The 119900-nt window shown below is 65.2% G+C and overlaps 4 protein-coding genes across 8 annotated transcripts; 2 read left to right on the forward strand and 2 right to left on the reverse strand.

Annotated features, from left to right (window-relative positions):
* Nucleotides 1–910: 910 nt before the first annotated feature.
* Nucleotides 911–12669, reverse strand: SHKBP1 (SH3KBP1 binding protein 1). Its single transcript, XM_084612250.1, has 18 exons — nt 12580–12669; nt 11326–11379; nt 9872–9917; nt 9132–9205; nt 8725–8783; nt 7715–7795; nt 7190–7360; nt 6591–6681; nt 6253–6443; nt 5654–5769; nt 5018–5105; nt 4311–4427; nt 3746–3916; nt 3313–3468; nt 3004–3100; nt 2538–2716; nt 2290–2422; nt 911–2062 (listed from the first exon to the last, which is right to left on the reverse strand). The coding sequence occupies exons 1-18, from the start codon at nt 12645–12647 to the stop codon at nt 1516–1518; spliced, it is 2439 nt and encodes an 812-aa protein (XP_084468376.1). The 5' UTR covers nt 12648–12669; the 3' UTR covers nt 911–1515.
* Nucleotides 12670–14296: 1627 nt separating this feature from the next.
* Nucleotides 14297–85030, reverse strand: SPTBN4 (spectrin beta, non-erythrocytic 4). Of its 3 annotated transcripts, XM_084612243.1 has the most exons (36): nt 84937–85030; nt 74899–75062; nt 74284–74435; nt 73468–73641; nt 72855–72946; nt 70774–70854; nt 70131–70246; nt 69430–69542; nt 66961–67148; nt 66423–66540; nt 65873–66031; nt 63638–63940; nt 60372–60522; nt 58731–59601; nt 58157–58294; nt 53625–54381; nt 50324–50526; nt 46366–46456; nt 42755–42889; nt 39761–40024; nt 37443–37667; nt 34704–34793; nt 33548–33826; nt 32709–32839; nt 32135–32339; nt 30297–30674; nt 29202–29446; nt 28020–28158; nt 26646–26730; nt 25914–26110; nt 24480–25042; nt 22896–22965; nt 22182–22459; nt 18930–19103; nt 18407–18449; nt 14297–17699 (listed from the first exon to the last, which is right to left on the reverse strand). In XM_084612243.1, the coding sequence occupies exons 2-36, from the start codon at nt 75044–75046 to the stop codon at nt 17538–17540; spliced, it is 7518 nt and encodes a 2505-aa protein (XP_084468369.1). In that variant the 5' UTR covers nt 75047–75062; nt 84937–85030; the 3' UTR covers nt 14297–17537. The 3 variants fall into 3 exon arrangements, with proteins under 3 accessions (XP_084468369.1, XP_084468370.1, XP_084468371.1); XM_084612244.1 differs by lacking the exons at nt 46366–46456; nt 50324–50526; nt 53625–54381; ... (13 more) ...; nt 74899–75062; nt 84937–85030 and adding an exon at nt 45147–45438; XM_084612245.1 differs by lacking the exons at nt 46366–46456; nt 50324–50526; nt 53625–54381; ... (13 more) ...; nt 74899–75062; nt 84937–85030 and adding an exon at nt 45141–45438.
* A 3880-nt stretch (nt 85031–88910) lies between these two features.
* BLVRB (biliverdin reductase B) lies at nt 88911–95254 on the forward strand. Its single transcript, XM_084612855.1, has 5 exons — nt 88911–89069; nt 92283–92444; nt 92987–93076; nt 94188–94319; nt 94623–95254. Exons 1-5 carry the CDS (start codon nt 88988–88990, stop codon nt 94784–94786), a joined length of 630 nt encoding a protein of 209 aa, XP_084468981.1. The 5' UTR covers nt 88911–88987; the 3' UTR covers nt 94787–95254.
* An 11206-nt stretch (nt 95255–106460) lies between these two features.
* On the forward strand, nt 106461–115267 carry SERTAD1 (SERTA domain containing 1). 3 transcript variants are annotated; one of them, XM_084612455.1, is made up of 2 exons: nt 106461–106650; nt 113790–115267. In XM_084612455.1, the coding sequence occupies exon 2, from the start codon at nt 113794–113796 to the stop codon at nt 114535–114537; it is 744 nt and encodes a 247-aa protein (XP_084468581.1). In that variant the 5' UTR covers nt 106461–106650; nt 113790–113793; the 3' UTR covers nt 114538–115267. The 3 variants fall into 3 exon arrangements, with proteins under 3 accessions (XP_084468581.1, XP_084468579.1, XP_084468580.1); XM_084612453.1 differs by lacking the exon at nt 106461–106650 and adding an exon at nt 108984–109151; XM_084612454.1 differs by lacking the exon at nt 106461–106650 and adding an exon at nt 111621–112857.
* The last annotated feature ends 4633 nt before the right edge of the window (nt 115268–119900 follow it).

Raw genomic sequence — 119900 nt, forward strand, 5'->3', positions numbered from 1 at the left:
CAGGCTGCAGGCTGGCGGGGTCAGCCCCTTGCTGCCCCTGCGTCTGGGCGTGTGACGCTGCCCGATGGTGCCCAGCACAGGGCTCAGTCACGTCCCCCTGGCATGGCCACTGGGGAGCCCCGGGCACGGGTCAGCCTGGGCTATGCCGGGCACACAGCGCACGAGGGGCCGGTGTCACCCCAGGGTGCGGTCCGGCCGCAGGAAGTGCCCCGAACCCCAGAATCTACCATGCTCCCAGCACCCCCGGGTGAGTGTCAGGGTTACCTGGCGCCCAGGAGCACCGGGCTGCGGGGACGGGGCGGATCTGGGCTGGCTTGAGCCCCAGGCCGCTGGGGGAACCTCCTGCCTGCCCTTCCCGCAGAGGGCACCATGGGCCAGCCCCAGCTCTCCCAGGTAGCCCATGCTGTTCGGCTTAGCCCTCGGCACAGGCCAGGGTGGATGGGGGCTGATGCTGCTCCAGAGCAGCCAGCCCCCGTCACAGGAGTTTGCACAGGGTCTAGGCCCCCCGAGGGCCGAGTGGGACTTAGGCTTTGGGGGACCACAGGAGGCCCCTCCCCTGCTCAGCCACTCCCCCCTCAGCTCTCCCCCTTCCTGGCTTTCAGCCGCAGCTCCCACAGGGCCGGCTCCTCTCCCAGCCCGGCCCGGAACAGGGGCAGAGTTGCCCGCTGGGTGTGGGGCCTGGCCAACCCTGCGTGTTCCAGTAACGCCCGGGGCCCCACACGCAGGGATTGGGCCCCACAGGTGTGCCAGGGAGCTGGGCCTGCCCCACGCCTGCTGCCGAGGGACAGGCCTGGAGCCCGGCCCTTAGCTGCCAGGAGAGGGGGCTGGACCGCGCTGCGAGTTCAGCACGCCACTGAGGTTGAGCGGGGGGCCCGGCCCAGCCCGGCCCCCAGACACAGACACGCAGGCGGAGCGTGGGAATGCGGGTGTATTTGCCATGGAAGCCCCCTATTGAAACAGGCAGCGGGGCCCCACCCCCAGCACAGCGCCCCCTATTGCTGCCAATAGGCTTTGGCTTGCTAAGGGCTGGGAGGAGCCACCAGGCTTAGGCCCCACCTACCAGCCAATGACCTTTTCACACCTGCATTAGGATTTGCCCCTCCTGGGTTGCCCCAGACCACTGAGCCAGCACCTGAGGGGCCCAGCACCATGCAGGGTGCATGGGCATGCGCAGGGCACAGAGGGGGCAGGGGAGGGGGGCAGAGGGAGCCCCCAGGAGGAAGAAGACCAGCGAACCCATTGCTCTGTGAATAGAGCGCGATCCTGCCTCGCGGACGGTCCCAGGCCCGCCCCAGGGGGGCAGCCCCCCCTTTCTCTGCCAGCCCCCGCAGGACGCGGCTGCAGTGGGATCCGGCCCCCGCCCCACACGGCTTGCGGCAGGTCCCACGGGTGGAAGAGTCCAGGGCATCGGCCAGCCAGCTAAGCTGAGCAGAGCCTGAGTCGGGCAGCGGGCGTAAGGCCTCCGTGGTGAGTCAGTCCCGGCCGGGCCGGAGTCCCCAGGCCACTCCGCGGATGCTAAAATGAGGTCTCGTTCAGCCGGGCTTTGGGCGCCGCCAGCGGGACGATGGGCAGGGCCTCGCTGGCCACCGAGGGGGAGGAGGAGCCGGACCCTGGCAGGGCGGGGGGCAGGGTCCTGACAGAGGGGGTGGGGCTGGCTCCGGAGGGCCTGCGGGCCGGCATGCCGGGGGCACGTAGCAAGACCTTGCCCTTTGCTCCAAGGCGCCCTCCGTCGGGCTCCCCGACCGGGCCAGGCCTCCTGGCCTCGAGCCCGGAGGAGCGGGCCAGCTCGTGGCACCGCTCGACGAAGCTGCCCCCACCATGCAGCCCGTGGGGAGCCCGGGGGTTGCCATCCGGTCCATCCGCTGGCCGCCGGGGGCAAGGCTCCGGCGCGGGGCCGTCACCGCAGTTCAGGGAGCTCTGGCTGGCCGTCAGCGCCGCGAAGGGGCCCTCGCGGGCCCTGGGCAGCAGCAGGCTCCCGCGGGCAGCGCTCAGCAGGAGCCCGGCGCTGCCAGCCCCCTTGGCGGGTCTGTCTCGGGCGCCATCACTCCCCTGGGACTGGAGGCTGTCGGGAGAGGAGAGGGGCCAGGCGTTAGCCAGCCAGGCAGGCAGAGCTCACGCAGAACCGAGCGGCTCTCTGCAGCCCCACATGGGCCCAGGGCGGCCAGTACCGGCCCGGCTGTGAGACGCCAGTGCGTGGAGCCCAGTTTAACCGGGCGCCCCCCAGACCTGGCGTAGCTCTGCCAGCAGGAGCCCAGCCCGCAGCCCTGGGCTCCCCGGGGCCCCCTGTACCTGGTGCTGGAGGCCCGGGGCGTGCCGGGGTGGGCGAAGGAGCAAGCTGGGCTCATGTCCGGGGTGCGCGTCAGGGCCAGGTCACACTGCTCCAGCTGCTGCAGCAGCTCCTCCTCCGTCAGGCCCCCCACCTCTGAAAGGGAGGGGGCAGAGCACAGGTCAGGCTGCCACGCGCCGGGGGGGGAGCACCCCCCAGTGCCAGGGAGCCCCTGCAGCACAGGGGCCAGGGGCGAGAAGGCGACGGGTACCTGGCGGCTTGCCCAGCATCTCCATGGCCGTGGTCAGGTCCCACATCTGCAGGCTGCCGTTGGCGTGGCCCGTGAAGAGGTAACGGCGCGGGCGGGAGCCGATGCGGCTGGAGCCTTCGCACTCGTGCACCGTGAAGGCGGTGATGGCCGTGCCGTCCACGGAGCGCACCTCGCAGATCCTGGGGCAGGGGCAGGGCGGGAGCTGGGGGCCAGGACGCCTGGGTTCTTTCCCCCCGCTCAGCCACGGGCCCTATGGGACCTCGGGCAGAGCCCGCCCTCCCGGTGCCCGTCTCCCCTTTGTACAGAGAGGCTCCGCCACCCCCCATCCCTCGGGGCCCCTCCACCACGGAGCCTCCCCTGCCAGATGCAGCGCCAGCCACGGCGGGCAGCCGCGAGCCACGTGACCCACCCTACCCCCAGCCGGGCCGTGTGGCCCCTTGACCCAGGCTCGGGGCCCCCCAGGTACCTCTTGCCGGTGGAGGAGAGACGCACGAAGACCTGGCTGGCGTCTGGAACCACCTTCTGGATGAAAACCTGCTGATCGTCCCGCTCCCCGAAGGGCCCTGCCGAGAGCTGCCGGTCAGTGCCCCTGGCCTCTGCCCCAGGGCAGGGACACGCCCGCGCCTCCTGCCCCCCGCGCCCCCTGCCCCCCACTGCCCCCACCCCGTTCCCGAGCTCCGTCACCGCCCCCCCTTCCCCCCGTGCCCCCCAGCGCCGTCACCGCGCCCCCTGCCCCCCGTGCCCCCCAGCGCCGTCACCCCCTGGCATCACCCACCAATGTCGGTACCAGCGCTGCAGCCCGCGTGCCCGTCAATGTCCTCCAGGGACAGGATCTTGAAGGAGGCCAGCGGGGTGGAGCCCGGCTGCGTGGAGATCATGCCGCGGAAGCGCGTCACCGTCCAGGTGCGGACGTGGTTGTTATCGGCACAGACTGGAGGCCAGGGGGACAGACTCGTTTAACCAAAGGCTCCCTGAACCCCCTTGCCTAAGGGGCTCCCTTCCCCCATCACGAACAGGGCACCAGCTGGGCCCCTCACTCCTGACCCACAGCCCCCTGCTACCCGCCCCTCCCGCTAGCCCAGCCGGTGCCCCTCACTCCCGACCTGCAGCCCACGCTGTCCCAGCCCTGGGTCCTCTCCCCCCGCCCAGCCGGTGCCCCTCAACACAGCAGCACAGCCCCCCCAGCCCCGTTGCCTGGCGGCACCTACCCGAGATGAGGTGCTTCTCGGACAGCATGATCCTGGTGACGGGGCTGCGGTGCACGGTGAAGGTCTGGAAGAGCTGGGGCCCCGAGCCCACGGTCTCCGGGTGCTGCACGATCACCCGCACCGTCCCCGAGCTGGTGCCATAGGCGATCTCGATCCAGTTCCCGCTGTCGCCTGTGGGGCCCCATGTCAGCCGGGGAGAGCTCCCCCCGTCCCCCCCGCCGGGTTAGGGCCCCGCCCTCAAGCCATGGTTCAGTGGGGGGCCACGGGGAGGGGAGTTGGAACATCAAATGCACTATGGGGACCACAATGGGGGGTGGGGGGGGGGAGTCAGGACGCCTGGGTTCTCTCTCCAGCTCTGGGAGGGGAGTGGGACCTAGTGGTTAGAACGGGGGGGGGCTGGGAGCCAGGACTCCTGGGTTCATTACTGACTCCCCGGATGGCCGGGGACAAATCCTTTTCCTTCCGCAGCTTGAGGCTGAATCCTGGATTCTGCGGCGGGCCAGGGCCGGGGGGCCGGGGGGCGGGCCGGGGGGCTGGGGGCCGGGGGGCGGGGCCGGCCCCTTACTTGTCTTGGGGGTGAGGTAGACGCTGAGGGCGGTGACAGCGTCCTCCGCGGGGTCGCGGTACAGCTCCGTCACCAGCAGGTCGTTGTCCTTCATGCGGAGGGGGAACTTCTGCACATCTGGGGACGGGGGCACGTGTCAGGGCAGCCCCAGCCCCGGCCAGCCCGGCGGGGCCAGAGCGATGCCCACGCTGCCCACAGGGCCTGCCCCTGGCCGGTGCCCGGCCCCTCCTGAGACACGCCCGTCGGCACAAGGCGGCAACAGGGCGCGGCGAGGCCCAGGCCGGGGGCTCCCCCCCGCAACCCATCACCACGCAGGGGACGGGGATCAGCTCCCAGCTCTGCCCCTGCCCCGCGGGGCCCCTCCGCAGCTGGCAGAGCCTGGCCCTGGGGGGCGAGCGGCTGCCCCTGCCCCACCCCATCCCGCCCCCAGCTCTGCCCTGCTCTACCCCACCCCCAAGCTGCCCCCGCCCCGCCCCCAGGCCACCCCGCCCCAGGCTCTGCCCCGCTCTACCCTGCCCCGCCCCACCCCGCCCCCAGGCTGCCCCCGCCCCAGGCTCTGTCCTGCCCCACCCCGCCCCAGGCTCTGCCCCGCCCCGCCCCCAGGCTGCCCCCGCCCCAGGCTCTGCCCCCACCCCGCCCCCAAGCTGCCCCCGCCCCGCCCCAGGCTCTGCCCCACCCCGCCCCCAGGCTGCCCCCGCCCCGCTCACCCACGTAGTAGATGGAGCCGTTGTGGCAGCCCAGCAGCAGGAAGGTGCCGGCCGCGTCGTAGCTGCTGATGGGAACCACGTCCTGGATCTGCCGGGGGGCCAAGAAGGAACCTGCTCAGTCACGCCCCCCTCAGCTCACACTGTGGCCCCCCCCAGCTCCCCCAGCCATGCCCCCTGCTTGCCCTGCGTCCCCCCCACAGCTCCCCCCGCTTACCCTGCGTCCCCCCACAGCTCCTCCCCAGCCATGCCCCCGTTCGCCCTGCGTCCCCCCACAGTTCCCCACCCAGACATGCCCGCTTGCCCAGCGTCCCCCCCAGCTTCCCCCCGCTCACCCTGCATCCCCCCCACAGCTCCCCGCCCAGCCATGCCCCCTGCTTGCCCTGCGTCCCCCCCACAGCTTCCCGCCCAGCCATGCCCCCTGCTTGCCCTGCGTCCCCCCCACAGCTCCCCGCCCAGCCATGCCTCCCGCTCGCCCTGTCCCCCCCCACAGCTCCCCACCCAGCCATGCCCACCGCTCGCCCTGCGTCCCCCCACAGCTCCCCCCGCTCACCCCGCAGCTGCCCCGTCTCACGGTTCCCAGGGCTCTCTGCTGAGCGCTCCGCGCCCGCGGCTCCCCCCCCAGGCTGCCCCCCTCACCTGCCAGTGCTTGGTGACGGCGTTCCAGACACCGATCTTGCCCGTGTGGCTGGTGGCGATGAGCTGGCTGCCCACGAAGAAAAGCGCCTCCACCGGGACCCCCAGGTGGAACACGCCTGGCCGGGGAGAGGAACCGTGAGGGGGACCGCCCAGGGCCCCCCCGCGCTGAGCTCCCCCCACCCCTCGCTGAGCTCCTCGCCCCTGCCCAGTTCCCCGTGCTGAGCCCCCCTATACCCCACCCCTCGCCGAGCCCCCTGCGCTGAGCCCCCCATACCCCACCCTGCCCAGCCCCCCTCGCTGAGCCCCCCTATACCTCACCCCTCGCCGAGACCCCCTCACTGAGCCCCCCTATTCCTCACCCCACGCTGAACCCCCCTCGCCGAGCCCCCCTATACCCCACCCCTCGCCGAGCCCCCATACCCCACCCCACCCCTCGCCGAGCCTCCCTCGCTGAGCCCCCCATACCCCACCCCGAGCCCCCCTTGCTGAGCTCCTCCTCCACCCAGCCCCACTCGCTGAGCCTCCCTATACCCCACCCCTCACCGAGCCCCCCGCGCTGAGCCCCCCTGTACCCCACCCCGAGCCCCCCGCCCCCTCACCGATCTCGCTGCCGTTGCCGTCGGCCGGCAGGGCCCAGAGGATGATCTCGCTGCAGGACGCCACGGCCACCATCTTGTCCTGCTCGCCCAGCGACCCGCCCAGCACTTTGGCATTCAGGGCCACCCGCTCGATGACCCAGTCCAGCCGCGGGCTGCAGAACACCTGCTGCCAGCCCGACGTCTCCTTCATCCTGGGGGCCAGAGCAGGCGTCAGGCCGGGGCTGGCCCCAGCCGTGCCCGGGGGGAGAGGGAGGGTTGTGCTGCAGGGGTCAGGGGCTCCGGGGTCTGTTCGCAGCGGGACCCCCGTGGCCGGGGAGGCAGGAGACCCATGCGGTTACCTGTAGCACACGAGGAACTGGGCGTAGGCCACAGCGATCCAGTTATGGTGCCCGCAGACGATTCGGACCATGCCGGGGTCACTGGCCAGCCCTGGGGCGGGAAGGCAGAGACCAGCACAAAGGAGGAATGGAGTACGGCTCAGATGGCACACGGCAGATCAGTGACAGGGCCAGGAGAGAACCCAGGCGTCCTGGCTGCCAGGGCCCCTGCTCTAACCACCAGACCCCGCTCCCCACCCACAGCCGGGGAGAGAACCCAGGCGTCCTGGCTGCCAGGGCCCCTGCTCTAACCACCAGACCCCGCTCCCCACCCACAGCCGGGGAGAGAACCCAGGCGTCCTGGCTGCCAGGGCCCCTGCTCTAACCACCAGACCCCGCTCCCCACCCACAGCCAGGGAGAGAACCCAGGTGTCCTGGCTCCCAGGGCCCCTGCTCTAACCACCAGACCCCGATCCCCACCCACAGCCAGGGAGAGAACCCAGGCGTCCTGGCACCCCCCCGGCCTTGCCCCGCTGTAACCACTAGCCCCCAGGGCTCTTCCAGACCAGGCAGCTGGAGAACGAGGAGCTCCCCCAATCCCGCCCCCAGGGCCCCCGTACCTGCCCCGAGGCCCCGCTCCTCCAGCAGGCGGCCCAGCAGCCCGGCCTGGCCCAGGGTGGGGGGCAGGGTGTTGCTGCGGCGCACGGGGGCCCTCTCGGCGGCGCTGTGCAGCCGGGCGGCCACCTGCGGCCCTGCCACGCTGTGCCGGTTACGCCGCTTGGCGGGGAACACTGCAAGAGGGGGGGCCGTGGGACCATTGGGGGGGGCCCATCAGAGCCAAGCCGCCCCCACCCAGCCCCTCCCCCGCCCCGCCCGTCTCCGACCACACCCAGCCCGTCTCCGCCCCCACCCAGCCCAGCCAGTCCCCGCCCCACCCAGCCCCTCCCCCGCCCAGCCCGTCTCCGCCCCCACCCAGCCCCTCCCCCGCCCAGCCCGTCTCCTCCCCCGCCCCACCCAGCCCCTCCCCCGCCCCGCCCCGCCCGTCTCCGACCACACCCAGCCCAGCCAGTCCCCGCCCCGCCCAGCCCCTCCCCCGCCCCGCCCGTCTCCGCCCTCCGTCACTTGGCCCAGGGCGCAGCACCCACCTGGGGGGGGCAGGTAGCCATTGAAGAGGACGCTCCCGCAGGCCGAGCGGTCAAGCTCCTCGCGCAGCTGCAGGCGACGCACTGGGCAGGAGAGGGGCAGGGGGTCAGCTGCAGACCGCCCCCCCGACCTGTGCCCCCCCGCGCCGTTCCCAGCGGGGTGATCCCGTCCCCCCCGCCCCCCTCACCGTACCCAGCGGGGTGATCCCGTCCCCCCGTCCCCCCCCCGTGCCGTACCCAGCGGGGTGATCCCGTCCCCCCCGTGCCGTACCCAGCGGGGTGATCCCGTCCCCCCCTGTGCCGTACCCAGCGGGGTGATCCCGTCCCCCCCTGTGCCGTACCCAGTGGGGTGATCCCATCCCCCCTCCCCCCTCGCCGTACCCAGCGGGGTGATCCCGTCCCCCCATCCCCCCCCGTGCCGTACCCAGCGGGGTGATCCCGTCCCCCGTCCCCCCCTGTGCCGTACCCAGCGGGGTGATCCCGTCCCCCCCGTGCCGTACCCAGCGGGGTGATCCCGTCCCCCGTCCCCCCCTGTGCCGTACCCAGCGGGGTGATCCCGTCCCCCCCTGTGCCGTACCCAGCGGGGTGATCCCGTCCCCCGTCCCCCCCTGTGCCGTACCCAGCGGGGTGATCCCGTCCCCCCCTGTGCCATACCCAGTGGGGTGATCCCATCCCCCCTCCCCCCTCGCCGTACCCAGCGGGGTGATCCCGTCCCCCCGTCCCCCCCCTCGCCGTACCCAGCGGGGTGATCCCGTCCCCCCGTGCTCCCCCCGTGCCGTTCCCAGCGGGGTGATCCCGTCCCCCCCCATGCCGTACCCAGCGGGGTGATGCCATCCCCCCGCCCCCCCCCCGTGCCGTACCCAGCGGGGTGATCCCGTCCCCCCCCGTGCCGTACCCAGTGGGGTGATCCCGTCCCCCAGTAACCCCCCGCGCCGTTCCCAGCGGGGTGATCCCATCCCCCCCGCCCCCCTCGCCGTTCCCAGCGGGGTGATCCCGTCCCCCCCGTGCCGTACCCAGCGGGGTGATCCCATAGAACTCAGCTTCGTGCAGCAGCAGGGAGATGTTGACGCCCCTGGAAAGACACAGCGACAGGCTAGGTCAGGACAGAGGCCGGGACTGGAGCAGCACAAGGCAACACCAGATTTGCCCGGGTTCGGGGCGCACCCCCTGGATGTGTGGGAGCCCCCCACTGCCCCAGGGGCTCAGGCAACGACCCACAGGGCCAGGCGCCGCACAGACCCAGGACGCTGCCTGCAGCCCTGATGGGCTGGGCAGACCCCCCTTTCCCCATTTCCGGGGCCACCGCTGAGGAGGAGGAGCCAGGAACGCCCCAGTGCTCCTGGACATCCCTGGCACAGGGGGTCAGACGCTTTCCCTGCGCCCTGCCCAGGGTGTCAGCACCCGCAGTGCCGTGCCATACCTGGGGTCGAGCTCCTTCGTTCGCAGGAAGTTGAGAATGGGTGCAAAGACGGTGGGGTCTCGGTCGATGAAGATCTGGGGGGGCAGAGAGCAGGTCAGGGGGCGTCTCTCCCATCAGGAGCAGCACACACGGTGCCCCACGAGCCGCACTCCACGCGTCTCAGCCCACGGCCCCATGGCTGGGAGCCCAGCGGGGCCCAAGCTCGCCACACGGGCAGGTCTCCAAAGCGCGGCTGGTGACCGTACAAACCAGTGCCCCAGTGCTCGGTGGCAAGGGGGGCTCTCCTCACAGGCAGGGCAGGCCCCCGTGGGGTGCTAGGGGGCGCTGTGCGGGGCTCAGCAGGGGACGCTCTCCCCTGGCAGGCAGGGCAGGCCCCCGTGGGGTGCTAGGGGGCGCTGTGCGGGGCTCAGCAGGGGACGCTCTCCCCTGGCAGGCAGGGCAGGCCCCCTTGGGGTGCTAGGGAACGCTGTGGGGCAGGGAGTGGGGCAGGGGGCTTGGCAGGGCAGGCCCCGGGGGGTGCTAGGAGGCGCTGTGGGGCAGGGAGCGGGGCGGGGGGCTCAGCAGGGGGTGCTCTCCCCTGGCAGGCACTCAAGAGCTCTGCACAGACAAGGTGACCTCTGGGCTGCCAGATGCCTCGTGCCACAGAGGGACCCTTAATGCTGGGTATGCAGCCGATCTGGCAAGCGGCTCCCGCGACCCGCAGCCCGGCTCCCCACGCTGCAGCCCCGGGGGTAACTCACCGCTCCCGTTTCATCCTTCAGGGTGGAGATCCGGCCACTCAGGAGGCTGGAATTTAAACAGAGACAGAGGTGACTGCTGCTATCCACCCTGCGGGCTGGGGGCCACGCAGGCCCCGACCAAGTGGAAAGGCAATTACAGAACCCCAACCACTATAACCTCAGGGCTGTGACGCCGCACCACCCGCTCCGCTTTGGGCAGAGAACAGGCCGGGTCAGCCCAAAGGTCCTGTCTGCCGACCGTGGTCAGTGCCAGGTGCCCCAGAGGGAATGAACAGAACAGGGAATCACCAAGTGATCCATCCCCTGTCGCCCATTCCCAGCTCCCGGCAAACAGAGGCCAGGGACGCCACTGATGGACCTGTCCGCCATGAATTTATCTAGTACTTTTTTGAACCCGGTTATAGTCTTGGCCTTCACAGCATCTCCTGGCAAGGAGTTCCACAGGTTGACAGTGCCTTGTGTGAAGAAAGACCTCCTTGTGTTTGTTTTAAATCTGCTGCCTGCTAATTTCCTTGTGTTCTGGTTCTTGTGTTGTGGGAAGGAATCAATAAGACATCCTTATTTACTTTCTCCACACCGGCCATGATTTTATAGCCCGCTATCACATCCCCCCTTAGCCGTCTCTTTTCCAAGATGAAAAGTCCCGGTCTTCTTAATCTCTCCTCACACAGCAGCCTTCCATCCCCCGCATCATCGTTGTCGCCCTTTTCTGCACTTTTCCAGTTGCAACAGATCTTGTTTGCGATGGGGCGCCCAGATCTGCAGGCAGCGTTCAAGAGGGGGCGTACCAGGGATTTACACCAAGGCAACCTGACATTTTTTGTTTTATTCTCTCTCCCTTTCCCAGACAGCTTTTCTGACTGCTGCTGCGCACTGAGCGGGCGTTTCCAGACTCCCAGATCTCTCGGGGGGTAGCACCTAATTCAGGCCCCAGGGGTTTGTCGGCAGGGGGTTGGGTGCTGAGGTTTTGCTGCCCCCTGGACCCTTCACTTGTATCGGTTCAGAGCAGACTGATCCCTGGGGAGCAGACTGGGCAGGACCTGACGAGGGCCCCCCAGGCTGGGGCCCTGCGCCTTGCTAGCTGTCGGTGCCAGGGGTGGGGCACAGGACCCAACTCGGTCCCGGGGGAACCAGCAGCCGACAGGAGAGTTCCCATGAGCCCTGCCCGGCGCCGGCCGGCGGCTGCCTGGCCCTGCAGGGCTGTTTGCACCTGCGGCCGCTGGATCGGCGACACGAGAGGCAGGGCCGCCGGGAACCTGGCCCCAGGTGGGCGGAGGGTAATAGGGCAGGTGCCTTGTACCAAACCCAGAGCAAGAGACGCCCAGGGCTGCGATGGGCCGGCTGTGCCGAGGGCGGGCTGCCCCCAAGCCACCGTGCCCCCGCCTGGCCGGGCTAGGGCCCTTCGCGCCCACGCACAGGGACAAGCAGCCGGGCCGGGCTTCTCTGCCCGTCACCTTGAGAAGAACGAATCCGAGATCCAGGTCAGGGTCTGGCGGGACGTGCTGAACCTGCAACGGCAAAGGGCGCAGTGAGCGAGCGGCCGGGCATGCCAGGGGGACACGGAGCCTATGGAGGAGAGTGAAGCGGGGGGGGGGGGGCAGGGCCCGGCACGTGGGGGGGAGTGAAGGGGGCGGGGCCCGGCCGGGGGGGGAGTGAAGGGGGCGGGGCCCGGGGGGAGTGAAGGGGGGGCGGGGCCCGGCCCGGGGGGAGGAGTGAAGGCGGGTGTCGGGGAGGGGGATCCCGTGGACGGGGGGTCCCGTGGGGGCGGGGCCGGGCGGGAGAGAAGGGGGGCGGGGCCCGGCCCGGGGGGGCGAATGAAGGGGGCGGGCACGGGGGGAGTGAAGGGGGCGGGGCCCGGCCCGGGGGGGGAGTGAAGGGGGCGGGGCCCGGCCCGGGGGGGGAGTGAGGGCGGGTGTCGGGGGGGGGCGGGGATCCCGTGGACGGGGGGTCCCGTGGGGGCGGGGCCGGGCGGGAGTGAAGGGGGCGGGGCCCGGCCGGGGGCGGGTGAAGGGGGCGGGGCCCGGCCCGGGGGGAGTGAAGGGGCCCGGCCCGGGGGGTGAAGGGGGCGGGGCCGGGGGAGTGAAGGGGCGGGGCCCGGCCCGGGGGGGGGGGCGGGGATCCCGTGGACGGGGGTCCCGTGGGGGCGGGGCCGGGGGGAGTGAAGGGGCGGGGCCCGGCCCGGGGGGGGGAGTGAGGGCGGGTGTCGGGGGGGGCGGGGATCCCGTGGACGGGGGTCCCGTGGGGGCGGGGCCGGGGGGAGTGAAGGGGGCGGGGCCCGGCCCGGGGGGGGTGAAGGGGGCGGGGCCCGGCCCGGTGGGGGGAGTGAGGGCGGGTGTCGGGGGGGGCGGGGGTCCCGTGGACGGGGGGTCCCGTGGGGGCGGGTCCGGGGGGGGAGTGAAGGGGGCGGGGCCCGGCCCGGGGGGGGGAGTGAGGGCGGGTGTCGGGGGGGGCGGGGGTCCCGTGGACGGGGGGTCCCGTGGGGGCGGGGCCGGGGGGGGAGTGAAGGGGGCGGGGCCCGGCCCGGGGGGAGTGAAGGGGGCGGGGCCCGGCCCGGGGGGGGGAGTGAAGGGGGCGGGGCCCGGCCCGGGGGGGGGAGTGAAGGGGGCGGGGCCCGGCCCGGGGGGGGAGTGAGGGCGGGTGTCGGGGGGGGTGGGGCGGGGGTCCCGTGGACGGGGGGTCCCGTGGGGGCGGGGCCGGGGGCCGCTCGCCTCTTGCCCCCCACGTTGAGCTGGATCAGCTCCGCGCCCGACCGCGCGCTCCCGCCTGGCGCCGCCATGTCCGCGCCCGCGCCCCGCTTCCGCCCCCGCCCCCGCCCCGCCGGGGACACGCCCACCCCGCGCGCTGATTGGTCTCCGCCTCGCCCCGGGCCCGCCCACCCCGCGCGCTGATTGGTCCCCGCCTCAACCTGGGCCCGCTCGCCCTGCGCGCTGATTGGCCCTTAAGTCGCCCCGGCCACCCACCCCGCACACTGATTGGCCCCCGACTAGGGCCTGCCCACCTCGCGCGCTAATTGGCCCCCGCCTCGTCCCGGGCCCGCCCACCCCGCGCGCTGATTGGCCTCCGCTTCGCCCCGGCCCGCCCCCCCCAAGCCGGCTCTGCCTCCGTCCCACCCCTTAAAGGGGCATGCCCCGCAGAGGAGGAAGTGGACCCCTCCGCACCGCTCGCTTGACCCCGACCCGCTCCTGCCCCTCCCTTCCCCACCTCCCCGGCCCCGTGACCGGCTCTGACCCCTCGGGGGGCGGCACGTGCGTCACCGCGACCCCCCGGGCAGAGTCCGCAGCCGGGGGGGCCCGTCACTGAGGCGCCGGGGCAGGGGGCGGGGTCAGGGCCTGTCCCGGCGCGGGGGGGGGCAGCGGCACCCCCTCCCCCCACCTGCCCCCGCCCCTTCCCCGCAACCCCCTCTGCCCCCCCAGCTGCCCCCGCAACCCCCTCTGCCCCCGCCCCTCCCCCTTCCCCGCAACCCCCTCTGCCCCCCCCTTCCCCGCTGGCCCCTCTCTTCCCCCCTCCCCCCAGCTGCCCCCACCCTTCCCCCCTTCACCGCTCCCCCTTCACTCCCCACCCCCCAGCTGCCCCCGCCCCTCCCCCGCAACCCCCTCTGCCCCCCCAGCTGCCCCCGCCCCCCCCTTCCCCGCTGGCCCCTCTCTTCCCCCCTTCACCGCTCCCCCTTCACTCCCCACCCCCCAGCTGCCCCCGCAACCCCCTCTGCCCCCCCAGCTGCCCCCGCCCCCCCTTCCCCGCTGGCCCCTCTCTTCCCCCCTCCCCCCAGCTTCCCCCCCTTCCCCCCTTCCCCGCTCCCCCTTCACTCCCCACCCCCAGCTGCCCCCACCCTTCCCCCTTCAGTCTCACCCCTCAGCTGCCCCCCCAGCTGTCCTCACCCCTCCCCATCCCTTCCCCCCCTTCACTCCCCACCCCCCTGCAGGTCCCCTGCCCCCCCGACCCCCAATGCTGCCCCTGGGAATTTGCTCCTTGGTTCTCGTCCAGCTTCAGCCCCCGGCTGCTGGGTTGCCCTGGGCCTGCGAGACGAGTCCTCGGCCCCCTCCCCGGGCAGGGGGCTGGAGTCGCCCCCAAGCCCCGCTCCCGGCTGCGCCCTCTGCACGCAAACGGCACCGGGCGGCTCGCTGGCCCCCGGACTCTCCGGCCAGCCCGTCCCCTCTATTGGCTACAAGGCGCGAAGCCCCTTCCCCCCTCGCCGGGGCAGCTGGCCGGGAGCCGCAGAGACGCCGCGCCGCGCCGGGCAGGGTGTGCCAAATGGCGGCAGGTTCCCCAGAGCCGAGTCTGGCCCCTGCCCCATCGCAGCCCGAGCCTCCTCTCGCGCCCTCGCTTGTACGATCTTCGCAGACCGCTCGCCGGTTCCAAAACGCGGCCCTGCCCAAGGCCTTCCAGCACGGGAGAAATAAACTCAAACCCAGCCCGCAAACGCACTCGTTCTCGGGAAGGTTTTCTTTATACAGGAGGAAAAACATGGTTTAGAGCAGTTACACCCTGGCCCCGGCCCCCGGCCCCGCAAGGGAAGGCTGGGGCTGCATGCTCCGGCCAGGGAAGCGGCTTCGTCTTGACTCTCTCCCATGTTGTTGCAAGGAGGCGGGGGCTGGCTGCGGCCCGGCGCGATCTCGGGCTGGCTGCGGGTGGGTATAAAACGGGGCTGGGGGGTGACCCAAAACCGAGGGCGGGTTGGAGGGTGGCTGGGCGCTGCACCGGCAGGCTTGGGGACGCTCTGGGAGCCGGGGGCCCCGGCTCGCTGCCCCTTGAGGGCCGTTAGGGGCAATGCTCCTGAGTGGCAGCACGGGGCCCTGGAGAACTGGACCCCCGGATCCAAGCGTGACCCTGGCTCGGGTCCGCCCCAAGAACCAGCCCCCGAGATGGTCGCCCACTTCACGTCTCTCGCCCCCGGCCCCCTGCGTTGGCCCCGGCCCCAGGCTCCCTTCGAAAGGCCGGGAACCTGGCTACAGCTGGGGCCATTCCCAATGGGGCGTCTCTTCGGTGTCCGTCTGGGCTCGGGGGGGTGGGTGTGAGTCTAGTCCCAGCACAGCGACCTGCAGGGGCAGCTCCTTGGATCCATTCTGGGCTTGACGCTTCCTGGCGCTTTGCTTTCCAGGGCCCTGGGTCCTAAGCCCCAGCCAGCAGCTGGATTCCCGAAGCAGTCGGCCCAGGGGCCCGATCCCCTGACAGTCACCGCCAGGGCCCCAGCCCGGCTCTGCACTGCTGCGAGTGATTGCGGCAGGGCAGGGTCGGGTCAGGCAGGGGCTGTTTTGGCCAAGAACCAGCTGCCCCCTGCCCCGGAGCCTCCCCCAACACTCGGCCGCCTGCCCGTTTATTGCATAAAGACGTGCCCCTCGTGTGACCTTGGAAGAGCCCCCCCCCGGCTCTTCCCGCTGGACCCCGATGCCCGGCGGGCACAGGCCATGGCTGGGGGCCAGGCCGGTCACACACGTGCAGAGCCAGCACTCTGGCTTGTTAATGGCACCGGAGCCCAGCCCACAGCAGCCGGGACCTCTCAACTCTCGCCTGGCCAAAGCAAGGGCCGGTCCTGATCTCCCCAGGTTTGAAGGTGCAGGGGCTGCTGCCCAGGCTCCCCCAGGGGACGGGATTCCCCCTGATGCCCCCCGAGCCGGGTCTCCTGGGGCCTGAAGGCACCGGGTGAGGGCTCCTGGTTGGGGGGACGTGAAGAGGGACCACGGAGGAGGCGACAAAGGAACGGCTCCTCTGGGGCTGCTCCACCATGAGACCTTCCCCCTGCGCCAGGGCAGCGTGTCCCTGCGCCCTGGGGGTGGGCGAGCCGGGGGAGATGGCGCCCAGGGGCCTGGAGCCTTGCTCGGCAGGGGCCCAAACACGGCCTATGCAGGATGGGCGAGGGGGCAGAGGGCTGAGCAGCCCCTGGGGGTACAGAGCCCCCCAGGCCCAGCAGCTCCACCCCTCGCCGTGCCCTGTCCCGGAGCAAATGCTCCAGCCGCCATCCCTGCCCACGGGGCGAGCACCGTGCCCAGGCTGGCAGCGGGGCCGAGCTCCGTTTGCGAGAGACCTGGCCCTATGCGGCTCCGCCTGCGGGCTGGCGGGACAGGGCCGGGGGAGCAGCGCCGGGGCCGAGATCTCCCTGCCCTGCCGCAGGGACGGACCAGTCGCGCATCCGACTTCCCAGGATGGCAACGAAACCCCAGGACCTGTCCAAAGCTGGCAGGAAACCGCGGGATCTGGCCAAGCACTGCCGATGCTGTACTGATCCACACGGCAGGGCAGGCCCGGGATGCTGAAACGTGAGCGTGCATGGACGTGTGTTCACGAGAGTTGGTGTGCAAGGGCATGCACGAGTGGGAGATGGAACCAGGGGCTCAGTGCGGGGCGAGTCTTGGATACCGTGGGTGGCGTCAGGGCCAGGGGCTCTGTGGCTGCGCTGGCCGGTGTGCCAGGCGGGCGTCAGGAGAGCCTGCTCCCCCAGAGGACGAGATGCCAAGCACAGGGTTGCAGGGAGACAGACCAGGCCAGGGAGGCAGGACTCCCTCTCCAAATGCCTGCCCCACCCGGAGCCGTGGGCACTGCCAGTCAGACGGAGGAGAGGTGGTGGCAGAATGGAGAGCCGAGTGAACCCCCGGCCGGTGCCCCCCACCTCGCGCAGGCTGCTCTGGACGAGCCGGGGGCAGAGAATCAGGCTGTCTGAACCCACCCTGGCCAGCGATGGGCCAGAGCGGGGCAGGGCACGCCGGTCCTGGCACAGACTGGGACAGCCAGGAACGCTGGGAAGGACCCATACCTCGAACCCAGGCCCTGTCCCCACAATCCCCGGCTGTGCCAGCCTGGGCTGAGGGTGTAGGGGCCTATGCTGGGCCTTAAGGGGCCAGCACACCATTATATGGACCTGAAGGCCGACCCCAGCCCTGCCCCCTTCCCTCGCCCGCCCGAGAGCTGTGGAAACCCTACACTGTGTGTGCTCAGAACCCGCCCCCGGTGCGACGGGCCCACATTCATAGCGGGCTCAGCAAGAGCCAGGTGCCCAGTTCCCTTATGTGAATTACCCAAAATGCTTAAACCCCCGGGGAGCGTCTACCTGAAAAGCGTCCCATCCCCTCTCCTGCCCCGGAGACGCCAAGCGGCTTCCCAGCCTGGGGAGGGAACAGAACTGCCCGCCCCACTCCAGCCCCTGCACCACGCAGGGAGAGGGGCGATGACTCGGGGTGCGGGGGGGGAGGCTCCTGTATGCCCCCCGGGGGAGGAAATGAATTGGGCCAGGCCTAACGACCCACCGAGGCCCTTCCCCACTGCACAGAGTCTCTGAGTCCCGTGGATTTCCCCACCCAGCCCCGCTCGGTGCCGGCTTTGCATATATCGTCCGGTGGTGAGGAGCCGGGCCGGCCGGCGGCTCCCGATGCCACGAGCTGGACTCCTCCAGGCACCGAACGGGGAACATAGTGCCAAGGTCCCTCCAGCGCCCGGGCGGGGCTGCCCGCATCCTCGCATCCCTTCACGGGTGTGTTTCAGGGCACCCCTCTCCCCGGGGGTCCTGCTCGGTCGCGGTTTCCTGCAGTGGGGCGTGCGGGGGGCCCCCAGGTCCAGGGGCTGTCCGGGATGTGCGCAGGAGGGGGCTGGCTCGGTGCGTGACGTGGAGGGACAACGCTGCAGCCCGTGGGGCGGTGGGGGTCCGCTCTCAGCCCCCCGCACGCTGCCCCGGGCCGCCTCACTTCTTCCTGCCGGACGCGCTGGCCCGCCGGTCGCTCTCCCGCCGGGGGTTGCCCTCGTCGGTGGAGGAGGTGGTGAGCAGCGCCTGGCTCCAGCGGGCGATCTCGGCGTGCTCCTCTGTAGACGCAGCCAGCGCCTGGAGCCAGTTCTTCATCTCCTCCTGCAGGACAGAGAGGCCAGAGCCGCGTGAACCCCCGGCCGGCGCCCCCCACCTCGCGCAGGCTGCTCTGGACGAGCGGGGGGCAGAGGATCGGGCTGTCTGAACCCACCTGGCCCTGGCCCCCCAGTACAGCAGCTGGCTGGGGCTGGCATGCCTGGCTGGCCCCCCAGCGGGCGAAAGTGTCGCAGCTTGGCTTGCGGGAGCGGCTCAGGACCCAGCCTTCCCGGTGCCGTGCGCCCTGCCCCGACTGGGATCGCTCCGAGGCGGCCCGGCGACAGGGCTCGACTCCCCGCCATGGGCACAAGGGAGGCCGAGTGGAACTTCACCCAGCGTCAGGGCCCGGAGAACCGGCGCTGCCCGTCCGCCGACCCGCGGCGCCCCGCCGGAGCCTAGTCACGCCCTGCCCCGCTGGCGGCTCCCAAGTGACTCCTGCTGGCCCCTGGCTGCGGCCGCGCCCGTCAGCGGGACAGCCGGGCTCTAGGCCCCGAGTGCGAGGGGAAGGGGTTTGAAGGCTCCGGGGCCTGGCCCCACTGCTGGGCGCTCCTGGAAACGGCACTCAGGGGCCGCGGAAGACGTGAGAGTTGGCGGTTTGCCCAAGCTCTGGCAGGGGTCGGGTCCCCCTTGTGCCGTCTGAACCCCCCGCCCCCCTCAGCCTGCGGCGAAGCTCCTGGCCAGCCCCAAGGAGCGAGACCCCGGCCATGTCCTACCTCGTCCTTGGCCTGCAGCAGGAACTCGCTCCCATCGCCAGTCCTGGGGGAAGCAAGTGGCACGTTAGTGTCGTGTGGGATTGGGGGTGTGAGGTGCGAGGGGGGACGTGCGAGGGGGGAGCGCTGGGTTATGGGGGGGCTGCCTGGTAGAGGATCCCCCCAGTCGGCCCATGGCTGGCTCCCCGGCTGATCAGGACGCTATGTGGAAGCCCAGGGGGCTGCGTGCAGGGGGTGCCCGGGGCTGGGCTCCAGGAGAGGCCCTGGATGGCGGACGACAGAGGGATGATGGTTGCTTCCCTGCTCCAGCCCCACAACCCCAACTCGCCCCCCAGCACAGAGCCCCTGAGCCCCTGGGGCAGCACCTGCCCACACAGCTGCTGCCCCCCAGGGCCTGGTGTCTCTGGGATGGGGCGGGTGCCTGGTGTCTCTGACCTGGGGGAGGGAGGGGGGCGGATGCCCAGTGTCTCGGGGGGGGGCAGGTGCCCGGTGTCTCTGACCCGGGGTCGGGGGCGGCTGGACTCACTTGAGCTTGAAGACGTTCTTCTTCTTCTTGTAGTCGCTGGCCACCTGGCTGGTGGCCTGGTGCAGGGGGACCGGCGGCTCCCCGCCGTGGGTGCTGCCCGACGCCTGCCCCTTGGCGTCCTTATAGAAGCCCAGGTCCCCTCTGCTCAGGACACAGTAAAGGTTTACCCAGGACCTACCAAAACAGAGCGAGCCCAATGGAGCAGGGCAGACTGGGACCCCCCTGCCCATCCAGCCATACGGGGCAGGCCTGGGGTCATGGCCCCATGGCACCTCCGGGGGCGCTTCAGGGACCCCAGGAGGAGACCCCCTGCAGGGGAGCCCGGCTCAGCTGGCCAGGGCAGGATCCTGCCCTCCACGTTATGACCATCTCACTGGCAGGGGACAGGGCCCAAGAGGGTTAATGGTCTCCCAGACTGACGGACCCAGGGCCCAACTTGAGAGACCGGTCAGGAAGAGACGGAAACGAGGAGAGCTGTGAACTGCAGCCGGCTTGTTAGAGAGAAGGGGGCTGTCAGCTCAGGGCTTGGGAAGTCAGCAAACAAGTCGTGTCTATTGCCATGGCTTTGGTTCAAAGATCAATACAGGAATAGTAACATTTAGGAGGACACTGGAGGGAACTAGTTTTATTGTCTGTCTCTCTTTGAAGGTTGTGGTGACCTGTATCTGAGCTGTGGAATGGATAAATCACGCTGGGCTAATTGCCAGGATGTTTGGGAGAAGGGAAGTTAAGCCTGTTGTTTTCTCAGGCCAAAAGGCTGCTGGAAATGTATAAAGACCCCGGGACACAATCCTTCTTCATCTCAGATCTGCCAAGAAGGGGAAACCCTGAGCCATCAGGATTGAGATCCCCAGTCACTGACTGGAGTCGCCCTGAATATGGACACTCTCTAAAAGGACTTTTGGCAACTACAGACTCACCGTCTCTGCTCTGTATCTGGGCCTCAAGAAACTGAACTCAAGTCTGTCTGTGCATTGATCTTTCACCCAACTCTCTCTCTTCTTTTTTAATAAATGTTAGTTTATTTAATAAGAATTGGCTATAAGTGTGTATTTGGGATAAGATCTAAGTGATCATTGACCTGGGTCTGGGGCTTGGTCCTTTGGGATCGGGAGAGCCTTGTTTCTTTTACTGGGGTCTTGGTTTTCATAACCCTTTGTCCCCATACCGAGTGGTGCTGGTGGGGATACTGGGAAACTGGGGTGTCTAAGGGAATGGCTTGTGTGACTTGTGGTTAGCCAGTGGGGTGAGACCAAAGTCCTCTCTGGCTGGCTGGTTGGGTTTGCCTTAGAGGTGGAGAAACCCCGGCCTGGGGCTGTGACTTCCCTGCTCTAAGCAATTTGTCCTGAATTGATACTCTCAGTTGTGTCCCACCAGAGGCAGCCTCGTTACAACATTATTGTAGCTTGTGTTACAAGAACTGCCACGAGACTGTGGTGAGCAACAGCCCAGATCAGGGCCCCATCGCGCCGGGAGCTGCCCAGACCCCGGCCGAGATCAGGACCCCGTCACGCCGGGCGCTGCCCAGACCCCGGCCGAGATCAGGACCCCGTCGCGCCGGGCGCTGCCCAGACCCCAGCCGAGATCAGGGCCCCATCGCGCCGGGCACTGCCCAGACCCCAGCCGAGATCAGGGCCCCATCGCGCCGGGCGCTGCCCAGACCCCAGCCGAGATCAGGGCCCCATCGCGCCGGGCGCTGCCCAGACCCTGGCCGAGATCAGGACCCCGTCGCGCCGGGCGCTGCCCAGACCCCAGCCGAGATCAGGGCCCCATCGCGCCGGGCACTGCCCAGACCCCAGCCGAGATCAGGGCCCCGTCGCGCCGGGCGCTGCCCAGACCCTGGCCGAGATCAGGACCCCGTCGCGCCGGGCGCTGCCCAGACCCCAGCCGAGATCAGGACCCCATCGCGCCGGGCGCTGCCCAGACCCCAGCCGAGATCAGGACCCCGTCACGCCGGGCGCTGCCCAGACCCTGGCCGAGATCAGGACTCCATCGCGCCGGGCGCTGCCCAGACCCCAGCCGAGATCAGGACCCCGTCAGGCCGGGCGCTGCCCAGACCCTGGCCGAGATCAGGACCCCGTTGCACCGGGCGCTGCCCAGACCCTGGCCGAGATCAGGGCCCCGTCACGCCGGGCGCTGCCCAGACCCTGGCCGAGATCAGGGCCCCGTCAGGCTGGGCGCTGCCCAGACCCTGGCCGAGATCAGGGCCCCGTCAGGCCGGGCGCTGCCCAGACCCCGGCCGAGATCAGGGCCCTGTCGTGCTGGGTGTTGCCTGGACCCCGGCCGAGATCAGGGCCCCGTCAGGCCGGGCACCGCCCAGACCCTGGCCGAGATCAGGACCCCATCGCGCCGGGCGCTGCCCAGACCCCGGCCGAGATCAGGACCCCGTCACGCCGGGCGCTGCCCAGACCCCGGCCGAGATCAGGGCCCCGTCGCGCCGGGCGCTGCCCAGACCCTGGCCGAGATCAGGACCCCGTCAGGCCGGGCGCTGCCCAGACCCTGGCCGAGATCAGGGCCCCGTCAGGCCGGGCGCTGCCCAGACCCTGGCCGAGATCAGGACTCCATCGCGCCGGGCGCTGCCCAGACCCCGGCCGAGATCAGGGCCCCGTCGCGCCGGGCGCTGCCCAGACCCCAGCTGAGATTGAGGCCCCGTCGTGCTGGGTGTTGCCTGGACCCCGGCCGAGATCAGGACCCCGTCACGCCGGGCGCTGCCCAGACCCTGGCCGAGATCAGGGCCCAGTCGCGCCGGGCGCTGCCCAGACCCTGGCCGAGATCAGGACCCCATCGCGCCGGGCGCTGCCCAGACCCCGACCGAGATCAGGGCCCTGTCGTGCCGGGCGCTGCCCAGACCCTGGCCGAGATCAGGGCCCAGTCGCGCCGGGCGCTGCCCAGACCCTGGCCGAGATCAGGACCCCGTCAGGCCGGGCGCTGCCCAGACCCCGACCGGGATCAGGGCCCCATCGCGCCGGGCGCTGCCCAGACCCCGGCCGAGATCAGGGCCCCATCGCGCCGGGCGCTGCCCAGACCCCAGCTGAGATTGAGGCCCTGTCGTGCTGGGTGTTGCCTGGACCCCGGGGAGTCAGTGATGGAGGTGGGAGCTGAACCCCAGACTCCAGAGTCCCAGCCCGGTGCCCGCCCCGCTGGTGGGGGGCTGCTCAGTAGTGGCCAGGGCAGGGGACCGGCTCCCCTCCCCCGATCTTCCCCCGCAGCCCCAGCCCACTGGGCCCCCTGCTCGCGGCCCCGGCCCCTCACCTGTTGGAGGCCTTCTTGTTGGGCCCCTCCAGCTCGTGCTTGCGGAAGAGGAAGCCTTCCAGATGGACGGTGTGGGTGGGGGGCGGGGGGGGCGGGGCGCTGCTCTGGGCCGGTGCCGAGCGGGACCTGCGGCTCTCCCCCGGGGGCTGGCTGGGGTCCCTGGGCCGCGGCCTCCTCCTGGGCTTGGGCCTGTCGCGGGCCCGCGGCCGGTCCGGGCGTGGCGTCCTCTCGGGCAGCAGGTCAAGGCTGTTGGGCAGGTGGGTGGGGGAGTCGTGGGGCTGGCGGGGCAAAGACAGAGCGTCAGGTCGGGGCTGGACCCTGGACGGGCAGAGCCCCCGTCTCCCACCCGCCCCCAGGAGACAGGCTCTGGCCCTGATCCCGGGTCCCCTTGTGCCGTGGGCAGGGGGCCCAGGAGACGCTAAGACCCCTTCGCAGTCATCTAGGGCAGCTCTAGCTTACGTCCTGGCCCCACAGCGCTGAGCGATGCCTGGGGCCAGGCCGCTGGCCACTCTCCCGAGACGGGGTGTCGGGGACCCCTGCTTCCTTCTGAACCCGGCTTCAGGGGCTTTCCCCTGCAACGGGCAGGAGCAGACAAGGCAGCGGGCAGCTGAGCGGTTAACCCGGCTCTGCAGACCCGGGGCCAGATCCCCGGCTGGCGACAACAGGCCATCGCTCCTCCGACTCGTGCCACCGGACGCCGCGGGAGACACTTACCGGGGCTGGCACCTGGGCAGTTGACTCCTTCTCCTGCAGCTGCTCCACAATATCCGCCAGCGTGGTTTTGCTGCCAGCGAGGAGAGAGGGTGAGACGCGCGGCGGTGTCGGGCTCTGGGAAAGGGGGTCACGCCGGCCCAGGGAGGGGTCCAGACAGAGCTGGGATGGGTGGAGCGCGCTCAGCAAGCAGGGACCATGCAGACAGGTGTGAGACTCACTCCCGAGCACCCTGTCCCCCTCCTCGCACATCCCTGCGCCGTGCTCATCTCCCTCCTCTGGAGTACACGGCTACAGATTGAAACTGGTTTTTCGGCGCTGGGGTTTGTAGGTGTGGGCGCAGACGGGGCGCGCAGGGAGGGGATCGGTTCTGGTGCAGCTGGGGCGTTGGATGCCAGCGTGGCCAGGGCTCCCCGCCAGACGCTCCTGGGAATGGCAGAACTCACAGAGGGCGGCAGCTGGGACCCCGGGGATCAGGGAGCACGGCACTGCAGAGGAGGGGGAGCACTTGGCTGGCAGAGACCGGCCTGGGTTTGATCCCTCCCCGCCAGAGAGAGAGAAGCTGCACGAGGAGTTTGCGGCTTGGCAGCTGAGGCAGAAATGAGCCCAACACAGATCACACCGCCGGGCAGAACGGCGGGACGCTGCGCGGGCCCAGCTGAGCAACGTCGAAAGCCCTCGTGGTCGTCTCAGGTTCCCAGGGGAGCCAGGCCTGGCTCAGCTGGACCCGCTCCCAGGCCGAACGGGGGCGCTCAGTCTTATTCGAAAGCACGAGACTGGCCTCGGACTAGGAGGCCGCTGGCCTCGCTCAGCCAAGGGACACTGGCAATCCCGAGCCACGGTTCAAGTCTGAGCCTCGAAGAGACGTTACGAGAACAGCCCAGGGGGCCGCAGGGCAAGAGAACAAAGCCCGAGCACGAAATGTGCAACCAAGTTGGATACTGACAGGAATGTGGACTCGAGCTTCCATCCCTGGTCTGTTCGCGTCGGGCGAATTCAATTCTAGAGAATTGAATTGCTTTATTTTTACATCCACTGGCTGCCCCGTTTGGTGGGATTGATTTTAATTATTTACGTTTAATTCATCGATTGGTTTCGGAACCAGATTATTTCAGGTTGCTGGGAATGCAGCGTGCGCAATCCCCCAGCCCCCGGCTCGTGTTTGCACCGTCACTGCGACAAGGCAAGATGCAAAAGAAAAGCAGGCTTGTAGTGAGAAACCAGCTTGCTTTTTGGTTCAGTTTCTATAAAACCAGGTTACCTTTGAATCGCTCTGTGGTTCTGGCTGCCGGCCAAGCGCCCAACCCGGGGTTACTAACACTGGGCCTCGGGGATCCCCAGCTGTCCAGGGGTTTGTCCCGCCCCAGTTCGCCCTCTCCCGCGCCCCAGGACAGTGACATGTTTCATGGGCACATTTCAAAACAAACTGTGACACGCTGGCTGGATCGAACCCCTGGACTTCGGGGTGCCGCCCAGGCCCACCGGCAAGCGGTGAGCTAACACCCCCCCCCGGAGGACATTCTCTGGGGTGCCAGGGGCCCAGAGACGCCAGCGGGGGCCTCTCCGGGTGTGCAGCGTGGCACTCACCCGCCCCCTTTGGGCTCGTGCCGGGGTGTCTCCTGCTCGCTGGACTCCTGCCGCTCCAGCCGGCGCTCCCGGCGCTCCCGGCGCCTCTCCGGCTGCTCGTGCCGGGGCGTCTCCTGCTCGCTGGGCTCCGGCTGCATCTCAGCCCGGCTGACCTGGCCCGGCTCTGCCAGCACCGCGCCCGCCACGGGCACCTGCAGGTGCTGGCTCGGCTTGGCCTCCAGCCTCTCTTCAGCGGCCGCCTTGGCCTCCCTCAGCCTCTCGGCGCTGGTGGCCAGGCCCTCCTGCACGCGGTCGAGCCGGGGCTGCAGCCGCTCCGGCTTCATCTCCTGCCGCACGTAGGCCACCGTGAGCTCCAGCACCTCGGCGGGCTCGCCCGGGCCCCCGCTGGGCAGGGCCGGAGCCTGGGGCCGGCCCCGCAGCAGGTCCTGACGCTCCAGCTTTGCCTCGGCCTGGCGCAGCAGCGGGGGGCCCTTGGGGCCCGGCTCGCTGGGCTCCCCCAAGAACTTGCGGCCCAGGAGTGGCGTGGCCGGCTGCTTGCTCTGCTCGGCTTTCAGCTTCTCTAGCTGCAGGGAAAACGGGCTCTGGTTAAAGCCCAGGGCTGGGAGCCAGGACTCCTGGGTTCTCTCCCCAGCTCTGGGAGGGGACCAGGGGCTGGTAGTTAGAACAGGGGGGATTGGAGCCAGGACTCCTGGGTTCCATTTCCAGCCACCGAGATGGTGAAATTCGTTGCCCAATATGGTGTCGATCGGGGCGTGGCTGGGGGCGGACCGGAGATGTGGCCAGAGCCCCCTGTGCTGTGACTGTTCCCTGCCCCCTGGGGCTCATGGGGGTGGATCGGGGTGTAGACAGGGCAGATCAGGGGCATGGCCAGGCTCCCGAGCTGTGACTGCTTGCTGCCCCCGGGTCCACGGGTGGCGGATCGCGGGCATGGCTGGGGGTGGATCAGGGGCGTGGCCAGGGAGGATTGAGGGCGTGGCCAGGGTCGGAGCAGGGGCATGGCTGGGGTGGTGGCTGGGGGCATGGCTGGACCCCTGTACTGTGGCTGTTCCCTGCCCCCAGGGTCCACGGGGGGCAGATCAAGGGCGTGGCTAGGGGTGGATCGGGGGTGTGTGCTGGGGGTGGATCGGGGGCGTGGCCAGGGTCCCCTATGCTGTGACTGTTCCCTGCCCCAGGGCCCATGGGGCGTGGATCGGGGTGTGGCCAGACCCCTGCGCTGTGGCTGTTCCCTGCCCCCAGGGCCCAGGGGGGCAGATCGGGGGCGTGGCTGGGGGAAGCTGGGGGCGTGGCCAGACCCTTGCACTGTGGCTGTTCCCTGCCCCCAGGGGGGTGGATCGGGGGCATTGGTGGGGGAGGCTGGGGGCGTGGCCAGACCCCTGCGCTGTGGCTGTTCCCTGCCCCCAGGGCCCAGGGGGTGGAGGGGGCTGCCCCCCGTACCGTGGTGAGGCGCCGCAGGGAGCTGAATCTCTCCTCCCAGGAGGAGGCCGCCTTGCGAAAGGCCTCGTGGCGCCGGATCAGCTGCTCCACCTCGTCCACGCTGCTGCCCAGGTCGTGGCTCTTCAGCAGGGGCTCCTGGGCCGTGAGCCAGGCGTCGGCCACCACGGCCTCCTGCGCAAACTGGTGCACTTCCAGCACTGGGGAGAGCGGGTGAGAGGGGGGTGAGCATGTGGCCCCTCCGCACCCCCTTCACCCCAGCTCTCCCCTCGGGGGGGTCCGTCCGGGGGCTCCACATATCACCACCAATGGCAGGAGCCGCACAGCCGGGGGGTGCTGGTCTCAATGCGCCCGTCCACAGATGGGCCACTGAACACTGGCTCGACTCGCCCCGGGCACACGGCAACTAAGAGCGGAGGAGAGAACCCAGGCATCCTGGCTCCCCGCCCTCCCCCGCTCTAACCACTAGCCCCCACTCCCCTCCCAGAGCTGGGGAGAGAACCCAGGAGTCCTGGCTCCCAGCCCCCACTCCCTGCCCAGAGCCAGGATAGAACCCAGGCGTCCTGGCTTCCCTCCCTCCCCCGCTCTAACCACTAGCCCCCACTCCCCGCCCAGAGCCAGGATAGAACCCAGGCGTCCTGGCTCCCAGCTGCCCCCTGCCCCGGCTGGAAGCACTCGCCCCCAGGTTCATTAGAGGGTCCGTCCCAGCCTGGGGGGCGGGTGCCTTGCACTCACTCTGCTGCAGCCACTCCCAGTGCTTGTCCCACTTCTCAGTCAGCTCCTCCTTCTTGGCCAGCAGCTTCTCCAGCTGGCCCTTGATCTGCAGAGAGATGCGTGTGTCTGCCAGGCGTCTGTGCACCCCATATCCTGGCCCCCGGCGGTGCTGGCCCCTCGTCCTGCGCAGGGGCCCGGGGACCACCAGGCTGGGGAAACCCAGAGTGCGAGGGGTCCAGCCCAGGGGTTGTGCCCCACTGCAGGAGGGGGTGCGAATCCACACCGCAGCGCTGATTGGGGGGCACAAGGGGGGCTCGATCAATGAGCCAGACAGAGCCGCAGAGACAGGCCCAGGTGGGGACGGTGTGACGGATATCGGGGACCTGCAGGGACTGGCTAGGCAGATCCGGGCACAACTCTCCAGCCCCTGACTTCTCGCCTGCTGTACGAAGGGGGAAGAGTGTGGACGGACAGCCAGCCTCAGGGCTGGATGGAAGGGGAAGGATCCGTACGCAGAGGGCAGGGGGCCTGGATGGGGACAGACCGAGTTCTCCCCACGCTGCCCCGGGGCCTGTCAGTGCCTGCTCTCGGGGTGCTCCGTCCCCATCAGCAGCTCACTGGGAGCAGGTGGGGACCAGTAGGCCAAGGGTCTGGGGCAGGCAGCCACCGGGCCAGAGCCCAGCTGCTGCAAACAGGCCCAACTCCAGGGAAGCCGTCAGAGCGATGCCCAGCCGTGCCCTGGCCCGGGGCTGCCCCGGAGTCCTGCAGCCTGTCACCTTGTTATGTTGTATGTGAGTCTTACTGTTTTGCAGGAAAGCTGTGTGTGCCTCAGTTTCCCTGTGTACTGCACCAGTGTCTAGGTGGCGGGAATAAGCCTGGGTGACTTTTGTGAGGGCTGCTCCAGCTGCCTGCGGGGATGCTCTGGCCGCCCCTTCGTCACCTGAGACCCAGGAGGGGATGCGACCACGTGACTCTGGCCTGGGAAGCCAGACAAAGGCTGGAGGAGGAGCAACGGGCAGGGCAGGGGCCAGGCAGCTGGACGAGAGTTGGTCTCTGCAGGCTTTGGGGGCAGAGCCCTGGCTCTGGGCTCCCCTCCCCACAAGGTGGAGTTGGCTACAAGTCACTGATTTTGACGCTGTGCTCCGGTCGACTCATAAACCTTCTGTTTTCCCCGCTGGCCGAGAGTCCCGTCTGACTGCGAGGTTGGGGGCAGGGCCTCTGGCCCCCCCCCAGGACCCCGCCTGGGCGGACTCGCTGCGGGAAGCGCACGGAGGGGCAGGGGCGGCTGGAGGCTCCCAGGTCAGACCCAGGAAGGTGGAAGCTGGGGACGCGTCTCGCCCTGGAGACAGTCTGCCCCAGCCTCCTCACCCCGTCCCCCAGCCCCGCCGGCGTTACCTCCTCGGCTGCGGGGCTTCTGTTGAGCACCAGGGTCCTGCCCAGCTCCACGCAGGCCGCGATGCTCTGGCTCCGGGCGTCGATCTCGCTCTTCAGGCCCTGGTGATAGTTCATCAGCACCTCCACCGAGGACACGTCCCTGGGGGTAGACGGGGCAGGCCTGGCTACCGGGGAGGAGCAGGGCCGGGCAGAGGAGCCCCCAGAGCGGCCGCATGGGCTCCAGGGCCCCGACCCTGCCCTCGGATCCACGCCGGGGGACTCCCCAGCCAGCCCCGTCCCCACCGGGTCCTCCCCAGGGTGCCAGGCCTGGACAAACCTCCTCACTTCCTCAGACACCCAGAGGGGAGAGTCCGGACCCCGGGTTCTCTGCCCCCTTCCTGCCTCCGGAAGCTCAACCACGGCATTTGGCGTGGGTCCCTCCATCCATCTCTCCATCAGGGCGACCGCTCATCGGAAGGGCCAGGGCACGGGGCAGGGGGTTGAGGAGCCTGCGCTGGTGACTGTGAGAGGGCTGGCTGGCTGCTGCAGGATGGAGGGAAGGAGGGGTGAGGCGAGGGATGGAGTGAGGGACAGAGGGATGGAGTGAGGGATGGAGCGAGGGATGGAGGAATGGAGCGAGGGATGCAGCAGGATGGAGGGATGGAGCGAGGGATGGAGGGATGGAGCGAGGGATGCAGCAGGATGGAGGGATGGAGCGACGGATGGAGGGATGGAGCGAGGGATGCAGCAGGACGGAGTGATGGAACGAGGGATGGAGCGAGGGATGCAGCAGGACGGAGTGATGGAACGAGGGATGAAGGGATGGAGCGAGGGATGCAGCAGGATGGAGGGATGGAGCAACGGATGGAGGGATGGAGCGAGGGATGCAGCAGGATGGAGGGATGCAGCAGGATGGAGGGATGGAGCGATGGATGGAGGGATGCTGCAGGATGGAGGAATGGAGTGAGGGATGGAGAGAGGGATGCTGCAGGATGGAGAGATGGATGGAGGGATGGACCGAGGGATGGAGGAATGCTACAGGACAGAGGGATGGAGGGATGGAGCGAGGGATGCTGCAGGATGGAGGGATGGAGCGAGGGATGCTGCAGAAGGCTGCCTGGCTGTCTGGCTACCACAGGCCAAGGGCTGAGCCGCACGGAGCCATCTGTGGCTCCCAAGGCCAAACCCCGGTGGCCCCGGTACCTGGGCTTCTCACTGGTGCCGATCTGGCAGATGATGCCTTCCATCCAGGAGATGAGGTCGCGCACCATGCTGGTGAAGCGCATCTTCTCCGTGGTGGTGGTGATCTGTAGCCGGCACGCCTCGCATGAGCTCAGCAGTTCCTTCCACGCCCGCATCACATCCTGCTCCTTGGTGACGATGGCATCAGCGTTCTCCCCGGCGTACACCGTCCGCAGCTGGGCCGCCCCCTCCTGCAGCTGCCGCACCTGCTGGGGCACGGGGGCTGAGCGGAGCGGCCCGGGGCTGTGCACTGGGCACGAGGATCACTGCACCTGGCACTGCAATGCAGCTGCTTCTGGGGTGAGGGTGCGGGGGCCGGTTACGCAGGGCCCCGTGGCCGGGGGCCGCGAGGCGTCCCCTCCGGGCGGGGCGCGGAGGCCGGTTACGCAGGGCCCCGTGGCCGGGGGCCGCGAGGCGTTCCCCTCCGGGCGGGGCGCAGGGGCCGGTTACGCAGGGCCCCGTGGCCGGGGGCCGCGAGGCGTTCCCCTCCGGGCGGGGCGCGGGGGCCGGTTACGCAGGGCCCCGTGGCCGGGGGCCGCGAGGCGTTCCCCTCCGGGCGGGGCGCGGGGACCGGTTACGCAGGGCCCCGTGGCCGGGGGCCGCGAGGCGTTCCCCTCCGGGCGGGGCGCGGGGGCCGGTTACGCAGGGCCCCGTGGCCGGGGGCCGCGAGGCGTCCCCTCCGGGCGGGGCGCGGGGGCCGGTTACGCAGGGCCCCGTGGCCGGGGGCCGCGAGGCGTCCCCTCCGGGCGGGGCGCGGGGGCCGGTTACGCAGGGCCCCGTGGCCGGGGGCCGCGAGGCGTCCCCTCCGGGCGGGGCGCGGGGGCCGGTTACGCAGGGCCCCGTGGCCGGGGGCCGCGAGGCGTCCCCTCCGGGCGGGGCGCGGGGGCCGGTTACGCAGGGCCCCGTGGCCGGGGGCCGCGAGGCGTCCCCTCCGGGCGGGGCGCGGGGGCCGGTTACGCAGGGCCCCGTGGCCGGGGGCCGCGAGGCGTCCCCTCCGGGCGGGGCGCAGGGGCTGGTTGTCCCCCCAAAGGCCCCTTCCCTGCCTCGCCCCCTCACCTGGCTCACCAGCACCTGCACGTCGTGCTCGAAGGTGCTGAGCACCCCCTGCAGGGCCCCGGCGGAGCTGCGGGACTCGCGGGCTGCCACCTCCGGCAGCCGCTGCTGCTTCTCCTCGATCTGGGCCAGCAGGTCCTTGCAGTGGCTGAAGAACTTGTGCAGCTCGTGGGAGGCGGCCAGCATCTGGGCCCGCGTCTCCATCAGCTCCAGCAGGTCGGCCCAGGCCTCGTTCAGCCCGTCCTTCCACTCCGCGATGGTGGCCGCGTCCACGTGCCCGTAGTCGATCAGCTCGTCCACCATCTGGTTCACGGCCGAGAGCCGCTCGTTCCCCACGCTGCCCGTCTCGCTGGCGAACTCCGTGAACTTCTCCTGCAGCAGCTGGGGGGCGGGATGGGGGGTGAGCGCACGATACACGGACCAGGGCCCGGAGACCACGGCGGGGCCCCGGAGCGTGGCCTGGAGCCTGCAGGACGGCACACAGTGCGTGGGCTATGGCAGAGAAACCAGCCCGTGGCCTAGGGCCCAGCACTGGGAGCCCAGCCGGGGGAGGTGGAGAGCAGCACGGAGCCCATGGGAAAGGACACGGCAGGGACCCAGCACCCAGCCTGGCACAGAGAACCCGGCCCCGGGGCCATGTGGCCCAGTCTGGAGTGCGTCAGCCCTGGGGCTCAGGGGGGCATGTGTCATGGGGTCACCCAGGGCAGGACACAGGGGGGCGTGTGCCCTGGGGCCGCTGGGGGGCGTGTGCCCTGGGGGCGCTGGGGGCGCTGGGGGGCGTGTGCCCTGGGGGCATTGGGGCAGGGGGCGTGTGCCCTGGGGCCGCTGGGGGGCGTGTGCCCTGGGGGCGCTGGGGGCGCTGGGGGGCGTGTGCCCTGGGGGCATTGGGGCAGGGGGCGTGTGCCCTGGGGACGCTGGGGCCGCTGGGGGGGGTGTGCCCTGGGGGCGCTGGGGGGGGTGTGCCCTGGGGGCGCTGGGGGGCGTGTGCCCTGGGGGCGCTGGGGGCGCTGGGGGGCGTGTGCCCTGGGGGCGCTGGGGCCGCTGGGGGGCGTGTGCCCTGGGGGCGCTGGGGGCGCTGGGGGGCGTGTGCCCTGGGGGCGCTGGGGGGCCTGTGCCCTGGGGGCGCTGGGGGCGCTGGGGGGCGTGTGCCCTGGGGCCGCTGGGGGGCGTGTGCCCTGGGGGCGCTGGGGGCGCTGGGGGGCGTGTGCCCTGGGGGCGCTGGGGGGCGTGTGCCCTGGGGCCGCTGGGGGCGCTGGGGGGCGTGTGCCCTGGGGGCGCTGGGGGGCGTGTGCCCTGGGGGCGCTGGGGGCGCTGGGGGGCGTGTGCCCTGGGGGCGCTGGGGGGCGTGTGCCCTGGGGGCGCTGGGGGCGCTGGGGGGCGTGTGCCCTGGGGGCGCTGGGGCAGGGGGCGTGTGCCCTGGGGCCGCTGGGGGCGCTGGGGGGCGTGTGCCCTGGGGGCGCTGGGGGCGCTGGGGGGCGTGTGCCCTGGGGCCGCTGGGGGCGCTGGGGCAGGGGGCGTGTGCCCTGGGGCCGCTGGGGGCGCTGGGGGGCGTGTGCCCTGGGGCTGCTGGGGGGCGTGTGCCCTGGGGGCGCTGGGGCAGGGGGCGTGTGCCCTGGGGGCGCTGGGGGCGCTGGGGGGCGTGTGCCCTGGGGCTGCTGGGGGGCGTGTGCCCTGGGGGCGCTGGGGGGCGTGTGCCCTGGGGGCGCTGGGGGCGCTGGGGGGCGTGTGCCCTGGGGGCGCTGGGGGGCGTGTGCCCTGGGGGCGCTGGGGCAAGGGCACACGGCACAGCCCGGCCCCGCCCGCCCCGCCCCCAGCGCCCGCCCGCGGGCTGCCTCCCTCACCGTGACGTGCTCCAAGTCCTGGCCCAGCTCCGGTGACCCGGCCACCACCTCCTTCTCGGCGATCCAGTGCTCCAGGTCGTCCACCTCGCGGCCAAGCTGGCAGAACCAGTAGTGCTGCTCCAGCCTGGCCTTGCGCTGCTCCGCCAGGCCCTTCAGAGACACGTAGAGCCGGTCAGCCCGAGACTGCCGCCTACTCATCTGTTCGCTGGGCAAGGACACACCTGGTCAGTGCCGAGAACCGCGCCGGCGAGGGGCGGGCGGGGGGCGGGCGGGCGAGGGGCGGGCGGGGGGCGGGCGGGGGGCGGGCGGGCGAGGGGCGGGCGAGGAGCGGGCGGGGGGCGGGCGGGGGGCGGGCGGGCGAGGGGTGGGCGAGGAGCGGGCGGGGGGCGGGCGGGGGGCGGGCGAGGGGCGGGCGGGCGGCGGGCGGGCGGCGGGCGGGCGGGGGGCGGGCGGGCGAGGGGCGGGCAGGCGGGGGGCGGGCGAGGGGCGGGGGGCGGGCGAGGGGCGGGGGGCGGGCGAGGGGCGGGGGGCGGGCGAGGGGCGGGCGGGGGGCGGGCGGGCGGCTCCCACCCACCTGGCGGGGTGGCCCAGCTCCAGCAGGGCGCGGCACTGGCGGGACAGCTGGGCGACCGTCTCCTCGTAGTTCTCAATCGTCTGCTCCAGCAGCAGGTGCTTCTTCAGCAGCTGCAGGGTGCTCTGCTCGTCCTGGGGCGGGGAGAGGCCGCTGGGGTCAGCGGGGGGATCCCGGCCCGGGGCCCGGCCGCTCAGGGGTGGGCGAGGGGGTAAGCTGGCCGCCCTGCCAGGCCGCTCCCAACCATCGGCTCCCGCTCCTGGGGCGCCAAACAGCCCAGGGGAGAGCGCCCCCTGCTGCCCGCACCCCGCTCCCTGCCCCACAGCGCCCCCTAGCGCCGCCTGGGGGCCAGCCCTGCCTGCTGGGGGAGAGCGCCCCCTGCCGAGCCCCCCGCCCTGCTCCCTGCCCCACAGCGCCCCCTAGCGCCGCCCTGGGGCCAGCGCCCCGTGCCGAGCCCCCTGCCCCATAGCGCCCCCTAGCGCCGCCCTGGGGCCAGCCCCGCCTGCCGGGGGACAGCACCCCCTGCTGAGCCCCCCCCGCCCTGCTCCCTGCCCCACAGCGCCCCCTAGTGCCGCCCTGGGCCAGCCCCGCCTGCCGGGGGAGAGCGCCCCCTGCCGAGCCCCCCGCCCTGCTCCCTGCCCCACAGCGCCCCCTAGCGCCGCCCTGGGTCAGCCCCGCCTGCCGGGGGAGAGCACCCCCTGCCGAGCCCCCCGCCCTGCTCCCTGCCCCACAGCGCCCCCTAGCGCCGCCCTGGGCCAGCCCTGCCTGCCGGGGGACAGCGCCCCCTGCTGAGCCCCCCCACCCTGCTCCCTGCCCCTCAGCGCCCCCTAGACCCCCCTCACCTTGCCCTTCTCCTCGTTCATGAGCAGCAGCTCCTGCTCGCTGAGCCAGGCCTCCACCTGGCCGGCGTCGAAGTGGTACTGCTCCACCTGGTAGGTGGCGTCCAGCAGCTGCTGGCGCTGCTCCGTCTGCTCCTGCAGCGCCCCCCACAGCTCCCGCAGCCTCTCCAGCAGCCGCCGCACCCCGTCCACCTCGGGGCTCCTGAGGGAGGCGAGGGCGCCCGCCCGGGCCAGCACCTCGTCCACCCGGGCCTGGTGCGTCTGCAGCTCCCGCCGCAGGTTCTGGTGTGGGGCGTGGGGGGCAGGGTCAGCGGCACCCAGTCACACATACGGGGGGCGGTCTCGGCAGCACGGCGCTCCACCAGCTGGGGCCCCCCAGCACCCTGCGCAAAGGGACTGGGCCCCATAACCCCCACCAGCAAGGGGGGGTCAGTGCCCAAGACACAGAGAGGGGCAGGGGTCGGATCCCCCCAATGTCACACAGAGCCAGGCACAGAACCCAGGAGTCCTGGCTCCCAGCCACCACCTACCCTCTAACCACTAGCCCCCACTCCCCTCCCAGAGCCAGGGAGAGAACCCAGGAGTCCTGGCTCCCAGCCCCCATCTCTAACCACTAGCCTCCACTCCCCTCCCAGAGCCAGGGAGAGAACCCAGGCGTCCGGGCACCAGCCTCCCCCACCCTCCCAGCTCTAACCACTAGTCCCCGCTCCCCTCCCAGAGCCAGGGAGAGAACCCAGGAGTCCTGGCTCCCGGCCCCCATCTCTAACCACTAGCCTCCACTCCCCTCCCAGAGCCAGGGAGAGAACCCAGGAGTCCTGGCTCCCGGCCCCCATCTCTAACCACTAGCCTCCACTCCCCTCCCAGAGCCAGGGAGAGAACCCAGGAGTCCTGGCTCCCAGCCCCCATCTCTAACCACTAGCCCCCACTCCCCTCCCAGAGCCAGGGAGAGAACCCAGGCGTCCGGGCACCAGCCTCCCCCACCCCCCCAGCTCTAACCACTAGTCCCTGCTCCCCTTCCAGAGCCAGGGAGAGAACCCTGGAGTCCTGGCTCCCAGCTTCCCCCACTCTTCTCCCAGCGCAGGGGAGAGAACCCAGGTGTCCGGGCGCCCAGCCTGCCCTGCTGCAGGATCCCAGTGCTGGGCGAGGACAAAGCACCCACCTGGTTCTTCTTGATGAACTGCTGCACGGCCTGCAGACTGCTCCCGGGATCTCTCAAGGTGGCGAGTGGCAGCCGGTCCTGGACCCAGCTCTGGAGGGAGACGGGACGGAGCAGAGGAGCTGTGGCATGAAAACCGAGGGCTGGGCCCAGGCCGGGCCAGGGGGCCGGGGCGCAGTGTGAATGAAGCAAACCCGAGGGAATGGCAGCGCCTGGATCAGACCCTGTGCACCAGACCCCGCCCGCCTGGTGTAAATCGGTGTCATTGCACTGGAGTCACTGGGCCGGATCGTAATTGTGGGATTCATTGTTTGTATTTTGTATAGTTTAGAAGAAGGATAAAGAAGAAGAAGATAACCATGTAGCATGTATGAAATGGACCAATGTACGCTGATTGTACTCTGCCGGCCACCCTGACTGGACCGCAGGAAGGAACGACTAATGCATCAGACAGGCGGCCTGTGTCTGAACTGATGTTAAGGCAGGAACAGAGCAGAACAGTCCTCATGGCTGATTCTGGTCACCTTTGGTTTAGGAAAAGTTTTCATGACAGTGTTTGCTATAAGGTCTTGTTTCTTATCTGCACTGCAAACCAAGTTGTGTGAGGTTCTTTTGTAATCCCTTTAGTAACCATATAACCCTTCCTAAAATGGATTCCTGTCTGAAAGTCTCTGTTCAATTGTTTGGGGTGAGGAAAGGATGGGTGCGTGGTTAAGGATGAGTGTGAAAGCCTCACAAATGTCCAGATGTGTGAGAGACTTGGAGAAACAATCAGAAAACACCCATTGTAGCTGATGCTAAACGAGTTTAGCAGCACTGACGACCTCAGAGGTGAGGCAAACACCCCCGAAGGCGAGACAACAAATAAGAGAGAACAGCAGAAAACCCTGAGATTAACCCCATTTAAGGACTAAAGATTACAGAATGACATTGCAAAGTTAAACTTTCACCCAGACCACACACCACATGATCCATTGTCTACAGCCAAGCTCTGAGATACAACCGCATTTGCTCCAACCCCTCAGACAGAGACAAACACCTACAAGATCGCTATCAAGCATTCTTACAACTACAATACACACCTGCGGAAGTGAAGAAACAGACTGACAGAGCCAGAAGGGTACCCAGAAGTTACCTACTACAGGACAGGCCCAACAAAGAAAATAACAGAACGCCACTAGCTGTCACCTTCAGCCCCCAACTAAAACCCCTCCAACGCATCGTCAGGGATTTACAACCTATCCTGAAGGACGACCCATCACTCTCACAGATCTTGGGAGACAGGCCAGTCCTTGCCTACAGACAGCCCCCCAGCGTGAAGCAAATACTCACCAGCAACCACACACCACAACAAAAACACTAACCCAGGAACCTATCCTTGCAACAAAGCCCGTTGCCAGCTGTGTCCACATATCTATTCAGGGGACACCATCACAGGGCCTAATCACATCAGCCACGCTATCAGAGGCTCGTTCACCTGCACATCCACCAATGTGATCTATGCCATCATGTGCCAGCAATGCCCCTCTGCCATGTACATTGGTCAGACTGGACAGTCTCTACGTAAAAGAATAAATGGACACAAATCAGATGTCAAGAATTATAACATTCAAAACCAGTCGGAGAACACTTCAATCTCTCTGGTCACTCGATTACAGACCTAAAAGTGGCAATTCTTCAACAAAAAAACTTCAAAAACAGACTCCAATGAGAGACTGCTGAATTGGAATTAATTTGCAAACTGGATACAATTAACTTAGGCTTGAATAGAGACTGGGAGTGGATGGGTCATTACACAAAGTAAAACTATTTCCCCATGTTTATTCCCCCCCTCTCCCCCCCCCCCCCGTTCCTCACACGTTCTTGTCAACTGCTGGAAATGGTCCACCTTGATTATCACTACAAAAGGTCCGTTCCCCACCACACACCCCGCTATTACCAGCAGGAGAGCTCACCTTTCCTGATCACTCTCCTTACAGTGTGTATGGTAGCACCCATTGTTTCGTGTTCTCCGTGTATATAAATCTCCCCACTGTATTTTCCACTGAATGCATCCGATGAAGTGAGCTGTAGCTCACGAAAGCTCATGCTCAAATAAATTTGTTAGTCTCTAAGGTGCCACAAGTCCTCCTGTTCTTTTTGCGGATACGGACTAACACGGCTGCTGCTCTGAAACATTGCAAAGTCCACAGACTAAAGTGGGAATTTACAAGTATAAACCTGGGGTGTTTCGCCATAAGACTCTGGGGTCAGTCCTGCAAAGCCTCGGAGCATCGGATCGCGACTGACAGAGCCCAGCTCCTCACTCGCGCTCAGTCTGCCTGGCCGTTGGATTGACTCGGGCTACGCCAGACTGGGAACTGGAAGACCATCTGGGGTGTGTGTGTTTTACTTATAAGCATAACAAGATCCCCCCCGGTGTCACTCCATTGGTGTAAACTGGTGTCACTCCACTGGATTTATCAGGGCCAGCCCCCCAGCGTGTGCAAATCCGCGGCGTTCCACCGATCTCAGAATGCACCAGTGCCCGGCCCCACAGGGCCCCACCTCGCAGGTGTGGGGCCGCCCCGACACTGCTTGGGCAGCCGGGAACTCCACCTCCCCAGCCCCCTCCATCCCTGGCCTTTCTGGTGACTGGGGCTCTAACTGGGTCCCTGCCTGCTGGGAGCCACTGGCCAGCTCCTGGAACTGGGGCAGGGGATGGGAAGCTGCCCCCCGTCCCCCCGGCAATCCCCGACTTACGATCTCGTCCTCCAGGTCGCGGCAGACCTGATGCACCTCCTTGGAAGCCAGCAGGATCCTCCTCCTCTCTTTCAGGGGCTCGATGAGGCGGACAATCCGTGTCCCCACCGCGTTCTGCTTCTCGTCCACCGCCTCCTTGCTGGCCGGCTCCAGGGGCAGGGAGGCCAGCTGCGCCTGGAGCTGCCCGGCCTCTTTGTACCACTCCTCCATCTGCGACTCCATCGTCTGCGAGAGAGAGAGACAGCAGAGGGGTGAGGGCCAGGGGCTGAGCGTCGGGGGCAGGGCGGCAAGGCCGGGGGCTGGAGGGAGGCACGGGCCGGGCACGGTGCAGGACGGCGAACGATCACACGGGGTCCTTCTCACCTCGACCTTTACGAGCCACGTTCTTGCTGGAGAATGGGACTCGCCTCCCAGCCCACCCCCGGCCCTGCCCGGGCCACTAACTAGAGACAGGAGCCCCTGTGAGGGCCACTTGGACCCACGGCCGGCACGTCAGGCACTGTGTCACTGCACAGGAGCCAACAGGGCCCGATCCCCAGCCTGTAGCTCCTGGGGGCCTGACTCCCAGCTGCTCGTCCCCACCGGCGCATGATGGGCGTGAAATGCTTCCCTTCCACGCACCCTGCGCTGGAGTGACCGGGAAGGGGGCAGGCAGCAGGCAGCGGTGGTTGGGACCCATGGAGCTGCGCTAATTTGCACCCACTTGGGATCTGGCCCCTCCGCTCCGGCCGGCCCCTGTGAAATCGCCTCATGGTGCTGTCTTCACAGAGGGGCAGCGGGAAGGGATCAGGCCCGGGGCTTTCAGCGCTTCCCCGAGCAGCCCTCTTCCTGCCCCGGGCCCGCAGGAGGCTGTTCTCCTTCCGGAGACGAATGAGCCCCGATCCCGCCTCAGGGGCGGCTGGGGGAAAGCCACCTGGGACTCATTTCCCATATCTCGGTGGCAATGGAAGCGAAGAGACGGTCTCCCTGGTATGCACATCGCTGTGCCTGCGAAGGTCCCCCCACCATGCCCCGGTGCCAGGGCCCTCGTTAGGTTAGACGCCAGCCTGCCACGGCGCGGGGCCTGGGATCACTCGGGGCCCCGGGGATCCAGCCCAGCGTTTCTGAGTCTGCGACACCGAGTTAGTTACTCCTGGGCAGCTGCACCTGGCTGGGAGCGGTCAGGGTGAACTGAGCTAGGCTGGAGGAAGCAGGGCTCCCCAGCCGGGCATGGATCTCAAACCCGGGATTACAGGCCCCGGCGACTGACCACGGCCGCCATCGGACCCCAGCTTCTGGGGATGTAACGAAGCGGGACTGTTCTGAATATTTCCTCTGAATACTGTAGGGGTGCCTCAGTTTCCCCTAGGCAGTTCTTAAGTCTCTAGATGATGGGAAAGGAACAAAGCCCAGAGGAGGAGGGGCTGGAGGGAGTTTCAGTTTGGGGCTGGCTGGGACATGGAGTGAAGGGCAGACTTGGTTGTCTGGCTCACTGCCCCCCAGAATGGACCCAGCTGAGGGGTCCTGTTCTCTGCACCTACAAGCTCTGTGGTAGACCATGTTCCTGTCGTCTAATAAACCTCTGTTTTACTGGCTGGCTCAGAGTCCCGTCTGGCTGCGGAGTTGGGGGGCAGGACCCTCTGGCTTCCCCAGGACCCCGCCTGGGCAGACTCGCTGTGGGAAGCGCACGGAAGGGCAGAGGATGCTGAAGGCTCCAAGGTCGGACCCAGGAAGGTGGAAGCCGGGTGAGCTGTGTGTCCTGCAGACAGGCTGCTCCCAGAGAGGAGACTCCCCCAGAGTCCTGCCTGGCTTCGTAGGGAGCAGTTCCAGAGCATCGCCTGGGGACTCTGTGACAACTGGTGGCAAAGGTGGGATCTACTGCACCCCCACTTCCCAGCACAATGGGCCAAGACGTGCGGAATCCAAAGGGCTGCCCCAGTGTCCCCCTCACTGGGGTTATCCGCCAGCAGCGCGGTGCTTGGCAATCTGCTCCTAGGCAGCCTGTCCTCAGTGACAGGTCGTCTCCCGACACCAGCAGCCAGACCGGGCCTCACAGGGGTGTGAACGTGACTGGGAATCAGGGCCAGGCCCCTCCCAGCCACTCCAGGGACTGGCACCACGGCTGCAGAAACGGCTTGGCCAACTGCAAACACAGAGTCCTGGCTCCCAATCCCCCTGCTCTAACCACTAGACCCCCCTCCGTTCCCAGAGCTGGGAGAGAACCCAGGAGTCCGGACGCCCAGTCCACCCCTTCACACTGCCTCCATGCAGCATCCCCACGTGCTGGGCTTGGTATCCCACGTCCAGCCCCCTCCCAGCTGGGCCCCGCCCAGCCCTACCTGGAGTTTCTTCAGCTGGTTGTTGACGGTGGCCAGGCTGGCACCAGCATCCACAGCCTGCAGCTGCCCCTCCATGTTCACCAGCCTCTTGTCCAGGTCCGCATAGCTCTGCACCAGCTGCTCCGCCTTGCTGGCCTCGAAGAGCTGCTGGGCCCTGGCCTGCGACGTGCTCTCGAGCTCTGCCCAGCACTGCCGGATCTCTTCCAGCTGCTTCCTCACCGAGCCGGCCAGCTCCGGCTTCTCCTCAAGGAGCTGCCGGCCTTCCTGTGCGGGCAGAGGGCAGGATCAGCGCCAGACTCACCCTCTGCTGCAAAGCCAGGCCCGGCACCCAGGCCCAGCCTGGGACCCCGCGGCTCCGCGAGGGCTGGGATCCTGGCCCCAGTGAGGTCAGCGGGGCAGGATTTCACCCCCTCGGGCCCAGAACCCGTCAACGGGGTTGCAGGGCTGCGGGGACGGCTCCTGACGCCTGCCTGCGCCTGTCCTAGCTTTGGCAAGGCAGGCGCAGACCTGTAACCGCCCCCCGCCCCCCGCCCAGCCAGAACCCGGCTCGGCACCTGCACCATGCACCCTTAGTCCCCAGCGGTACGTCAGCGTATCACAGTAGTGCCCAGAGACATCAGCTGGGATCAGGGCCCCGTTGCGCCGGGTGCTGCTCAGACCCCAACTGAGATCAGGGCCCCATTGTGCCTGGGGGGGCACACGGCTACACACACACACGGCTGGGGGGGACACGGATCCACGCGCACACACAGCTGGGGGGGGACACGGCTACACACACACACGGCTGGGGGGGACACGGATCCACGCGCACACACACGGCTGGGGGGGACACGGATCCACAAACACACACACAGCTGGGGGGGGACATGGCTCCACACACACATAGCTGGGGGGGACACGGATCCACAAACACACACATGGCTGGGGGGGGACAAGGCTTCAGAAACACACACGCTGGTGGGGGGGGACACGGCTCCAGAAACACACACGCAGCTGGGGGGGGACAAGGCTTCAGAAACACACACACAGCTGCGGGGGACACGGATCCACAAACACACACGCAGCTGGGGGGGGACAAGGCTTCAGAAACACACACGCAGCTGGGGGGGGACAAGGCTTCAGAAACACACACGCAGCTGGGGGGGGACAAGGCTTCAGAAACACACACGCAGCTGGGGGGGGACAAGGCTTCAGAAACACACACGCTGCTGGGGGGGGACATGGATCCACAAACACACACGCAGCTGGGGGGGACACGGCTCCAGAAACACACACGCAGCTGGGGGGGACACGGCTCCAGAAACACACACGCAGCTGGGGGGGACACGGCTCCAGAAACACACACGCAGCTGGGGGGGGACAAGGCTTCAGAAACACACACGCTGCTGGGGGGGGACATGGATCCACAAACACACACGCAGCTGGGGGGGACACGGCTCCAGAAACACACACGCAGCTGGGGGGGACACGGATCCACAAACACACACGCAGCTGGGGGGGGACAAGGCTTCAGAAACACACACACAGCTGGGGGGGACACGGATCCACAAACACACACACAGCTGGGGGGGGACAAGGCTTCAGAAACACACACGCTGCTGGGGGGGACACGGATACACCCCCCCAGCACACACATTTTATAAGCAGCCTCATGGCTTCTGCCTGGGAAAGGTCTCTGTGCCCCCCAGGGTTCCCCCCGCAGGGCTCCCTCACACCAAAGGAGGTCGGTGGAGGACACAGGCCGCCCCCCAGCCCTCTGCGCCTGCGAAGCACCCTGGCATCCCTTGTGCGACCCCCGGGCCCAGCCCCTGCTCCCAGCAGCGCCCAGAGCCAGACCTAGGGGACCCTTTCCGGGGGCGGGGGGCGGCCGGACCCCTGCGAGCCGCGGAGCCCCCTGCCTCTCCCTGGCGCTGGGCTCTGGCCCCGGCCCCAGCCTGTGGGCACAGCGGGCTCGGCTCTGCAGTGTGAGCTAGTCTGACCCCCCCACCCGCTGGGCGAGGGGGATCGCAGGTCCCCCCCCGCCACCCCCGGGCTCGGGGCTCACGGCGGGGGCACGCGGTGGTTCCGTGCCCAGCGCACGGGCCGGCAGCGCCTGAGCCGGGCGGGCGCTTCGGATCGCTGGGCCGCGGCTCCGCTCAGGGCGCAGACGGTGCCAGCCGGGGGCCTGTTCCCTGCCCGGCGCCCAGCGCGACACCCACTTACGCCTGCTTAGGAGCTGGTCCGAGCGGCAGGCAGCGCCCCCCGCCCCGCTGCTGCGCCCGAAGGACAATTTAACGTCAGGGGGTTTATTGGGGCGGGGGGAGACGCAGGCCCCAGGTCCGGTCCCCTTGGTGCAGCTCCCTGGAGTCCCTCCAGCTTTACCCCCGGAGCCGTCTCGGGGCCTCCGGCAGGGCCGCCCCGGGCGCCCACCCTGCAGGCCGGGGGTCCGCGCTGCGGCAGCCCACCGAGAGCAGGCGGCTGCGGGGGTGAGGCCCCCCCGACGCCCCCCCCTCTCCGCAGCGCACACGCCGGCGGCCGAGATGCCAGCCCGGACGCCCAGGCCGGGACACGTCCCCCGGTGCCAATGCTGCGAACGGCAGGCGGCAGGGCCGGGGCCCCCGACCTTCCGCCCCAGGGCGCGCAAGGCAAGGGCCGGGCACCGTGCCAGGCCGGGCACCCCTGCCCCGGGGACGGAGAGGAGCGGGGCGTCGGAACGCAGCTCCCCGGGGCAGGGAACGAGCTGAGCCCGCGGGGGAGGCTGGGGGAGTGGGGGGCTGGGGGAGGGCCGGGGGGGTGGGGGAGGCTGGGGGAGTGGGGGGCTGGGGGAGGGGTGGGGGGGTGGGGGAGGCTGGGGGAGTGGGGGGGTGGGGGAGGGCCGGGGGGGTGGGGGAGGCTGGGGGAGTGGGGGGCTGGGGGAGTGGGGGGGGGTGGGGGAGGCTGGGGAAGTGGGGGGCTGGGGGAGGGCCGGGGGGTGGGGGGGTCCCTCCCGGGGCGCACCCGCTCTCCCCTCCTCACCTGCTCGATCTGCTCCAGCCACTCGCGGTTCTGCGCCAGCTCGGCCAGGAACGCCCGGTGCCGCAGCCAGCGCTGGGGGGGCTTGGCCGCCGGGTCCCCGGCCATGGGCCGCTTCTCCTTCATCCAGCCGGCCAGCTGCGGGCACAGAGCGGGGCTGAGCCGCGGGGTCCCCGCCCCGCGCCCCGCCCCGCCCCGCTCAGCCCCCGCTGCCGCAGCCACCCGCGCCGCGTCCCCCCCGCGCGTCCTGCGGGGCCGGGCGGCTGCGCTGGGGAGGGGAGCCCGGCCCCGCACGGCGCCTTGCATCAGCCGGGCCCGGGGGGGGCTCCCAGCTCAGCTGGGGCGTGACCCTGCTGGGCTGGGGGGCCGGGGCCACGTGAGAACAGAGACAGGCAGGCAGAGGGGTCGGGGTGGGGACGGACAGAGGGACAGACAGTCAGGGAAGCTATGGGGACAGATGGAGGGGCAGGTGTGGGGATGGACGGACAGGGTAGCTATGGAGGGGGTAGATGGGACTGGGGGCAGAGGACGGACAGACGGGTCCGTGTGGGGACGGACAGAGGGGTCAGTGTGGGGACAGACAGAGGGACAGACAGACAGGGTAGCTATGGGGATGGACGGAGGGGCAGGTGTGGGGATGGACGGACAGGGTAGCTATGGAGGGCGTAGATGGGACTGGGGACAGAGGACGGACAGACGGGTCCGTGTGGGGACGGACAGAGGGGTCAGTGTGGGGACAGACAGACGAGCGGTGTGGGGACGGACAGAGGGACAGACAGACAGGGAAGCTATGGGGACGGACGGAGGGGCAGGTGTGGGGATGGACGGACAGGGTAGCTATGGAGAAGGACAGGGGGTAGATCTGTGGACAGAGGATGGACAGACGGGTCCATGTGGGGATGGACAGACAAGCAGTGTGGGGACAGACAGAGGGACAGACAGGTAGAGGGGAAGCTATGGGGACAATTCTGGACACCCCAGGATCTGGATTCACCTCCCTTTGGTGCCCTGAGGAGCTGTGGAGGGGGTCAGGCTCCAGGTGCGACTCAGCGCTGACCCCCCCAGAGAGGGACGGCCCGTGACCTTCTCTGGGCCCTGCCAATGGCTCCCCCAGGTCTTCCAAGCAAATGGACCCGAAACACCCCACCCCTCTCCTGCCACCGACCCCGAGAGATCCAGCCACACAGGGAGGCTGGGGCAGAGCCAGGGACAGAACCCAGGCGTCCTGGCTCCCAGCCTCCCGCTCTAACCACTAGACCCGCCTCCCCTTCCCAGAGTCCAGCATCCCAGGGCCCCTCCAGCATCCCAGGACTCCCAGGCTGCAGGGGCCCATGTCCCAGCGACGCCCCCCCCCACGCTCTACGGGGCCCAATCTCCCAGCAGTTGCACCCTGGGCTGCGCCCCGCTCCAACGGGCACCGGGTTAACTAGAACCCGGGTCACTGCAGCCGGATCTGCCTGCATCGGGGCACTGGCAGCCCCGCAGGTAACGGCTTCCCAGGCCAGAAGGGGCCATTGGGATCCTCTCGCCAGCACCCCTGGGCCCAGAGCTGCTTTCTGAGCATTTCCAGAGGGGCAGGGCTGGAGCATGCCCCTGGCTAGTTATATCTGCTGCCCCGTCCTGCATGTCAATCCACCGACCTGTCCCAGAGCCCCCTGCACGGCAGGGAGGGGGCAGCCGGGCCGAATCCTGGCCCACACGGTCGCAGTGACACTCAACCCTGGCCCGGTCACCCCCTCGCCGTGCCAGGCCTCACCTGCCAGCTGCTCTCGGCACTGGGGCTGGACAGGAGGCGGGAGGGACCCGTCCCCGGCGGGTGGGGCTGGCCGCAGGAAGGGGGAGCCGGGGCCGCCTGGCGCAGGGGCCGGGGGCGTGTGTGTGTCCTGTCTCCAGCTGTGCAGCAGGGCCTGGGGCAAGGGGCCCAATCCCCAGCTGGTGTAAATCAGCATCGCTCTGCTGGGACCACGGGCTGGCTGACACCCGCAGAGGGGCTGGCCCACAAAGCCCCGGGTGCTTGCCGTGGAGCCATGAGTGGGCCAGATTCTCAGCTGGTGTAAATTGGCCCAATTCTATTTACATTAATGCAGCTACGCTGGTTTACACCAGCTGGGGCCCTGGCCCAGTCACTCCACAGCCCCATTGTTATTCCAGCCCTCCTCTTCCGCCTCCCCCCAGCTCTGCCGGTGCCCCTCACACCCGACCCGCAGCCCCTGGTAGCCCAGCCCTGCCCCCCAGCTCTGCCGGTGCCCCTCACTCCCGACCCGCAGCCCCTGGTAGCCCAGCCCTGGGCCCCCCAGCTCTGCCGGTGCCCCTCGCTCCCGATCCACAGCCCCTGCTAGCCCAGCCCTGGGCCCCCCAGCTCTGCCGGTGCCCCTCACTCCCAACCTACACTTACGTGCTCTGTGGGCAGCCCTGAGCTAAGGGCCCTGGCAGGAAAGTCGGGGGCACCGCAGCTGCTCGTCAATGCCCAGCTGTGCCCAGGGCTGGCTCAGGCCCCGAGCCGCCCGCAAGCACCGGAGCCAGCTCGGAGAAAGGGGGCAGATTGCGGAGCGCCATGCGCTGGGCCTGCCCCTCTCCCCCCAGCACAATTCATTACCATAGCACCCGTGCTGCCTGGAAACGCACCAGCTGCCCTAATTAGAGGCAGTGCTGGGTGGGGGCAGGGCTAGCCACGCAAATGAGGCAGGAGCCCGAATACATTTCGCTATTGAAATAATCAGCGGCTGGGGCTGAATTCAGCTCTTGGATGCATGGGGCTCCCCTTCTGCCTGACTGCATCGTCCGTCCCCCATCCCCACGTACGCCCCGCTGGCTGCCAGGCAGCCCCTCGCTAGGTCTGCGTCCAGCCCCTCAGCGATCCTGCCCCTCTGCCCCCTGGCACCCCTCACCACAGTGCCAGGGCGCGTCCCCCAGCCGCAGCCCCCTGGCCCGGCCATGCTGGGGAGCCTTGGCCATCCCAGCCACTTCCACCACCCATGAGGAGACAGACGGGGGCTGAGCTGCCATGCAGCCAGCCCAGCTCAGTGAAGGCTCTGTCCATGCCCCCGAGGCCAGCGCTGTGGGCAGAGGTGGTGGAGAGACTTGGCTGGACTCTATTTCCCGACAGGGATTCCCAGCCCCCTGCCCCGGTTCTGCACCCTGACGTTGCCGCCAGCCGCGGCCCACCTGGAGCGTTCGCCCCGTCTCCAGGCCCAGCTGGCACTGCGGGGCTGCTCAATGCAAGTGTCCAGCTCGGGAGGAGAGGTTTGGAGACCAGGAGTCCAACTCCCCCCATGCGTCCCCCCCGACTCCAGACAGTGCTGAGCCCCCCATTGAGGCATCCCAAGCGGGCCCCTCTGGAGCCAGGGCGCCCCCTGCTCCTTCCCGGAGCTCGGCGAGGAAGCGGTGCAGAACGCCACTCTGCACGGCCGACCCAACAGGTCCCCGCCGAGGTCAGTGCCCTGCTCGCCCCAGCCACGGGCAGCCTGGCTCCTTGGCGCACCCTGGCCCGTGGGAAAGCCAAGCGCCCATGGGAACAGAGCCCCGCCAGAAATGCCAGCAGCAGGCGGGGAGCCGTGAGCGTGGGGCTGCCGGCTGCAGGACGCACGTCACCCCACACGGGGCCGGGGCCGCACCTCGTGACAGTTCTGCAGGAAACGCTGCAGACCCAAGTGGTCGGTCAGCTGCTGCATCCGCTCCTGGGCCAGCTGGAAGTTCCGGTGGCTCCTGCAGAAACGAAAGGTGCTGGCTCAGCTCCCTGCGGTTCCCGCTGCTCTGCCCCTCGCCAGGGCCTTCCAGCCGGAGGGATCCCAGGAGCAGAGGTGGAAACACCCAGCAGGAGACCTGCCCTTCATAGCGCCTGTCTCCAAACGCGCCCGGCTGTCACTGCATTTCAGGAGCATCGAGAGACCCAGATCAGGGCCCAGACCCGGCCGAGATCAGGGCCCCGTCGCGCCGGGCGCTGCCCAGACCCGGCCGAGATCAGGGCCCCGTCGTGCCGGGCGCTGCCCAGATCCCGGCCGAGATCAGGGCCCCGTCGTGCCGGGCGCTGCCCAGATCCCGGCCGAGATCAGGGCCCCGTCGTGCCGGGCGCTGCCCAGATCCCGGCCGAGATCAGGGCCCCGTCGTGCCGGGCGCTGCCCAGATCCCGGCCGAGATCAGGGCCCCGTCGTGCCGGGCGCTGCCCAGATCCGGCCGAGATCAGGGCCCCGTCACGCCGGGCGCTGCCCAGATCCCGGCCGAGATCAGGGCCCCGTCGTGCCGGGCGCTGCCCAGATCCCGGCCAAGATCAGGGCCCCGTCGTGCCGGGCGCTGCCCAGACCCCGGCCGAGACCAGGGCCCCGTCACGCCGGGCGCTGCCCAGACCCCGACCAAGATCAGGGCCCCGTCACGCCGGGCGCTGCCCAGACCCCGACCGAGATCAGGGCCCCGTCACGCCGGGCGCTGCCCAGACCCCGACCGAGATCAGGGCCCCGTCATGCCGGGCGCTGCCCAGACCCCGACCGAGATCAGGGCCCCGTCACGCCGGGCGCTGCCCAGACCCCGGCCGAGATCAGGGTCCCGTCACGCCGGGCGCTGCCCAGACCCCGACCAAGATCAGGGCCCCGTCATGCCGGGCGCTGCCCAGACCCCTACCGAGATCAGGGCCCCGTCATGCCGGGCGCTGCCCAGACCCCGACCGAGATCAGGGCCCCGTCATGCCGGGCGCTGCCCAGACCCCGGCCGAGATCAGGGTCCCGTCGCGCTGGGCGCTGCCCAGACCCCGGCCGAGATCAGGGCTCCGTCATGCCGGGCACTGCCCAGACCCCGGCCGAGATCAGGGCCCCGTCATGCCGGGCGCTGCCCAGACCCCGGCCGAGATCAGGGCCCCGTCATGCCGGGCGCTGCCCAGACCCCGGCCGAGATCAGGGCCCCGTCGTGCTGGGCGCTGCCCAGATCCCAGCCGAGATCAGGCCCCATCACACCGCGCGCTGCCCAGACCCCAGCTGAGATCAGGGCCCCGTCGTGCCGGGTGCTGCCCAGACCCCGACAGAGATCAGGGTCCCGTCGTGCCGGGCGCTGCCCAGACCCCAACCGAGATCAGGGCCCCGTTGAGCCGGGCGCTACCCAGACCCCACCCGAGACCAGGGCCTCGTCGAGCCTGGCGCTACCCAGACCCCGACTGAGATCAAGGCCCCGTCGAGCCTGGCGCTGCCCAGACCCCGGCCGAAATCAGGGTCCCGTTGTGCCGGGTGCTGCCCAGACCCCGACTGAGATCAGGCCCCGGCCGAGATCAGGGCCCCGTGGTGCCAGGCGCTGCCCAGACCCCAGCGGAGATCAGGGCCCCGCTGTGCCAGGCATGGCACAGACAGCACCAGAGACAGTCCCTGCTCCAAAGAGCTCCCAGTCTGAACAGACAATGGGGAAACTGAGGCAAAGGGGGGGGAAACAGCAGATAATCCAGGTGTTCTGACCCCCTGTCACCGAGTCCCCGGGCCATGCTCTGGAACAATTACACCCCCTTATCCCACCACCTAGAGACTTAAGAAATGCATAGGTGAAACTGAGGCACCCCTACAGTATTCAGAGGAAACATTAAGAACAGTCCCACTTCGTCACACCCCCACTCCCAGTCCCACTGCGCTACTCACCAGCCTCCCCTGACTTGACTGGGAGTTCAGCACACATGGGTTTCACCCTGACCAGGGGTCTGAACTGTCTGGCTGGCACGAGGCTCCCCGGCTGGCCAGGCACAGCCAAGGAGCCAAGCAGGACCCCAGAGCGGGTGTTTGCTCCGGGCTGGGCAGAACCCACAGGCCAGGGAGGGAGGGTGGCCCAAGCCCTGCGGAGCATCGACCGGCGATGGGATCCAGGCTCAGCTGTGAGCCAATCGCCCTCTCCGAGGGGCTCGGATCAGTCCTGAGAGGAGCCCGGGATGGGTCCTACATCTCCAGGGAAGGGCTTTGCCAGGAGTCCCAGGGCCTTTCCCCAGAGCTGCTTCAGCTCTGGCTGTGCTATCTCCAGACACTTTGGGGGGGCAAACCCAAGCTCCCCGCCTGCCCCAGGGACATGGGGAGAGGCCGTGGGATGGGAGGCCCTGAAGAAGGAAGCTCCCAGGTCCTGGCAGGCTCGGCCCTCCTGCAGGGCGGGAAGAAACGGGGCAAAGCACCCGGTGAGGACTCTGGAGAATTACCCACAATCATCCGAGCGGGCGGAGACGGGCTCTGACCTGTCTGTGCAGCACCTGGCACAGGGGGTCCTGCTTCAGGACTGGGGACCCCCTGAGCTGCCGTAGCACGGACCAGACCAATCGAAAGCATTAGGAACAGAATCACTGGGCCCCGGCCTGCCAGCGTCCCTTCGTTCCCACAGCCACCGCTGCCAGGACCACCATCACCCAGGCCAGGCCGCTGTACCCGGCCCAACAGCGCGAGAGACAGAACAACCGGCCCCAGCTCGTACCCAGCGCCCACCACTGGGACCTCCAAGCGCCATACAAAGCAGGGTGGGCGTATGACCCCGTTTAACAGCTGGGCAAACTGAGCGACCGAGTGCAGTCGAGAGCTCCCTGGTCAGCCGGTGCCTGGGCAGAGCCGGGTCTCCTGACCCCCAGCCGGCTCCTACCCACTGGGCCCCAAATTCAATGCGGGATCCACACGCACTCGCTTTGGCCAGGGCGGGCCCCAAATCGAGGGACACAAGCCTCGCCACATACTCTTTTAGGGCGTAATTCCAGCAAATGAGGCCAAGCGGCCTAGTTTTTAAGCCTCTCCTGGCAGCCGAGACAGGAGGTTCGGGACGGCCCAGGAGACGGGGCAAAGGAGGGCAGCGAACTGAGCTGGAATGAGCAGACGACCGATGCCCAGGCCAAGGCAAACGATTCAATTAACCCCGTGCCTCGTTATTCGTTACAAACGCACCCCACAACAGTGGCTCTAGCCGGTGGGCGCGGATAAATATCCTGACGATTCCACTGTAATCGAGGGTGGAAGAAGATTAGCGGGAGGGACACCTGGCCTGGAGAGGTCAAGGGGAACGGAGACACGGGGGTGGCAGCTGCCGACCCGACCCACCGCACGGAGGGGAGAGAAGCACTTCACTTGCAGCCCAGGGCCTTTCATCTCAGACGTCAGGGTTCCCCAGCACCCCCCACACGCAGGAACCGGCTCCTGTCCATCGGGGCACCTGTACCCCCATCACCGCAGCCTCTGGGCGCCTCCCAGTCCCGAAGGGACGTCTCCTCCCTCTGCCCACGTGGCACTGTTCTGCCCATTGCCCGGGGGACATGGAGAGACTCGGGCCCAGGGGCACTCGTACCTGACCCCTACCAATTTCGAGGGGCTCTGGTCCTGAACCCCTCAGGGAGCTTGTGAGAGGTCACGGCGGAGTCCGTGGTGCAGTGGGGGACTGAACCCGGGTCTCTGGTGCGTGGGTGGGACAGGGGCTGACCGGAGCCTGGGCCCGGCGGGGTCACGGGGTGGCTAAGCAGCACTTGGCCCGGGGGGGGCAATCCCCCAGAAGCAGCCCCCTGGGGAAGTCGCGGCCCAGCTGGAGGGGACAGCCAGGTGGCTCGGGCCGGGAAGGGGCACGTGCCAGGCGCTGTGTGGGGCCTACTTGGCTCTGAGCTCTGCCATCTCCTCCTGGGCGCGCTCGCTGTAGGGGCTGCCCTGGCGCACCAGGCTCTCCCCGGCCTGCAGGGCCAGCGTCGTCCTCGGCATGCTCAGCTCCATGGTGGTTACGAAATCCTTGTGCTTCTTGATGGCCTTCTCCACCGCCTCCACCGTGGTGGGGAGCTCCGCGTGGGCCAGGGTGGACTCCTGGGGGGGAGCGGGAGGGCAGGGGTTAACACTCAGCGCTTGGGCAGCCTGCAAACCTCCCCCCGACCACACACTCCCCCCACCGGCCCCCCGTAGTGGGAGGAAACTGAGGCACAGAGGGGGAAGCCACGTGCCTGGGGTCACCCAGCAGGTCATGGGATAAAGCTGGGAAGAGAGTCCTGGCACCCAGCATCCCCCTCTCCCCGGTATAACCACTAGATCCCACTCCCCTCCCAGACCTGGGGGTAGAACCCAGGAGTCCTGGCTCCCAGACCCCTGCTCTAACCACTAGTCCCCACCCACTCCCCGAGCCAGGGATAGAAAATCCCTCCCCGTCTTTCCTTCTCCGCCATGTTTGGGGCCATGCGCACAGCGGCCCCACTGCCAGGCAGCTGCGCTCAGAGGCGCCTGGCAGCCGTCGCTCTGTGTTGGCGTCAGTTGGACGCAGGCCGCGGCAAATGCCAGCTCCCCCGTTGCCAGCCTGAGCGGAGGAGCAGAGCCGCTCCCCTGGGCTCAGGCCTGGCTCCAAGCCTGTGGGCTTTGGGTCAAGCCCCTCATGCTGGGCACCGCAGGGGGGCCAGAGACGGGGAACCCGCAGAGACCCGCGCGATTCCCCGAGCCTAAGTCCCAGCTGATGCCCTCAGCCCCAGGCGCTGCCCCGGAAGAGCAGCTCCCTCTCCGCAGGGATTCCCCTGGCCTTGTCTGCAGCCAGCTCTGTTGGAGCTGGCCCTGCAACCACCCCGGAGCAGAGCTTCCTCCCAGTAACCGTCTGCTTGGCCTGCCCGGAGCGACACCTGGAGCGGGAGGCGAGGGCACGGGGCACTGACATAACTGCCCCCGACTGGCTCCAGCTAGGGCCTCCTCTTCCCCCCCGCTCCTGGGAGGCTGGGAGCTGGCTGACGGCTGGGGGATGCAGGACACACAGAGCCCTTAGCAGCCCCCCGGCCGTCAGTGGGACTTGCTCACAGGCTCAGAGTTGTGCAGCTTCTTTCAGGGGAGTCAGGAGACCTGGGTTCTGTGCTCAGCTCCGCCACTGCCCTGATGGCTGACCTTGGGCAAGTCCTTTCCCTCTCTGGGCCTCAGTTTCCCCTCCCACTCCTGGCCTATTTAGACTGGAAGCCCTTTAGGACAACACAGGTCTCTCACTCTGTCTGGGGAGCACCCAGCTCGACGGGGCCCTGATCTTGGCTGGGGTCTGGGTAGCGCCCGGCGCGACGGGGCCCTGATCTCGGTTGTAGCCTCTGGGTGCTCCCATAATACTCACCATAACTCACAAGTGCTTTCCTGAACTGGGTCCTCACTACAGGCCCTGACTCCCCAGTTTCTGGGCTGCCGGTTGCTCCTCTGACAAGGTTGAGCCCCCATTTTAGCCAGTGTTTATTCCTAATCCCCCCGCAGAGCCTGGGGCTCCATTTCCTGCTGTTCTGGATACTCTGGGCTGGGAAGAAAGGGGGTGGTGGGGAGCGGTGGGAACAGGGCCCTTGGGGCAGGAGCCCACCCTGTTCAGATTTCGTGCACTAAGGGGCCGGTTTGATGATCCGTGTCCCAGCTCAACAACCGGCCGACAAATCATCCACTCGAACCCAGCTAATGCAGCTTCTGGCCTTTCTCCGGCGCCGGGGTGCGCGTAATCGGGCTTTAGAGCCCAGCTGGGAACCCGGGGAGCGACTCAGCCGTAACAGACGCCAAATAGTGACCAGCAATGAATTAGCCATTCGTATTTAGGAATAACTAGCAGTTTTGTTGGGAACACTGGGGCATGGCCACTAGGTAACTGGGAACACTGGGGCATGGCCACTAGGTAACTCGAGGGGATGGAAGACCACGAGTGTCGATGAAGCCCCCTCGCACTAGGCCCAGGTGTCCTTGGCCCCCCCTCCTGCCTGGAGACACTCGCAGCAGCTCTGTGTACTAGGCCCAAGTGTCCTTGGCCCCCCCGCCTGGAGGCACTCGCAGCCGTTATGCTGAGAATCTGCAACAGTATGTTGCAGAGTCAGACTGCCTGAAACTAAGCAAGGCCAAACAGGGGAGATATGGAAGAACAATGCTGAATAAAGCAGCTTTATGTATAGTTTAACAAATGATACAGAGAATCAGGGAACTAGCTGGGAACTGGATTGGCTGGCTATATGGATACTTGGGGCAGCTTGCTATTGGATAAGTATGCTGGGGAAAAGGATGTATAAAAGCCTGTGTAACTTCCTGCTCTGTGTGCAGGATTTGAGATTTTATTCTCCCTGTACCTTTTTGCAGCTGCAAATAAACTTTTCTGCTTCTCCACCCCGTTGTGATTATTGGGTGTAGCACACCAGGTACCGAACCACTCAAGCTGTTGTTCAGCCTCTCGGCACTGGGTGCCGGCAACAGTTTGATCAGTATTGTTTTCTATGTAATGCCATTAGCTAGCTAGTGGTATTTGTTAAGTATTAATTACTCATTGATATTTGATAATTTGCTAATAAATGTATTGCTAATTACCAAATGCTAATGAATAGTGAGCAATATCTAGCATATACCAATTAATAATTATCAAATAGCAAAAATTATTAGCAGTTAATACATGGCAAAATCCAATAATTATCAAATACCATTTAATTATTAGGAATGAATACTTAGATACCAAATAGTTAGCAAAGATCAATAAATTAACAATATTTAGAAATAGCCAATTACCAAAAATCAGTAATTAGCCATTCATTCTTAGCAGATACGAATAGTTTGCAAAGACAATACATGAGCAACTGATATGAAGTAATAACTAGCCAAAGAGATATCAATTAATAATTAGCAAATACTTAATACTGATTAATAGTAAAGCTCAGTAAGTAACTTAGCTAACTGCAATCACTGCAAATTAATTCTTGGCCAATGGCAATTAATATGTAGCAAATAATTACCAAATATTAATAACCTTGCAGGATTTAGCAATCATTGGCCAGTCATCTCCATTAATAAGGAGCCACTGATACTTAACAAATGCCATCCATCGCTCACAGATATAACCAGCAGTTCGTCCTGGACAATAGCAATGCATCAGCCATGGGTGATTAGCAATGCCCCGCGGCTACGCACCCTGCCGAGCAGCCCCGCCCCGTTACCTGGTTGTACAGACACGCTTCGGCCTGCTGCACGTCCCTCAGGAACAGGTGGAAGACGTGGGCCTGGACCAGCGCCACCCGCCGGCTCTCCCACATCTGCAGCAGCTTGTTCCAGCCCACGTCCAGCTTCTGCAGCCAGTGCTGGAGCGAGAGGCAGGGGACGTCGGCCTCTTCCAGGGCCAGCAGGTCGCTGGCCTCCTGGATCGTGGTGTAGTCCTCCTCGTAGCGGTCAATCTCCTCCTTGAGGGCCACATGCTGGCTCAGCAGCCGCTCCGCCCCCGCCAAGTTGCTGGGAAGTTCTTCCGAGGCCACGGCTGCCTGAGTCTTCACCAGCCAGGTCAGGAAGTTGTCCAGGTCCTGGATGAACTGCTGCAGCCGGCGGGCCACGGAGAGCGAGTCCTCGCAGCCCTGCAGGGTGCTCTTCAAGGCCTCCCACTCCTCGCTGATCTCCTCGAAGTGCAGCAGGACGGCCAGCGCATGGGCCGGGTGGGAGGTGGCCAAGGCTTCCCCCTCCTGCTGCAGCTCGAGGAGCTTGGGTTCCAGCACCACCAGGGCAGCCTCCATGGTGGAGAGCTTGCGCTGCAAGGCCAGGACGCCACCCAGGTCGCCGGTGCTGCACTGGCTGGCCTCCACGGCGCGGCGCTTCTCCCGGATCTGCGCCTTGATCTCGGTGCACTCCAGCAGGTAGTTCTGGATCCTCAGGACGGAGCTGAGATGGTCCTTCCTCTGCTCCAGCAGCTCCACCACCCGGTTCCACCTGGGCTCGCCAGACACAGAGAAAAGCCCATCAGCGGCTTGGGCACGGCCATGTGGCACAGGCCCTTCCCCGCACGCCGGAGGCGCTCGGCTCGCTTTCCAAACCACCCCCCAGAGCCAAGGCCGGTTCAACCCCGGCGGCTGTGGAGAAAAGCTGGGAAAGGCTAAAAACACCAGGCAGCAAACGAACCCCAACAGGAATTCATCTGAAAACAATACATCCCCTGATACGCAGACCAATCTCCTGACCCACGAGCTTTGCGTGCTGGGGGCTGGCAGAGATGCAGCCGGCTGGGGAAAGAGGACGGCCCGGCCCGGTGGTGAGGGCTTTCGTCTGGGACCTCGGAGACCCCGCGGCAATTCCCTGCTCGGCTCTAGGAGCCCTGGGGCCCAGATGCTCAGAGTGTTTCGGCACTTTGCTCCCGCTGGGCCGTCTTGCCATGGTGTGGAGCTAATCCACCTCCCCGAGAAAGGAGCTGGGTCGCGGGAGAAGCCCTTCCAGCTACACAGTGCTGGCCAGCCTGGGGCTTTGGTTGGCATAACCGCCTGGCTCAAGGGGGTGGATTTCCTACACCCCCGAGTGAGCTCGTCACACCGATGTAAGCGTGTAGTGGCCTGTGTCGTGCTGTGCCTCAGTTTCCCAGCTGTGCCAGGGTAATAGTACTGCCTGCCTCCCAGGAGTGCCCAGGCCGACGGGCAGGTTGCCGGGTACAGCCGAGGTGGGGCCGTAGACAGGAAGCTGGTAAATGTGCAGCGTCATTGTCAAATGCCAAGCCAGAGAGAACAGGACGGAGGCAGTTAACAAATGCGGATAAAAACGGGAAAAAATCGACTACTTTGGTCATTTTCCAAGAACATTTTTCATTGAAACAGACAATTTTGGACAAAACAATGTTTTCTGGGGGGTTTTGGATTTTTTTTTTAAAGCCAATTTTCATGTAAAACCCGGTTTGGGGACGAGGAATGTTCGCCCCGCTCTGCTCCGTGGCTTGATCTCAGCGGGCTTCAGATCCGGACCGCGGTTTCCTGGACAGGGGGTGCGGGAAAGGGGGTGGGGGTGGGTGCGTGTGCGTTCCTTGCCACGGCACGGCTCCGTCTCCCTCTAGTGGCTGTGTCCCGAGCGCGGCTTACGAGTCACCTCTGTGGTACCAGACCGGGGCCATTAGCCCAGACAAAGGGGCTGTGGCGTTGAGGGCCCAGAGCTGGACCCCCGCACGGCAGCCAGGGGCTGCGGGCACCATTACACGTGCCTCAGGCAAACGGCAGGAGACACAGCTCTGCGTTTCCAGCGACCTCAACTCCTGCAGCCTCCGTGTTCAGCGCCCAGCACGAGGGGCCGGGGCCGACATGCCAGGGATGCTGGGTGCCACTCTCAGTGCTCAGCAATTTCTGCCAATCAGCCCCCTCAGGAGATGCCTCCCGATGGAGCCCAAGCCACCGAGGAGCAATGGTCCCACGTTGCAGTGGGGGAGGTCTCAGTAGGAAACGCTATTTCACTAGGAGGGTGGTGAAGCACTGGAAGGGCCCCGTGATCACAGCTGTTCTGCCAGCATTTCCTCTCCTACCCCCGCCCTCGGGGACCCTAGAGCTGCCAGTGTGAACCCCTAAGCAGACCCCACTTCAGGGGGCCCATGAAAAGCCGTTGGAGCGGTTCCCGATGCTGCTGGGACCCAGACACATGGCCCTGTTGAGTCCCATGGAAAATGAGCCGGCCGGAGCCAGCCGTGCGCCAGGGAGGAGCGGGTGGGCGGGAGGGCGGCTGGAGGTGTTCAATACACCCGCAAAGCAGCACCATGTCCCCGGGCAGACGGACAGACCCCGTCTCAGCTGCCTGGCACTTCCAGGTCTAGCCCATGCTGCACATGGGCCCTTGGCACGCTCCTGGCTCCCACCCACCGACCCTGTGGTCTCTGGGCCAGGGAACTGGGCAGCGGGTTACCCAGCGAACAGAGCGGACAAGCCCCAAGCCCCCAGGCCAGGTGCCCGTCGATCTCCGGGCATGGGCAGGGCCATTAGCCGTGTGATACAGACGCGGCCTGGACACACGCCGTAGAACTGATCCATGAAATTGTTTTTAATTGTTCACTTTATTAACAGAACTTCATAAGTAAAGTTTTATGAATGAAACTACATCCATTCATAAAACCAGGTACCCCAAGAACTGGCTAATTGAGTTTCATTTTCAATCCAATTGCTGCTTAAATCACTGAAACTTGCACGGCCTCAACATGGGAACGTCTGCTCCCTGTTTGCCGTTCCTTACACGTGGCCATGGTGTAACCCAAACTCCACTGTACAACGCTCACTTCATTTTTGCTAAACCCTGCTGGAACCTGATGAGTGTAGTTTCGATGCGGGAATGAGGGATGGATGGATGATGGACTCAACCTCCAGCCCCAGCCGGTCCTGATAAAATAAAGTGTAAACACCAAGGGCTGAAGATGCAGACAACAGCCCTGACAAAGCGAGAAGAGTCCACCCTCAAAAGAAAAGAACAGAGGTACAATTGAAGAATCATTGAAGCCAGGTCCCAGGCTGAAAGTCAGGTCTGCAAGTGATGGGTGATCACTCACTCCGGACCCAGAGCAGCCTGACACAGCAAGACCTGTAGAGTCTGGATTCAAACTAAAGCCTACAAACAGGATGGGGGAGATGGAAGACTGTCCCGGAGTGTGGGGGAGTCCAGGCCCTGCACCCCTCTTCCTGGGATTCACTGAGACTCTCAGCCAGCCAGTAAAACAGAAGGTTTATTGGACAACAGGGACACAGTCTCAAGCAGAGCTTGTGGGTACAACCAGGACCCCTCAGTCACATCCTTCTGGAGGAGCAGGGAGCTTAGACCCCAGCCCTGGGGTTCCCTGCGTTCCTCCACCCAGCCCCAAACTGAAACTAAACCCCCGCAGCAGGCCCCCTCCTGCAGCCTCTGTTCACATTCCCGGGCAGAGGTGTCACCTCCCCCTAGCCCCCCAGCTCAGGTGACAGGCTCTCAGGTCTCCCATTGAAACTCCCCTGCCACATTCCCAGGTCAACCCTCCCCCGTCCCTGCTGCCTCACGACTTTGGAGGGTAATACCATATGAACTGGAACCATAAACTCACTGAACATTAAATCCCACCAAATGAGGGTAGATCCATCCTCATCATCGTATCCGCTCATTATACTCCACACCTGAACATAGCCATTACATGGACAACATACCCCCATCGCTCAGTGTCTGTACTTTGACCCGTTAAACTTTCACCCCCAATCGGGGAGATGGCAGATTATGTATTCCTTATGCCATCCGCTCCTAAACCGAATTTCGCACCCCTTGATAATCTGTACCTTATTCCCTGATAACCAGAAACTTCTATGCCTAAACTCTGGGCCGTTTTCTTTTTACTTCAACATTATCTTAATAAAATTATTAATTCTGCTGCCAACATGGAAGGGCATCGGTGCATGCGCAGCAGAGACCCAGCCCTTCCTTGAGCCCGGCTTTCCTGGCCAGTTCGCCGCCACAAGCCACCAACTCGAGCTACATTCAGGACTGGTAACTATCTAGCAGCTGCAGAACAGTGTGTGTACATTGTGTGTGTGTATTTACATTGTGTTATTCTAATAAACGTGACATCTTGTCTTGTCCCCTGAAACGATCCTGTGCAGTTTTGTCTGTATAACAACGTGGAGACCCAGAGAGCCGGGAATTGAACCCAGCCCCGCCTCTGATCCTGAGGCCCCCCTTCCGAAGCCTCCCCCAAGGCCCGCAGAGCGCAGGCTGCCCCGGCCCCACGTACCTGCTGTTCAGGTGGTCCCGACAGGACTGCACCTCGGACGCGCTGGGGTGGCCGCCCTCCACCAGCTGCTGCACCGTCTCGTTCACGTCCAGGATGCGCCCCATCACGCTGCTCATCTCCTGGTCCAGGCTCTCAAACCTGCCCAAGGCGCACAGGGGCTCGTGGATAGAACAGAATCGTACAGGGCATTCAGAACCCCGGCGTCCTGGCTCCCCACCCTTTCCCCCTCCTCCCAGAGCTGGGAATGGAACCCAGGCATCCTGGCTCCCAGGCCCCTGCTCTAGCCACTAGGCCCCACTCCTCTCCCAGAGTTGGGATAGAACCCAGGAGCCCTGGTTCCCAGCCCCAGCTCCCCCCAACCCCCCAGCTCTAACCACTAGACCCCTCATCCCCCCAAAACTAGAAATGGAACCCAGGCGTCCTGGCCCCCAGCCTTTCCTCCCAGAGCTGGGAATGGAACCCAGGCGCCCTGGCCCTCAGCCTTTCCTCCCAGAGCTGGGAATGGAACCCAGGCGTCCTGGCCCCCAGCCCCCCGGCTCTAGGCCCCAGCAGGGAACAGACCCGCGAGCCAGACCTGTGCTTCACCACTTCCACGTCCTCCAGCTCCTGGGGCGCGTGCATGCCGGAGAGCCATTGCTCCTTCTCGTCCAGCCAGCCCTCGCAGGCGCGGACCTCGCCGAACATGCAGTGCACGGCCAGGGCGTCCTGCAGCCACTGGTGCCGCAGCACGGCCACCTCGGCCACCTCCCCGTAGAGCTGCTCCACCTCCACGACGCGGATCTGCGCGCCCAGCAGCTGGCGGTGCGGGGCGGCCAGGCGGGCCAGCTGGGCGCGCAGGGCCAGGACGGGCGCCCGGTGCCGCTCCAGCTCCTGAGCCGCGGCCGCCTGCTTGCGGAGCAGCGCCCGGCTGGAGCACTCGTCGTGCCCGAAGTCGTCGCTGGAGGCCAGGCGGTAGCTGTCCCGCAGCCAGGCCAGCAGGTCGTCCGTCTCCGCGCTGAACCGGTAGAAGCTCAAGGCCTCCTGCAGCTTCTGCTGGTGCGTCCCCGTCACCTCCTCCAGCCTCTTCCAGCCCTGCTGCACCTCCCGCAGCTTCTCCTCCAGCTGGGCCGTGCCGGGGCGCTGGGTGGCCAGCAGCTGCTCCCCCTTCTCCACGGCCTGGTGCAGCAGGGCCCGGCGCCCACCCAGCTCCCCCAGCATCAGCTTGTGCTGCCCGCTCAGCTGCAGGACGCTGCTCAGGTCCCTGCCGCACGGCTTGGAGGCCAGGATCTGCTCCTTCTCCCGCACCCAGGCCTCCGCCTCCTCCAGCTCCTGGAAGAAGGCCCACAGGTGGCGGGAGGCCTCCAGCTCCGTGCGCCGCTGGGCCGCCTGCTGGCGCAGCTCCTCCAGGCACGTCTGCACGTGGGTCACGCGGTTACGGATGATCTGGGGGTCGCAGGGCTGGTAACCTGGGGCAGGGGAACAGGAGAGACGACGGGCCCTGCTCTTAGCCACTGATTGCTGCTGTGGAAGAGCTGCGCCACCAGGGTCCTGGCTCCCGGCCCCCTGCTCTAACCACTCAGTCTGACTGCCTTCCCAGAGCTGGGCTGGAACCCAGGAGTCCTGGCTCCCGGCCCTCTGCTCTAACCACTCAGTCTGACTGCCCTCCCAGAGCTGGGCTGGAACCCAGGAGTCCTGGCTCCCAGCCCCCTGCTCTAACCACTCAGTCTGACTGCCCTCCCAGAGATGCAATAGAACCCAGGAGTCCTGGCTCCCAGCCCCACCTGCTCTAACCCACTAGACCTAACTCCCCTCCCCAGTACAGCCCTCGTCTGTTCTGAAAATTGTCTGCCTGCCCCCAGATCTTGTTCAGGAGCCGGGTGCCCATGGCTTTGCACAGGACTCTCTCCCACGGTGCCTTGGGCACTCAGTCCCCGGGCCTGGCCTGTTGGCTAGAGACCCAGAGAACCCAGGAGTCCTGGCTCCCAGGCCCCCCACCTCCATCTCAGCCCACCTGGGCCTGCACGTTCTCTGCAGAGGGTGCGGGCTAGGAGATGTCCCAGCCGGCTACAGGAGCCACGCTCCGCTCCTGAGCGAGGTCCGGGCACCGGGCACCGCTGGCGAGGGGACCAGTGGCTGGGATAAGCTGCCGTTCGGACCGGCGCAAAGCGCGGCCCGGCCCCGCCACCAGGCGGCCCCACCGCAGGAGTCAGGGGACCCTGCCGCAGCCCGCGCTTACCCTCCAGCTCGCAGAACTTCAGGGCGGCCTGGTTGAGAGCCTGCACCCGCTCGCTCTGGGCCGCCACGTCGGCCTCCAGCAGGCCGTGCTTCTGCAACAGGTCCTCCACCTCCAGCAGGTGCTTCCCCACCTCCCTCGACAGCAGCGGGGCCTGGCGGGACCAAGGGCGGGCGAAGCCGTCACCGCTGGGCGGGCGTCCAGTCGCGAGCGACCCCAGGCGGGGCGGCCTCTCTGTTACGTACAGCACCTGGCACCACGGGGCCCCGAGGCCCTATCGTAACGCCCACAGGAAGTTACTGGCCTGGCACGATTCTCTTCTTCCAGGGGCCTGATGGGGGGACTCTGGCCGGCCAGCAGCCAGGGGTAACTCGGGCTGGCCAGCGGCCCGGGGGTCAGGTCAGTGCTCGGGCTGGTGGCCAGGGGTCAGGCCGGCCAGTGGCCTGGGACTAGCAGCAGGTGGGTCGGGGCTCAGGGTGGCTGGCGTGGCTAGGGCAGGTCATCTGGCGGGGCCGGGGCTCAGGGCAGCTGGGGTGGGCGGGCCGGGGCTCCTCTGGCCACGGGGGGCTCGGGGCTCTGGTGGGCGGGGGCCGAAGCAGCAAGACAAGGGTTCGGGTTGCCAGGCATCCGGTCGAAAAGGGATCCTGGAGGCTCCGGTCAGCACCGCTGGTAATAGTCCGGTCAGCGGCTCCAGGGCTAAGGCAGGTTCCCCGCCTGCCCTGGCTCCGGCCGCCAGGTCCCTGCAGCCCCTAGGCCCATGGGCAGCCAGGGGGGCACCGCGTGCGGCCCCCGCCCCCAGTGCCGGCTCTGCAGCTCCCATACGCCGGGTGGCTGCAAGGACCTGGCAGCCACTTCCTGGGAGCTGCAGTAAGCGCTGCTGGGACCCCGAACTCCCTTCCACACCCCAGCCCGGAGTCCCCTCCTGCACCCAAATTCCCTCCCGGATCCCACTCCCTGCAACCCCCCTCACGACCAACCACGGCCCCAGCCCCGAGCCCCATCCTGCACCCCAAACCCCTCATCCCTGGCCCCACCCCAGAGCCCGCACCCCACAACCTGCCCCAGTCCAGTGAAAGTGAGCGAGGGTGGGGGATGGAGCAAGTGGGGGCAGGGCCTCGGAGAAGGGGTGGGGCAGGGGTGTTCGGTTTTGTGCGATTAGAAAGATGGCAACCCTAGCAGGGGAGAGGCTTGGGTGGAAGGGGAGGAGCCGGGGAGCTAGCCTCCCTGAAGTGGGGGCTCAAGTGCCACACCCAGAGGCTCCAACCGAGATTGGGGCCCGTCGCGCCGGGCGCTGTACAGACACAGGCTGGGATCGGGGCCCCGTCACGCCAGGCGCTGTACAGACACAGGCTGGGATCGGGGCCCCGGCGCGCCGGGCGCTGTACAGACACAGGCTGGGATCGGGGCCCCGGCGCGCCGGGCGCTGTACAGACACAGGCTGGGATCGGGGCCCCGGCGCGCCGGGCGCTGTACAGACACAGGCTGGGATTGGGGCCCCGTCGCGCCGGGCGCTGTACAGACACAGGCTGGGATGGGGGCCCCGTCGCGCCGGGCGCTGTACAGACACAGGGTGGGATGGGGGCCCCGTCGCGCCGGGCGCTGTACAGACACAGGGTGGGATGGGGGCCCCGTCGCGCCGGGCGCTGCCCAGACACAGGCTGGGATCGGGGCCCCGGCGCGCCGGGCGCTGTACAGACACAGGCTGGGATCGGGGCCCCGTCGCGCCGGGCGCTGTACAGACACAGGCTGGGATCGGGGCCCCGTCGCGCCGGGCGCTGTACAGACACAGGCTGGGATCGGGGCCCCGTCGCGCCGGGCGCTGTACAGACACAGGGTGGGATGGGGGCCCCGTCGCGCCGGGCGCTGTACAGACACAGGGTGGGATGGGGGCCCCGTCGCGCCGGGCGCTGTACAGACACAGGGTGGGATGGGGGCCCCGTCGCGCCGGGCGCTGCCCAGACACAGGCTGGGATCGGGGCCCCGTCGCGCCGGGCGCTGTACAGACACAGGCTGGGATGGGGGCCCCGTCGCGCCGGGCGCTGTACAGACACAGGGTGAGATCAGGGCCCCGTCGCGCCGGGCGCTGTACAGACACAGGCTGGGATCGGGGCCCCGTCGCGCCGGGCGCTGTACAGACACAGGCTGGGATCGGGGCCCCGTCGCGCCGGGCGCTGTACAGACACAGGGTGGGATGGGGGCCCCGTCGCCCCGGGCGCTGCACAGACACAGGCTGGGATCGGGGCCCCGGCGCGCCGGGCGCTGCACAGACACAGGCTGGGATCGGGGCCCCGGCGCGCCGGGCGCTGCACAGACACAGGCTGGGATCGGGGCCCCGGCGCGCCGGGCGCTGCACAGACACAGGCTGGGATCGGGGCCCCGTCGCGCCGGGCGCTGTACAGACACAGGCTGGGATCGGAGCCCCGTCGCGCCGGGCGCTGTACAGACACAGGGTGGGATCGGGGCCCCGGCGCGCTGGGCGCTGCCCAGACACAGGGTGGGATCGGGGCCCCGTCGCGCCGGGCGCTGTACAGACACAGGCTGGGATCGGAGCCCCGTCGCGCCGGGCGCTGTACAGACACAGGCTGGGATGGGGGCCCCGTCGCGCCGGGCGCTGTACAGACACAGGGTGAGATCAGGGCCCCGTCGCGCCGGGCGCTGTACAGACACAGGCTGGGATCGGGGCCCCGTCGCGCCGGGCGCTGTACAGACACAGGCTGGGATCGGGGCCCCGTCGCGCCGGGCGCTGTACAGACACAGGGTGGGATGGGGGCCCCGTCGCCCCGGGCGCTGCACAGACACAGGCTGGGATCGGGGCCCCGGCGCGCCGGGCGCTGCACAGACACAGGCTGGGATAGGGGCCCCGTCGCGCCGGGCGCTGTACAGACACAGGCTGGGATCGGAGCCCCGTCGCGCCGGGCGCTGTACAGACACAGGGTGGGATCGGGGCCCCGGCGCGCTGGGCGCTGCCCAGACACAGGGTGGGATCGGGGCCCCAACAGCGCCTGCCCCACGAGCTCGCAGTCTGAGCAGACCGTGGGGGGAAATGGGAGCCCAGCCAGGGTGAGGGACGTACCCAAGGTCCCAGTTCCCAGCCTGGTGCCCCAGCTGCCGGCCCGCGCTGCAGCTCTGCCCACAGCAGCCTCTCTCCGCCTCTGCGGACTTGGCCCCCCAGTTCACACAGGAGCCTTGGCTCCCCCGGGTCCTGGGCACTGGGCCCAACCCCTCCAGGCCATGAGCAGGCTCCCCGCTTCCCCCCACTCCCTGCCCACCTGCATCTCCTCCATCCAGCCGATCATGGAAACCATGTCCTGGAAGATGGTCTGCAGAGCCAGGCTCTGCTCCAGGCGGGCCCGCCGGGCACCCACCAGCTCGGTCAGCAGCCCCCACTGGCGCAGGATGCTGCCCTTCTGGGCGCTGATGCGCCGCACGTCGTAGTAGCCCTCGGCCTCCAGGGCCATCGCCAGCTCCGCCACCACCTGGATGCGCTCCTCATAGGACGAGACGTCCGCCTCAATGGCCTCATGCTTCTTCATGGCCGCCTCCGCCGCCGGCAGGTCGTAGCCAAAGTTGTCCTGGGGGCAGCGGGGGCATGAGAGAGAACACAAGAGCGGCCAGACCGGCTCAGAGCAAAGGGCCCTCTCGCCCCGTATCCTGTCCTCCGGCAGTGGCCAGTGCCAGGGGCCCCCGAGGGAACGAACAGAACAGGGCAGGGAATCACCGAGTGATCCATCCCATCGCCCATTCCCAGCTCCTGGCAAACAGAGCCCAGGGACACCATCCCGCCAATCCTGGCTAATAGCCACTGATGGACCTGTCCTCCATGAACTCATCTAGTTCTTTTTTGAACCCTGTTACGGTCTTGGCCTTCACAACATCCCCTGGCGAGGAGTTCCCCAGGTTGACTGTGCGTTGTGGGAAGAAATACTTCCTTTGGTTTGTTTTAAACCTCCTGCCTGTTCATTGCATTGGGTGACCCCTAGCTCTTGTGTTACGAGAAGTAAATAACACGCCCTTATCTACTTTCCCCACACCGGTCATGATTTTACAGACCTCTGTCGTATCCCCCCAAGTCGTCTCTTTTCTAAGCTGAAAAGTCCCCGTCTTATTCATCTCTCCTCACGTGGCAGCCATTCCAGCCCCCGATCATTGTTGTTGCCCTTTTCTGAACCTTTTCCAATTCCAATCTACCTTTTCTGAGATGGGGCGACCACACCTGCAGGCAGGATTCCAGCTGTGGGCGTCCCATGGATGGATATAGAGCAGGGGGTCTCAAACTTGAATCACCAGGAGGGCCACATGAGGACTCGTACGCTGGTCCGAGGGCCCCCGCCCCCCACTCCACCGCCGCCCCTGCCTGCGGGGTGCAGCAGGGGTCTCAGGGCAGGGAGTTGGGGTGTGGGGTGCAGGAGGGGTTCGGGTTCCGGCCTGGCACCGCTTACCTTGAGCGGCTCGGGGAAGGCAGGGGCGCGCGCCGGGGCCAGGGTAGGCTCCCTGCCCCAGCCCCGGCCCCACAGGTACCCACAGGCAAGAGCAGCTCCCGAAGTGCTCAGCTCCCCCTCCCCCGGGGCTGCAGGGGCAGCGCAGAGCCCTCAGCACCGAGGGGTTGGCAAATCTGCGGGCCGGATCCAGAGCCCCGAGGGGCCGCGTGTTTGAGACCCCTGATGTAGAGGCAACGTGATATTTTCTGCCTTATTATCTGCCCCTCTCTTAATGGTCCCCAGCGGTCTGTTCGCTTCTTTGGCTGCCGTTGCCCGTGGGGTGGATGTTTCCAGAGAACCGTCCGCAGTGACTCCAAGATCTCTCTGGAGTGGTAACAGCTAATTCGGACCCCGTCATTGCCCATGTGTAGCTGGGATCATGTTTCCCCTTGTGCACCACTTTGCATTTGTCAACGCCGCGTTTCATCGGCCCTTTTGTGGCCCAGGCCCCCAGTTTTGAGAGTCCCTTTGTAGCTCTTCACAGCCTGCCTGGGACTTCACTATCTTGAGTAGTTTTGTATCATCTGCAAATTTGGCACCTCACGGTTTACCCCTTTTTCCAGATCGTTTATGAACATGTTGAAAGGACTGGTCCTAGTCCGGACCCCTGGGGGACCCTGCTATTTACCTCTCTCCATGCTGAAAACCGACCATTTATTCCTACCCTTTGTTTCCTGTCTTTCAACCAGTCACCGATCCAGGAGAGGACCTTCCCGCTTCTCCCGTGAGGGGCCAGCCGGGGCACGAGGGAGGGACCGGGCCGCTGGGGCTGTATGTCCGTGAGAGCGGGACTAACCACTAGCCCCCACTCCTTTCCCAGAGCCAGGGAGAGAACCCAGGAGTCCTGGCTCCTAGACCCCTGCTCTAATCACTAGGCCCCACACAGGTGCGGCACTGCCCGTGGGGCAGTAAGGTCAGGGCTGCTTTGCGTCCTGTTTGTCTCCGGTGCCATTGGGTTCGCCTGTGGGCCCCGGGGGGCTGGGTGGGCCCTGGCGGGGCTACGGGAACCCGGGGCGGGGACCTCACCTGCGCCGCCAGCCGCTGGTTCTCGCTGAGCCAGGCCTCCCGCATGCCGGCCTTGTGGTCGAAGCGCTGGGCCAGCAGCTCCAGCTTCTCCTGCCGGACGAGCTCGCTGCGCAGCGACACCTCCCGCTCGTGCTCCACCTTCTCCAGCTGGGCCCAGGCCTGGGGGCAGCGCGGGGCTCAGAGGGGTCAGGGCCGGGGGCCAGCGCTCCCTCGGGGGGCCCGGGCTGTCCCTGGAGCCCAGGAAGCCCTCGGCCCCCAGCCCAGGTTCCCAGCGCTCTGGGGGCCTGGACTGGCCCAGGGGCGGCTTATGGGTACCATCCTGCCCAGAGCTTGTGAGGGGCCCCGATCCCACGGACAGGCCCCGAGTCCCAGCGGATGCAGACAGGGCCTGGTGCAGGGCACCAGTGCGGGAGAGACCACAGGGGGACGGGTCTGTGTGAACCCCCTGACCCCTCTGAATGGCCCCATTCCCCCATAGATCCCCACAGCGCCCCCACACTCCCTCAGCTCCCCCGCACAGCTCCGTCCCCCGTGGCCCCCCCAGCTGCACCTTGTTGATGTCCGAGATGCCGCGGCCCTCGCCGGGCACGTAGAGTTTGCGGCTGAGGCCACGCAGTTTGCTCTGGATGCTGAAGAGCAGGACCTCCAGGTTCCCCTTCTCCTGGAACCTGCCGAGGGAGCCAGGCCAAGCATTACGCCCCCCCCTCGGCTCCCCCCTCCAGCCATTGCCTCCCCCCGTCTCACCCCCGTCTCAGAGCCCCCCCGCCCAGGGCTTCTCCCACGGATCAAACAACTCCCGAGTGGTTCGGGCTCTTCCCGGGGCCCGATCTGCCCTGGGGGATTCCTGGGGGGGGTCAGGGGCACCTCGTGCCTGGACGCCCCGGGAAACTCTCAGCCCAAGGACGCCTGCAGCCGGCTGGGTATAGAGACCCCACTTCCAAACCCGCATCTACACTGTGGCTCCAGCCAGGCTAGCTGCACCGGTTAGAATCCGGGGGAGGAACCACCCGGCATTCTGCCCCCGCCTGCGTGGCGCCCCCCGCCCGGCCCCCACCCCATTGCCCCGTGCGTCGCGGGCAGCCGCTCACTTGACCGGCTTCTCCAGGGTGCAGAAGGTGGTGAAGGTCTGGAGCTGGTGCTGCACCCCGGCCAGGGAGTTGGCGAACTTCTGGTTGCTGATGATGGCAACGGTGCGCCCGATCCATGCCAGCAGCTCGGCCGCCAGCCGCTCGTACCGCCCCATGAGCGCCTCGAGCTCCACCGCCTGGTCCAGCACCTGTGGGGCGAGGTCATCGCAGGAGTAAACGGGCCCTGCGCCAGGCACCGGGGCGCCCCAGCTCCTGCCCGCTGCTCCCCGTCTGCTGGAGACGCCGTCGGCTCCCAACCCTTCAGGATGTGCCCTGGTGCAGCCAGGCCAGGCAGGGCGGGTCTGTCCCCCTGCAGCAATCCCAGCGCGGAGGCGGCTCTCCCGGCCTAACGGGGCTTTAGACCAGCACATGGAAAGGACTAGCCACGTTTATACTGGTCCAACCGCATCCCGCGGCACCGCTTCAATCGCACCAGCAGAGCCCAAGGGCTGATCTAGTCCAGTCTAGATGGGTTCTCCCATCGCCGGAGCAGCCCGGCCCTGGCACCCCCTCTGCATGCGGGTGGTAACCCCGGGGGGTTCTGGGTGTGTGCAGCGCCTGGCACAGGGGGGCCCTGGGCTATGGCTGGGGTCCAACGGCAACACGAATTATAACAAAGCAAATGCATTTCACGGCAGAGACCCTGGCCGAGATCAGGGCCCCGTCGTGCCAGGCGCTGCACAGAGAGAGAGTACCCCAGCAAGCTCACGGACTAGACAGGCAAGGGCGAGGTATTTCCCAGTGCGGACAGTGCCGTTTCCATCCCCCTGGTTCCCATGTGCTTGGCCGAAGCTCCCAGGGAAAACCCACCAGGCCCCTCCACCCTCCTTGGAATCTCTCCGTCCTTCGCCCCCCTGCTGCGGTGCCTATGAAACAGGACGACGTGCCATGAAACACGGGCCCAGAGAGGGGACAGTGACTTGGCCGATGTGCAACACAGCAACGCTGCCTGAGTCTGCAGAGAGCCTGTTGCTGGGAGTCCCCTCTCGGATCTGATCCCCCCAGTCTGCCCCGAGCGTGAGTGACGCAGCGACGCTGCCTGGGTCTGCCGAGAGCCTGCGCCCGTCGCTGCGGGGGGCTGCCCTAAACAGACCCAGTCCTCCGGGGCACAGTCTGTTGGCCATGCTGCCGCTCTGGGAGTGGCCCGCAGTGCGGAGGTATCTGCTGGCCGTCCGAGACTAGGGGTACCCCGCTGGCTTCCCCTAGCCCCACACTGCTCCCCTGGCAGTTCAGACAGCCCGGGTACGGTGTGGTGCCCTCCCCCCAGTTTCTCTCCGTAGCCTGGCGGTCCTTCGCCGTGGCAGCCCTGTGCAGGGGCAGCTCTGCCCCGGGGCTGATGAAGATGCTGCCAAGGAACGGCTCAGATGGGCGTAAAAGAGCAGCTGGCAGGGCCCAGCTGGCAGCAGTGATCTCGTCAGCAAGGCGGCGGGGGCCGGGGGGGAAGCAGCTGGCGCCTTCCCTGGGTGCCGCCCCGAGAGCGCCCCCTGCTGCCCACCAAGAACCAACGGCAAAGGCTGCTGCCTCAGGAGCTGTGCCCGCCTGGCTCCACCCCGGCCTCGCTGGGCCAGACAACACCCTGCCTGCCAGCCCCTTCCGGGGTCAGCTCGGACCCCCCAGAATACCCTCGCCAGGTCATAAATTAAACCACCAGCAGCGGGCTCCAGACACAATTCAACCCAGCCCCACCATGCCACGTGCGGGGAAGGGGGCTCTCTGACTCGGCAGCACTTCACACTCGCCTTGCACTAGTGTGATTGGCCGCACGAGGGGAGCTGGGCCCATTATGGGCACTGGCAGCTCCCAGGTAGGCTCAGGGTCAAGTCCAAGTAACTCAGCGAAAGGGAGCGCGGGGGCAGATGGAGGAACAGGAAATGTAAACCCCACGTCTACAGGCTCCAGGGGTCACAGACTGCATCAGAGCTCAGCTGCCAGAAGTCGGTCCAATAAAAAATACAACCTCACCCACCTTGTGTCTAAAGAACCAGCAGGTTTCCAGCTCACACTCAGGAAGAAAAGCTCAAAACGTGTGTGAGCAACGCAGCGACGCTGCCAGAGTCTGCTGAGAGCCTGAGCCCATCGCTCTGAGGACTGCAAACTGCCCCCTACATCTCAGCCCCACTGCTCCGGGACACAGTGGGGCCCCGACCTTGGGTCTGCGCAGCACCCGGCACAAGAGCGGGTCCCATTCTCAGCTGGGCTCTTTGCAGTCCGCCATGATACGATGCTGCAGTGCGCCAGGAGCCGCACACAGCCATACCCCCGTTCCAAACCAAGGGCGTTATTGCAGATTAGGGACTGGCCCTTGTTTAACATCCCATGAGGAATCGCGGTCGCCCTGCAAACAGGTCAGCGCCGTCTGCGGTCCCCCAGCAGGACCCAGAGGTAACCGTCGAGACCAGAGCCCACCGGCAGCGTCCCCCAGGCACCCACCTTCCCAATCCTCTTCCCCTCCACTGCGAGGGCCTTCATTTTGGAGAAGTAGTGGTAGAAAGAGACCACGTAGGTGATGATGGACTTCTCGTCCGGGTTCTCCATGTTCACATCTGCCGGGGGGGAGAACCGAACCGCTCAGCAGAGACGTCAGATCTGCCGGCCGAGCGCCCGAGATCAGCGCGAGTGACTTAGCTGGTGCCTGTTCTTGCAGCTCTGAGCACCTCGCCACCTGGACTGATTTTACCCCCCAGCCCCCGGGGCGGCCAGGCCAGGCTAGTCTCCCTGGGTCATAGGCGGGGAACCGAGGCTCCCGGAGGCCACGTTATTATTATTAGGTGTACTACGGGCGTGCCCAGATGCCCCAGCCATGCAGCCAGCCCCCACCGCGCTAGGCGCTGTACAAACACAGCCCCTTCCCCAGAGAGCCCCCAGTCCGGGTGTAAGACAAGTGACAACAGGCCGACGGGGGAGCACAGGGCACGACACAGCGATACCAGCGAGCGTGGTGAGCGGGGCTCTCAGCCAACCAGCACCGGCTGCTGTGGGGCTCACCGGGTGACCAGACCCAGGGCGGAGGGGAAGAGGCTTGGCCACGGTCACTCAGCCGGTCAGGGGTCTCCGACCCCCAGCTGCTGTTCCACCCCAGAGGTGGCTGCACCGCGTGGTGTGACCCTGCTCCGTCCGAGACAGGGAGTTACCTTCCGGGTCCAGCAGCTTGGTCAGGCCCAGCTGCTGCTCGGCCACGTTGAAGGCCTGCTGCAGGTTGTAAGTAGCGTTGGATTTGGTGAGTTTGCTGAAGTCGACGATCTCCGGCCTGGGAATTCAACACAACACCTGATGGACCTTCAGTGGGACGTGTGGGGCAACGGGATGGGCCCCTGGCGTAGAGCCATTTATCCTGACTCCCACCCCCCCTCTAACCACCAGACCCCACTCCCCTCCCAGAGCCAGGGAGAGAACCCAGGAGTCCTGGCTCCCAGCCCCCTCTCCCCGCTCTAACCAACAGATCCCACTCCCCTCCCAGAGCCAGGGAGAGAACCCAGGAGTCCAGGCTCCCAGCCCCCCTGCTCTAACCACCCGCCCCCACTCCCCTCCCAGAGTTGGGGATAGAACCCAGGAGTCCTGGCTCCCAGCCCCTCTGTTCTAACCACTAGACCCCACTCCCCTCCCCGAGCCGGGAACTCTCCATTCTGTTGCCCTGATGTATTCCAGAAAATCAGACCCCAGCTGGGAAGCTGCCAGGGAATCAGAAACAACCCAAAAGACTTTGGTATCCGGACCCCAGGGAGGGGGGGAGCACCCAGCCCCCCACCGCCTGCCAGGAGGCAGCCGCCCCCACACCTGTGCCGGTGGATCAGGGCGTTGAAGGCCAGCCCGTCCCTCCAGCTGGTGGTGAAGTTCTGGATATTCACTTCCGGGTACCTGGAGGAGGGTCCGAAAGGAGGGGTAGGGAAAGAGTCAGTACAACCGTGCGCAGAATGACCACCCGCCCGCCCGGCCCACCACGGCTCTGCTCAGGGCATCTGACTCGCAGCAACCCGGGACAGCCTGGGCTGATCAGAGCCACCCTCCATCTAGCCCAGATGCCGGGGGGATACGGCCTGGGATCCCAGCACCCACTGCACTGGGGGATACGGCCCGGGATCCCAGCACCCGCTGCATCGGGGGGATACGGCCCGGGATCCCAGCACCCGCTGCACTGGGGGATATGGCCCGGGATCCCAGAACCCACTGCACTGGGGGGATACGGCCCGGGATCCCAGCACCCGCTGCACTGGGGGATATGGCCCGGGATCCCAGAACCCACTGCACTGGGGGGATACGGCCCGGGATCCCAGCACCCGCTGCACTGGGGGATATGGCCCGGGATCCCAGAACCCACTGCACTGGGGGGATACGGCCCGGGATCCCAGCACCCGCTGCATCGGGGGGATACGGCCCGGGATCCCAGCACCCGCTGCACTGGGGGATATGGCCCGGGATCCCAGAACCCACTGCACCAGCCGGATACGGCCCGGGATCCCAGCACCCGCTGCACTGGGGGATACGGCCCGGGATCCCAGCACCCGCTGCACTGGGGGGATATGGCCTGGGATTCCTGGCACCAGCTGTTCCAGACCCAGAACCAGCCGCCAAACCCAAAAACTGACCATCCGCCCAACTCGCACCTTGGTCCAAGCGACCCAGCTGTGCGCCCAGAGAACACCCAGTCCCTTCGCCCGCCCGGTCCCTACGCCTGCCTGGAGAACGCTCGGTCCCTATGCACGCCTGGTTCCTACGCCTGGCTGGAGAATGCCCAGTTCCTGAGCCTGCCTGGTCCCTATGCCTGCCCAGAGAACGCCCAGTCCCTACACACAGTCAGTCCCTATGCCTGCTCGGAGAATGGCCAGTCCCTACGCATGCCCAGTCCCTACACCTGCCTGGAGAATGCTGTGATGAAGTGGGACTGTTCTTAATGTTTCCTCTGAATAGTGTGGGGGTGCCTCGGTTTCCCCTAGGCAGTTCTTAAGTATCTAGGGGGTGAGGTGAGGGTGTATGATCCTTGCAGAGCCCTAGAGGGTAGGTGTGTGCAGGGGTCTGGACACAGAGAATGGCCGACACCCTGTTTCCTGGCCACTGATTTCCTGGGCTCTTCCCCCCTGCAAGGTGAGAGCTAAAGGGTTGGAGAACAAAGGAATCAGGTGACCTCCTGGCCCGGGAAAGGAACAAAGCCCAGAGGAGGAGGGGCTGGAGAGAGTCAGTTTGGGGCTGGCTGGGGACGAGGAGTGAAGTGCAGACATGGCTGTCTGGCTCCCTGCCCCCCAAAATGGACCCAGCTGAGGGGTCCTGTTCTCTGCACCTACAAGCTCTGTTTTAGACCATGTTCCTGTCGTCTAATAAACCTTCTGTTTTACTGGCTGGCTGAGAGTCACGTCTGACTGCGGAGTTGGGGGGCAGGACCCTCTGGCTTCCCCAGGACCCCGCCTGGGCAGACTCGCTGTGGGAAGCGCACGGAGGGGCAGAGGAGGCTGAATGCTCCGAGGTCAGACCCAGGAAGGTGGAAGCCGGGTGAGCTGTGTGTCCTGCAGACAGGCTGCTCCCAGAGAGGAGACTCCCCAGAGCCCTGCCTGGCTTCATAGGGAGCAGTTCCAGAGCCTCGCCCAGGGACCCCGTGACAAATGCCCGGTTCCTGAGCCCGCCCAGTCCCTACACCCGCCCGGAGAACGCCTGGTCCCTATGCCCACTGATCTAGGGACCACCAGGCAGAGCCCGCCCTGCCAGAGAGCACAGCAAGGCCCGGCTCAGGCCCGGCTCCCTGGGCCACGCCAGGAGGGAAGTGAGGAGTCACGGCCCTGGGCGTGTCCCGTGCCCCAGGAGGGACGCCCCGTGCGAAGGCCAGCTGGGAGCTATGGGGGCACCCGGGCAGCTCCAGGGCCCCTCACCCTGCCGTCTTCATCTGGCACCAGAGCAGCAGCGCGTCCTTGGCCGAGCGGGTCTCCCTGTTGTCTTCCGTCTCGATTTTAATCACCTGGATCTGGGCGAAGGGGGAGGATGATTGACACACGCGCCATGGAAATACTCAGCCCTCCCCCGCCGGACACCTGGGTTCCACTGGCCACTCCCCTCCCCCTGCTCCACAAGTCCTGCTGGGGAATCCCCTTAAGACACAGCTGCACCACCTCTGCCCCCATGCCCGGCCCGGGGGGGACCCCTGTGTGGGGTCAGCAGGTGTGTCTGGCCCTTTGCCACCCACCTGGCTGGCTGGGCGGGGGCAGTGCCCTGCGATCTATAGGGGGATCACTTCGCCGTTGGGATGCAGCCACCTCTGGGGTGGACAGCAGGGGCTGAGTAACAGTGCACAGCGGAGCGGGGCATGCAGGGGAGGCAGGGAGAGGCAGAGCGCAGTGGCCTGCCCTGGGGCTGGTCTGTCCCCAGGGATCTGTCACTGCCCCATGGCACCAGGCGCCAGCCCCGCCGGCAGGGCAGAGCACCCCACATCTCGCTCCCTGTGGCACAGCGCCCCCTGGAGCCACCCCCTGGAGCCACCCATCCCACCTGGAACCGCAGGATGATGGTCCAGACGAGCCCCAGCGTCAGGCGGTGGTTCCCGTCCACGATGTCGTGCGAGCCGACGTTCTCCAGGTGCACGCGCTGCTCCTTCAGGAACTGCAGGGCCTTGTCCACGTTCTCCAGCGAGTGGATCCGCATGCGCCCGCGTGTCGGCTTGGGCTGGGGGGCCACAGGGAGGGGCCTGAGCACCGCGCCTCTGGCTCCCCATGCCACGCAGGCTCCCCCGGCCAGGGAGAGCTCTCGGCTAACGCCCCGTCCTTGCCCTGGGCCAGGCAAACCGCCCTGAGACACCAGGAGGGGCCCCGCCCCAGCCAGGCCCTGGCCCCACCCGGGGAGCCACCCGTGCTGGGCACAGCCGGAGCTGGGCACTGGGATAGCACGGTGAGGGTGCAGGACCGCCCCAGGCAGAAGGGAGGGACAGGGAGGAGCCCTGACAGACAAGGGGCTACGTATGGGGATAGACGGACGGACAGACAGGAGTACTGGGTACACAGCCATGTCCATCCCAGATCCCCTTTACAGAAGCACCCCCCAACCCCACCATCTGCGGCTGACTCCCGGGGGCGATTTCTCTGTCCGTGCCAGCTAGGGACACCGCGCCAGGGTCCTGCCAGCCCCGGCTCTGCCCTGCACTGGCTGCAGCGGGCAGAGTGAGCGCCCCGCCGTCGCACCCGAGGGCAGACTCTGGCAGGGCAGCCCCCGGGGTCCCCTGCCTCGCTGCTCTTTGCTGCTGGGGGCCTTTGCCCGGGGCAGAGCCAGTCCCCAGCCCCTGCAGCGCCGGGCCGGCCGCGGCGTTCTCACCAGCTGCTCCCCGGACAGCACCTCCAGCAGCTTGGTCAGCATGTAGCCGTCGCGGAGGTCGGCGTAGAGGTCGCTGATGCGGCAGGACACCCGGGCCAGGTGCGAGTTCACCCACTTGGTGAAGGTTTTCTTCTGCACGGCCTCGCGCTCATCTGCCAGGGGCAAACGCAGCCCGGTCACTGCCCTGCCCACACCCAGCCTGTGGAGATAGCTAGCCACGTGTGCAGGGCCCCCCACTGCACCCCCGCTCTAATCAACAGTCCACTGCCCTGCCAGAGCCAGGGACAGAACCCAGGAGTCCTGGCTCCCAGCCCCCCGCTCTAACCACTAGCCCCACTCCCTTCCCAGAGCCGGGGAGAGAACCCAGGAGTCCTGGCACCTCACCCCCGCTCTAACCACTAGACCCCACTCCCTTCCCAGAGCTGGGAAGAAAACCCAGGAGTTCTGGCTCCCAGCCCCCCGCTCTAACCACTAGACCCCACTCCCTTCCCAGAGCCGGGGACAGAACCCAGGAGTCCTGGCTCCCAGCCCCCCGCTCTAACCACTAGACCCCACTCCCCTCCCAGAGCCAGGGAGAGAACCCGAGTCCTGGCTCCCAGCCCCCTGCGGACGTACCGGCGAGTGCTTTGATGCGGGAACACTCAAACAGCTTGGCGGTGACCGTGGTGTCATCCCAGACCTGGTTGTCCGTGTTCTCCCAGCGGGTGTTGCTGTTCTGCGACTGGATCTCCATGTTATCCAGCTCAGCTGCTCCGTTGGCCATCGGGGAGCGTTAACGTCTACCAGAAACGACAGCAAGTGACAGGCTCTGGGCCGGGGTTTGCGGAGACCCTGCTCCAGCTGGCAGCCCCAGGAACCGCGAGCTGGATCAGGGCCTGGCAGCCGGCCTGGCTGCTGTTTTCTAAGCAGCGTGAACAGTGTCAAGCACCTTCCAGCAATCGGAGCACGATAGTTACTGATGCACGTTCAGTGTTCCTGCATGGCACCCCCTCTGCACACAACCCTCCCCCCGCCTGCCCAGGAACGGGTCTCCCACAGTCACCCGATCGCTCTTCGTGCAACTGACAACGCACCAAGTGTGTGCACGAGGGATCGGCACCGGGGAAAGCTGCACGCACGATTCACTGCCCACGTGCGTGCGGGGAGGCCGTCCCCTGGGCACGCCAGTGACAGAACCGGCATCTGCTGCACGCCAGCTCCACGCACCTGGCTTCTGCCCACGTACCTGCCGTCCCGCGTGTCTAAACATCGCACACAGGCGACCGCAGCAGGCCAAGCTGCGCCCACAATCGCCCGTTGGACAGCGCTGCTGCTCAGGTGTGTGCGTTCACACGCACGGAGCCGCGGGGGGGGGGGGGGGGCTCTGTGCTGCACACGCATGGCCCACCATGCACAGGCCCCCTGCTCGCCTGCCAAGGCTTTGCACACGTGCGAGTCACCCAGACGACGCTGTCCACGCTCAGAGGTGAATTCTCTGGGGCAGGGACTGTCTGTCCTCTGGGCCTGGCCAGCCCCCGGCACAAGGGATTCCTGAGCCCAACCGGGGCTTTGGGGCCTGCCAAGACCCTAACAGTTCAGCATAACCCCAAGGAGCCAACACTCTCCCAGCACGGAGCCAAAATGCCGCACGCAGAGGCCAAAACCCAGAGGAGACTTCACGGGCCGCTGCAGAGTAGCTGGGCCCGACGCACGAGTAATCTGTACAGAGCTGATTACCAGCTGGCTCAGAGCTGTGCACGGCCCCGTCCAGCCGGGACCACCAGCTCGTCCCTCCTCACAGCCCCATCCTCCGAGCCTGGGGTGCGCCAATCCGCGCGCAGATCTGGGCCCGAGCGGGGACCGGCCAGGGCCTGGTGCGGGACATGCACTCCTGACTCCTTAGTTACTTCGCTGGCATTAAGCAGCAGCCAAGGAAGGGGGGATTTGCCCAGCAGATGCCGACTTGCCAAGAAGGTGGAGTTTTCTGATCAAGAGAGATTATCCTGCGGGGTGCACAGCAGGGCTGCAGGGGGTGGTGTGGCCACTGGAGCTGGGACTCCTGGGTTCTCTCCTGGCTCTAGGAGGGGAGTGGGGTCTAGTGGCTAGAGCAGGGGGGGCTGGGAGCCAGGACTCCCGGGTTCTATCCCAGTTCTGCCCCTTGGCCCGCTGGATGATGTGGGGCAAGTCACTTCTCCCACCCTCCATCAATTTACACTGTAAACTCTCCGACACAGGGTCTGTGCAGCGCCTGGCACAAGGGGGCCCTGATCTGAGCTCGAGTCTCTACATGCTACTGTAATACACCTAATAATGAGCTACTAAAATCTGTGCCTTTCCCTTTGGGCTCTGCTTCCCCATGTCTTAGTGTAAAATGCCACCCTCGTGAGCTGACAGCGTCACCCTCCCTTTGCACTGGTGCGATGGCAGCGCATGGGGCTGGGCAACGAGGACTCAGCCCCCAGGGCTTTGCTGCAGGCGATGAACTGATAAATGCAAGATCCAAACGCCTGACAGTGACCAATGGCAACAACCGCCCATCACACCACAGAGCTCCCAGCAAACAGCCCTGACGGCCTGCTCAGGCTAATGGATTTTAAGCCCAGAAGACGCCTTTATGATCTAAGTTGCCCTCCACCATCAGAGAGTCACCAGGAGATCCTGCACCCAGCCCAGCATGCGGGAACGAAGAGATTCCACCGACGTGTCTCGCGCTACGTTACCCGCTTGCCCGGTTGGCCCCGAGGTTTCTAGCCCCTGTCTCAGAGCTAGAAGCAAATGAGGGATGGGACCCGTTGGGACGTTGCACTCCATATGCTTTATAAATATATGCTTGGAATGTGAATATGATGTAACTGGAATATGCTTCATGCAAAAGGTCTCTTGGAAGGTATCGTTACAAAGCTTATAATCTCCTGAGTGTGGTCATTCTATTTGTATAAATGTATCACTCTTGTATCTGAAACTAGGAATATGAAATATAACTCTGAGGGCCTATTGTAATTATGCAAAGTGTGGGCCACAAATGGTGGCTTGGAATCTTGATGGCTCCCATCAACCAGGACAATTGGTTGTAAATGGCTCTGTTGACTTGGAAGCCTTCCTGTGAGTCAGGCCAGGAAGAATGAAGGCTTGGGGGGTCTCACAGGACATGTGACCATGTCACCTGGTACTGGAATCCGTTTAGAAGAGGGGGTAGGAACCCAGAAAGACAAAGGATTCCCGCCTTGGGCCAAAGCTATTAAAGGGGGTGGAACAGAACAAAGGGGGTTGCCAGTCATGAGAAATCCCGTAGTTACCACCTGAGCTGGAGCGAACAAGGACTGTAGGGGGGGGGGGGGGAAGGATTGGGCCCAGACAAGGAAGGAGTCTAGTCTGTGAAAGAAGCTTATTGGAACATCGCTGAGGGTGAGATTTACCTGTATTCAGTTTCTTAAATGTATTAGGCTTAGATTTGCATGTTTTGTTTTATGTTTCTTGGTCCCTTACTTTGTTCTAAGAAAAGGAGGACTTGTGGCACCATAGAGACTAACCAGTTTATTTGAGGATAAGCTTTCGTGAGCTACAGCTCACTTCATCGGATGCATGCAGTGGAAAATGAATACATCTGATGAAGTGAGCTGTAGCTCACGAAAGCTCATGCTCAAATAAATTGGTTAGTCTCTAAGGTGCCACAAGTCCTCCTGTTCTTTTTGCGAATACAGACTAACACGGCTGCTACTCTGAAACCTTACTTTGTTCTGTCTGTTATTACTTGGAACCACTTAAATCCTACTTTTTATACTTAATAAAATCAGTTTCGTTTATTGATAAACCCAGAGTAAGTAATTAATACCTGGAGGAGCAAACAGCTGTGCATATCTCTCTATCAGACCCCGACTGAGATGGTGTGGGGCCGGAAGGGGTTGATAGATCAACAGAGCGTCAGGAAGTGCTTCCCCACCAGCCAGCAACTCGTTCGACCTCCCCCGGCAAGCCAGCCAGGAAACGTTTGCTCCCCCGGGGCAGCTGCAGACGGGGATCAAGTCGCCCCCGAACCGTCTCTGTGCTCAGCTAAGCAGCCGGAGCTCCTGCCGTCTGTCGCCCCCAGGAGCTTCTGAACCCGTCGGTCGTTGTCCTGGCTCTTCTTTGACCCTTCGATTGACCAGTGGGCCCCAGAACCAGCCCCAGGCTCCCAGCAGCGTCCCACCAGGGCCAAACACAGGGGAAACCACCTCTCTGCTCCTGCTGGAGATTCCCCCGTTCTGGGGCCTCGTGCTGGGCGTTCCTGGGGGGCAGAGCTCCCCTCCCCGCTGCCCCAGCTCCCTCCATGGGGTTCAGGGAAGCAGCAAACTGAGCGTTGGCCATGCCATTGAGGGAGGGGCGCGGGGACAGCTGCGCCAGGGAGACGTGTGAGGGGCTCTCTTCTGCTTCTAGCTGTGCACCCCCCTTTGCTCCCGGGAGCTACAAATGCAGTCCCCCCACTCCCCAGCGAATAACAGACCAGCCTCAAGGAGCAATGGGGCCTTTTCCCCTTGCTGATGGCTTCCTTCCCCACGGTGACGCCCCTGCTGGAGGGGAAGGGGCTGTGACGAAGTGGGACTGTTCTTAATGTTTCCTCTGAATACTGTAAGTGTGCCTCAGTTTCCCCTAGGCATTTCTTAAGTCTCTAGGTGGTGGGATAAGGGGTGTAATTGTTGCAGAGCAAAGGGCCAGGGTACATAAATGGCCGACACCCTGTTTCCTGGCCACTGATGGCCTGGGCCCTTCCCCCCTGCAAGGTGAGAGCTAAAGGGTTGGAGAACAAAGGAATCAGGTGCCCTCCTGGCCCAGGAAAGGGACAAAGCCCAGAGGAGGAGGGACTGGAGGGAGTTTTGGTTTGGGGCTGGCTGGGACATGGAGTGAAGGGCAGACGTGGTTGTCTGGCTCACTGCCCCCCAAAATGCACCCAGCTGAGGGGTCCGGTTCTCTGCACCTACAAGCTCTGTGTTAGACCATGTTCCTGTCGTCTAATAAAACTTCTGTTTTACTGGCTGGCTGAGAGTCCCGTCTGACTGCGGAGTTGAGGGGCAGGACCCTCTGGCTTCCCCAGGAGCCCGCCTGGGCGGACTCGCTGTGGGAATCGCAGGGAGGGGCAGAGGAGGCTGAATGCTCCGAGGAAGGTGGAAGCTGCATGAGCTGTGTGTCCTGAAGTCAGGCTGCTCACAGAAAGGAGACTTCCCCAGAGTCCCGACTGGCTTCATGGGGAGCAGTTCCAGAGCATCGCCCGGGGACTCCGTGAAAGGGGAGCCAGGGCACTGGCCCCCCCTGGTTTCCCCCTGCCAGCGCCTCAGCCAGGAGAATGGGAGCACTCGGCGTCTCCACCCTCAGGGGAGGTAATGGCACCCGCTCTCCGGGCCGGGTCAGAGGTCAGACCGGGTCCCCCACCCCTAGGGGCCTGATGGATCCCAGTGCGGCTAAGGGAGGGGGTCTGACAGCGCCCTGCGTGGTTAAGAGGAGGGGGTCTCAGCAGACCCTTAGCGGGCTGGGGGAAGGGTCCTGGATCTGGCCTCCGGGCGCTGCTGGGATTGGGCCCGCCCCGTGCGGTCATTACTGACGTGCAGACCCGGGCGCTCTCTGCAGGGCAGGATCCATCCCCCTGCCCCCACTGTGCAGATCGGCAGTGACAGGCGCGCGATGGCAGTGGTGGGATAAAGCGCCCAGGGGGCCGGGGCAGGCGTGGGGGGGGCGTCAAACCCAGAGATGGAGCTGGGAAAATGCACGGGGAGGCACAAAGGGCATCGCGCCAACTCCCAGGCTGCTCGGCTCCCTGGGCAGACACCCAGCCACTGCAACCCACGCTCGACTGCTGCCCCCGGCAGCCTCCCCCGCTCCCAAACTGCCCCCCGCCCCCTGCAGAGATGAAGCCTGCGCCGTCACCGAAGCCGGGGAGAGAGGAGCTTGGGGTCAAAACGCCGGCTGGGAGTCTAGACCCCCGGGCTCCATCCCAGCTCTGCCCCAGGCCCCACTGGGTGGCGAAGGGCAAGTCCCTGCATCTCTCTGGTGCTCAGCTGCCCAATCTGTAATACAGGGATAGCGAGACTGGGAGCTCCTGCAGGCAGACGCTGCATCTCACCCCGGCGCGACGGGGCCCTGATCTCGGCTGGGGTCTGGGCAACGCCCAGGGCTGCTTACGGTGTTTTGGCCACTTTCTGCCACCTTTACTCCCCGGGGACAGATGCTGGTTTCCCATCCGCCTGTACTCCACTCCCCAGTCTATTTAGTCTCCCCAGCCTGGCAGCTCTTTGGGGGCAGGTTTCTTTTCCACCTTATGGTCCCTGTAAAGGCCCTGGTGTTCCACGCCCTGGTGAGACGAGTGTGACGGGTTCGGTCACAGAGACCCCCTTGGGACTGTTGGAATTACCTCTGAGCCCTGCCTTGATATGCTACCGCTCTGCAACACAGACCCAGGTCTGGTCCACGCCCCAGAGCTGCAGACTTAACTGAAAACTGATCAGCAAGTTACTTATCTCCAGCTCCCAGACACCCAGCTCCCAACGGGATCCAAACCCAAATGAATCCGTTTTACTCTGCATAAAGCTAATACAGGGTAAACTCATAAATTGTCTGCCCTCTATAACACTGATGGAGAGAGATGCCCAGCTGTTTGCCCCCCCAGGCATTAATCACTTATTCTGGGTATATTAATAAACCAAGGTGATTTTATTAAGTGTAACAAGTAGGATTTAAGTGGTTCCAAGTAATAACAGACAGAACAAAGTAGGTCACCAAGCAAAATAAAACAAAACAGGCAAGTCTAAGCCTAATACATTAAGAAACCGAATACAGGTAAATCTCACCCTCAGCGATGTTCCAATAAGCTTCTTTCACAGACTAGTTTCAGAGGGGCAGCCGTGTTAGTCTGTAGCAAAAAGAACAGGAGGACTTGTGGCACCTTAGAGACTAAAAAATGTATTTGGGCATAAGCTTTCGTGGGCTAAAACCCACTTCATCTTACGCATGGAGTGGAAAATACAGTAGGAAGATATATATACATAGGGAACATGAAAAGACAGGAGTTGCCATACCAACTCTAATGAGACTAATCAATTAAGGTGGGTATTGTCAGCAGGAGGAAAAAAAGCTTTTGTAGTGATAATCAGGATGGCCCATTTCAAAGAGTTGACAAGAAGCAAGTGAGTAACAGTAGGGGGGGAAATTAGCATGGGGAAATAGTTTTCTGTCCACACATCTATTCAGGGGACACCATCATAGGGCCTAACCACATCAGCCACATTATCAGAGGCTCGTTCACCTGCACATCTACCAATGTGATATATGCCATCTTGTGCCAGCAATGCCCCTCTGCCATGTACTCTGGCCAAAGTGGACAGTCTCTACGCAAAAGAATAAAGGGACACAAATCTGACGTCAGGAATTATAACGTTCAAAAACCAGTCGGAGAACACTTCAATCTCTCTGGTCACTCAATTACAGACCTAAAAGTAGCAATTCTTCAACAAAAAAACTTCAAAAACAGACTCCAACGAGAAACTGCAGAACTGGAATTAATTTGCAAACTGGACACCATCAAATTAGGCTTGAATAAAGACTGGGAGTGGATGAGTCATTACACAAACTAAAAACTATTTCCCCGTGTTAATTTTTCCCCCTACTGTTACTCACACCTTCTTGTGAACTGTTTGAAATGGGCCATCCTGATTATCACTACAAAAGTTTTTTTTTTAGCCCACCTTAATCGATTGGTCTCATTAAGAGTTGGTATGGCAACCCCCATCTTTTCATGTTCTCTGTGTATATATATCTTCCTATATGCCAGATAAAGAAGTGGGTTTTTTACCCACGAAAGCTTATGCCCAAATAAATCTGTTAGTCTTTAAGATGCCACTGTACCAGGTCACATGGTCACATGTCCTGTGAAATCCCGGCCTCCATTCTTCCAGGCCTGACTCACATGAAGGCTTCCAAGTCAACAGAGCCATTTACAACTAATTGTCCTGGTCAATGGGACCCGGCAAGATTCCAAGCCACCATTAATGGCCCACACTTTGCATAATTACAATAGAACCTCAGAATTAACAGAAAGAAAAGGAGGACTTGTGGCACCTTAGAGACTAACAAATTTATTTGAGCATGAGCTTTCGTGAGCTACAGCTCACTGCATCGGATGCAGAGTTCCATCCAATGTAGCCCACGAAAGCTTATGCTCAAATAAATTTGTTAGTCTCTAAGATGCCACAAGTCCTCCTGTTCTTTTTGCGGAAACAGACTAACACGGCTGCTACTCTGAAACCAGAGTTAACTTTATATTTCTAGCTTTAGATTCAAGAGTGATACATTTATACAAATACATTTATAATCACACTCAGTAGATTATAAGTTTTGTTTTGATACCTTTAGAGACCTTTTGCATAAAGCATATTCCAGTTACAGCATATTTACACTCATTAGCATATTTCCATAAAACATTATGGAGAGCAACATCACAGCGAGACGAGACAGACCCCAGGGTCAAACCTGCCGGGCTCGCGGCAATCTCTGTTAGAGACCGGGGCGAGAGCAACGCTGGGGCGGAACTGCTGCCGGGGGCTCTTCGAGCATGGACCCAGCTGGGCCAGCGCCTGGCAGAGAGCTGGGTAAATGGGCTCATCCCTGTGTTCCCAGCTGGGCAAGGATTGCGATCGCCTTGGTCTCTAAGGTGCCACAAGTCCTCCTTTTCCTTTTTGCAGATACAGACTAACACAGCTGCTACTCTGAAACTTGGCCGGAGCCCCTCACCCTAGAGCCCAGCCTGCAGCCCAGAGCTTCAGCTGTGCTGGAGCAGATCCTGGGGAAGGAGACACTCCCCGGTGGGTTCTTCCAAGAGCCAAGCCCCTCACTGACAGCTCTGCACTTCATTTCTGGCCTGAGCTCATCTCGCTCTAGGGACCGGCTGCTGCCTTCGCCCAGCTCCAGGCCTGGAGTTCATACCCAGGCTGGGCCACAGGCCACTGCGTGCGCCATCCAGCACCCTGCACGTCCAACGCTGCGCACGCAGGGAGTGCTGCCCCGAAGCGGCTCGCTCAGTGCCAGGCCCAGGCAGCGAGGCTCTTGCCGTCTCAGGTGCTCCCGTACCCAGAGCCGGAGAAGCTGACGCCGTTAGCCACAGGCTCCAGTCCCTCTGAGTCTGCGGCAGGGGGAGGGCCCTCGGCAAGTTCCCCATGCTGGGAAGGAGCCTGGCTGGCCTGAGAGCAGCCCAAGGAGCTGGCTGCTTCATGGGTCTTTCCGTCTCCCTTGGAAGGGTCAGGATGCAGCGGAGCAACAGGGTGGATGGGCCGATCCTCCCCCACCCCCTGCTCCGGCCCCGCAGGGCAGGATCCTCGGACTGTTTCGGAACTGAACGGGTCCCTGTCGTCCTGGCGCCAGGATTCCCTTCAAGGGACAGACGCCAGCCAGGCAGAGCCTGCTGCGGACGCTCTGGGCTGAGCGATGCAGGAGTCAGCCTGGCCCCTTCTGGCCTGGGAATGCCTGGACAGAATGCACGGCCAGCCAGGCCCGCTGGGGTCTGCCATCCTGCCAGGAAGAGTAAATCAACCGCGTCTGGCCAGGCCCCCAGCCCAAGCCAACCCCCGGCACGCTCAGGTGGACTTAACCCATCAGAGGCCACAGGAAGGTAGGGAGCCGTGTTTATCTGTCACTCGCCCGCCCGCGCCCACAGACCCGTCCCCAAGCACTCGTCTGCCTGGCGGCCTGGAAAACACCAGCGCACGGGGCTAATGCAGTGGACGGCGGAGGAAGCAATCGGGGAGAGAGGCAGAGATGGACGAGCGTTGGGGGCGGACAGAGAGAGGATATAGCTGGGGATGGATGGACAGAGGGGGATGCACACGCAGGCTGCCAGCAGGGTAGATACAGAGACGCACAGGGTGGGACCCAGCCTCCGGCCCCACACTCTCCCTGTGCCACAACCTCCGACCCGATAGGGAACCCAGTCCTCCCCAAAAGGGGCTGGAGGAATAAATTAAAGCCTGGAATGGGACCTTCCCCAGCCACAGCATCTGCCCCCAGCCGGAGATGTGTTAGCCAGCTGGCTCCTGGCCAGGCCCTCCCGGGTTCAAGAGCAGCTGCAGGGGGGAGGGGGGGGGCTGTCAACCTTCAGCTCATGGCAAGGAGCATCTCTGCCCTGCCTTTCACCTTCTGCAGCCATGGCGCGGGAGTGGCCGGCTGCACAGACAGATGCTGCTTGGGGCAGGGATGCAGGGGGATCGCAGGGTCTCCTTGTCCCGTGGGCACCGACCAGGGCCACAAGGCAAAAATAAATAACACCCTTCACCTGGGGCCAGCCAGGGCAGCCACCTGGCAAACACCAGCCCAGCAGAAACACAAACCTGCCTCCCAGCCGCCAACTCCACGGGGAGAAGGGGAAACGCCGGGTCACAGACACGCACCGTGCGGCTCTGGGCTCTCCTGGCTGCGGGCAAAGGGGCACCGTGCCCCGGGCTGGCGACAAGCGGCCCCCCCTTGGCACACCCCCCATCTCCGGCTGGCAACCCCGGCGGGCCGTGGGCACCCAGAGCCAGCGCCCGGCTGGCACCCTGGGGTGGAGCCACTCCACGCACCCCACACTGCAAGGGGGGGCTTCCCCCATCCCCCGTCCCCGGCCACCTGCCAGCCTCTGCCCCCCGCCAGCCCCCCGCATGCCCGCGGCGCCGGACTCACCCCGGCCCCGCTCCCGCAGCCGGCCGCGCGGCAGCATCCAGGCCCGGGGCGCGCTGCAGAGCGCACGGCCGGGCAGCCCCGCCGTCACCGCCGCCCCCCGCGCCCGGCCAATCCCCGCTCGGCGGCGCAGCCTCCCCCCGTCCCCGCCCGGCCGGAGCGGGGAGCGAGCCGCGGGGCCGGGGCCGGGGTGCGGGGAAAGGGGGGGAGGGGCTCAGGGGTGCAGCCTGCAGGATGCCTGGGTCCTATTCCTGCCACACGCCGGGCGCACCCTCCTCCCCTCCTGCGCTGGGGGTTTAGCTTGTGAGACCCTGCCAAGCCGGGACCGGCCCCTGGGGGGTCTGGGCAGCGCCCGCCCCGCCGGGGCCCCGATCTCGGTCTGGGCAGCGCCCGGCCCAGTGGGGTTCTCGGTCTCAGTCGGGGCCTCAAAATTTGGATTGTTTATTTACAATTTTTTTCATACACGAATTTTATGAGTCCAATATCAGTGGAATCAAGTCTCCACAGGAGGGAGGAGTTTGCCCCTTCTCGATTTATGGGGTGTTATAATTAGCACCCTGGTACCCCAGGAGCGCACCAGGGACCCGGGCCGAGGACAGAAACTGTTTTATTGGGGTCTGGTTTGTATGGTTTCCGCTCTGCCCCTGCGACGGGTTCTGGTCAGTGGGGAATGTGAGCACTTTGCAGGGTCAGGGACATGGGGCTGAATTAAGATAATCTGGGTTGCAAGGTCCATCCGACCTGGGCCTCCCTGCCCCCCTCCCATGCTGTAGCCCTGTCCTGGCCATGGCCCTGGAGCCCTTCACCCCTCTTCCAGCTACTGTTCCAGGCTCTCTGCAGACTCAGGAAGGGGGAGGGTGGATGGAATTGTGGGCAATAAAAGGACAATGGCCCCGATTCCCCACCTCCTCTGGAGCCCGGCGTCCAGCTCTGGTCCCCTGTGGTCAGGAGAGGGTAACTCAAGCTGGACCCGGCGCAGAGGAGGGCGCTGGGAGGCTGTGGGGAACAGAGCACTGAGCCAGGGAGGAGGGATCGGTTTGCTCGCTGGAAATGCCTCCAGGGGAACCGCTCTAGCCGCAGGCAAAAAGGCAGCAGCCCAGGGCCTCCAGGCCAGATGGCAACGATGCTCCGATTTGGCCTGGACACACATGGCCTAGCTGGAGGGGCACCCGAGGGCCTCCCCCCACTGCGGGCTCACCACACGCCCTGGTGAGGGACCTCTGTTCTTGGCAGCAGGAGGGGGCTGCCTAGGGCGGCAGAGCTGAGCAGCCTCTGGGGAGCGCACCTGCGGCTAACGGACCAGAAGAAATGGGAGGAACCCGGCCAGGAGTCGGCTGAGCCTGGAGCTGGGGAGACGGTTTCAAGTCACGGGAGGAGGGAGGTTCCTCCGGACAGGAGCAGGGCGGCAAACAGAACGGCTGGTTTGAAGATGGAGTTTGATGAGTTTCTGAGTCATTGTGCCTGGTTCTCTGAAAACACCAGCTCAGCGTCCTGGCCCGGCCAGCTAACCATCCAACCCACGGGCCAAATTTGGTGAATCCTGGTCACGTGCCACCCAAGGCATGTGGTGCATATGCTAAGAGGTGGGCAGCAGCCGCCAGAAAAGCCACCCGTGCTAGGAGCCATTAGGGAAGGGAGAGATGAAAATATCATATTGCCTCTAGATTAATTCACGGTACGCCCGCATGTGGACTACTGTGTGCAGATGTGGTTGCCCCACCATTTCCATATGAGGAGAGAGTAATAAGACAGGGACTTTTCATCTTGGAAAAGAGACGACTAAGGGGGGATAGGATTGAGGTCTTTAAAATCATGACCAGTGTGGGGAAAGTAAAGAAGGAAGTGTTATTTACTCTTTCTCATAACACAAGAACTAGGGGTCACCAAATGAATTTAACAGGCAGCAGGTTTAAAACAAACAAAAGGAAGTATTCACACAACGCACAGCCAACCTGTGGAACTCCTTGCCAGAGGATGTTGTGAAGGCCAAGACTATCAACAGGGTTCAAAAAAGAACCAGATAAGTTCACGGGGGATGGGTCCCTCAATAGCTGTTAGCCAGGACGGGCAGGGATGGTGGCCCTAGCCTCTGTTTGCCAGGAGCTGGGAATGGGCGATAGGGGATGGATCACTGGATGATTCCCTGTTCTGTTCATTCCCTCTGGGGCACCTGGCATTGGCCACTGTCGGAAGACAAAACACTGGGCTGGATGGACCTTTGGTCTGACCTGGTCTGGCCATTTGTATGTTCTTATGTTAAAAAAGACATGTTGAAATTGGAAAAAGTTCAGAAACAGGTAACAAAAATTATTAGGAGTATGGAACACACACCCAGCGGCCTGGCCCCTCTCTCGTGCCCCGGCTGGCCCCTCACGGGATAAGCAGGAAGGTCCTCTCCTGGATCGGTGACTGGTTAAAAGACAGGAAACAAAGGGTAGGAATAAAGTCCTATTTAACATATTCATAAATGATCTGGAAAAAGGGGTAAACCATGAGGTGGCAAAATTTGCGGATGATACAAAACTACTCAAGATAGTGAAGTCCCAGGCAGGCTGTGAAGAGCTACAAAGGGACTCTCAAAACTGGGTGATGGGGCAACAGAATGGCAGATGAAATTCAGCATTGATAAATGCAAGGTGATGCCCATTGGAAAACATGATCCCAGCTACACGTGTACAATGGTGGGGTCCGAATTAGCTGTTACCACTCAAGAGAGATCTTGGAGTCACTGCGGCGAGTTCAAAACGTCTACTCAATGGGCAGCGGCAGCCAAAAAAGCGAACAGACCGCCGGGAACCATTAGGAAAGGGACAGATAATAAGGCAGAAAACATCCTATTGTCTGGCGGCTTGAATCCTGCCTGCAGATGTGGTCGCCCCATCTCAAAAAAGGTAGATTGGAATTGGAAAAGGTTCAGAAAAGGACAACAGCAACGATCGGGGGCTGGAACGGCTGCCGCATGGGGAGAGATGAATAAGACTGAGACTGTTCAGCTTGGAAAGAGACAACCAAGGGGGGGGATAGGATCGAGGTCTGTAAAATCATGACCGGTGTGGGGAAAGGAAAGAAGGACGTGTTATTTACTCCTTCTCATAACACAAGAACTAGGGGTCACCCACAACATTACTAGGCAGCAGGATTAAAACGAACCAAAGGAAGTATTTCTTCACACAACGCACAGACAACCCATGGAATTCCTTGCCAGAGGATGTTGTGAAGGCCAAAAGTATAAATGGGTTAAAAAAAGAGTGAGATGAGCTCCTTGAGGATCGGTCCATCCACGGCTATTAGCCAGGATGCTGAGGGACACAGCCCCATGCTCTGGGTGTCCCTAGATCTGTGACTACCAGAAGCTGGGAGTGGACGACAGGGCAGATCACTTGATAACTGCCCTGTTCTGTTCATTCCCTCTGGGGCAGCTGGCACCGGCTGCTGTCAGACACAGGGCACTGGGCTGGGCCGGCTATTGCCCTGACCCCGTCTGGCCGTTCCTGTGCTCCCAGGGGCGTGACAATACCCCGTGGTAAGGGCCGGACTCGATGACCCAGGACGGCTCCGGTCCTGAGCTCCGTTTGCACCTGTGACGCTTGGCACCGGCTCCAAACGGCCTCGGGGCACCCCCTCTTTGTCTGGGGGGCTCTGACTCCAGGGGGCTGGGCAGACGCAGGCAGGGCAGCATTCAGCTGGTGGCTTGCCTGGCAGGGGTCTCCGTTCTCAGCTGGGGACCCGGGGCCCTGGGCCCGCCCTGCCCCAGGGAGACGAAGCCGGTGGATCTGGTGCGGGCGGAAGGGCAGAGCTGGTCTCTGCAGGTGGGAGCCCAGAGACAGGCCGGGGGAGCTCGCCATGGGCCCAGCTCCAGCCAGCCGGGGGGCGGCACTGGGGGGCGGCGGGGACCTGAGCCCAGCCCGGCGCAGGCACATGCCCGGCCCGGGACAGGGCAGGGCCGGGGGCCGAGCGGGGGGCCGGCTCTGCTCGGCCCGGCCCCCGGGGTGGAGCCGCGCACGGAAGGGATTTAGCCGCACGGCGCGGCCGCGGCCGGGAGCCGAGCCGGAGCATGGCAGCCTGCAGGAACATCGTCATTTTCGGGGCCACCGGCATGACCGGCCTGGCGACCCTGGCGCAAGCCCTGCGGGCCGGTAAGAGGGCGCGGGCCGAGCCCACCCGCGAGAGGCCGCCGGCCGGGGCGGGCTGCAGGGGCGCCGCGGTGCCTGCGGGGACAGACAATGGCTGCGCGGGGCGGGGGGCGCTGGAGACCCCGGGGGGCGCTGGAGACCCCGGGGGGCGCTGGAGACCCCGGGGGGCGCTGGAGACCCCGGGGGGCGCTGGAGACCCCGGGGGGCGCTGGAGACCCCGGGCGGCGGAGCTGGCGCAGCTGAGCCGGGGCTGTTGGTTCAAATCCTGCCTCCGCCACTGACTCCCCGGGTCTCTGCCGGGGACGCAGTTTCCCCACCTCTGATTCGGGTAACGGACCCTCCCCTTGCCTCCTCAGACTGGGGCGGTTCGGTTCAGGGGCTGCCTCTTGCTGGGTCTGGGCAGGGCCCGGCCGGACGGGTCCCGGTCTGGGCCGGGGTCTGGGCAGGGCCCGGCCGGACGGGGCCCCGGTCTGGGCCGGGGTCTGGGCAGGGCAGGGCAGGCAAAGGCAGTTCTCCCGGAGCCCCCACATTCTGGGCACGGGTAGGTGCTTCCAGCCCCTCAGGCTCCAGCCGACTTCTCGGTATCTGGGTGGGAAAGGCACATGTGCGCCAGAGAGATAAGTCGAGGGCGTTGGTATCAGGCGGCCGGGCCAGAAGCATCTGGACAGACCCAGCGCAAAGGGTTCGGTGGGACCAAGCCTGTTTTTAAACACCACTGTTGCACCCAGCTGGCGCTAGTGTAGACTGTCCTGGCGCTGGAGAGGTCGCCGCAGGGTGAGGGCCTCGCTGTCTGTGAGCACTCGGCTCAGCTCTGCCCCGACTCTGCAGAACTGGGCACGTCCCGTCACTGCCTGACTCCGTTTCCCCAGCTGCGGGGTGGGAGGGTGGCGCTGGGCCAGCAGCGAGGAACACTTTGTGGCCCCTCTGATGAGAGGGGCTATGAACCGGAGCCGGGTTTTCTCTGAGATCCCCCCTGCTCCAGCCCTGCTCACTCGGGGAGGTCGAACGCTGCCAGTGGCCCGACTTGCTGGCAGTATTCGCGGAGGGCCGCCAGTCCCCAGCACAAGTCTAGGTGCAGGAAGGGGACGCGTCCTTCGCTCCCAGAGGCTGCCCTCGTCTCCATCCCTGCCTCCGCATCGGCGATGGGTCCCCGAGCCCTGGCCCGAGCGGTGCAGGACCAGTGCTGGGTGAACCATGAGCCAGGCACCTCCCAAGGAGCCAGCAGGTGGGCGCTCAGCTACAGGACCCTCTGAGCGAGCGGCTGGGGCCGGGAACCCCGGTACTGCCCCGGGAAACGCTGCTGCCGTGAGGGTTGAGAGGGGACTGGATCGGGCTCTGTGGGCACCTCGGAGGGCAGGGCATCCAGGAGACAAAGGCAGAGCTGTTAGGTGGGTTACGGCAGCACCGGGGAGCCCCAGTCTTTGAGCTGGACCCTGCCGTGCCCAGCGCTGTACAGAGCACAACGGACGGGCCCTGCCCCACAGAACTGCCCAGCCAAGTGAGGGACAAGACCTGGCGGCTGGACACTGCAGCAGATTGGTACCTAAGTGCTGGAGCAAACGACCTGGGAGATGGGGGACCCCCAGCAGCGGGCACCTGCAGATCCAGCCCGAGCGTCTCTCTCAACAGCCCCCCTGCAGCGAGGCCAGCAGCTCGGGCTGGGTGCAACCCTCCGCCTTGTGCTACCACAAGGGCAGCTCAGGCTGGGGCCCTTCTGGCCTAAAACTCCCTGAGGCTGGCCCGATGCCAGTGGGATGCCCCCGTTCTGCCCACGATCCCCAGGCGGTGCCGTGCCTTGGAGACCCCGGGATTAAATCCTCGGGTTGACAGGCAGTAGTCGTGGATGAGATCCACACCTCGACTGTGTGAAATGCCACCCAGCGGGAGAGGGCCAGTCCGGACGCCTGGGTTCTCTTCCCCACTCTGCCAGTGACCCGCTTGTGACTTGGGCAGGTTCCTCCCCCTTGAGTCTCACTTCCTCAGGTATCCAACAGCGAGGAGCCTCCTTCAGCTTTTGTAGAATGGGAAGTGCTGTGCCAGACCTGGGATACCATTAACCCAACAAAACCATTTATACGGCAGGAGCTCCCTGAGGCCTCTTGTGCCGGGCGCTGCCCAGGCCCCGGCCGAGATCGGGGCCCCGTCGGGCCGGGCGCTGCCCAGGCCCCCAGTGTGCGCTGGCATCACATGGACCCGGAGAGACTCAGTCTCTCTGTGGGTCTGGCCCCACAGCTCAGATGCCCCAAGACAGCAGAGCTCGCTGATCCTGCTGAGTCACAGCCCCCCCCCCCGGTGCTGACTCACCACCCCATGGCCGGAGCGTGGGGGAGGAGGGGCAGTCTGCTCCTGCTGGCCCCAGGCCTGGCTCTCTGCTCCTCCTCAGGGGCCAGGGGTGAGGGGGTTAAAGCCCCTTTGCTGCCCCATATCCTGAGCCCTGCCTGGCTTCAGGGGTCAGGTATAGCCGCTACAGGGCTGCTCTAACTCCCGCTCCTCCCCCCCGGGCCCTGGGGGGCAGGGAACAGCCCACAGCGCAGTGTGCCCCGGCCACACCCCAATCAGCGGAGTGGGGCACAGATAGCCTGGGGCAGGGACTCTCGGTAAGGGGGGGGGGTTCTCAAAGTGCCGACCTCCCTTCCCTCCCGGACGCCAGAACCTCCTTCCAACCCCAACACACGCAACCTAGTCACACTCCCCCCCCCTCGCCCCCCAGGGCAGCCCCACGCCTGCCCCCCGCCCAGCACCCTGCCCACCCCAGGATTGGCCTGGCAGCTCTGGAGGAGAAGCAGGGGGCTCGAGCTCCCACTCTGCTGGCATGGACCAGGTGCTGCAGGTGAGAGGTAGGCATGCGAGGGCGGGGTGCTGGGTCTCTGGCCGAAGCTCCCGCACCAGACGGGTCCCACTACCCAGCCAGAGACTGACAATAACTCCTGGCACTTTGCAGACTGCCCAGATTGGTGTCAAAGGGTTGTCCCCTGTGAATAGCCAGGGGAAACTGAGACACAGGGACGAGGCAAGGCTGAGTATCAGAGAGTATCAAAGCTGGGGAGAGAACCCAGGAGTCCTGGCTCCCAGGCTCCCACCTCCTGCTCTCACCACCAGCCCCCACTCCGCTCCCAGAGCCAGGGAGAGAACCCAGGAGTCCTGGCTCCCAGCCCCCCCTCTTTCTGGCATACACCCGAGGCTCCCCCGCCCCCACACTGTCTCTCCTCCTGGCAGGGTACCAGGTGACGGTGCTGGTGCGGGACCCGGCACGGCTGCCCCCGGAGCACCGGCCGGCACGGGTCGTGGTGGGCGACGTGCTGAACCCGCCAGACGTGGACAAGGCGATTCAGGGGCAGGACGCCGTGATCATCATCCTGGGCACCCGCAACGACCTGAGTACGACGCACCTCTCCTGCCCCCCGGAGCCCCTTGCCCAGCCCCCGCACCCCCCGCACCCCCCGCTCCCTCTGCCCCCCGGAGCCCCTCGCCTGGCCCCCGCGGCCCCTTGCCCGGCCCCTGCGCCCCCCTGCTCCCCAGGGCCCCTCACCCAGCCCCCACGCCCCCCTGGCCCCCTTGCCCAGCCCCCCCTGCCCTCCTCTCCCATCCCCCCAGGATCCCTTGCCTGGCCCCCATGCCCCCTGCCCCCCCAAGGGCCCCTCACCTGGCCCCCGCACCCCCCACTCCTCCTGCCCCCCAGAAAGCGGGGCCCCTCACCCAGCCCCCACACTCTCCCTGCCCCCTGGGGCCCCTGCCCTCCATGCTCCTCCTGCCCAGCCCAGCCCTGCACCCTCTGACCCACCCCCTTCACCCCCACAAAGCTCCCCCTGCCCCATCCTACACAGCCCCCATGCCCAACGCATCCCCCTACCCTTGGCACTCCCCGCTGCTGCACCCCCCCATTGCCAAAGCCCCCCTGACCCCTCTGCTCTCCTGTCCAGGCCCCACTACCATGATGTCCGAGGGCACCAGGAACATAGTGGCGGCCATGAAGGCCCACGGGATCCGGAAGGTGGTCGTGTGCCTGTCGGGTGAGTCCGTGGGGCACCAGCTGGGTGCGTGTCCCTGCCCACGTCTCCCTGGGCTACGCCTCTGGCCAGCGGGGGCCGGATTCCGGCTCGCTCCTTCCCTGAGACATGCAGCTCTTGGGCAGGGAGCCGCTCTCTGAGCACGCGGGGTCCCTGCTGCTGCGCCCAAGAGACTGATGAGGCTTCTGATTCAGCCCCGCCACCCCGTTAGCAGCTCTGGTTTGCCAGGTTCTCATGCCAGCTCCAGGATTAGGAGAACGACGGGTCAGGTGGGAGCCCCAGCGGCCGGCCAGCCGGCCGTGAACTCTTCAGAGAAACCTGTTGGAATTGGCTCAGTGGGCTTCATCCAAACCCTCTGGCCCAGCGCCTGGGGGAGAGACCCCAGAGGGAGCCCTGGGGGGTTATCAGCGTCTCCCTCATCACCGGCACCGCCTGGGTGCATTGTGCTGGCCTGTCCCCGCCATGCAGCCTTCTCTGGCACACGCTGCCTCATGCATCTTTGGGGGGGTTTCACGCCCCTTTCTTTTCCGGGTCCTTCCTCCTCTGACGAGGGGGTTCCTAATCCCTGTGCCTCAGGTTCGGTAGCACGTCCGCCCCTTCGCTCCCTGGTGTCCTGGGGCCTTGCTGCCACCCCAACGTACTGTGCCCCAAGCCGGGAGAAACGAGCCCCTTGCAGCTGCTTAGCAGCTTCCTCGCGTGTGACGCCACAGGATCTGGGGTGACCCGCGTGAGGGCCACGGAGCCGGGTGCAACTATGCTACTGTCTGACAGGCCTTGTGGGGTCCTTACATCCCTGCCTTAATGGATACCCACGCCTCCCTGAGCGACCAGGACAGCTTCCCTGGGCACGGCCCAGACACCAGCGGCTTTACCCTCACATCCCTGGAGGCGGGGGGGGGGCGAGCCCCACCTCTCAGCTGGGGGGACCAAAGGACCTGCCCAAGTTGTACAGAAAATCAGTGGGAAATGGGGAGAGAACCCAGGAGTCCTGGCTCCCAGCCCCCTGCTCTAACCAATAGACCCCACTCCGCTCCCAGAGCCGGGATAAGACCCAGGAGTCCTGGCTTTGCTTCCTCCCCTGTTCTGACTCTCCCCTCATGCCCCGCCCCTGTAGCTTTCCTGATGTGGGACCTGAAGAAGGTGCCCCCCAAGCTCCTGCCAGTGACGGAGGATCACATCCGCATGCACCAGATTCTGCAGGAGTCGGGGCTGGACTGCGTCTCCGTCATGCCGCCCCACATCGCCGGTGGGTAGGGGGCTCTGGCTGGGACCAGCTCTCTCTGCCAGTGCCTGGAAGAGAGTGGCAGGGTGGGCTCCCCCTCCAGGTCACAGGGGGCAGCGGATGGAGCAGGATACCCCCTCCCAGTTGGAGGGCTGGGCGCAGGCCTGTGTGGGGTGGGTGCCTCGGAGCGGGGCCCCACGCACACACCCCCGGGCGGGCTTGCCGGCCAAGCAGGGGGCTGGCACCGGAGAGGCCTTGGGAGGAAGGGGGGCCGTGACCCTCAGTACCGGCTATGTCCCAACCCGTCCCTCCCTCCCTGCCCGCCAGATGACCAGCCACTGACCGGGGACTACACGGTGACGGTGAACACGTCCGGCGGTGCCCGGGTCATCTCCAAGCACGACCTCGGCCACTTCTTCCTGAAATGCCTCACCACCTCGGAGTACGACGGGAAGAGCGTCTATCTCTCCAGGAACTACCCCAAGGTGTGAGGGCGCCAGGCCCCCGCTGGGAGCCACCCACCAGCCCTGCCCCTGCTGCTTGGATCCAGCCGCCTGCCGCCACTGAGCCGTAACCTCGCCGCCTGCTCCGGATCTGGGGGGCTCAGCCCAGCTCCAAGCCGCTATCGCAGCGCAAGTGTGGCTGGCTGGGCCCCTGGATAGGGGGCCAAATGAGCCAGAGTCTGGATTCAATTCTGTCCTCCACGGCCCCGGGCGGGAGAGAAAATTCCGCCTCCAGCCCCCCGGTGCCTTTCCGCAGGTCAATCCACCAAGCTCCTTCGGGGCCAGCGCTTGACCCCATCTGGGGAGCTGCCCTGCTAACCCCATGGCGACCCCTCGCGGCCGAGCCCAGGCCTCGGGATGCCTTTGATATTTGGCTGTGGCTTGCTTCTCACTGGCAGCAGGAGCTGCCATCCCCGCACTACGCGGGGACCAGTAAAGATTTCCTATTTTCTGAGACTGAATCGCACTGGTCTCTTTAATCCCTGAGCAGCCGGCTCCCCAGCGTGTGGGTTCTCTGTGGAGGGTCATTGCGGGATTAGCCTGTGCGACTCCTTGCCACTAGATTGCAATGGCGCCCTCGTTTAAACAAGGCTTGGATGAGCAGGAATAGCCAGGCCTCCAGATGCAGAGATTAAAACTACAACGGAGAATATGGGACAGTGGGCACCCCCGGCTGCAGGGAGAATATGGGACAGTGGGCACCCCCGGCTGCAGAGAAAATATGGGACAGTGGGCACCCCCGGCTGCAGGGAGAATATGGGACAGTGGGCAACCCCGGCTGCAGGGAGAATATGGGACAGTGGGCAACCCCGGCTGCAGGGCAGCATTGTCACATCATGCGCCCAGCACCTTTCCGCCCTGGATCTCAAAGCACTTCACAAAGATGAGCAGGACCATTATCCCCATTTTACAGCTGGGGAAATCAAGGCACAGAGCAGGAAAGTGACTTGCCCTAGCTGGGAATAGGCCCTAGGTGTCCTGTCTGCCCAGGCACCGTTCTAACCCTTGAGCTCAGGGGGTTCAAGCCTCCCTGGGGGCAGCAGCACCATGGGGTCTCTGGAGCTGCTGGCCTGTTGCAGACAGGATACTGGGCCAGATGGGCTCTGATGTGATCCGGGGGGGGATTCCTCAGCAGTAACCTACCCCCATACAGCTGTACAGATATTAGCCAATTAGCCCCTGGTGCCCTGCGTGGCAGGCAGGCATCCCCACGTGCCGGAGGTGGCTGATGAGGTACGGGCTAGTCCACTAGGGATTGCTCTGGCCCCTGAGAACAATGGGCTCTGCTGGGGGCAGTGGTCAGACCACCGGCCTAGGGGCACTTGGGAGACTGGACCAATAACCATGTTTCCGAATTCTGTACACGGTGCCAGGCCTAGCCATGGAGACACACTGCTCCTCTGATGGGCTCTACACCCCAGGGAGCGCCTCAGCCAGGCTGCCAGCTGCTTAAAGGGATAGCACCCAAGTTCCATTTGGGGAAACCGAGGCACGGAGTGATGCAGTGACTTGCCCAAGGTCATAGGAGGAGGTGTTGGCATTGAAGCTGCGTCCATAGCGGGAGAACAAGGTGCTGTACCCAGCTGAGCCACTGTAACCAGATTGTTCAGACACTTTAAGGTGGGAAGGGACCCTGAGCGCCTCCCGCCTGACCTGCCTAGCCCTGGCCTGATGTTCGAGCAGATCTCCCCGAGGGGCAGCCTGGGTGCGAGCCGCAGAGCTCCGGAGGGTTTAGGTGCCACCGCAGAGCACCAGCCTCCAGCTCGGCAGGCTCCGTTCAGCCCCTGGGCATACATGCTGCCACTTTGCTCCTGGCGTCCGTCCGGGCGCCTGTCTCCCGCCAGAGCCCCGAGCGATTCCCACGCCGGGGGGCAGGGCGTTTAGCTGCGGGCCTCGCGGGCAGCGCCTGACCTGGGCAGGGGCTCAGATGCTGCCTCCGGGGTTGGGCCCCTAGACAAGTTCACAAAACACCAGCTGGGGTGGGGGGAGGAAGCTCTCCCTTGTGAGCTGTGGGTGGGGCACACCCCAGCAGGTGGGGGACACCTGGCTCCAGCTCCCACCACCTCTCGGGGAAATGGGGGGGGACAGGGATCTGCCGGCTCTCAGATGACAGCCCTTGTTCCATTGCCGCCCAAAGCATCTCACAGGAGGAAGGAAAACGGTGAGATTTTGGGTTTGGGGGCAGGCTGCTGCTTGAGAGATGACCTCACTCCTTCCCGAGACTCCCCCCGCCCCCCAGGAAACCTCGCTGGAGGCCAACAGGGCCGGCGTCTGGCCAGCGCCTGGCACCCTGGGCACCCCAGCAACAAACCACCTCCCAAGGGGCAGCTCCGGACCTCCTGCCCCATTGCCCGCGGGCCGGTGGAAGGCAGCTAGCCAGAGGGCGCAGCACAAACAACACACCTGTGCCGCCCGGCTTGTGTCCCGCAGCTTTCGCTCACCCATCAACGGGACAAGGCTCCCTGGGGTAGCAATAGCCCCACGTCACACGGGGACCGGCAGCAACAGGCCACAGAGCCCAGGGGGGGCCGAGGCATTAACCTTAGACTCACCAGATCACATCTCTCCAGCGCCAGGGAAAGAACCAGCAGGCCCAAATCCCCACTCCCCTCCCAGAGCCAGGGACAGAACCCAGGAGTCCTGGCTCCCCCCACCCCCTCTAACCACTGGCCCCCATTCCCCTCCCAGAGCCAGAACCCAGGAGTCCTGGCTCCCCCCACCCCCTCTAACCACTGGCCCCCGTTCCCCTCCCAGAGCCAGAACCCAGGAGTCCTGGCTCCCCCCACCCCCTCTAACCACTGGCCCCCGTTCCCCTCCCAGAGCCAGAACCCAGGAGTCCTGGCTCCCCCCACCCCCTCTAACCACTGGCCCCCGTTCCCCTCCCAGAGCCAGAACCCAGGAGTCCTGGCTCCCCCCACCCCCTCTAACCACTGGCCCCCGTTCCCCTCCCAGAGCCAGAACCCAGGAGTCCTGGCTCCCCCCACCCCCTCTAACCACTGGCCCCCACTCCCCTCCCAGAGCCAGGGACAGAACCCAGGAGTCCTGGCTCCCAGCCCCCAACACAGTAACGTCCCTCAAACCCAGGAGTCCGGCTACTCGCTCAGTCCCGGGTTGGCTGTTTCAGCCCTGGGGACGCGGGGGGGTCCCTAGGTCTGTGGGCGGGAGGCGATCGCAACCCCCCGAGGGGCGGGCCGGACACACCTGGAGCGGCCAGGTAAGTGCCCCGCCCGGCCAATCCCAGCCTCCCGAGGCGTCCGAACCAGCCAATGGGGCCGGGGCCGGCTGGGCAGGGAGGGAGCCCGCGGGCGGCCCGTGCAAACCCCAGGCCCCAACCCGGTAGGTACCGACCGCACCCCGGGCCCCATCGGGGGGCGCGATCTGGGCTCCGGGCTGGGGTGGGATTTTGCGCTGGGGCTGCAGCCCTGCAATGGGGGCTGGACCCCTCCGGGCTCACCCCTTATCTGTGTCACCCCAGAGCCCCTCCCCCCAGCAGCCCTGCAATGGGGGCTGGACTCCCCGGTTCACCCCTTATCTGTGTCACCCCAGAGCCCCTCCCCCCAGCAGCCCTGCAATGGGGGCTGGACTCCCCGGCTCACCCCTTATCTGTGTCACCCCAGAGCCCCTCCCCCCAGCAGCCCTGCAATGGGGGCTGGACTCCCCGGCTCACCCCTTATCTGTGTCACCCCAGAGCCCCTCCCCCCAGCAGCCCTGCAATGGGGGCTGGACTCCCCGGTTCACCCCTTATCTGTGTCACCCCAGAGCCCCTCCCCCCAGCAGCCCTGCAATGGGGGCTGGACTCCCCGGCTCACCCCTTATCTGTGTCACCCCAGAGCCCCTCCCCCCAGCAGCCCTGCAATGGGGGCTGGACTCCCCGGCTCACCCCTTATCTGTGTCACCCCAGAGCCCCTCCCCCCAGCAGCCCTGCAATGGGGGCTGGACTCCCCGGTTCACCCCTTATCTGTGTCACCCCAGAGCCCCTCCCCCCAGCAGCCCTGCAATGGGGGCTGGACTCCCCGGCTCACCCCTTATCTGTGTCACCCCAGAGCCCCTCCCCCCAGCAGCCCTGCAATGGGGGCTGGACTCCCCGGTTCACCCCTTATCTGTGTCACCCCAGAGCCCCTCCCCCCAGCAGCCCTGCAATGGGGGCTGGACTCCCCGGCTCACCCCTTATCTGTGTCACCCCAGAGCCCCTCCCCCCAGCAGCCCTGCAATGGGGGCTGGACTCCCCGGTTCACCCCTTATCTGTGTCACCCCAGAGCCCCTCCCCCCAGCAGCCCTGCAATGGGGGCTGGACTCCCCGGTTCACCCCTTATCTGTGTCACCCCAGAGCCCCTCCCCCCAGCAGCCCTGCAATGGGGGCTGGACCCCTCCGGGCTCACCCCTTATCTGTGTCACCCCAGAGCCCCTCCCCCCAGCAGCCCTGCAATGGGGGCTGGACTCCCCGGCTCACCCCTTATCTGTGTCACCCCAGAGCCCCTCCCCCCAGCAGCCCTGCAATGGGGGCTGGACTCTCCTGTTCACCCATTATCTATGCCCCCCGAGCCCCTTGCTGCAGTCCTGTTTCCCCCCCACCCCCGCAGCCCTCCCTATGAACTATATCTGCAGCTGGAGGCTGGCTGGGGGTGGGGGCGGGGGCGGCGCTGCGGGGGGGGGGGAAGGAACAGCAGGGCAGAGGGGTGTGCGTGGTGGGGGAGGGTATGGGGGAGAGGCTGGGATGGGGTGTGGAAAGGGGGGTCACCTGTTCCCTCTAGGTGCTAGTGGAGAGAGGGGGTGGGGAGGGCTTGAAGCGGGGCTGGGGTGTGGGGTGGGGGAGGGGCAGTGGGGTTCCTGCTGGTGGAAGGGTGGGGGTGGGGGTGGGGAATCAGGTATGAATCAGGCTTTATAGTGTCCCAGTCCATGGGAGGGGGAGGGGTGCTCGTTGCTGGGGTGGAGCTGGCTTCCCGCAGGGCCCGCTGTCAGCCCAGGACCCCAGTGGCCTCTTGGCCCAGGGGGCGGGAACGGCCCAAATGATAGGCACCTCGGGGTTGGCTTAACCAGACCAGAAGCCGAGATTGCTGGCCCCAAATGGCTGGCGTCTCCCTTCAGCGCTTGCCAGGTTTGCCTGGGGGCCGGAGCCAGAGCCCAGATCCCCCGCTCGTCAGGAGCGACTGGGCTTAATTCAGTCGCTGCTCAGTCTGAACGCTGGCTCTGGGGGCAAACAGCTTCCACTTCTCTCCTTTACCCCATTCCTCTTCGGCAGGGCTGGCGGGCCAGTGCCGGCCCTTCCTGCAGGAATTGACCCAGCCGCTGGGAGCTGTGGACGATTGTCCCCCGGGGAGAGCGGCACTAGGATCTCCTTCCAGCTGGGTGGCGCTCGGGAGACCCAGGGCTGCTTCACACTTGGTTTGGCCAGCGACATTTGGCTTGGGGCTTTTCGCTGAGGTAGTTGGCGGGCGAGAGCCCTTGTGCGGACGCCGTGATCCTGGCAAAGTCCTTTCGCTGGGATGGCCAATCCCACTCGGAGGTGGGGAAAGCTCCCGCTGGTCTAAGCTCCTTGCACTAACTGGGAGGCTTTGCCAGGCCTGCAAATCTCCTTAGTGTAGACAAGGCTTAAAAATGCTCCGTTCCCCTAATCCGGTTATCTCGATGGAGCTCACTGAGCATGATTAAACCCCCAGGTCCTGTGGTCCGGCCTACACCCAGCACTGATGTGAACATAGCTACCAGCTACTTTGCTGCGGAGGGGTGTAAAAACATCACACCCCAGAGAGACCCAGCCTAAGCCCCAGTGTAGACACGGCTAGATGGACAGTCAGTCCAGATCCACCTCTCGGGGGCTGTGACGATGTGACTCAGCAGGGAGGGGGGAGTGTTGACCTGGGAATGTGCCCTGGGGATGGGAGACCTGAGAGCCTGTCACCTGAGCCGGGAGGGGGAGGTAACACCTCTGCCCAGGAATGTGGACGGAGAGTGCAGCAGGGAACCTGCTGGGTGGGTTTAGTTTCCAGTTGGGGGCTGGGTGGAGGAACACAGGGAACCCCAGGGCTGGGGTCTAAGCTCCCTGCTCCCCCAGAAGGACGTGATTGAGAGGTCCTGGTTGTACCCACAAGCTCTGTTTTGGACTGTGTTCCTGTTGTCCAATAAACCTTCTGTGTTACTGGCTGGCTGAGAGTCTCAGTGGATCCCAGGAAGAGGGGTGCAGGGCCTGGACTCCCCCACACTCCGGGACAGGGCGGAGTAACGACAGCGAGAGACCCCTCTGAGTCGGCTGTCGGCGTAGACGTGCCCTGCTGAGCCCCGGGCTACGCTGCACAGTTAGGTCGACACGAGGCAGCTCGCGCTGCCTGAACTCTGGAAGCGTCCACACGCAAACTTTGCTCCCGCTGACGTAACCGCCCCGCCCCGCCCCTTAATAACTCCGCCTCCCCGCACGGCGCAGCATCACGGTCCACGCAGTGAGGTTGATGCGGGGTCAGCGTAGACACCGGCTGTTCCTGGCTCTCAGGAGCCATCCCGCAATCCCCCACGCTCATGGCACAACCGGTGCCCGCGCTCCTGGTGAGGCTGCGCACGCCGAGCCGGGAGCCGCGTGTAGACGCGCACACGTGGTGGAATGACTGTGGCGGCCGTATGCCACCGTACGGCCACTTCATTTTGTTGTGTAGATGTGGCCTGAGGCTAAAACTCAACCTGCTGCGTTCCTGCCTTACCTTCGCCCTGCTCGGTCCAGGCGATCCTTGACTTTTCTCAAGGTCCCGGCCTTGTCCTCGGCAGCGTTTGTCTCTTGGCTGGCTGCAGCGCAGGGATCCCCGTCCCGGGTGCGCAGAAGTAACGTCCTCTGTTGCAGAGACGAAAAATCAGTGGTAGGAAGAGACTTGACTGAAATAAGCAGGCGGCTGGAGCATCTCTTGTGGCTAGTGACTTTGAGCGTTCGGCCAGCTGTTGCCAGATTTTCGGGGGGTGTCTGATATGGTTTGTAGAAAGACAATGCTGCAATTTCTCTAACTCGCCCCCCGCCCACCTCTTCCTTGCAGGGAGCGATGCCTGCGGGAGTGAAGCGCAAACTCTCGGCGAGGGAGGATGTCTCGAGCGATGCCGTGGCCCCTCAGGACGCCGAGCTGTCTGCGCAGCTGCGTCAGCATCTCTTCTACGCCACGGTGGACAAATTCAGGAAGGAATGCGTGGAGAAAAGGCCTAACCTACTCCGCCAGGTGCTGATCTGCAACACCCTCCACCAAATCCGGGAAGAGATGTGCCTGGAAAAGTGCCTCCTACCTGGCCTGAATGCCCCGGCTGTAACGCATCCACCTCCTGTCCAGACGGAAGTCCCCCCCGCATCTCTGGCCCGGGAGGTGAGATCCCGGCTCCAGGCAGCGAGCCAGCCTCCGAAAGGCCCGGGCGACACGGAGACAGCAGGGTTTGCCGCAGGCAATTGGTTTTCTGCAGCCTCTGCCGCCCCCGCCATCCTGGAGGCGCCGGAGCTGGTGCGGGATCCTGGTGGCCTGCAGGACTCGCTTGCAGACCCCGTGCCTGCTGTGGAAGAAGTGGAGCTGGTGCATCTCTTCGGAGCTGGCTCGTCCCAGAACCACCGGCAGCCAGACGCTGGAGAGAGCCACGGGCTGGAGACAACGGGCAGCCGCTGTGCGGCTCAGGAGCTGCGCCGGGGTTCTCCGGGAGACGCCGGGGCAACCCTGAGTCTGGGAACTGCTTTGGGGGGAGCGTGGCCACAGGCCAGCGCTGCTGATTCCTTCTTCAGGAGCTTTGAGACCCTCGACTCCGGCTACCTCAGCGACCTGGCCGGGAACGACCTGTTTTCCGACATCGACACTCTGGGCTTCGAGAGCTTCGGGGCAGAAGTGCCCGGCAGCTGGCAGCCCTCCCAGGCCAGCGGAGCCCCGGCAGAGAGAGACTGGCATGACCTCGACCACCTAATGGAGATAGTCGTGGGCTCCTAAGGCCGTGCTTCTCCTGCCCGTTCTCCGCGTACAGACACAGGCCGCTCAGAGTTTATTGTCTCAAGCGAGGAAGGCGGATAGCGTGCTGGTCGCTTCCTTCTCCTCTGACACCGCAGGACTGGCTCCGGCTGCTGGCATGGGTTGAAAACTCCTGGCTACCGCAGCCAGTCGGCCCCGACTTGCACGTGTGAGCCTACCTGTCCCATTGCCTCCTTCCTGCTGCTGACTGCTCCCGCCGGAGCTGAGAGTTGGAATCGCCGTCTTCCCGAAGACCGATTTGACTGTGTGTTAAGGCCGTAACGTTAGCGCCAAGAGGGAAGGCTACAAACAGAGGCAAGCGGCGTCTCAGGTCATTGGCCGCCTTCCCCCATGAAATTCCCGGGCAGCGTCCGCCTTGGTAACGAGGTCTGCTAAACCGGTTCCCATCGGCACCTCTCTGGCACAGGCCTGTAACGCTCGGGCCCTGCACATCGCAACTTGCTGCTGGCTTTGCCGGCTGGGTCTATGTCCTGGTATGGTGTCAGATTTGGGAGCCAGCTTTGCTACCTCTTTAACAACAGGCTGGTCTTGCCCGAAGTGGCATCGGGAGGGATTTGGGTTATAGAATCCGTGGGGCTGGGATTCTCTCGGGAGTCTCTCTGAGCGACAGTCATTTAGCAAGATGTCTTTTAATCTCTCGTCCTTGTTCAGACTCTCGGGTGGGGCTGCGGTGCGACCCCTCTCCTGCAAGGAGGCTGCAGGAGCGCTGCACGGCTGCGTGGGATTCGTCCTGGGCAGACTCACACCATCAGAGTGACAGCAGCTGATCTACGGAGCCTTCGCTGCTGGCCTGCTGTCCCTCTGCCCCGAGACCACCGCTTGGTTCTTGCTCATGCCTCCAGCTGCCAGTCTTGCTGGGTTCAGGCAGCGAGCTGGCAAACAGCTGGGATTGGGGGGCTGTTCCCTGGATTCCTCTTCTGACACAATTTGTTGGCCGCAATATGTGACGTACGATGTACAACCACGTCCTTGTATCTGCACAAGAGTCAGTAACAGTCTGTCTCTGTGGCTCTGTTTGTAATATTTTCCCGAGCGTCACAGAGCTCCATGCTCTTTGCAGCAGGCTTTTGGGTGAAGTCTTGTCAGTGTTTCAGACCCAATCATTTGCAGCGACTGGCCTGGTTTTTAAAATACCGACGGGCCTGTTTTCTCTTGCAGTGGGAACCTCGGTGCTCTGCCCTCAGCCAGTCCAGATCTGTGGAGAACTGCAAAACTTCTTAAGATTCAGTTGTGATTTTTAATGATTTCTTCTTAGGCCTCTGGGCCAAACGAGGCAGGCATGATCATTGTGTTCTGGGGCCAATGCTGAGACACCAGAGAGGGCCGTGACTTACCCGGTCTCTAGCCAGGTCCCTTTACGGGGTCTCAAGTTGGGCACACACAAGTCACTGCTACAAGTTGCGGTTTCAGTTCTCTTTTGGAAGCCTGGAATGTTTTCGTGGGTTGCTCTGGTCCTGTACCCCGAGATCTTTGCCTGAGTTGCTCCGGGGAATATTACAAGCTCCTCTGGGGTGTAAATTTGGGGGTGGCGGCTGAGAATGCTTGAGAGGCCCAGCTTGCCTGCATTTGGCCAGAGTTCTGCCTTCTCATTAGTCACAGCATGGAAGTTGACACAAGCAGCGTCATCTTGTCGCGCACAAGAGACTAGACCTTGAGTCTGATTTTCAGATCTGCTCGGCCCCCTCCCGGCTTCAGCCATCTTCCCTGGGAGCTGCAAGGTGCTCAGGTGTTCAGCGGATCTGGGCTGATCGTAGGGGTGTCTGCACTCCTGGGAATCTGGACTCAAGGAACCCAAAGTCCTAGTGGGTGTTAATGTTTCAGGAGAATACACTGAAATGTGAGATTCATGCCGGATGTACGTGCCCTTGGAAAATAAAGCGTTACCGGGGGGGTTTGCCACGTGTGTGAAGAGATGTCCATCTCCTTGGTGTACTGCTCGGCCGGTGCTGGGCGATCACAGTAGAATTGCACCTGTTCAGCGTTAGAATTATTAATCTGCTTTACTGTAAGCCATGGGCGGTGGACACTCTGTCCTGTCCGATGCCGGATGGTAACGGAACAAAAAGCAGACACCTTCTCCCAAAATCCTTGGTGCTGTTCAGAGATCTGTAGCCTGGCCGTTGCAATTTCCAGGTGCTGCGAAAGCTGCGTTCATGGTGGAACTCCCAGGCATGCCCTGCAGTTTCGGGGAAAACTCCTGTTTAAATCGAGTTGGGGTTGAGTGCGGAGCAGGGCTCTGTGTGGGAAAGTGGATGCACACGGAGATCTAGTAGCTTTTGTTCTTAACCAAAACTACGTGACCTTAACTAAAGCTGTGAGCTTCATTTATCTTGTAGCATTGTGTGTGTGCACATTTCAATCCCTAATTACTTGCAAGGTGCAAATTATGGTTTTTCATACCTGACAAGCTCAAATTGTGCCATAATCTGGGTATAAAGGATTCAAATATCAGTGTTAAGTCACCCACTCGTGGCACATGCCCTGAATCTGCTGAGAAACTGTAGGGCAAATGCTCCTTATGCAGATCTGCATAATTAAACTGTTGCTGTACCTGAATTGTTACAGTTTAAACTAAAGTGTCTTACACTGTTTGCCCCTCTTGTTAAACATGATTGAAGGGACTGTAGCTGTCTGCTCCGACAGATGGGCACATGTTGAAACAAACTATGCGGGCAAAACTATCACTGCGAGGTTAATTTAAACAGGACACTTCTTTACTTTACTTTGTGAATAAGAGTATCGGATCCATGGAGGAGGGAGCATTCTTCTTTCCCAGTGTGCCGATCGCATGGGAGTGTCTGAAGGGAGCTGCAGGATTTCACTGGGGGTTAGACTAGAGACGGTGGGGGAAACACTCCTTTTCATTCTCACTGAAATATCTAGGGGGCTTCTGGTAGGAATGGTAGGGTGGGATTCTCTGCTCAATATTCTGCAGGAGATCAGAGTTGGGTGGACAAAACAAGTGACCTAGAAATGAAAGGCTCCATATCCCAGTGTAACTCCTGGTGCTATCCACCCCTTTGAAGGTCCTGGACTAACAGTGTCCTTTAAATAAACAGCTGCCCTATGATTTCCGGACACAGAGCAGAGATCAAGAGGCAAGGAGGAAATTCTGTTATCTCCTTACTATCCAATTCTAGGGTGACCAGATGAAACGGACAAAATATTGGGACACGTGGGAAGCAAAAAAACCCCAAACCGCTGGAGTGGCCAAAGCCGCAATATCGGGACAAATGGCGTCCCGACCCATCGGTTGGGACGCGGGACAAAGAACTAAAATCTGGACAGCCCCAATTTTGTCAGGCTGTCTGGTCACCCTGTCTGACTCCCATGCAGGAAGTTGGGCAATAAGCAAATCGGTAGGTCTCCCATCCTCACATTTGCTTTCCTTTTGCACACAAACTGTGGTAGAACTGGCCCCAGGCAGGGCTTGTCCGTGAGTGAGAAGCAGCCTCTCGGTAAAGACGAGGGAAGAAATTGCCCTATTTGTGGGACTTTTTCCAAAATCTCATCTGTGGTTTGTTTTCAGATTTTGCCCGTCTAGAAGCTGGTAGGAAATGGCTGTCTCCTAAGGACTGGTCTTTGCCTTTGCCCAGCCGCGCGGCTGGTTTGCTAGCATCTGGAAGCAATCACTGGGCAGAGTGATAAGCTCTTTCTGCTGCAGCTGGGCAGCGCGAACACAGTAACTGCACGTTCAGGGTGCGCCTGGGAACAGCCTGTCTGGGGCCAGAACGTTCAGGCCGAAGTTGCTCCCACTCCGCTAAAGTAAAGAACGACTTGTGTGCCGGCCCTGCCACGCCTCTGAGCCTGGGCTGCCAGCGCCCTTGGCACGGGATCCGGTAGCAGGCACATCACTGTTAATGTCAGGCCGGCAGCTTGGTGAGTTAACCCTGGAGGGCCCTGGTCTGCTGGGCGGGGAGCTGGTGAGATCTGGCCTGGGGCCTTGGGTCTGATCGTGTTTAAAAACCCAAATGGAGAGAGACACGGTGGGGAAGTAATCTATTTGACGGGGCGGCCGGGGGCGATGGCAGAGACATGTTCCAGCTGCTGCAGCCTGGACGAAGTGCACCGTGAGGGCGACTGGGGGGTCGCTGCTCCGTACAAGGCGGGCCGGACTGCTCAGCAGGAGGGTTAGCACCTTGCAAGAAACCCCTTGAAATGAGGTGGGTAAATAACACCTCTGCAGTCACAGGCCAAAGGAGGGTTTGGAGGTGGCAGGTGGTTTGTAATGAACCATAAAAGCAGCGTCTGGTGAGACCATGGCTTTGAGCGTCCAGGGGAGTTCTGAATTTAAGCTCCCAAGCGCATCTTTGGAGGGGGGGGCAGGTTTTCCCTGCGGACCGAGTGGTCGGATGTGGAGGGGTGGCTTGGGGTTTGTCTCTCATCCTTCCTCTGACAAAGCTCAGGCGAGCACGGGCTGATTGGTGCAAAATGTGGTGTGTTTTCAAAATGGCATTTGAAAAAGCAACACCGGTGGCCGAGGAATCACTTCAGGTAGCAGCGAGGAGCTGGGCCCGGGAAGCCAGGAAAGCGGCAGGGCTGTTGCATTGGGCAGTCTTTCCCCTGGAAGCGCATTTCCCCTGCAGCTGGGCTCAGGGCTCCTATCAGTGTACCTGCTCCCACTCCCCGCCCAGGTAGCCTGCTGTCTGAATGGCCTCTCCTCGCGGTACCAGCTTCACACACCTGGAAACACCTCTGTCCACCCGCTCAGCTGCTCCCTGGACGCAGCAGGGTCGAGTGAATGGGGCCACTGGGTGGGGAACGGGGAGAGCGGGGTTCTACGCCCAGCAGGGTCGAGTGAATGGGGCCACTGGGTGGGGAACGGGGAGAGCGGGGTTCTACGCCCAGCAGGGTCGAGTGAATGGGGCCACTGGGTGGGGAACGGGGAGAGCGGGGTTCTACGCCCAGCAGGGTCGAGTGAATGGGGCCACTGGGTGGGGAACGGGGAGAGCGGGGTTCTACGCCCAGCAGGGTCGAGTGAATGGGGCCACTGGGTGGGGAACGGGGAGAGCGGGGTTCTACGCCCAGCAGGGTCGAGTGAATGGGGCCACTGGGTGGGGAACGGGGAGAGCGGGGTTCTACGCCCAGCAGGGTCGAGTGAATGGGGCCACGGGGAGGGGAACGGGGAGAACGGGGTTCTACGCCCAGCAGGGTCGAGTGAATGGGGCCACTGGGAGGGAAACGGGGAGCGCGGGGTTCTAGGCACACTCCAGGTGCCTGGGCAAGTTTCTCTCCTGCTCTGTGCTTCTGTCTCCCCCTCTGTCTAATCCCTGGGGGACTCCCAGAGCAGGGGCCGTCTCCCAGGCATATGGTGGTGCCTGGCTGCTGGGGGCCTGGTCTGCTTTGGAGATAGTAGAGGGAGGAGGGGGGCAGGGAGACCTTTGTTGGGCCGAGTTCCGGGGGTGAGAGAGATGTTTTTGAGGCCCTGGGGCGCCGGTGTGGCAGAGAGGAATGAGCTGGGGGTGCTGACATGACGCCGGTCAGAGGGGTGATGATTGGAAAAGGCTGAAGGCGGCTCAGGCCAAGGCGTGGGCCTGATGTGCAATGCTGGGGACCTGCTGCCTGGGGGTTGTTTGCACCCCAGCTCAGCTGGTCGCAGGGCAAAGCTGGCCCTTTCACTTTCGCTTCTGAGCCCCATGGCTGTTTTCACCTTCCTCTAAATCACATGAATCCTGATGCTCTGCGGCTGCCTGGCTCGGCAGGTCTCACCCTCGCTGTGCTGCGCTGTGGGGGGGACTGGCTGGAACCGCCCTGGATGGAACGACGCAGGAAACCAGGGTAGATGGGCCCCGTGGCTTCGATGCAGATCCATGTCTAAGGACCAATGCTGGTTGCACTAAGGTGGCTGGGGAAGTGGGGCTGGTGAGGGCCAGGGGAGTGGAGGGGGGGCATGCCCTGGGTCTCCTCCTTCCCCCCCTCCTCCACCCCACCCCCAGCAGCTCCAGGCTGAGCCCCGACAAACTCATCCCAGCCCCGCCCCCTGCCGGGCCTGTCACTCAAACCGCCCGCCCCGCCTCTCGGTTGAGTCGCTCACGTCCGCTCTCTGTATGTAGATGAGCCGCTTGGCCCGGGCCAATCAGATGGCAGTGGGCCAGGGCCTCTTGGTCTTTCCTTTCGCCCCGCCCCGCCCTCCAGCTGTGTTGATTCAGTCCCGTCCGCCCACTGTATGCAGATGAGGCGTGCGGCCGAGCCCCGCTATTGGCTGGCGCGCTGCTTCCCCTCCTCCCCCGGACAATGGGAGGGGCGGGGCCTGGCGCAGCAGGGCAGATGTAGCAATTCCCGGTGGCCGAGTCGGTTTCGGAGCCGGAGGGGAAGATGCCGGGTGCTGATTGGCTGCGCGGCGCGTTCCAAACCCCGCTGATTGGGCCCTGAGGATCCGGGTATGTAAATAAGGGTCTGGAGGGGTCTGGTTGCGGGGCTCGCGCTGCCCCGGGACGGGACGGGGACGGGGACGGGGACGGGGCGCGGGGGGAGCCCGGGGCGGCCGCTGGGGGGAGCCCGGGGCCGGGAGCCGGAGCCCGGTGAGTCACCCGGGGCGGGCGGGAAAGGAGGCTCCGGCTGCTGCGTGACTCACCCGCCCCCGCCGCTGCTCCGCCCGCCGCGTGGGGCTGCCCCCCCCCGAGCAACGGGCAGACCCCCCCGGGCCTGGGGGGGTAACGGGGAGACCCCCGGGGCGAGGCACGGAACAGGGGCAGCCCCCCTTGCAATGCATGGAGCACTGGGGACCCCCGGCAAGGGGCAGGTAGCAGGCGGCACCCCCGGGCAGTGGGGCAGATGAATGGGGGTGTCGGGGGGTCCCTGGGGGGGTTCCCTCTTTGCCAAGCGTCCACCATTGGGGTGTCTAGCTCCCCATTCTGGCTGTGGGGCGAAAAATAACTAACCTACCTAGGAAACAAAATCGCCCCCTTTAGAAACGAAACCTTTGGGCCGGGGAGGAAAGCCCAGGGGGTTGGGATCAGACCCGGCCGTGCCCCTCCCCAGCTCCGGGCACTGAGCTTTGGCTCGAGGGGCACAGTCGTTCTCACGGCTTCCTTGCCTGCCGGTTTTGCTCCTCAGCAGCCTCCAGCCATGGAACAATGTGCAGCCGGAGTTGTGGGCCCCTGGAGTCTGGCCCAGTCCAGGTTCCCAAGGGCGCACAGACCATGGGCGAATGGCTCTTCTGGCAGGCACAGTCCATAGGACCCTGCACTGGGACTCAGGACGCCTGGGTTCTCTTTCATGACCTTGGGGAAGTGACTTTCCTGTCTGAGCCTCAGTTTCCCCATCTGTAGGCATCACTACATCATGTGCAGGTTGCCTGGAGACCTCCAAGTGCAAAGCCCCCCATCAGAGCAAGGACATTATAATGGGTAGGGTTCATTCTCCTCTCACCTGCTCCAGGACAGGACCAAGACATGCTGCCAGGGGGCTGGGTGTGGGGCAAGTGGGTCCTGCTGCTCCTGCTCAAAGAGGGTTCAGGCTTCCCAGAGCTGCCAGGCTGGTGCCCTGGATCTGCACATGTTTAAATCTCTCTGGGTCTGATTCTCCATGTACCTGGGGCACCCACTTGCCCCCCTGCCAAGTGAGTGCCAGGTGCTGCCGGCTGCAGCTGAAAGCCATGGCAAATGGGCCGTGTGGTCTGGAAGACAGAGCAGTTGTCTGGGACTTAGGAGACCTGAGTTCTAGCCCTGGCTCTCCCTGGCCTACTGGGTGACCTTGGGCAAGTTGTGGTGCCCTGTTCCTCAGTTTCCCCATTCCTAGAAGAGAGAGGATGTGTGGCCTCCTCTGTGAAGTGCTTTGCAAAGATCCCTATTTGTTTCAGAGTAGCAGCCGTGTTAGTCTGTATTCGCAGAAAGAACAGGAGGACTCGTGGCACCTTAGAGACTAACCCATTTATTTGAGCATGAGCTTTCGTGAGCTACAGCTCACTTGGGTACCGTGGTAACAGCCGGTAGGAAATCAAGGCCCTGTCACGCTAGGTGCTGTGTGCACATATACTGTATCAGTACGTCGACTGATAGTTCTTTGGGGCATTTGTACGGTGCCTTGTAGCAGTGGTCCCTGCTTCTAATACCAACGATTAACGAGGATAATACGACATCCATGATAACTAATAATTCATATTAAGGTAGCACCCGAGGGCCCCAATCAGGCTCTGGGGCCCATCACACCAGGTGCTGCACAGACTCTGCCAGAGAGGCAGCCCCTGCCCCAAAGAGCTCCCCATCTGAGTAGGCAACGGTGAGAGGGGAAACTGAGGCACAGGGAGGGGATGTACTCAAGGCCACCCAGGGCAGAGCTGGGAATGGAACCAGCCCTGTGACCTGCTCACTGGTTTGAATGCTGCCTTGGGTCCCGCCTGGCACCTAGCAGCTTGGTTTGTGTCGAGCCCTTAGGAGGCAGGTGCCTGGAAACCATGGGCTGTGATTCATCTGTCACCCGCACGACACTGCAGCGTTAGTCACGTTGTGTCATCTCCGTGGCGCGCACAGGGGGTGCAGTGACGCCTCTGGCACAGCAGCTCTGCTGCATCCCACGGGCCATGATCCTGGCACGGTGCCCTGGCCCCAGCCTGGCAGCCTCAGGCCTGGGCAGGCATCAGGGAGCGCCAGGAAACCCCCCTTGCGTCCCAGCTGCTCCCTCCCTGCCCTGGGTTGGGGGCAAAGGGACAGGGCGGGGCAGTGTCCCCGGGGCTTTGGCCAGTACTGGTTTGGGGGAGCCAGTGTGACGACGTGGGACTGTTCTTAATGTTCTCTCTGAATATTGTGTGGGTGCCTCAGTTTCCCCTATGCCTTTCTTAAGTCTCTAGGTGGTGGGATAAGGGAGGGTGATCGTTGCAGAGCCTTAGAGGGCAGTGTGAGGCTGTCTAGGCAGAGAATGGCCGACACCCTGTCTCCTGGCCACTGATGGCTGACACCCCCCCCCCCACAAAGGTTTTCTCCTGGCCCGGGAGAGAGACAAAGGCTGCAGGAGGAGCTGGGGGGGGCGGGGGGATTCTGGGGGAGATTGCTGGAGGGAGAAAAGGAGGACTTGTGGCACCTTAGAGACGAACACATTTATTTGAGCATAAGCTACAGCTCACTTCATTGGATGGAGCTGGCTGGGGAAATGGGGGGAGGGCCAGATGGGCCTCTGGCCTCCCTGCCCCCCGAAGATGGACCTGACTGAGGGGTCCTGGTGTCTGCACCTACAAGCTCTGGTTTAGACCGTGTTCCTGTCGTCTAATAAACCTTCTGTTTTACTGGCTGGCTGAAAGTCCCGTCTGACTGCGGAGTTGGGGGGCAGGACCCTCTGGCTTCCCCAGGACCCCGCCTGGGCGGACTGGCTGTGGGAAGCGCAGGGAGGGGCAGAGGAGGCTGAATGCTCCGAGGTCAGACCCAGGAAGGGGGAAGCCGGGGGAGCTGTGTGTCCTGCAGACAGGCTGCTCCCAGAGAGGAGACTCCCACAGAGTCCTGCCGGACTTCGTAGGGAGCAGGTCCAGAGCATCGCCCGGGGACTCCGTGACAGCCAGAAGTGCAGATCCCCGGCCCCACTTCGGGTCTATGCTTTGGAGGGTGCGGGCACCCCTCATGGGAACTCGGGGAGAGGAGGGGAAAAGTGGGGGGACTCAGACTCCTTCCAGGGCCCATATGGCCCAGTGCTCAAAGCTATACAACCACGTCCCCTATACAATGCCATTGCACAGGAACTGAACAACCCCCCCTTTAGGAAGGGCAGGCTCTATAGGACAGTATAGGCACCCCCAGGCTGTATAGTTCACTATTGACTGACACCCCCAGGCCAGCGGGGATCAAGCCAGTTAAGGGCCGGGCTGGTGTCTCTCCCGCACTCCCCTCTCTGGAGCTTTCCAGCCTTGGCAGCTCCGGCAGGGGGAGGAACCGCAGGGAGGCCTCGGCTGGGGGAGGCTGAGCCGGATCCCGTCTCCTCCCCGGCTGCCTGGGAAGAGAGCTCCAGAGGGAGGGTGTCGGCCTGCAGGAGAGGGGTGTGGGCCCCTCTTCCGCTGTAGGGAGCTGGGGTTAAATCTCCAGGGAGAAGGTTTTCGCTTCCCGGAGGGGACGGGTTGTCAGACGCAGGGGCCCCATCTGCAGCTTAGTGACAACAGCTCAGGTGAGTCCCTTGGTGCTGCTATCCTGGGGTGACAGAGGGGGGAAACTGAGGCACTGAAAGGGGGTGGGTCTTGTGCCCATGGGCACACAGGGCATCTGTGGCAGAGCTGGGATAGAACCCAGGAGTCCTGACTCCCAGCCCCCCTGCTCTAACCACTAGAACATGCCTGAGTAGTGTGGCATAAACTGAAACTGGCTCACGAGTCAGCCCCGTCCCTGAGGCCCGGCTACGCTGGGGCCTTAGCCGTGGGGCAGTTGGTTCAGTGTTTAGGGCAGCTGCCTGGGGCTTTGCAGACCTGAGTTCAGCTCCCCTGCTTTTCCACAGACACTCTGCAGCCTTGGGCCAGCGTCTCTGGGCCTCAGCCCCCATCTGCACTGTGGGGCTCCCAGGCCTGCCCTGCCCCATAGGGGAAAGACTGGGCAGTGCTCACGGATCATGGCAGCCCAAGACTGGGGACACAGGAGCGGGTCTCAGAGGGGCGAGAATGGGCAGGGAGGAGTTAAATACCCTCCCCCAACTGGGGCTGCCCAATGGCTCCAGGAGGCTAATCCCCCTCCCTTGGGGGGTGTTGCGTCACCAGGACAACCAGAGCTGGAGGAGCCCCTGCTCATGGAGGTGACCCCCAGCTGCCTGGTTTTGTGTCCACTGGGGCTAGATTGCTGGGACTGAATAACAACACTTGGGAGTAGGACCCAGGAGTCCTGGCTCCCTGCCCCCGCTCACCAGACCCCACTTCCTGCCAGAGCTGGGGAGAGAACCCAGGAGTCCTGGCTCCCAGCCCCCCCGCTCTAACCACTAGATGCAGCTCCACTCCCAGAGCTGGAGAAAGAACCCAGGAGTCCGGCGCCCTGTGGTCAGGCGGCCGGGCCTTGCGCCTGGGTGCGCTTGAGGCTGCAGGCCGGTGGAACTCACGGCTCCCGTCTCTGTTGCAGACCCATGCTGGCCAAAGGCGTGAAGCGCACGCGGGGGGAGATGGAGGGCGGTGAGCCAGAGCCCCGGGACCCCGGCGCCGCCCCGGCCAGCTCCTTGTTCAACATCTCCATGCTGAAGCTGCACCAGAGCCTGCGGCTCGTGGAACCCAACTTGCGACACTTGGTGCTGGTGGCCAACACCTTGCGCCGGATGCAGGACCAGATGCAGCAGGAGGCCGGGGGGCCAGTGACCCCAGACAGCCCCAAGGCCCTGTCCGGGGTGGATTCTCCTGCCCCTGCCTCAGACTCTAGGGACAGTGGGTCGGAGCCCTGCCGGCAGCCACCCTCCGACAACCAGGGGGATGATCTCCTCCTCTCCACCAGGGACGCCTCCATCTCCGCCATCCTGGAGGACCTGGGCCAGGTGGAGGTCCTGAGCCCTGCCCGGCCCGAAGAGGAGCAGCTGCTGGCCAGCGAGTCTGGAGCCAAGCAGGAGCTGGCTCGGACCTCAGCCCCTTGCTTGGGCCCCTTGGAGCTGCTCAGCTCAGCCGGCTCCCTGCTGGAGGACGGCCTGGAGGACATCTTTGAGGACATCGACACCTCCATGTACGACTGCGACCTGTGGTCGCCCACCAGCCTCTCCGGCTTCAAGGCTTTCTCCGGCGCCGAGGACTCAGACAGCAAGGCGCTGGCCGGCGCCGAGGACCGGCTGGACATGAGCGACCTGGACTACCTGATGGACGTGCTCGTGGGGGGACACGCGCTCTGAGGGCAGGGGTGGGGGGCAGAGGGAGGCTGACAGTATTAAATACCCCATGACTAATTTACCAGGGGCCCGATCCTCAGCTGGGGTAAATCCGGCACTGTCAGTGGAGCCGGCTGATACCTGCTGCAGACCCGGCCCCATGTTCCTCGGCCTGAATTCTCAGTCAGGCTTGGGCCCCTCTGCCATGCCCTGGGGTGGCGTCGGCCCCCTGAGGGTTCCCATGCGTAAGGGTCTCCCTGGTCAGTGCAGAGCGGGTGTAAGGGCCCTGCTCCCAGCCCCTGATGTAGGGGGTGGATCAGGGGCATGGCTGGAGCACACTGTCCTGGGGCTGTTCTCTGCCCCCTGGGGCCCATAGGGGGAGAAGCATCAGTTAGAGCAGCCCTGAGGTTGCTCTAACTGACACCAGAGCTCAGAATACAGGGAGCACAAAGGGGCCTTAAAGCCACCGTAACCCCTGGCCCAAGAGCAAGAGCCAAGAATGGCAACATGTTCAGTAAGCCCCTCCCCAGTGCCCTGCCCCCCCGGTCTCACCCCCAGCCCCCCCCCATCATAGCAAGATGAGCCGTGGCTGGGAGGAGGGTAAGAGGCCATTTCCTGGCCCTTGGTGGATCCCAGGTTGGGCTCTGAACGGTTTGGAAATAACTTATTGTCTGAGCGACGGGGAAAGTGTCGGAAGCACCTGAAAAGCCGCTGTGAACTGCTTTGAAAGGAAAATAACACCCCTGGCTCTGCACCCTGCTCCCACTGCCTCCTTGCACCCGCAAGCCCTTCCTGCCGCCCTGCCGCGCCAGCCTCAAGTCCTGGGTGGCTGCATCTCGTCTGCCCCTCTTTCCTTCGGGCTGTTCCCTGTGTCACTTACCCGTGGGCCAGACCCCCACTCCATTGACCTGCATTACTTCCCACCAAGAGTGATCCTGCAGAGACCCCCCGCTCACCCCCGGCCCAGAGCCCAGTATGCACCCGGTGTGCCCACTCGCCTGTGTGAAGCTGGCTCTGGTCCCGGGGAACCGGTGCCGCTGCTGGGTGGGGTCCCAGCCACACCGTGTCCAGGTGTGTGTGGGGGAGGTTAGACGGCTGGGACTAGTCCCAATGGAGACACAGAGATAAAGATCCCTGTTTGAGCCCATCAGAGCTTGATTGTAACAGCGGGACGCCTGGGTTCTATCCCAGCTCTGGGAGGGGGGCAGGGTCTAGTGGTTAGAGCAGGGGGGTTGGGAGCCAGGATGTCTGGGTTCTCTCCCTGTCTTGGCCCCTGACTCACTGTGGAACTGTCAGCAGTCATGTCCCCTTCTGGGACCAGTGGCCAACGACTGTCCCCTTCCAGGGTGCTGGGACATCCCCACTCTGATCACACTCCCGCCCGGTGCTTCGAACCCAGGTGTCCTGCCTCCCACCCCTGCTGGCTGCACAGTCCTTCAGGGGCCGCAGAGGGAGGGGCTAGCTAAGAGCAGGGGGGTCTTGGCACTACCAGGTCCCCTTTCCCCCCATGGGAAATCAGCCATCTTGAAGCAGCCGCTTCAGCCGGGCTCTGGACGCAGCCCCTGGCGCTGGGCTGGGGTCAGCAGGTGCCCGCGGCCCTGGGTCTGCAGCGTGGGGTTCCTGGGCCTGGAGCTGCCGTCCCGGGGCCCAGTGCCTCTGGCTGCTCCTCCGTAACATGGGGCACCTGGCTCAGCATCCCCAGCGTGGTGGCTCAGGCCTCAGGGGACTGGCGCCGTTTGTTTTCCAGGGGCGCCATGGGTCCGGGCACAAGGCAAGCAGCTGGTGTGGGTGGCAGAGCCAGGATTAGAGTCCAGGGCCCCCAATTCCTTGCCCAGGGCCAGACCCAGTAGCCCCCACTGCCCCCTCTCTGGTTGTGCATTGGGGCTGCTTTGGCACACGGGGGGTCTGCCTGCTGCTGCTCCCCGGGGATGCACCCGGCGACTCTGCCCCACGGACCCGCGTGCTCGGGGGTTACCAGCAGCTGGGACTTTGCCCCTGGCTGGCGGCGAGGGGAAGGAGGGTGTCTCTGGCTCCTCGCTGCCCGGCCCCTGCTGCGGGACAGAGTTCACCAGCGACTGCTGTTACCGGGCAAAGCCGGGCAGATTTCGCCGCCAGCCTTGAACTCTGCTCCCTGGCCCTGGCAGCTGGCGCCCGGCCCGCGTCCCGCTCGCCGTGTGCAGTGGTTGGCACCGGCGCTGCGGCCGCTCCGCTGTGCTCTGCCCCGGCGCCGAACAAAGAACTGCCCCCGCGTGAGGGCCCAGCACCAGCAGGGGGCAGCTTTCCTGCCCTCCCCAGCTCCCGGGGGTCGGCAAATGAGATGGTGAGACCCCATCACTGGCCTGGGCATTCAACTGCTGGGCCTCTGCCAACTCCTCACTGTCTGTAGGAAACTGACCCCCTCCCTGGAGCGTGCCCCCCCCAAACAGGCGCATGGCGGGGTCCCAAAGGTCCCACGCTGGGCAGCTGCCGGCTCCTGCAGGACCCACACAGCCGCACGCTTCCCCCCAGGGGTCAGCTACTCGCTCAGGGGTGGGGGAGAGGCGGGAGCTTGGGAAGAAACATTCCCAGCGACTGCTTCCTTCCGCTCCAGGGCAGGTTGTGCCCGGGCCGGAGGAGCCGAGTCAGAGTGGAGGGTTCCCACGTCTCTGGCTGAGACCGGGCAGGAATGGGAGGGATGGGGGGCAGCCCATGGACAAAGAAAATGAGGAGAATCAGCGGAGACTCTGCCCCACATAGAAAACACACCCGTTTTACAACGCTTTACCCGTCACCATGGGGCCCCGTCACGCCGGGCGCTGGCCAGACCCCGGCCAAGATCAGGCCCCATCATGCCGGGCGCTGCCCAGACCCCGGCCAAGATTGGGGCCCCATTGCGCCGGGCGCTGCCCAGACCTCAGCCAAGATCAGGCCCCGTCAGGCCGGGTGCTGCCCAGACCCCGGCCGAGATCAGGCCCCGTCGCACCAGGCGCTGCCCAGACCCCGGCCGGGATTGGGGCCCCGTCGTGCTGGGCGCTGCCCAGACCCCAGCTGAGAGCATGTAACAGAGCCAGGATCTGAGCGCAGCCGGCTGTTCAAAGCGGCACCTTCCATGACCAGGAAGCAGCAGCCCGGCAGGAAATGACAAACCCTCCAGAAAGGATTGTCACCCATCCACTTCCCGGAGCGGTGGAGCGGGCTGCCCGGAGCTGGCTGAGCAGGACTACGCCCGCCGTCCTTTGAGCAATAGCTCAGAGGGGCTCTGCCCATTGCTGCTCCTTCCTGGCAGCTCGGGAGAGGTTCCTTTCTGCAAACTCGGATGCCAGTTACCTCGGCCGCTCTGCCACCGTACCCCGAAGCCGGGTGTTTGCACTGAGGGCAGGAGATGGAGGAGGGTGCTTGACCTTGAGGCCTGGGACGCTGGAGACGGGGGTCTGGTCCCAGCTCCCTGGGTGACTGGGGGCGAGTGGCTTTGGGGCAGCGTGTGCCAGTCTCTCTGGAAAATCAGCCCCTCCATTCGCTGGGCCTCAGTCCCCTCTGTCCGGGGGGCACCCGGAGCTCCCAGCACCCGCAGCCATTGGGTGTTTACAAGCCAACCTTCTGCCACATTGGCAGGGAAAATAAATCATCATAATTCTGTTGTGTGCGAGCGAGTCCTGCTCCCAAACAGCATACAGTGAGTGTGGGCAGCGCCGGGCCCGACGGGGCCCCGATCTCGGCCGGGGTCTGGGCAGCGCCGGGCCCGACGGGGCCCCGATCTCGGCCGGGGTCTGGGCAGCGCCCGGCCCGACGGGGCCCCGATCTCGGCTGGGCTCTGGGCAGCGCCCGGCGCGACGGGCCCCAATCTCGGCCGGGGTCTGGGCAGCGCCCGGCCCGACGGGGCCCCGATCTTGGCTGGGCTCTGGGCAGCGCCCGGCGCGACGGGCCCCAATCTCGGCCGGGGTGTGGGCAGCGCCCGGCGCGACGGGGCCCCAATCTCGGCCGGGGTGTGGGCAGCGCCCGGCGCGACGGGCCCCAATCTCGGCCGGGGTGTGGGCAGCGCCCGGCCCGACGGGCCCTGATCTCGGCCGGGGTGTGGGCAGCGCCCGGCGCGACGGGCCCGGATCTCGGCCGGGGTCTGGGCAGCGCCCGGCGCGACGGGGCCCGATCTCGGCCGGGGTCTGGGCAGCGCCCGGCCCGACGGGGCCCGATCTCGGCCGGGGTCTGGGCAGCGCCCGGCGCGACGGGGCCCCCATCCCGGCGGGGGCCTGCAGCCACTACCCCATTGCCCTAAGCCCGGGGAGAAGGTGGATCGCTCCCCCTGGAGCCCAGTCGCAGGCCCGGGGGAGCGGGTTTGGGTCGTCACCTGAGCGAAGGGTTAAAGGCTGCAGCGCAGCCGGCCGGCTAACGAGGTGCTAATTGGGCTGGGGAAGGCGCCGAGCCGGCGGCGGGCGGGGCAGCGGCTCCCCAAGGTAAGAGCAGCCCCCGTGGCCCTGGGGTCCGGCTGGGGAGGGGGCCCCCCGGCCGCGGTTGTGGGGGCCCTTCGTGCCAGACGCTGCCCGGGCTGCGATGGGGGGCCGTCGTGCCAGGCGCTGCACAGACTCGGTCCCAGGCACTTTCCCTGCCATGAAGAGCTCCGGGTCTGACCCGGCCAAGGAGGCTCATTCTTCCGCACGTGACTGGAGGGGAAACTGAGTCCACGGAGATGCCAGGAGTTCCCACAGGTGAGTGGCATGAGTGGCCGTGTCTCCTGTGTCCCAGCCCAGAGCTGCCCCCGGGCAGCCTGTAGGGAAAATCCTCTCTCTGTCTCTGGTCCCCCTACGGCCGCCCAGGAGCCAGCCAGCCCCCCAGCCATGAGCTCACAACCCGCGGGGTCTCCTCCCCCGTGCCCGCCTGCTGCCTGAGCTGGAGCCATGTCCCAGTCTGGCCCGCAGGGGCCTGGCGCGTAGCCCAGCGGCTTCTTTACGCCCAGGGCTGCGAGTGGCCTCGAGGGGCCCGTCCGGTGGGCTCAGGTTCCCACTGCAGGCGGCCGGGCACGTCCCTCTGCTGCCCAGCTCAGCGGCCCAAGGGTCGGCCCAAGATGCTGTCTCAGGCCTTCTGGATGGGTGACGGGTCACGGCCCCGGGCTCCTACCTGGCCTTGAGCCTGCCCTGTCCCGTGCTGGGCGCGGCAGGGGGCATGACTGCGGCAGGCGCATTGTGTCGGGGGCTGGCAGCAGTCGCTGGTCTGTGCCCACTCCCCGGGCAGTGCGAATTCCCCTGCGAGCCCACTCCATTCCTGGACGGGCGGAGATGAATGCCCCATTCTCTCTGCGCCCGCAGCTTTGGGCCTGCCCCATGGGCCGTGCCCGGTCTTAGAACCGTGTCTCTGGGCTCTGTCTCCGTGTCCCCCGGGCGCTCGGAATCACCAGCTAACGGCATTCACCGGGCGTG

Source organism: Lepidochelys olivacea (assembly GCF_965140295.1).
Source record: "Lepidochelys olivacea isolate rLepOli2 genome assembly, chromosome: 23".
Classification (NCBI taxonomy): domain Eukaryota; kingdom Metazoa; phylum Chordata; order Testudines; family Cheloniidae; genus Lepidochelys; species Lepidochelys olivacea.

What these genes read in the sequence shown, in the direction of transcription:
- SHKBP1 (XM_084612250.1), bottom strand. Translation starts at nt 12,647, where the DNA reads ATGGCGGCGCCAGGCGGGAGCGCGCGGTCGGGCGCGGAGCTGATCCAG. An exon ending in CTATGGGATCACCCCGCTGG is followed by an intron (nt 7,796 to 8,724) that starts GTACGGCACGGG and finishes TCTCCTGCCCAG; the next exon opens with TGCGTCGCCTGCAGCTGCGC. An exon ending in CCGTCACCAAGCACTGGCAG is followed by an intron (nt 5,106 to 5,653) that starts GTGAGGGGGGCA and finishes GCCCCCCGGCAG; the next exon opens with ATCCAGGACGTGGTTCCCAT.
- SPTBN4 (XM_084612243.1), bottom strand. Translation starts at nt 75,046, where the DNA reads ATGGCCAACGGAGCAGCTGAGCTGGATAACATGGAGATCCAGTCGCAG. An exon ending in GCTGGATGGAGGAGATGCAG is followed by an intron (nt 60,523 to 63,637) that starts GTGGGCAGGGAG and finishes TGGTCCCGCCAG; the next exon opens with GCCCCGCTGCTGTCGAGGGA. An exon ending in AAGCGTGTCTGTACAACCAG is followed by an intron (nt 50,527 to 53,624) that starts GTAACGGGGCGG and finishes GCTCCCCCCCAG; the next exon opens with GAGTCCACCCTGGCCCACGC.
- BLVRB (XM_084612855.1), top strand. Translation starts at nt 88,988, where the DNA reads ATGGCAGCCTGCAGGAACATCGTCATTTTCGGGGCCACCGGCATGACC. An exon ending in GGTGGTCGTGTGCCTGTCGG is followed by an intron (nt 93,077 to 94,187) that starts GTGAGTCCGTGG and finishes CCGCCCCTGTAG; the next exon opens with CTTTCCTGATGTGGGACCTG. An exon ending in CATGCCGCCCCACATCGCCG is followed by an intron (nt 94,320 to 94,622) that starts GTGGGTAGGGGG and finishes CCTGCCCGCCAG; the next exon opens with ATGACCAGCCACTGACCGGG.
- SERTAD1 (XM_084612455.1), top strand. Translation starts at nt 113,794, where the DNA reads ATGCTGGCCAAAGGCGTGAAGCGCACGCGGGGGGAGATGGAGGGCGGT.